Below are 132675 nucleotides of genomic sequence, written 5' to 3'. Positions count from 1 at the left end.
TTCCACAAGCAATATCTTTGATTACATGTAACAGGCAGTACAAACCTCAGTACACTAATTTTAAGATAAAACTGGTCTATTGCATATCCTTTACTACACACAGCTAACATTAAAGTGATATTAAGGTCTTGTTACATGTTATACTTACCTGCTGTCTGTAGTGGTTTTGCACAGAGCAGCTTGGATCCTCCTCTTCTCGGGTCCCTCGCCAACACCCCTGGCCCCTCCCTCTTTCTGGATGTCCCCACAGCAAGCAGCTTGCAATGGGGCACCGAAGCAGGAGCACTCCTGAGCTGCGGCTCTGTGTGTCCATTCACACACAGAGCCTCGGCTCGAGTCTGCCCCCTCCATCTTCTGATTGGCTTACTGGCTTTGATTTACACTTGGCTTTAAACTTAGAATGCAGTAGTCAGGAGTAAGAAATGTAATACAGTGAGGGGAATATATCAAAACGGGTGCAGTCAAGTTCTGGAACAGCTGCGCATGGCAACCAATCAGCTTCTATCTTCAACTTGTTCAGCTTTAAAAATGAAAGCTATGAGCTGATTGGTTGCCATTCACAGCTGCTCCAAATTCTGTCTGCTCTAGTGTTGATAAATTCCCCTAAGGGCACATTCAGACATGCACTGAGACAGGTCCTGTATGCTGAGCCACTTTTTGCTGCATCTGCGTCCAACAGAGAGCTTCACCTATAGAAGTGGGTGCACAAATCTGAATGCAGACACTGTGCGTTTGAATACAAGCATCCCTTCCTGTCTGCAGGTCAGATTTTTACATTCGACTATGTCCATGCAGCTGCTGCTTCCCAATTGACTTTGACATGACTGCCTGCACAGGTATGCACAGAACACCAAGTATCCCCATGCGGTACATGGCCATCACACTGAGCATGGACGCATATGCTCCATGTGAATAAGGCCTAATTGTCATGTGGGTCAGATAGCAGGAAAGAGGAGATGTCCAGTAATTAAAAGAGAAGTATGGGAATTTTATTTATGAATCATACTTACCTAGGTAGATGCTGCATCTGTCCCCCGACGGCTCTAAGGCTGAGAACTGAGTAAACAAACACCGCCGATCACTCAGTTCTCAGTGCTTCCTAAACAGTCAGTCTCTGGTTGTCTGCTCTGCCCTCCCCCCCCCCCCAGTGTTCACTGAAACACTGGGCTGTGGAGGGGGCTGGAGTGGCCGGCTAAGGCTGAGCTGGGTGCCAGTCCAGGCATGTGGGCGGATCCCAACCATATGGTTGCTATCTTTCCCCCACCTGGACCAACTCTGTGACATCAGCCGGGAGAGGGCTTAAGTACAAAAGAAAAAATGCGCAAACAAAAATAATGAAAAAGGAAAAAAAGAATTTCTTTATATATGTGAAAAAAATGCAGAAAAAATTATGCAAACAACTACTGTGATTAATATAAAGTTAAATAAAGGCAAAAGCCAAAAAATAAACCATATAATCAAGTGATAAATTGAGAAACAATCCTATGCAGTATAGTCCATAAAGTGCTGAAAATGTGGCACACCGATACAAGCTTCATAGTGCATCAAAAACAATTTTTCTGTTCATCAATGATTAAAGCAAACAGCGCCGATTACCAGATACGGTGGATCTCAGGTTATAGGGATCAAACGAGCACACACAGGAAGGATTACTCGGCAGAAGATCGTCTGTCTTCAGGCTCAGCAATAGCGGGATCCTTCCTCCTATCATGGCTTGGCACTGCTGCGATGTTTCTTACTGGATTTTCTAGGAGGTAGATTCCATTCAAGGATATGTATTATAAAATAGAAGAGAGAGGCTTCATGGTGCAGTACTTACATTTTTATTCAATAGTTTCCATGGGCACTGACATCCAACAAGAGCGGTATACAACGTTATCACGCATCAGTTATCAGCTGATGCGTGATAACGTCAAGACCTGTAGCTCCACCCGAGGCGTTTCCCCGTACAAGGTATCGACTGGAAAAGGAGGCTGTGTCTGGGCATCACACACCATGCTATTTAAATGTACGTATGCAGGACAGACACCGGAAACACCATTGTGTACTGAAACCACTGGTGTGGCAAAAAACACATAAGCGACAATTATTTTAAAAATTGTACCAATGATTAGCCTGTGTTTGTGCAATATTTTAGAAAGCCATAAACACTAAATCAAACAATTGGCAGACTGTTAAAAAAATTAATATATATACCCAATTACCATGAAAAAGGGTACATTATTACATCATGATCTGAGTACATAAAGAGACACAATACATATGCACAAATATCATTACACTCAAACAAAAAATATAAAATATTATTAAATTTATAAAAAATATATAGAAATATTTTTATAAAAAAATTTAAAAAATAATATATATATTGAAGGACTCAATTATAATAAAAATAAAAACACCATGAGTGAAGTTTTAGGATGAACAGAAACCAATCTGTTTCATCCATCTACCTCCATCTTCTGCTGCGATTCATACCATTGGGAATAGAACTCCAGCAGAAATGGCAGCAGAGGGAATGCTTTAAAAGACTTCGTACAGCAGCAACATATACTATATACTATAGAATGAAAAACAATATCTTTAATTACATGTACGGATATGTATATGCATATAGGGGAGAGGAAAAAGAGGGGGCGATACATAGAAAAAAGGGGGAGAGAGAGGGAATTTAATGGTAAAGGAGCACCCTTCTAACTATTGTCTATATGGCAGTTAATATCCCATTCCACATTGAATCCCAGGGGACTGTAACACTGTGGCTTAAGCCTGCTCTCAGCTGAAAATGGGTCACAGGAGTGCAAAACAATCTGCACTGCTGTGATCAACAGGAGAAGTACAACCAAACAGGCTTTGGGTGTACTTCTCCTTTAATTAATCTTTCACACCACCTGTCTCTCTGCTCCTGTTTGGCATTACATGCGACAATTGATAAATGTCCCCACTCACCTAGTCCAGTATCTCCCTTGTACCCCCCTATCCAGGGGCCTTTGCCACACAACCACCATTTCCTAGTCAATGGCCTCCTCTACAGCCCGCCCCAAGTTCAGAGCCTCCTCTGCACTCTGCTCTCTGAATCCAGGTCCCTTACTACATCAACCCCACTTTTTAAGTCCAGGGCCTTCTCTGCACCCCCTAGTCCAGGGCCTTCTGTGTACTCCCCTCCTAGTCCAGAGCCTCTTCTGCACTCCCCTCCTAGCCCAGGGCCTCCTCTGCACTCCCCCTCTCCTAATCCAGTTTGCCACACCAACCCTTTTCTAGGTCAGGCCCTTTTCTGATCCCCCCCGCCCCACTCCAGCACCTTCTCTGCTCCCTCTGAGTCCAGGGGCTCCTCTTCACTCCCCTCCCAGTCCAGGGCCTCCTTGAACTCTGTTCCCAGTCGAAGGTTTCCTCTACAGCCCACCCGAAGTTCAGAGCCTCCTCTGCACCCTGCTCTCTGAATCCAGGTCCTTTACCACATCAACCCCACTTTTCAAGTCTAGGACCTCCTCTGCATCCCCCCAGTCCAGGGCCTCTTCTGTATCCTCCCAGTCCAGGGCCTCTTTTGCACCCCCCAGCCCAGGACCTCCTCTGCACCCCCCTCCCCAAGTCCAGGGCCTTCTCTGCACCCCCTTTAGTCCAGGGCCTTATTTGAAGCCTCCCCTTCTCTGGGATGCCTCTTGCAGAAAAGACATAGGCTGTTTGGCTGGGCAGGACTAGGAGGGAGAACTCGCAGCACTCCTCCGGGGGGCCACTCGCACCGGGTGCCTCTGCTTCAGGGTGACACTGCAGAGCAGAGTGATTCAGCACTAGTGCACCTGTGCGGTCTTCCTCCTATTTGTATCTCCGGTATTTGGCAAACTATGCAGCGGGCGCTGCCTATCCATTACACTTGACACCCTTAGAGCAGCGGTTCCCAGTGCGAGTGGGGACAGTACCCCTGGCGGCGCCCCCCTAGATGTGTCACCTGGGCAGGCTCCCCCTTGCCCCCCCCAGTTTTCTCCCTGAATGGGATACAGTGGTGGACAAAGCCAGCAAGGGGCAACTGTGTTTAAATATCTGGGCCACAATTATTACTATTGTAATGGCAAATATTGACCTATACATAATAGCTTATTAAATTGTGAGTAAGTCAGTAGTGATCTTTGGTAAAGTGCTCAATTTATGTAAAAATGTTACTTAAAAATTACTATTATCAAATGTCAAGCCACTCCATCAGGCCCCACACTCTGCAATCACGTCCTGGCTCGGCTTGTTTTCACCAAAGCAATCAACTGTGCTAGCAACAGGAATACAGCACCCCAAGATACAAAAAAAAATATTCTTTCTTTATTAAAACAGCCAGCAGGAACAAGTTCCATTCTGACAAGTTTCTGCCCAGCCTGTGAAACACACAAACACACGTGAGAATAGAACTTGGTTCTGCTGGCTGTTTTAATAAAAGAATACTGTTATTCCGCATCTCTGTGTTTGTGGTATACCTTTTGTTGATACAACTGAAAATTCTATTTATGTTTATGAACATTTTTAGATATCATGAAATAAAACAGCTAATGGAAGTAAAGTATCTCATTCATCATAGTAGATTTACTGTCAATATAACCATAGCCAATTGCATTGCAACAGCACTTTAAACTGTATCATACCATTACACCATATTATTATTATCTAAAATGGCACATGTAAGTTGTGTCACTCACCAAGAATATAGACTATGCTTGTACATTATATCAACCAGCAAGAACATACAGTATTTTGCTACAAATGTGAGTAATATTAGCTAACAGCATTATTCAGCCACCACTAATGTGAGGATTGATCACATTCAGCCATTGTCATATTTCCACCCCCATCCCCATGGGAAACTCTTCTCACATTTGGGAAGGACTAGGGGGCAGGATGTAGAAAGCTAGAATTGGGCCTTAAAGTGGATGTAAACCTGAATTTTTTTTTTTTTTTATGAAGACTTCTACCTGGTACAGTAGAGGATGTCAAGTCATCTGTGCCCAGTCTTGCCACAAAGAGTTAATCCAGCTCTGAGCAATCCTCTTGTCTTTTTGTAGTAAGATAAAACACACACAGATAAGTTTGTGTCGCCACATCCCCCACTGCTGTGACTGACATCTGATTTCCTTATCTCATGAACGAGCAGAGTGCAGAGAGTGTGTTACGATTCCAGCTTCACATCCCTCCTCCTTTTTTCTCCAGCCCTCCCAGGATTGGCTGCTCCACACCTTAGCATGATTGGGCATGAAGAATTCATGCGGTGCCTTTCCTGAGTTTTGACTGGATGTTACTCATCATGGGGCATGATCAGTGTGACTGAAGTGCAGGAGAGTGTAGAGGTGGGCAGGGAGTCTTGTGATATCATGACTCCACCCCAAGCTCGGGCAAAGAGACCCACCCACTGATTCCAAGAGTTTTGTGGGGCTTCTACTGCTGAAGGGGTGACATTTGGAAGGTAGGGATACATGCAGGAGGCTTTCATGTATATACAGTGGATATAAAAAGTCTACACACCCCTGTTAAAATGTCAGATGTCTGTGATGTAAAAGAAATGAGACAAAGATAAATAATTTCAGAACTTTTTCCACCTTTAATCTGACCTATAAACTGTACAACGCAGTTGAACAACAAACTGAAATCTTTTAGGTGAAGGGAAGTAAAAAAAAAAAAAAAATAATAATATGGTTGCATAAGTGTGCACACCATTCAACTAATACTTTGTTGAAGCACCTTTTGATTCTATTACAGCACTCAGTCTTTTTGTGTATGAGTCTATCAGCATGGCACATCTTGACTTGGCAATATTTGCCCACTCTTTTTTGCAAGAATACTCCAAATCTGTCAGATTGCGAGGGCTTCTCCTGTGCATAGCCCTCTTCAGATCACCTCACAGATTTTCAATCGGATTCAGGTCTGGGCTCTGGCTGGGCCATTCCAAAACTTTAATCTCCTTCTGGTGAAGCCATTCTTTTGTTAATTTGGATGTATGCTTTGGGTCGTTGTCATGCTGAAAGATGAAGTTCCTCTTTATGTTCAGCTTTCTAGCAGAAGCCTGAAGGTTTTGTGCCAATATTGACTGGTATTTTGAACTGTTCATAATTCCCTCTACCTTGACTAAGGCCCCTGTTCCAGCTGAAGAAAAACAGCCCCAAGCTTGATGCTGCCACCACCATGCTTCACTGTGGGTATGGTGTTCTTTTGGTGATGTGCAGTGTTGTTTTTGTGCCAAACATATCTTTTGGAATTATGGCCAAAAAGTTAAACTTTGGACTCATCAGACCATAACACATTTTCCCACATGCTTTTGGGAGACTTCAGATGTGTTTTTGCAAAATTTTGCCAGGCTTGGATGTTTTTCTTCGTAAGAAAAGGCTTCCATCTTGCCACTCTAACCCATAGCCCAGACCTATGAAGATTACGAGAGATTGTTGTCATGTGTACCACACAGCCAGTACTTGCCAGATATTCCTGCAGCCCCTTTAATGTTGCTGTAGGCCTCTTGGCAGCCTCCCTGACCAGTTTTCTTCTTGTCTTTTCATCAATTTTGGAGGGATGTCCAGTTCTTGGTAATGTCACCGTTGTGCCATATTTTCTCCATTTGATGATGACTGTCTTCACTGCGTTTCATGGTATATCTAATGCCTTGTAAATTCTTTTGTACCCTTCACCAGACTAATACCTTTTAACAATGAGATCCATCTGATGCTTTGGAAGCTCTCTACGGACCATGGCTTTTGCTGTAGGATGCGACTAGGAAAATGCCAGGAAAGACCTACTAGAACAGCTGAAATTTATTTGGGGTTAATAAGAGGAAGGTGTGTACTGACTCCTATTTAACATGAGTTTGAATGTGATTGCTTAATTCTGAACACAGCTACATCCCCACTTATAACAGGGTGTGCACACTTATGCAACCCCATTATTTTAGTTTCTTATTTTTACTTCCCCTCGTTAAAAGATTGCAGTTTGTTTTTCAATTGAGTTGTACAGTTTATAGGTCACATTAAAGGTGGAAAAAGTCCTAAAATTATGTATCTTTGTCTCATTTTTTTACAGCACAGAAACCTGACATTTTAACAGGGGTGTGTAGACTTTTTATATCCACTGTATACATTAATACTGTGCCATTCGTTTATACTGGGTGAGTGGTGGGTTTACATCCAATTTAAAGCAATGCCTACTATTTTCCAGAGACAGATAAATTAAGAGAAACAGGAGGGATAAAATACCTACCTTTTTGTGTAGAATATTCTGCCCTCCCAGTGCTGGTCACATAAAGCCAATGCATGTGTTTATGTAATCCAAGCAGGTGAGGATCACAGATTGGATTGTCTAATCCTTCTTTTAACAGCAGAGATCATAATGCCCAGGCTTTTAGTAATAGTTTTTAGCTATCCACATTGGAGGGAGCTTAGGGTAACATTTTTCTTGTAAAGGTAAGTGTTTCAGCTCTCCTATTGCTTCCTTTTTGGACAGCAAAATGTTTTCCTTAACACACCTCTCATGCAGGTGTAGCACTGCCCTCTTGAGGGTCACAAGATAAATCAGTACCCCCCTGGTTGCCCTGACCCTGTGAGTCCTCTGCCACCTCTGACACCCTGGATTCATACATTTTTTTCCCTTCCCTCCAAATGAGAGCAAGAAGTAGGAAATACACCAGAATTGATTAAATCAGCAAAATTTACTTAATGAGATAGAAAGAAATGAAATCAAAGTGTCAACTCAAGTTGACACTTTAAGATGTTGTTTCCTATAGGGATGTTATTAATAACTAAATAACAATCACCTATCAGATTCAAACATTCAACAGTGAACACTATAATCTCTGTGCTCAGCCGAGTGCATATAATGCCTATGTGAACAGGCTACAGGAAAGCAGAGGAATGGCTCTTATGAGTGTCAGACCCCTCTCTTTTGCTCCTTCACACATAAATGCAGAACAGTAAATAACTAATTCAATTTTTAGCAAAAAGAACTGTATTGCAATTCAACCTGCTCTTTCAGAGAGTTCTTGGTGAATTATAGCTCTATGAGCTTTAGTAAAACAAATCACTGAAGTGGGGAGGGAGGTGAAAGTAGTTCTGTGTGGCAATCTGGTTGATTTTCAGCTAGTCCTTTGATGTTTAATTGCATGTAAGGAGACTTTGGATGGTAAAGCAATGTAACTGACTCAATAAGTTGTGAATAAACAGCAAACAATCTTCCTGTGTAAATTAAACTGTAACTGGATTCACAGTGATCACTGACTTAAAGATGTTACTTTTTTGTGGAACTACAAGCAACAGCAGAACAATGAAAAGCAAAGATGTCTGTATATAGTGTCTATGATGTTTGGTCTAGATCCTTGAAACTAAAAATGTTAAGGGGTGCAGGAGACAATAGTGTCTATATACAGTGTCTATGAGGCTGGGCTGTTGCCCACTCACCACATTGGAACAGGAGATGATGATGATGGTGCTGATGATCTTGGTGATGATGATGATCTCTCAGGAATGTGGCTCAAGAGATGACATCCAGCCTCCACCGCACTGCACCATGGCTCACCAGAATCTTAACCACTGCAGGATGGATAGGATAGGAGCGGCCTCAATGCTGCCACCAGACAGCTAAGGGGAGCTGTCTGCAGGTGTCCCTCCAGATATCCGCTGGATAAATCTGCCAATGCAGGCTGCGACTTGGCTGCAGCTCACACTATCACAGATTCCCTGCATAGAGATCCATGCTGGTTCCCAAGAGAGTGCGCCAGGCCTCAATCCATCCCTCATAGTCTCTCCCAGGGGTCTGCTCTTCCCCATCAGCTAGCTGGTAGTTGTAGTTCCACATCATTCAGCCAGAAGGCGAATCCCATCCGTACAGACTACATGTCCCAAGATGCTTTGCTGTGCCTTGTCTCTGATTAAGAAGGTAACAGGTCAGCATCACACTCAACACTAGAGGGAAACTGCTCCCCCTGCAACAATGCCACACAGTGTCTCCTGATTGCAGGAATAGGTACATATCCAGCTCTTGGCTACATCCCCCCAATCTTTATTCCCCAAAGAAGCAGGGATATTTCAACTATTGCTAGAAAGAAAGGGGTTAGTCAACTCTAACCATTATTCAAATTCAACAAATATTGACATACATTTGGATTCTGCTGAAACCACTCGTACACATTTTCAGTTAACTCATAATCAGTTTTCTGACAAGCCAGGGCAATAGCCGTGTCCCACCCAATGGTGTCAGAGGTCACAGCAAGGCGACCTTCTATCCAATCTAGCAGAGCCGAGCATAGGGACTGGCCTTTGAATAGTAGGAATCAACTTATCAGAGTTCTCTCTCAGCGTATCATAGGTGAGTCTTCTAGGAGGTTGTATATTTCTCCTTAGTCTGACAGGAGAATGAGATTCTAACTTTGGAGTAAGATCTCTTTCAGAACTTTTTACAGGTGTAGAGTTCCTCTCAGGACTTTCCACGAGAGTAGAGTTCCTCTCAGGACTTTTCATCGGAGTAAGGTCATGAGTCACCGACAATAAGTCTGGGCATGGAGTAGAAGGACCCAGATTTAAGACTGATAAGACAAAGCCTCATCAACAGCACTGAAGTTTAGGACATTGCGTCCACCTTTTTCTTCCTCTAATAATGACCTTTCCTTCTCCGTGTGACTTCCTGACTCCATTAGAGGTAAATCTCCACTGGTAAAGCTAATGAAATCTTCTTCAGCTGAGTTCAGAATTGGTCCAATACTTCTGGTTGCAAGAGCATCTATCCTCCTAGGCAGTTATGAAATATTCACTCCCCGTAACTTTTCCACCTCTTTTGTTGGTCTTTTCTCTCTAGCCCAATTACTGGTTCCTACTTCAGCATCTTTTCTTGTGCTGGGACCACAGGGTGAATGGGAAGTCTTTGAGGAAGACGTGTTGTGGGTAGACTCAGTTCCAATGGAGGTGGAGGAGAAGCAGGAGGCACTCAAACAGCATCCGATAAAGGAAGCAGATGATTACGATGCCACATTTGAGAGGCCCTAACTTCTCTTCAGGTTTGATTTGGTAAACTGGTAACCCTGGATGCTGCTTACAGATAACATATGGTTAAGGGCTCCAGCGGTCAGCCAATTTATGTTTTCCTGGTACACCCAAGTTCTTTAGCAGCACTCCATCCCCTGGCTGTAAATCTTGCACTTTCACCTTGAGATCAAAATTCTTCTTGTTTCTCAATTCTTGGGTGGCAGCATGTTCCATAACTCTCTCATAAGCTTGCTTCAAATTTTTCCATAAACGTTCTACATACCCTCTATGGGAAGTTAAAGAGGTATCATCTGCAGATGTTCCAAAAACCAGATGAATCGGAAGTCGAGCTTCTCTCCCAAACATAAATCTGTATGGTGAATATCTGGTGGCATCACTCACTGTACTATTGTATGCATGTACAACTGTAGCAATATAATTTCCCCGATGTTGTTTATTTTCATTGGGTAAAGTTCCCTTTTGGGTTGGGAGTCTCCCTGAGAAAGGTACGGTGTAGTTCAGGACTTTTTGATGCCCAGCAGCTTGCACAACTTATGTAGGATTCGGCTTCTCATATCAGGCCAATAGAACCTATCTCTGACTAAGCAGAAAGTCCTTTATATGCCCAAATGTCCATGCAGAGCTACCAACACTGATGTGTGATGCTTTTCAGGAAGGAAAAGTTGCCATGTTTCCTCTGACTCCTCTGCAGGGCCCCTCTTATACAGCAGACCGTCTCTCAGCTGCAGCTGATACCACTCTGTATAATATCTTAGTGCTGACTGCAGGATTCTTCAACAGCCACACTGGATCTTGCTTAGACAAGGACTAAGTGGCATTGGGGATCCTGCTCTTGATCAGTTTTTATATCTCTTTTTAACCACTTGAGGTCCGGGCCATAGCCGAATGACGGCTACAGCGCGGACCTCATTCTTCGGGAGGCCGTCATGGGACGTCCTCCCCTTTCCTCCTTCCCCATGCGCGCTCACGTGCGCGCATCGGGGAAATTCTGTGCTGGCCATGTCCCTTGGACACAGCCAGTCACAGACTGTGGTAAATGGCCAATCACAGCGGCCGTTTACAGCGCGATCGCCGGTGCCAGTGATAGATGATCTCAAATGTAAACATATGAGATCATCTCCAATTGCCGTCTCTCTCTCCTCACACAGAGACCATGTGTGAGGAGAGAGAGAGGATCTGGCAGCGATCTGTGCGTCAGTGAGTGAAACAACATATTTTACAGTGATAAAAGTGCCCAAACTGTGCCCAAACAGTGCCCAAACAGTGCCCCACCAGTACAGTGGGATCTGTGCCAATCAGTGCCCACCTGTGCCAATCGGTGACCACCTGTGCCAATCGGTGCCCACCTGCGCCCACCTGTGCCAATCTGTGCTCACCTGTGCCCACCTGTGCCCATCTGTGCCATTGGTGATCAGTGTCCGGACATCTGTGCACATCTGCAATCAGTTCCCACCTGTGCCACCTCATCAGTGCCCACCTGTGCCACCTCATCGGTGCCCACCTGTGCCAATCAGTGCCCATCTGTGCCACCTCATCAGTGCACATCTGTGCAATCAGTGCACATCTGTGCCGCCTCATCAGTGGCCATCTGTTCTGCCTCATCAGTGCCCATCTGTGCCACCTCAGTGCCCATCTGTGCCACCTCAGTGCCCACCTGTGCCATCTCATCAGTGCCACCTCATCAGTTCATATCTGTGCCATAAATCAGTCCCCATCTGTGCCGCCTCAGTGTACATCTGTGCAATCAATCAGTGCCCATCTGTGCAGCTTCATCAGTGCCCATCTGTGCCACCTCATCAGTGCATATCTGTGTAATCAGTGCACATCTATGCTGCCTCATCAGTGCACATCTGTGCAGCCTCATCAGTGCCGCCTCATCAGTGCACATCTGTGCCGCCTCATCAGTGCACATCTGTGCCGCCTCATCAGTGCACATTTGTTCCAACTCATCAGTGCACATCTGTTCCACCTCATCAGTGCCCCTCTGTGCCACCTCATCAGTGCCCCTCTGTGCCACCTCAGTGCCCATCTGTGCTCATCAGTACCATCTCATCAGTGCCCATCAGTTCAGGCTTAGCACACACCTGTGTAGTCGCATCCTCACCAGCAAGCATGACCAAAAAAGGCTTTTCCGCTGAGGAGGCATACCAGATACTTTCCCAGGCCGACAAGAGCAACGGGGAGCTCTCTTGTTCGGATTCCATTTCAAACTCCAATTCTGAGTCGGACGTCAATTATGAGCCAGTCCTCAGTAGTGGAGCACTGAGTGACTCAGAGGAGGAAGATATTCGGCCCGCCAAACGAAGGCGTTCTAGTGAGGAGGCAGTGGCATCCACCAGCACCGCAGTGCCTTCCACCAGCACCGCAGTGCCTTCCAGCAGCACCACAGTGCCATCCACCAGCACCGCAGTGCCATCCACCAGCACCGCAGTGCCATCCTCCAGCACTGCAGTGCCTCGGCAAGAAAGGCCAAGGACCCATGCCAGCCTTCCCTATGCCCTTCAAAACCCCTTTTGGCTTTCTCCTAATTCAGGAGAAGCCAACATTCCCCCTTTCACTGCCCAGCCAGGAGTCCAGGTGGACACGGAAAATTTTTCCCCAATCAATTTTTTTAATTTAATTTTTACAGAGGACATGCTATCAACAATTGTGGCCCAGTGTAACCTTTATGCTCAGCAATTTTTTTTTAAATAATCCAAAGTTCTATTATGCCCATCCCTACGAGTGGAGAGACCTAACGGTGGAGGAGTTGAAGTTTTTTTTTAGGCCTCACAATTTGTATGGGACTCACCAAAAAAAACACCTTGAATTCCTATTGGTCAACCCACCCCATCCAACACATGCCAATCTTCTCCAAGGTAATGCCCAGAACCAGATACTAAATGATAATGAGGTTCCTTCATTTCAATGATAACACCCTCCCCAAAATGACCCAAATTATGACAGGCTTTACAAAATTCGGCCAATACCAATTATTTTTCAGAAATATTCCCCCAATTGTTCACCCCGGACCAACACATATGTGTGGATGAGTCCCTTGTTAAATTTAGTGGCAGGCTTAAAATTAAGCAATTTATCCCCAGCAAAAGGGCCCACTATGGGGTGAAGGTAGGTATACAAAGATTGTGACCGAGTCACAGGGTACCTGTATGCCTTCAAAATGTACGAAGGGAAGGACACCCAGCTGCAACCTCCTAATTGCCCAGACTACTTGGAATCAAGCGGGAAAATTGTTTGGGACCTGATATACACCCTACTGGAGAAAGGCTACCACCTGTATGTAGACAACTTCTACACATCTCTGCCCCTGTTCCACAACCTTCACCGGAAGAAGACGCCTGCATGTGGCACCGTAAAAAGGAACCGGAAGGGCTTTCCTCAAAGTCTTGTCAATAAGAGTTTGAGGAAAGGAGAAACGGCAAGTCTGCGGAACAAGGAGATTTTGGCAGTGAAGTGGCGGGGCAGAAGAGATGTCTATATGTTGGCTTCTATCCACAATAATACCTTCGTAGAAATCCCTAGAAGAAATGGCCCCATCCAAAAACCAAAATGCGTTTATGAATATAATTTGTTCATGGGGGGAGTCGACTTCAATGACCAAATGTTGGAACCATGCCTTGCCACAAGACGGACATACCATTTGTATAAGAAAGTCGCAATTTATTTTTTCAATTGGCCATATACAACTCATATGTAATTTACCGCAACTCCACCCAAAACCCCAAATGCTTCCTTGGCTACCAGGAGGAAATTTACACTGCCCTTATATTCCCGAACGGCCCCCAGAAAACATCCGATCAGATGTTCTTAGTCGACTCTCCGAATGCCACTTTCCAGATAGACTCCCTCCCAGACCAACAGGCCAACAACGTAAAAAAAAATGTAAGGTGTGTACCAGAGCAGGAGTCAGAAGAGACACATCTTATTACTGTGCCCAATGTCCTTCCAAACCAGGCCTCTGCATATGTGAATGTTTTCGCCATTACCATACTTCAATAAATTATTAATGAAGTATGGTAAAGGTAATCCTCAGTTCCTGCCTTCACACACCTTCACATCCCTTATGCCACTGCCTGCTCTGTAACTGACCCTGGCTTGTTATTCGACCACGCTTCTGCCTTCCGATTCTGTACATACCGCTGCCTGATCTGGAACTGACCCTGGACTGTTATTCGACCATGCTTCTGCCTAACGATTCTGAACATAACGCTGCCTGATCTGGAACTGACCCTGGACTGTTATTTAACCATGCATCTGCCTAACGATCCTGTACATACCTCTGCCTGATCTGGAACTGACCTTGGATTGTTTGACCATGATATTTGTCTGCCTCTTGGACTGATCTTGTACCCTGCAACTGGACTAGTGGGATTCAACACAGGGTCTCACATATGTGAGGGGCTCCAGAATTGTTTTTCTGGACGAAGAAAACTATTTTTTTTGTTTTCTCATTCCTAGATTAGGGTCTGGAGACTCGGAGGCCTTTAAAGAGATTTGGGTGGGAGAAGCCTCTACACCTGTCCCCATTCTGTCCTGAACGAGGCCCTACTTCTGCCTGCTGCCTGTAGGACTCACTGCCATTATGTCCCTGCCTGTTGCACTGACCACACCACATGTTCCCGCCTACTACAAGGACCAATATTTATGGCACTTCTGACAATATCTCTGCCTGCGCTAACCCTGGACTGTATATGGACAGTATCCCTGCCTGCTGCCTCGACAATTGTGTTGACGGTGTTCCTTGCATGTTGGATCTCTGTATGTGGTCAGGCTGTGTAGAAGTCTGACACATGTGGTATCGCCATACTCAGGAGGAGTAGCAGAATGTATTTTGGGGTGTCATTTTTGCTATCTAAATGCTATGTGTTGGAAATATCTTATAAACTTACAACTTTGTGTAAAAAAAAATGCGTTTTCATTTTTTTCAACATTTTCCAAAAACTTCTGGAAAAAAATGAACCGTTCAAAAGACTCATTATGCCTCATAGATTATACGTTGGGGTGTTAGCTTTCCAAAATGGTGTCATTTTGTGGGTGTTTCCATTGTCCTGGTGCTCCAGGGCCTTCAAAAGTGTAATAGGTGGTTGAGAAATGAGATGTGTAATTTATGCTCCTAGAACACCTGATGGCGCTCCCTGCATGTTGTGGGCCTCTGTATGTGGCCAGGCAGTGAAAAAATCCCACATATGTGGTATCGTTATACTCAGGAGGAGTAGCAGAATGTATTTTGGGGTGTCATTTGTGATATGCACATGCCATGTGAGAGAAATAAGCTATTACAATGACAATTTTGTGAAAAAATAAAAATAAAAAAAATAAAATTCTTAATATTGCAAAAAATTTTGGGAAAAAATTACAACTTCAAATAACTCGCCATGCCTCTTACTAAATACCTTGAAATGTCTACTTTCCAAAAAGGGGTCATTTGGGGGGCATTTGTACTTTCCTGGCTTGTTAGGGTCTCAATAAATGAGATAGGTCATCAGTACATCAGATGTGATACATTTTTTATGATTTGCACCATAGCTTGTAGACTCTAAAACTTTCACACAAACCAAATAATTTCCACTAATTTGGGTTATTTTTACCAAAGATATGTAGCAGTATAAATTGTGGCCAAAATTTATGAAGAAAAATTAACAAATTGCAAAATGTTATCACAGAAATTAAGAAAAAAATTTTTTTTTCAAAAAGTTTCGGTCTTTTTTTATTTATAGCGCATAAAAAATAAAAAACCCAGAGGTGATTAAATACCACCAAAAGAAAGCTCTATTTGTAAGGAAAAAAGGACAAAAAAATCATTTGGGTAGAGTGTTGCATGACTGAGTAATTGTCATTCAAAGTGTGAGAGCACTGAAAGCTGAAAATTGGTCTGGACAGGAGGGGGGTTTAGGTGCCCAGTAAGCAAGTGGTTAATAGCCCTCACCTTGCACTTGTGTCTACCCACAATACAAGGAGGAATTCCTATAGATTCAGCTCCTACAGTTCCTTTCAGCTGTTGGACCAGGCCTCTGCATAAAGCTTTCACTCCTTCTGTAGGCACAAAAGTCCATTCTCTGAGTTCTTCCACTCGCCGATGAGGCCTACGGGACAGTGCATCCAAACCCCTGTTGCTAGTTCCAGGCCGATACTTTAAACTAAACTAGAATCCGGCCAGTTCAGCTAACCATCGATGTCCAGTGGCATCCAGCATAGCAGAAGTCAAAAGGTAGGTCAAAAGTTTATTGTCTGTTTTCAGTACAAACTTGGCCTCGTATAAATAATCCTTCAGTTTGTCAACTACCAGCCATTTCAAGGCCAAGAACTCCAATTTGTGAACCGGGTAGTTCTTCCCAGAGGGGATGAGGCTTGGGCTCACATATGCCAGCGGTAAGGATGAGCTCCAGCGTGTTTGCACACTCCACGTGCAGAGCCCTCCAGGAAGTCGGCACGGCGCTTCGCTAATCACAGGCAGTGAAACATTTTCCCAATGTACTGCTGCAGAGATTGGGAAATGTCTCACTGTCTGTGATTAGAGCAGCGCCATGCCGACTTCCTGGCGGGCTCTGCACGTGGAGTGTGCAAACACGCCGGAGTTTATCCTTAGCTACCTGTCTAAGTCCACCATCTTGTTCTTGGTAAAGGACTCCTCCCAACCCATCTCAACTAGCATCCACATGGAGCTCATAAGGCTTAGATGGGTCAGCATAGGCCAAGACCGGGGCTTCTGTAAGACTCCTCTTTAAACGCTGATAAGCTTCCTCACATGGATGAGTCCATTGTTCTCTGATGGATTCTATTTTTCCTCTTATTCCAGGCTTCTCCACCTTCATTTTGCCTTCTTCCTCTCCTGAAACCACTCATAGCTTATTAAGGGGTCCGAAGTTAGCTACAAACCTTCGGTAGTAAAAGCAAAGGCTGACAAGTGGGAATGGTGCTGCGCTAATCCTAAAATAAACTCTAGTAGATAGGTGCAGGCCTATTAAATATCCTAGGGTGGGGGGCTTATCTCTTGCCCTCACTAAGGCATATGGTGGTGGTCTCAAACACGATGAAGAGTGTAGCACTGTGCTAGCGTGCAAACAGTATATGCATAAAAAATGAAGGAGTAAGGCCCACCAAAATAAGACTATACATTAAATATCAGCGTAAGTGTATGTAGTGAAAAAAATGTAAAAAAAAAAAAATTAAATCGAAAATCAATTATAACAAAGAGTGCAATGTGGCAGTGAATGCCCAAATAGTTTACACAAAATCTGTGACAAAGGAAATAAAGTATCCAGTGCCAGTATAAAGTGCTCAAAAATAATATACAAGAAATATTATAATCAACCGTGATTCATGCAGCTAAATGAATCGCTAAAAAATAAATAACATTAAAGCGAATTGTACCAAATGGTACAATGTTACATGAATGTCCAAAGTGATCATAGTAACTGTGCAACGTGCAGTAAAGTGTCCAGCGCCAGCAGGGGGTGCTCAAATTTATAAAAACAATATAACAGTTCAATAAAGGTGACTTGGTGCAGCAGCAAACAACTCCAATGTTTCATTAGTGATGGTAAACAATTAAATCATGCAGACAGCAGCTGGATTTAGGTATCACTTGCTTAGAAGAGTGGTGAATGTGAAGTGTATAGCGAAATCCTCTCCATGCAACAATCCTCTAATGGTAGATAATGACCCCTTACCTCACTACACTGAGGTTACATCATAGAGCAGACAGCGCTTGTGGTGCCTCCTGTGCAGGGAGGTCCTGAGTCTTGGGCTATGATATATTAAACCTCAGATCCATGGGGAACATCATAACCAACGGAGAGATAAAGATGCCATATAGTGTAGTATTTTAAGGATATTTAAGGCTTTATTAAACAATAACAACAAATGGGGTACTCACACAGTATAATAGCAGAAGGTACAGTGTATCCAGACGAGCGGCGAGCTCGTACACTGCTGACAGTGGGAGGTACCTGTCCCTACGCGTGGCGTCACAGGTCACGTGGCTTCATCAGGGACCTTAGTTCCCTTACAGTCTCTGGTCTAGGCCATTTAGTGACTGCTTCTAGCTTCTTCGGATCAGTAGCTACTCCTTTGGCAGAAACAACATGGACCAAATAGGTGACTGAAGTTCTGTAAAACTGACACTTTTCCAGAGATAGTTTAAGCCTTTCCTCATGTAGCCTTTCAAAGACTTTCTCCAATCATGCCTCATGTTCTTCTTGGGCCTTTCCAAACACTATAATGTCATCCAGATATACCAGAATTTCAATCAAATTCATATTTTCCACAGTTTTCTCCATCAGTCGTTGAAATGTTACTGGTGCCCCCGAAAGTCATTGTGACATCCGATTAAATTCAAAGAACCCAGGGGGGGCAGATGAAAGCGGTCTTCTCTTTATCTTCAGTGTGCATTGGTATTTGGTAATAACCACTTTTCAAATCCAGCACACTAAACCACTTAGCCCTTGAAGGCACTGGAGAGCAGCTTCAACATGAGGAGTTGTATATTGATCAGGAACAGTCCGTCGATTTAGTGTTCGATAGTCTATGCACATGCGCAGGTTCCATTCTTCTTCCATACCACCACAATGGGTGAAGAGTAGGGACTTCTAGATTCTTGGAATACTCCTGACTTCTTCAACTCAACCAATTGCTCCCTTAGATCTTCGAAGTCACTTCTTGTAGCATGATTCGATGTTGGGCACTTTTAGCACAGCCTACATCAAAATCATTGTCAGAAAAGATTTTCTCCCAACGGGACAACTGTAACTTCATCCTTTTCTGCCATGAAGGAGGCAATGCCTCAGCACATTCCTCCATTTCCCTCTGCAGCCCCTAACACCACAGGATAATCGGTGACATTCCGGAGACTGATAGACACCTTCTCGCTTCAAAACAGGGCCTTGCTGAAAATCAACTCGGAAACCATCGCTATACCAGCAGCTTCTGCTTGTGCATGTCTCCAAAACAATAAAGGGTCCCGGATGCTCCCAAGTGAGTTTCACAGTGACCTTCAGGCAAGCAATTTCTCCAGGCTGTAGCACTTTCTCTCTCGTGTCTAACTTCCATAACCACCCCACTCCCTTGACAGGGGCATTTTTCTCCTTAATCCCTCTTTGGCATGCCTAGTATAGTCATGGGTGGATCTCATTGGGCAAAGAACCATCTTCTCCAACCACAGTTACTAACAGCCTTCTCACTAGATCCGTATTAGTCCCAATCAACAGGGAGTTCTGTTCAGCTCCAGTAGGTCTGGGGCACACCACAGCCAGTGTGTCAAATGTCTCCATCTTTCCTGTGGCTGCTGACCCAAAGGAGATTTTTAAGGGACTATATCCATCATATGGAAACTTGTCAGTCCCAATTCCCCTAATTTCCAGCCCTTCAAGGTTGCTTAGGGGAATGTGCTTCAAATATTTGTCATAGAAGTCCCGGTAAAGTAAAACGACTTGAGCACCCATATCTGACAGTGCCCTGGTATAAACACCTTCTACCTGTACAGACATAATTGGGGATGGCCCCACTAAAATTTCTGTTAATCGTCCCGCTTTGACTTTCCTGAGGTCCTTTCTACTTCCACTTTGAGAAGACCTAACTATTGCCCTGGGTGGTAATAGGACATTGACTCCCTGTGCCCGAGTCCTAGACCCCGGTGACGGGTTACTTGATTTGTGAGATGTTACACTCTTCTTCCAACATTACTTCTCATTCTGTTTTCTTTTCCTTTGACTCTTGGAGCTCGGTTCCTTCTTAGGGCTCTCAGTTGGCTCCCTCACTAAGACCCCCTGAAGTTTCCCACCTTCTGAATTGTTAGCAACTGCTGTAGTGCTCTCAAAAGTTCCACTAGGAAGTTCGATTCTCCCTTTCTTTGGGGACATTGCCTGCAAAAATGCCCATGCTCCCTACACTAAAAACACTTCCTAGGATCAGTCTTGTCCAGCTGAGCTGTAGCTTGAGCTTCCATCACTTGCAGTAATGTCTGTTGCATCTGATCTTGAGCTTGAGCTACTTGTTTAAGCAATTTAATTGTGTTGTTATTAGGAAAGGGTGGTACTGGGGGGGTCTTGGAGCACTCCCCCCGCTCTGATTCTTCATCACTGTCCACTTCTTGAACCCCCTTCTCTACCTGCACAGGCTAGGCTGACACTTTCCCTGTCTTCCGGGGGACTTTTGTCCCTTGTCGCGATCCTTGTTTTCTTTCATCCAACAAGGCTTCTTTCCCCTAACCAGCTTCATTAACTCTGAATAGGTTGAGGCCATCTGTGTCCCTTTTAACAGCAGATGGAGCGCAAGTGAGTGGTTGGGTCAAGCCCCTTAAAGAATTATTTCCAACCTGACTTTATCAGCCTCTTTCAGGTCAATAGTTTTCCTCAGAATGATCTGATGCAGAATTTGGTCCACTTTAACAACATAGGCAGATAGTTTCTCTCCTCTGTACTAATGAGTGTGCTCAAACTTTTACATCAAGTTGGGGATCTTTTCTACCCTCCCATAGACTGCACACAAAGCTTCAATATAGTCCATGGCTATACAGTCAGGCTTTCCCCTCTTCAAACTCTGAATGACATCTGCCACGCTGCTTCTGCGGCTCTCACTTATCCTCTGTATTTTCACTGCCTCAGGCACACTCCATTCTTTCACTGCTTGGATGGCCTGATCAATCCAATTTTTAAACTCCTCTTCACCTTTTGGGGTTGGTGATTTACGGAAATATTAGTGCTTTTTATCAGACTCTCAATCAGTCAGCTCATATCCATATAAAAGGAAGCAGGAGGCATTCCCATCCCAGAAGCATCTACTTCTTCCTCTGTCTCAGGACTCACTGAACCATGTCTGGAATGCTCTTCCTCTGGAATACCCACTGTCATCAAGGGTATCACTTGAGCCTCTAAACTGTCAGCTAAACTCACAGCCTCTTTCCAAAACCTCTTTTGAACACTCTCTCTCCACTCTATCAGAGCATAGGTGTAATCTTCCTCAAATTCAGGCCTCACGTCCACAACATAGGATAATTGCTTTGGAACAGCCCGTCTTATCAGCTGTCTCACCTCTCTTTCAGACCATCCAATTCTGGGCACCTTCACCACAGTGGCCAGTTCCAGTTGACTTCCCTGCTCTCTCGCCCAACTGGTGGCAGTGACTCAGTCAATCTTCCCTTTCTCTTTGAGTTGCTCAAAGGACTTGCTTGGGCTTCCCATGAGGGGTATCCCGGACAAGCCCCCAAATGTAGCACTGCCCTCTTGAGGGTCGCAGAATAAATTAGTACCCCCCTGGTTGCCCTGACCCTGTGAGTCCTCTGCCACCTCTGACACCCTGGGTTCATACATTTTTTTCCCTTCCCTCCAAATGAAAGCAAGAACGAAATACACCAAAATTGATTAAATTAGCAAAATTTACTTAATGAGATAGAAACAAAAGAAATCAAAGAGTCAGCCCAAATTCACACTTTAAGATGTTGTTTCCTACATGAATGTTATAACAATCACCTATCAGATTCAAACATTCAACAGTGAACACCATAATCTCTGTGCTCAACCGAGTGCATATAATGCCTATGTGAATAGGCTACAGGAGAGCAGAGGAATGGCTCTTACGAGTGTCAGACCTCTCTCTACTGCTCCTTCACACATAAATGCAGAACAGTAAATAACTAATACAACTTTTAGCAAAGGGAACTGTATTGCAATTCAATCTGCGTTTTCAGAGAGTTCTTGGTGAATTTAAGCTCTATGAGCTTTAGTAAAACAAATCGCTGAAGTGGGGAGGGAGGTGAAAGTAGTCCTGTCTTGCTGTGTGGCAATCTGGTTGATCTTCAGCTAGCCCTTTGATGTTTAATTGCATGCAAGGAGACTTTGGATAATAAAGCAAAGTAACTGACTCAATAAGTTGTGAATAAATAGCAAACAATCTTCCTGTATAAATTAAATATTTAAATTAAATTAAATATCTTGCAGCAGTGCTGCAAGCGCTGATGTATATATTCTGAGAGCAACACTCTGTTGCTGTCAGAATAAACATATCAGTGCTGCAGCTGAATGGAATTCTAGTAAAACAAACAAAGGTTAACAATAAAATAAAAAATTTAGGAAGGATCCACTTCTTCCTGATGCTTTGTATAGTACAAAATTGTGGTACAGAGCTAACTAAAATAAATATACAGACACTTTCTTGTACCAGCATCTGGCTTTACGGGAAACTGAGCTTCATCATCTGATCATTGAAGTCCACCCCTTATGTTAGGGTTGTAGTCGTGAACACAACACCAGACACCATTGTAATTTGGACTGTCGTAACTGCATGAATGGAAGACAGGATGAAAACATTCTGTTTGTCCTTCCACTTCATGGCAAGCAATTCATCATTTCTCAAGCAGGCTTTCTTACTCTTTCAAAGTTGGGTATTTACAAGCAGCTGACAGTGCCACAAGAGCCAATTCCAAGACTAAAAACATGTCTAAAAAGTGACACTCTTGTATAAAAATTGTCCACGTATAAGTGGTACTAAAACTGAAACATATATAAAAGCATTATGAATAATCAAAATACTAATAGTGGTGCTCCATCCAAAGTCTCTACAATTGGCCGGTAATCATGTGTTGACCACATAAGTTATTAGAGTCCACCCTGTGAGTATGTGCTGATTGTAAGAGCTTACCTTGGTTGGAGTCCATAGTGCAGAGATGTACAGTTGCAATAAAAAGTATGTGAACCCTTTTGGAATGATATGGATTTCTGCACAAATTGGTCATAAAATGTTATCTGATCTTCATCTAAGTCACACAAATAGACAATCACAGTCTGCTTAAACTAATAACACACAAAAAATTAAATGTTACCATGTTTTTATTGAACACACATTCACAGTGCAGGTGGAAAAAGTATGTGAACCCTTGGATTTAATAACTGGTTGAACCTAATTGGCAGCAAAAACTTCAACCAAACATTTCCTGTAGTTGCAGATTAGACGTGCACAACGGTCAGGAGTAATTCTTGTCCATTCCTCTTTACAGAACTGTTTCAGTTCAGCAATATTCTTGGGATGTCTTGTGTGAATTGCTTTCTTGAGGTCATGCCACAGCATCTCAATCGGGTTGAGGTCAGGACTCTGACTGGGCCACTCCAGAAGGCGTATTTTCTTCTGTTTAAGCCATTCTGTTGTTGATTTACTTCTATGCTTTGTGTCGTTGTCCTGTTGCAACACCCATCTTCAGTTGATCTTCAGCTGGTGGACATATGGCCTTAAGTTATCCTGCAAAATGTCTTGATAAACTTGGGAATTCATTTTTCCTTCGATGATAGCAATCCGTCCAGGCCCTGACACAGCAAAGCTGCCCCAAACCATGATGCCCACACCACCATACTTCACAGTTGGGATGAGGTTTTCATGTTGGTGTGCTATGCCTCTTTTTCTCCACACATAGTGTTGTGTGTTTCTTCCAAACAACTCAACTTTGGTTTCATCTGTCCACAGAATATTTTGCCAGCACTGCTGTGGAACATCCAGGTGCCCTTGTGCAAACTGTAAACATGCAGCAATGTTTTTTTTGGACAGCGGTGGCTTCCTCTGTTGTATCCACTCATGAAATCCATTCTTGTTTAGTGTTTTACCTATCGTAGATTCGCTAACAGGGATGTTAGCATATGCCAGAGACTTTTGTAAGTCTTTAGCTGACACTCTAGGATTCTTCTTCACCTCATTGAGCAGTCTGCGCTGTGCTCTTGCAGTCATCTTTACAGGACGCCCACTCCTAAGGAAAGTAGCAGCAGTGCTGAACTTTCTCCATTTATAGACAATTTGTCTTACTGTGGACTGATGAACAGCAAGGCTTTTGGAGATACTTTTATAATCCTTTCCAGCTTTATGCAAGTCAACAATTCTTAATCGTAGGTCTTCTGAGAGCTCTTTTGTGCGAGGCATCATTCACATCAGGCAATGCTTCTTGTGAAAAGCAAACCCAGAACTAGTGTGTGTTTTTTATAGGGCAGGGCAGCTGTAACCAACACCTCCAATCTCATCTCTTTGATTTGACTCCAGTTGGCTGACACCTCACTCCAATTAGCTCTTGGAGATCTCATTAGTCTAGGGGCTCACATACTTTTTCCACCTGCACTGTGAATGTTTATATGGTGTGTTCAATAAAAACATAGTAACATTTAATTATTTGTGTGTTATTAGTTTAAGCAGACTGTGATTGTCTATTGTTGTGACTTAGCTGAAGATCAGATTACATTTTATGACCAATTTGTGCAGAAATGCATATCATTCCAAAGGGGTTCACATACTTTTTATTGCAACTGTACATCTCTGCACTATGGCCTCCAACCAAGGTAAGCTCTTACAATCAGCACATACTCACCCTTGCAAATAAACACAGCCCACGGTAACAAGGTAAAAGGCTACCTGGGCTGTTACTCTGTGCACGGGGGCTTGACAGGGAATTTACCAAAGGATTGTCAAGGTGAAGCCGTAGTCAGGGATTCTAGAAGTCAGAGTTAATGATGAACAGAGCCAGGGTCAGAAGCCGGGGTCACTCTTGGAACACTGAAACTTTAAAATAGGAACACAGGAAAACAGGAACCTTTGGCAATACAAGAGACAATGAACTGGACTAGCCCTCAGGGTGAGGCAATGTTTTATACCCAGCTGATTAGATAAACTGCCTCAGCTGAACCAGGAGTGACTGGTGCTAATTGCAAAGCAAGATCCAGAGTATAGCCCCCAGTGCTGCATGCAGGACAAGGCATAGCTGGAAACCAGGCTGAATAATGAGCTGAGGTGTGGCTCAGAGGCAATACAGCAGGACCAGTAAACAGAAAGTCATGGGTTCAATACCTCCTTGAGCCATCTGAGGCATGACCACGCCTGGCCATTTGCATGGCACGGTAGGAACCGTGACAGTTCCCCCCCTTAGAAACGCCCCCTGGGTGTGAACAGGTAGTTCGTCATAGGCATCCATGCTATATGTACAGTCTTCATCTAATTCACGGGGAAACAATGTACCAACAGAAGTGTTAGAAGACCTTTCCTTACTATTTTTGGGCATTGTTGCTTTTGAAGTTCTTGCAAGGGAGACATTCGTCGCTTGCAAAGCTTTTTCAAACATCTCCAGTTCCTGCTTACAGATTATGGCGCCATTCGAGACATACATGCAGTCAGTTGGTAGAACTTCCTTGGCAGGAGAGGATGCTGTTACTGCACTTACCACTATGGAGCTTGGGATAACTACAGGAACTGTTTTTTTGTCAGAAGGTTGCATAGTTGCCTCTAGGCCACATGGTAGGAGCTTCTCAGGGGTATTGGTTACAGGTTCTTGAGGGATACCGGTATCGTTAACCACCATAGTCTGGGTACCCACTTGTGTCATTGAACATGGACAGGTCTTACAGCAACCTTGGCAGTTTACAGGCTGATAAGCAGGGGTAGCAGGATGGATCCTAATAGTACCTACTTAAAGAAACTTTGGCCGAGGTGGGCGAGTTGGGCAGAGAGAGATAAAGTGCCCTCTTGCTCCACAAAAGAAACAAAGACCACAGCCTCTCCTCCGCTCTCTTTCACCTTTAGACAGCTTGGACCGGATGACCCCGATCTCAATGGGTTCAACATCTTCCAGGGTAGGTGTGTGTATATCCTCAGGAACGTCTAGGCTTTGTGGGTTTAGAGCTTATGGCTTAACACATACTGAAAAGGCTTAGAGTCTTATCTGTACAGGGTATTCCTGTCCCTGGGTCCCACCTAGGCCACGTGAACTAGGAGCAGACTTGGGAATCCTGGTTTTCTTTGAAACTGTAAAGTGAGAGTCCAGAGCAAACAACAGCTCGCAATCCATCCTAAAACACAAGAAGGATGCACGGTTACCATCAAACTTCTCTGGCATCGCAACAAATGGTTCAGGACATGCTGGTTCCGGGGCTGGGCGTGCTGTAGTTTTAAACAACAGGACTTCTTGCTGCTGCTCCGAAACGGTCTGGCCCAGGCTGGAGACTTGCTGAGCAAGGGAGGTGAGCATCTTGTACATCCCTGCGGTCCTTGATGGTCAGTTCATTATGTAAGGGCTTACCTTGGTTGGAGTCCATAGTGCAGAGATGTATGCTCACCCTTGCAAATACACCCAGCCCATGGTAACAAGGTAAAAGGCTACCTGGGCTTTGAATCTGTGCACGGGTGCTTGACAGGGAATTAACCAAAGGATTGTTGAGGTGAAGCCGTAGTTAGGGATTCCAGAAGTCAGACTTAACGATGAACAGAGCCAGGGTCAGAAACCGGGGTCAGTCTTGGAACACTGAACCTTTAAAATAAGAACACAGGAAAACAGGAACCTTTGGCAATACAAGAGACAATGAACTGAAGCAGCCCTCAGGGTGAGGCAGTGTTTTATACCCAGCTTATTAGATAAACTGCCTCAGCTGAACTAGGAGTGACTGGTGCTAATTGCAAAGCAACATCCAGAGTATAGCCCCCAGTGCTGCATACAGGACAAGGCATAGCTGGAAACCAGGCTGAATAATGAGCTGAGGTGTGGCTCAGAGGCAATACAGCAGGACCAGTAAACAGATAGTCATGGCTTCAATACTTCCTTGATCCACCTGAGGCATGACCACGCCTGGCTGTTTGCATGGCATGGCATGGCAGTCTCTTGGTGTACAATATCCTTACATCCTCTTGCCAATTAAGTGTTATTACTTGCACCAATCACTGGATTGTCACCATGTGAGTCCCTCTCTCCTAAGGGTTTGCACTCACCAGAGAAATCACTTAAACACGCCTTTGTTTAAAGTGCTGTCAATCACTCGTACAGAGAACGTACCACTCCGGGAACAATCATGGAGTTACTGATCTTATATAAGAAAAAAACTCCACATAGCGTAATCCCGTTCAAGCTTGCTTTAATAACAACATTCCCCCTTTAAAATGCACCTACAAACATAGGTTATAACACGCTTTGTTCACATCAACATCAATAGTTTGATTGCCGAGGAATCAATGGCGTCTCACCCACCACGCTGACACTCTCATTCTATCTGGTGTCCATTGCTATTGGCGGTGTGCTGACATCACTTCGGGTAGCAGTATGGTCCCGCCCTGAAGCATTTCATTATTAAGACTTCGTCTGTGGGTGTGGCTACATGGCGCAGCATCCCAGAATTTATCAGCTGTTCTGGCAGCTGCTTAACCCCTTATCACCCACTGCTTGTAATCCACTGCATTACTGCAATCAGTCATCAACGATAGCAGGAAGTCAGTGAAATCCAATTCTAGGGGTCATTTTAATACACCAATTCAAAATCAGTGCACTACATTTACATGCATTAATTAAAACAAGCAACCTACTCTGTTTACTTAATTCTATGAGAAACGGTGCCACAGATCAAAATCGATACAGTGCATTTGCATGCTTTGATTAAAAGAAACAACTTATGCCGCGTACACACGTTCTGAATTTTCGACGGGAAATGATCGATGTGAGCTTGTTGTAGGAAAGTCTGACCGTGTGTATGCTCCATCGAACATTTGCTGTCGGAATTTCCGCACACAAATGTTTGAGAGCAGGTTCTCAAATTTTCCGACAACAAAGGAAAGTCTGATCGTGTGTACGGGGTATATCTTTGCTTATTTAAAAAAAAATGCAACAAACTAGCACAATTTATATACACTAAATATGAAACATCATAATTGCATTCCATATTATGGATAACAGTTATGTATCACTCTCAATTTTAATATGGAACCCTTCATATTTCCAGTACACATTTGATTAAATTATATGCAGTTCATTTGAGGGGTTTAGGGGGAGCTTTGGACAGAGTGCCACTGTTAGTATTTTGATTATTCATAATGCTATAATGCTTTTATATATGTTTTAATTCTTGTATTTATTATAGTGGCAGCTAATTTAAATTTTATACATTGAATAAGGTATCTATAGGATTGTTTACGATCTTTTGCATATTGCCGCTGAGTTGAGTGTTTCCAGCTATTTGAAACATATCATTTTTAAAAGTATAAACTATCTTGCCACTGCTCCCCATGTAGTCTGGTCATCCGGGGAGCTTTTCCCTCATAAATCCAAAAATTGTATGTATAGCCTGTTGCCCTCTCACAGAGCTTATACATTTTGACCCCATATCTGGCACACTTGCTGGGGAGAAATTTTTAAATGCAAGGCGGACAGAAAATTTATGGAGCCAATCATATTCAGGGTCACCTTAAGGATGACAGAGTGTATTGTCGTTCAAGTGCATAAATCTCATTATATTCTCATATCTACCACAGGCCATGGCAGCAGAGAACATGGGCATATGATAAATTGGGTCTGTGGACCAACAAGACCGCATCTCATTCTTTTTAGCAGTGCCCACGTTGAGGGTTAGGCCCAAAAAAGTTTTATCTTGGAAACCGTGATAGGTTTCCATGCGAATTGTCTGGCAAGATTTGAATTTGGGTTGGCAGTGATAAATTGCTTTGGTCCACAATCAATCGATACAGATCTTCTGTGAAAAACAGCTAAAAAAAAATCAAGGGTAGTAGTTAACTACTTCAGCCCCAGAAGATTTTACCCCCTTCCTAACCAGAACACTTTTTACAATTTAGCACTGCGTCACTTTAACTAACAATTGCGCGATCGTGCGGCGCTGTACCCAAACAAAATTTGTGTCCTTTTTTCCCACAAATAGAGCTTTCTTTTGGTAGTATTTGATTACCTCTGTGGTTTTTATTTTTTGCGCTATAAACAAAAAAAGAGCGGCAATTTTGAAAAAAAAAACAATATTTTTTTACTTTTTGCTATAATAAATATCCCCAACTTTTTTTTAAAAAACACATTTCTTCATCAGTTTAGGCCAGTATATATTCTTCTACATATTCTTGGTAAAAAAACCCCAAAAAAACGCAATAAGCGTATATTGATTGGTTTGCGCAAAAGTTATAGCATCTACAAACTATGGGAAAGATTTATAGCATTTTTATGGCATTTTTATTATTTTTGTTTTTTATTAGTAATGGCGGTGATCTGCAATTTTTTCCGGTACTGCGACATTGTGACAGACAGATCGGACACTTTTGACACTTTTTTGGGACCATTGACAATTATACAGTGATCAGTGCTATAAAAATGCACTGATTACTGTGTAAATGTCACTGGCAGGGAAGGGGTTAACACTAGGGAGATCAAGGGGTTAACTGTGTGTTCCCTCGGTGTGTTTTAACTGTGTGTGGATGGGAGTGACTAGGAGAGAAGACATATAGTTTTTCCTACTTAGGAGCAAACGATATGGCTCCTCTCTTGTGACGGCACAGGGATTTGTGTGCTGCTGCTCATGCACGCGATCGCGCTTGGCCGGCGGCGATCGTGCCCGCCGGACACGTGCATCGGGTACCCCGCCGTGCATCGGGCGCACGCGTGCGCCCTCTGGTGGCCAGTGAAGTTTGCTGTTTCCATCTGACCACCTGTGCAATGAATGGGGGAAGTACAGGTGCTACAGAATCTGTGGACTGCCAATAAAGACTTGCAAGCACATCAGGAAGGACACTATGGGCTCTATGGGCCTGTGTTTAAATTCTTGGTGGCGGCGGGACACTACTTATGCTAGCCGCCGCACCAGCTTGGACTGCACTTATGGGACTCGCCACGTCACCAAGTGATACTGCAGTGCTGGTGTGTTAAAGACCAGGATATACTAGGTCGCTGGTGCTTGTCAGTTCACCAAAAGGTAGTGCAGCACTAGTACTGGCACTCTGCTGCATAGGAGAATCATCATACGATTGTACCACCTCAGCAACCTGGGCATGGTGTCAGGTACTAATAATATAAATGGTGCACTATTCCCTGTGTTAAAGTATGTAACACAATGTATTGAAATGAACAAAAAGTGACTGATGTGTACACAATAATTTGTGAGGTACTTGCCTTAATAGATTGAGACTGATACTAAATAGATTAGTGCATATGTGACACTCTAAGGTGCTCAAAACAGTACATATAAATAAACAATATATGTATGAAAAAAATGTGCCTTATGTTATAAACAATTATATCACACAAAGTTCATATTCATGAGCAAAGATTTCTGCATTAATCTTTGCTGAAAAGCGCTGAAATTTTGAAAGATGTTCACTGGATTCCACTTGTAAGTAATCTCCAATGACTTAAAATAGGATATTTCATAAAGTAAAGTTGGCCTCTTACCAGAAATGGTGGATCCCTATTACAGAGATCAAACTTGCTGTGGAATATGACCACCTGTGTGGATATCACTCTCCTGAGTTTTTTCACAACCACACCTCCAAGGATTGAACTCAGTTGATTTGAAGAACAAGGAACTGACTCACTTCCATAGACGTTCAGCTCATCTACATCACAGCAATTAGCCAGTTTAAACTTCTTAGGTGCAATGGTATGTAAACTTTTGTATTCGTGTAAATAAAGATGGAACTCCAAGATTCAGGAAATCATATATAAGGAAAGAAAAAGCTTCATACTGTAAAACCACATAAATTTAATAAAATGCTTGTAAAGGTTGCACTTACAGCAATGCAGAAAATTCAGGCATTAAAAAATTGTCTGGTGATGATGTCATTCATCTAACCAGTTGAATGGCGCTAGAAGGACTCTCTGATCTGACAGGTTTCCACAAAACTGTCGTCTACTGGTAATGGAGCTCCTTAGAATGCATTAAGATAAAAAAACCTTTTGCCTTTACAGCCACTTTAATGAAAATCTGTTATCTAAAAACTGGAGAAAAAAAGGAAACAAAATCAGGGTTAGTACCAGTAGAACTAAATGTGCACCCTTTCTCACTGTAGTGCTGCATTAATGTGAGTTATGCAGTGCGTTATTGTGCATTGTGGTGGAATCAATGAGCTACCACTGCACCACAATGCAGCTCAAAGGGGTGCACCGTTTTTCCATGGCAAGCCACCACCTCTCATTGGCATGTGCACTGTGATCTGCTGCAGTGTGAGTACATTGTCCCCTATTGTATCAATGTGTTGGACTACCATCCAAAATGTGTTATCAGAAGCTCTTGGTTCACACCTATGCGTTTTTTGAGTTTTGTGCTTTGCAGAAACGCACTACAGTCCATTAAACAGGGTTTCCTATAGATCTAATTTACATCTATGCGTTTTCAGCCGGTGCGTTTTTAGAAAGGGTCAGAGACTTTTTCCCGCAGCAGATTGCAATTTGCATGTAATAGACTTTAATGGACTCGCACCATGCAAATATGACAGTTCTGTTCATGGAGTACGACTTTGATGCAACTAACATTTAACCCTAACCCTAGCCCTTAACCCTAATCTTAGCCCTAGCCCTTAACCCTAACATGGGACTTTGGACATATAAACATTCCTGCACCACTTTGATGTGACAATTACTGCTAACCCAAAAAATAACTCTGACCCTAACATATAACCCCAACCCTATCCCTTAACCCTAACATTTAACCTCGCTGCTAAAAAACCCCTTGGGGGAACTTTCCATATTGCAATTTTTTCAGGGTGTGCAGCCTCTTCATTTCCAAATGTGTGATTTCTCTATTTTAACATTTAACCTTAACCCCAGCCTTTAACCTTAAACCTAGCCCTTAACCCTAACCTTAGTCTTTACCATAACCCTAACATTTAACCCTAACCCCTATGCTTTAACCCTACCCCTAGCCCTTAACCCTAACATTTAACCATAACTCAGGCCTGAGCCCTAACCCTAGCCCTTAACTCTAATATTTAAGCCTAACCCTAGTATTTAACCCTTGCCCTTAATGCTAACCCTAGCCCTTGACCCTAACCCTAATATTTAACCCTAACCCTAGCCTTTAACCTTAACCCTAGCCCTTAACTCTAACCTTAGCCCTTAACCATAACCCTACCACTTAACCCTAACCCTATCCTTTAACCCTAACCCTAACATTTAACCCAAACCCTAGCCTTTAGCCCTAACCCAAGCCCTTAACCCCAACCCTAACCCTGATATTTCAGCCTAACCCTAGTCTTTAACCCTAACCCTTAACCCTAACCATAACATTTAATCCCAATACTATCACTTAATTCTAACCCTAACATGCGATTTTGGACAAATAAAGGTTCCTAAACAACTTTGATGCAGCATTGATGCTACTTGAGTGCTAGAAAGTGTAAAGTCGCATCAAAGTCGCTCTCCATGAACAGAACTATCATACTTTCCTATTAGCCACAAAAAAATAGCAAAATGCTTCAAAAACTTGTGTTTTAAACGCACCGCAAAATGCACTGGAAAAACACATCAACCACAACCTGCATAGATAAGAACCTAGCATTAATGAAACATATGTTTTACTGCACTTTAACACAATGCATAGGTGTGAATGGCCTCTTACGGTAGCCATACACATTTCAATAAACGATTGCTTTATTTCAGATTGATCTGGTCCTATAGGAATAATCAGCTGATAGCTGACAACATATTCAATTGACATGCCATACACGGAGATGTGGATTTCGACCAATAGTTCAGGTAAGATCGTAACTTAAGTTATCAATCACATCTCTGCTTCCACCATGCAATCTCATAATTGGTTTGATCGAAATACATTTATATTCATGAACAAAGTATCTCAGTGCTGGTGACTGATGCAAAATGATCGATAATCAGCTCAGTTTGATAAAATCCAATCAAAATTGAGTCTAAATGGGAAGATAAGTTATGACTATTTGATTGTTTTCATCAATTCACACATCGATCAGATAAAAAAGCGCCACCAATAAATTGTAGATTTTTATTTTATATGAAAATGAAACAAGAATTCTGATTAGTCATGTGTTTTCATATACTCTTGATATATTATAAAATTCTTGCATGCTTCTTGCTGATTTACTTTTTGCTTTAGGTTTCCTCTCCACAAAGCATGACAAATGCAATTATTTGCATGAAAATAAATCTGTTGTGAGAAAACAAGAATTTTACAAGACTGTCTATCAGTTTATGATCAGTTTAGAAGTTCAGTGAGTTTGTTCAAGGTGTTTCTGTGTGATATCTGTAAATATTACAATCTGTTCAAATCTACTTTTGTAAATTGTTAGGCTACATTCACAAATGAGCATAGCAGCGCATTTTATGTCACATGTTTTGGATGTGACAGGCCATTGTCTTAAATGCACCAAGGAAGCTGGATTGCCAAATTTTGACACTGAGGCAAACACATTTGGCGAAATGTGTTTTTGTGAATTTTTTTGCTCGACAAACTGTTATCTGCATTAAGAAATAATGCCATTGCAAGCGTTTTGTGCATTTTAGGATTTTTTTTTCCTTGTTTCTACTACGCTTAGGTGTGAATGCAGCCTAAATATTTTGAGAATATACACTTCAACTAAAAAGTGGAAATTAGATCTTCCTGTACTTGCCTATTAACCCTTTTCCATCCCTTGCTATTGCTATTCTAGTTCCTCCCAGCCAATAGCAGATTGATGGGCAGGCAGGGGCTTTCCCATCCTGAGTAGACATCATATGATGTCCTTTAGGATGTACATCTAATGTGGCGATCGGTGATGAGCCGTGTCCGCAGGACACAGCCCATCTCCGATCAGGGTAAATAGCCAATGAAATTGGCTTTTTACCACGTGATTGGCTGTGTCCAATCACAGCCGGTCACAAGTGTAAGCATACAGTGGTTATACGCTGTACCTGGCTTCTTCTCCTCACATACCGATCCTGTGTGAGGAGAAGACCAGAGGAAGAGTGAATTTAACCCTTGTCACACATAGTGCAAAACATGCCCTCCCAATAAAAAGAACCTGTCATACAGCCCATCAGCGGATCTGTCATACAGCCCCATCAGGGGATCTGTCATACAGCCCCATCAGGGGATCTGTCATACAGCCCCATCAGGGGATCTGTCATACAGCCCCATCAGGGGATCTGTCATACAGCCCCATCAGTGGATCTGTTATACAGCCCCATCAGGGGATCTGTCATATAGCCCATCAGTGGATCTGTCATACAGCCCCATCAGTGGATCTGTCATATAGCCCCATCAGTGGTTCTGTCATACAGCCTGTCAGTGGTTCTGTCATACAGCCCATCAGGGGATCTGTCATACAGCCCCATCAGTGGATCTGTCATACAGTCCCATCAGTGCATCTGTCATACAGCCCCATCAGTGGATCTGTCATACAGCCCCATCAGGGAGTCTGTCATACAGCCCCATCAGTGGACCTGTCATACAGCCCCATCAGTGGATCTGTCATACAGCCCCATCAGTGGATCTGTCATACAGCCCCATCAGGGGATCTGTCATACAGCCCCATCAGTGAATCTGTCATACAGCCCCAACAGAGATCTGTCATATAGCCCCGTCAGTGGATCTGTCATACAGCCCCATCAGTGGATCTGTCATACAGCCCCATCAGGGGATCTGTCATACAGCCATCAGTGGATTTGTCTGCGCAGTCAGCTCTGCATAACAAAAAGTAAGTCAAAACTATTTGATCTGTTGCCATGGCACCACTGAATATACTTTCCCTGAATGTTCAGGGAATAAATGTCCCTCAAAAAAGGACCAAAGCCTTCCGTACTTTCCATAACAAGAAGGCTCACATAGTATGCCTCCAAGAAACACACTTCATCAAAGATTCTACTCCAAAATATATTTCTCCTTTTTATCAACAAATTTACACGGCTTCTGCCTGTACCAAGTAAAGGGGAACTCTAATTGCATTTCACCGATCCACACCATTCACCTTATCATCAGAAATTAAAGACCCAGAAGGTAGATACCTGATACTCATGGGTTATATAATGGATACAGCAATCACTGTGATTTCCTACTACGCTCCTAACAAACAACCTACACCATTCCTCTCACATATATTACAAGTGATTAATACACACAAAATAGGAACAGTGATAATGTGTGGGGATTCGAACCAGGTCCTCCTCCCATTTCTAGATAAATCACCTTTTACACCATCCAAAATAACCTCTAGATTACCTTTTTCTCAACTTATTTCCAAATACAATCTGGTAGATTCGTGGAGAGAAAGTAACCCAATGAAAAAGAAATTCACTTATTTCTCGCACCCTCATCAAACCTTCACCAGAATAGATCATATTTTTCTAACAATAGGAATGATACCAGAAATTATTGCATCAGATATAATTCCGATTCCGTGGTCTGACCATAATGCAGTATACACTACTATAGCCTCAGCCATACCAAAAGCGCATGACCCAACGTGGTACTTACCGGACATAATGCTCAAACACCCACTACATCAGATGGCCATTGAACAAGCTTTAAAGGAATACATATCAATTAATAATACTGTGTGGGGAGGGCCCGTGGAACTCAGAATACATCTTATGTCTAAGTCACCCTGTGCCATCCTGGCACAGGGTGAGTGAGAAAATATATCTTGGACTACTTAAAATGGGACAGTAATATTTGTCCACAATATCTCCCAGGATGTATGTTAATTGAATGAGCTGATCACATTGTCCTCTATACAATGTAGGAGACGGGACGACTCCTATTGGAGCTCATGTTAATTAGGTTAATTAGGTTTTGTTTGTATTGTTAATTGTAATTAGCTCCAGCTATTGAGTTTATATCACTGTGTGAAGCTCGGTGACCACAAGTCTGGGTGAAAGGTCATGTCTCAGTCACCTAGGCTGTATAAAGGATTAGATAATTAGCTCATGTTAATTAGGTTACAGTTGTTTTGTTAGAGGAGGTTCCAATGGCATATAAAGTCTTGTAATTTTGATTCTAAATAAAGTTAGTACTGATGTACTCCAAGACTGGTGTTGTCTAGTTCTTGGGGGTTCCTATAGCCAGATCCATTGGACTCGTGTTCCAGAACTTAGGAAGCGGTATACTGACGGAAGCACTCAAGCGGAGTGTGGGACGTTCCGTGACATTGGTGGCAAGCAGCGGGAAAGCTTCCTGCAGTCTGGGAAATTTAAACCTCCACCTGGATCCAAGATCAGGATAGCAGACTTCAGTCACCCCAGCGGAGATATGGACCTGGCATCAGAATTCCCGGGGCTGCTGCGAATCATCCTTTCAACATACACCAGGACTGTGTCTGAGGATGAATACCTGGAGCTTAGGCAGCAAATTCGGGTGGAGCTCTGGATTGCAGCCCTCCGTCTCGCTGGTATAAAACAGGGCAAGTGCTTTCCAACCCAAGAGCAATGGGCCAGTGACCAACGGGCATTGCGGATGGCATTCCTGGGAGAGCAGCCCCAGGAGCAATGGGTGACTGAGTTGGACAGGTTGGTCCAGCAGGAGATAGAGCTGGACAATCGTTATCGGGCTCTGCAATGGCACGCAGAGGAGGGATATTTAGGGGAGACAACAGAATGCTCTCCGGAGGGATATGACTTTGGCAGCCCTGGATTGCTGTGGGAGAGCCTTACAGATCTTTTTGTTTGGCGATGAAGGGGAACCTGACCTTGAGGACCTGAGAGACTATAGAGAGTCTATGCTCGGTCTTGCAGGGGTCTCTGAGCTCAAACCTGATCTGGACCATTTGCTAAGGAAGGAACAGCATCTGGAAAGGGCATACAGGAAACTGCTAGAACAAGTTCAGCAGCATGCCAAAGAACCGGCAGTGGAAAATCCGGAGACTGCCGTCCCCAAACCTGAAGTGCTGACAACAGGGCAGAGCTCTGCTAACCTCTGCCCAGAAATGATAGCATCTTCTGGGTTCCATGGACAGGAGATGGTGAACCTCTATCCCCAGACATCAGTTGCAGAGACATGGGATTTGATAGACTTTTCTGCTGAGGAAGAACAACCTGATGAGCCTCCAGCAGAAGAGCTGCTATCAGGGCCAAAGTTCACTGTGTTCTGCCCAGCACCAACAGTGGCTTCGGCCTTCTTGAGAGAAGAGGTAGTCGGCCTTTCTCCCACAACACTGACAGGGACATGTGATTTTCTGCCAGCAGCATCTATGGAGTTAAAACAAACTTCTCCAGCTGAAGATCTGGTAACTGAACAGAGGGTCCAAGACCTCTGTCCCACACTTTTACCAATTCCAGAGACTGGGGATTTAATAGACATTTCTGTAGAGGAGGAACCACCTGGCAAACCCCCAGCAGAAGTGCTGGCAACCGGACAGAGGGTCCAAGACCTCTGCCCCACACCTGCAGCAATTGTGGAGGCTCAGGGTGAGAAGATGGCAATCACTTCCCAGCAGCAGATACAGGGGGAGAAGGGAGAGGAGGTGTGTGTTGTCCCTCCCCAACAGTTGGCCAGGGTGGAGGAAGCGGGCTTTCCTCCCCAGCAAAGATCCGTGTACCTGGGAGACAGTACCATCGACATGTCGTCCCAGCAGCCAGATGAGGGAATGGAAAAGGAAGCAGCCGGCTCACCTCCCCAATGGCAGCTACACAGTTTGGGAGTGGAGGAAGCCAGCCTCCTGCCCCAACGGTTAGCCGGAGCGGAGGATGCGGAGTCCCCAGCAGAAGTGCTGGCAACAGGGCAGAGTGCTACCAACCTCTGCCCAGCACCGGCAACAACTACAGAGTTCCAGGGAGGCGGGGCAGTCGGCCTCCCTCTCCAACAGTTAGCCGGAACAGATGGTGTGGGGTTTCCAGCAGAAGGGCTGGCAACAGGGCCGAGGACTGCTGGACTCTGCCCTCAACTAACAGAGGATGGATTTCCTGTGAAGGTGGATGGGACTTCAGTCACCACCTGTATACCCCAGGGATGCTGGGCAGTGGGCCCAGATCCCCAACAGCATGACAGAGTGAGCCCAGTCACCCTGTCTTCTCTCCAGCGGCAGAAAGGATTCCAGGGAGAAGGGCCAGTCCAGGCCTCTCCCGAGCGGCAGATATGTTTTCTGAGAGAGGCAGAGGTTGGCTGGGTGAGTAATGCTTTGTTTGGAACAATTTATTTGGGGTACTGTGTGGGTACAGGCAGTAGAGGACTGGAACTACTTACTAACTTCGGAGTCAACCCGTCTGGGGTCTCCTCCTGTGTTAGTCTTCTGCCGAAAGGGGAGAGATGTGACGGGAGGGCCCGTGGAACTCAGAATACATCTTATGTCTAAGTCACCCTGTGCCATCCTGGCACAGGGTGAGTGAGAAAATATGTCTTGGACTACTTAAAATGGGACAGTAATATTTGTCCACAATATCTCCCAGGATGTATGTTAATTGAATGAGCTGATCACATTGTCCTCTATACAATGTAGGAGACGGGACGACTCCTATTGGAGCTCATGTTAATTAGGTTAATTAGGTTTTGTTTGTATTGTTAATTGTAATTAGCTCCAGCTATTGAGTTTATATCACTGTGTGAAGCTCGGTGACCACAAGTCTGGGCGAAAGGTCATGTCTCAGTCACCTAAGCTGTATAAAGGATTAGATAATTAGCTCATGTTAATTAGGTTACAGTTGTATTGTTAGAGGAGGTTCCAACGGCATATAAAGTCTTGTAATTTTGATTCTAAATAAAGTTAGTACTGATGTACTCCAAGACTGGTGTTGTCTAGTTCTTGGGGGTTCCTATAGCCAGATCCATTGGACTCGTGTTCCAGAACTTAGGAAGCGGTATACTGACGGAAGCACTCAAGCGGAGTGTGGGACGTTCTGTGACAAATACAACAGACATCTCCCCAATAACACTGTGGGAAGCTCATAAGCCTGTCTTGCGTGGTACAAACGGGAACGCAAAAATCTAGCAAAAAAACTAGAACTCAATTTTAATGCAGCCTACATATCATTTCAAGATAATCCATCTCAGAGTACAAAGTCTCATCTGGAAAAATCTAGATTGGAATACGATCTATTTCTCACTGAGTCAGTTGATAAATCCCTCAAACGCTCCAAACACAATTTCTACATGAATACAAACAAACCAGGTACATATTTGGCTCGGGCATTAAATTCACCTAACAAATCTTTCAAACCAATACGTTTGAAATTATCAAAAAATGTTTACACTTGTAATCCAGTTAAAATAGTCCATAAATTTCACTCACATCTCGCAACTTTATACAAGACAAACAATGAATTTAATCCTACAGAGGCTGAATCCTTCTTCTCAAAAATAACCCTACCTGAGTTATCTCAGAATCAAAAAAGCAGTTTGGATGAGCCTATAACTATAGATGAAGTTGCTAACGCCATAAAAGACCTAAAACTTAACAAAAGACCAGGCCCAGACGGCTACTCGGCTTTATACTATAAAACATTCTCAGAAATACTCTCTCCCATTCTCACTGAAACTTTTAACAAACTTCTAGATGGACATTCTTTTCGGCAAGAAACACTAATGGCAATTGTTTGTATGATCCCAAAACCCCTTTCTGATGATACTTCCTGTGTGAATTATCGGCCTATCTCTCTGTTAAACCTCGATATTAAATTATTAGCAAAAATAATAGCAAAACGCCTCAATAGCATTATAGGAAAATTAATACATAGAGATCAAGTAGGCTTCATGCCAAATAGACAGGCAGGCGATAATATACGCAGGGCAGTGTTATTGGCACATATTGCTAAAAAACGGAAAATCCCTTTATGTTTTCTATCTCTCGATATTAAGAGGGCATTTGACACAGTATCCTGGCAATATATGCAATAATCATTACAAATGGCGTTTTGGACCCCACTTTTTAACATGGATCAAAGCATTATATAATAAACCCAAAGCCTATATAAAATATGCTGGCTACAAATCTGAAGCCTTTAATATCGAAAGAGGTACCCGACAAGGTTGCCCATTATCTCCCTTATTATTTGCCCTTATACTCGAACCCATGGCCCAATACATCAGAACAAACCAAACTATAACTGGCATTGAAGTAGGAGGTATTACACACAAATTATGTATATTTGCAGACGATATATTACTTTTTCTATCATCACCACAGGTCTCTGGTCCTAACTTAATACCAGCTCTTGATGGATTTGCAGCCCTATCCGGCCTTATGATTAATCCTAAGAAATGCCTAGTGCTTAATATTTCACTCACAAACATGGAATTGATCCCGGCTAGGGCTGCACTCCCATTCACATGGGCAGAAAAATCAATCCCATATCTTGGAATTCATTTAACAGCATCTCATTCTGACTTATTCTCAACCAATTATCCTCCTGTATTAAGACAGATCACAAATCTAATAAAACAATGGTCGCAACTTCTATCCTTTATCCTGGATAGGGAAGATTAATGCAATCAAAATGACTATTCTACCCAAATTGCTTTATCTATTCAGAGTCCTCCCTATTCCAATTCCTTCCTATTTTTTGAGAATAGTACAAAAAAGAGCAACTTCGTTTATATGGGGCTCTTCTAAACCACGTATACCTATACACACACTACATCTTCCCAAAAATAAAGGAGGCCTGGGATACCCTAATTTTACTAACTACTACAGAGCAGCACATTTGGCCAATCTGTCCAAATACCATGCAAAACAGGAAATCCCATTATGGGTATTTATAGAGGCTTCAGAAAATGACCCTCTATTAATATCAAATTTATTATGGCTTGATCCTAAAGACCGCTTTAAAATTCATAATCCCATAACTAAACACTTCTTATCTCTCTGGGATAAACTAAAAACCAAATATCAGTTACAATCTCCACACAATCCTCTCCTTTCTTTTATCAGAATTCCGGCCTTTTATCCGGCATGGATCTACCCAAATTCTTTTAAAGCTTGGACAACATCAGGCATTCAGACACTAAATGACTTCATAGCATCTAAATCATTCCTTTCATTCCCATCGCTTAGAGAAAAATATGATCTACCAAACTCTGAGATATTTAGATATCTCCAAATCAAAAATTTCTATACACCATTCCTAAAGGGGGATACACCATTATCCCAATTATCCATTTTTGAATCAATCTGTACAAAAGATCCATTTGCTAAAGGTACAATTTCATCACTTTATAATCAATTATATGGAGTAGCAAATCTTAATAGACCCTCTTACGTTCAGAGGTGGGAGGAGGACCTGGGACAAACTTTAGAAGACACGGACTGGTCTAACATATGGCTCACATCTAAGTCATCTTCACCCAACATCTTAGCACTGGAGACAAATTATAAAGTCCAAACTCGCTGGTACCTTGTACCCGCTAGAGTGGCAAAATATTCACCTAATACCTCAGCTCTTTGTTTTCGAGGATGCCCAGAAATAGGCACATATTTACACATATGGTGGACGTGCCCAGTAATCCAAACCTTCTGGAAGGAAGTCTTCGTGATTGCATCTAAAATATTTAAAAAAATAATACAACCAGATCCATATTTAACTTTACTTAATCTAAAACCGGAATGGTTAACACTCTCTCAATTCAAACTTATGATCCAACTAATAATGGCTGCAAAACAAACAGTGGCCAAGGCATGGAAATCTCCTACATTGGTACTAGCAGAAACAATTCACAGAATGAATAATACAATGTCCCATGCTAAGATGGTAGCCATCGATCAAAATCAAATTCCAAAATTTGAAAAACTTTGGCATCCTTGGATAAAACAACAGTTCCTGTCAAACTTCAATGACTCTGTCCTGTTGCCATGGTAACAGATTTAATGACTTACAGAGACACCCATTCTAAGGCTTCAAAGAGAACTAAAAAAGAATAATAAACTGACGAGCGGGACAACCTTGTGGACCATACCTCTACCTTTCAACCCTTTTTCTTCTTTCTCTTTCCTTTTCTCCACCTTACGATTAAAGCTCATTATCAGAATTTATTTGACCTATATACACTCTACTTGTAAACAATATGTATAGTAGGTATAAATCATTTAAATACCTACAAAAGTAACTAAGGAAATGATATATATCTTTAATTTAGGTTTACGTGAACCCAATGTTTAATATTTGAAATTTCATGATATTTACCTATATAAACCCTACTGTAAAACAATGAGCTTACTTTATAGATCCTTGTAAACTTACTTTATGTATCTTTATAACATTGTATACTCAATAAAATTCTTTTGACAAGGAAATATTATAAAATTCTTGCCTGCATCTAGCTGATTTACTTTTTGTTCTAGGTTTCCTTACTACAAAAGCATGACAAATGCAATTATTTGCATGAAAATAAATCTGTTGTTAGAAAACATAAAGAATTTTACAAGACTGTTTATCAGTTTAGAAGTTCAGTGAGTTTGTCATATCTGTAAACATTACAATCTGTTCAAATCTCCTTTTGTAAATTGTTTCCATAATGACTAGGCTACATTCACATATGAGCATAGCAACACATTTTATGTCACATGTTTTGGGTGCGACAGAACATTGACTTGAATGCACCAAAGAAGCTGGATTACCAAATTTTGGCACTGGGCCAAATACATTCTTTGCGTCTTTTGTCGAGCAGAAAATGCTTGACAAACTGCTTCTTTCGTCTAATGGGGTGCCATTAAGATATAATGGCATTGCAAAGGTGTTGCGCATTGTAGTATGTTTTTCCCTCATTTCCACTATGCTTAGGTGTGAATGCAGCCTAAATGTTTTGAGAATATACACTTCAGCTAAAAACTGGAAGTCACCTCATTAGATCTTTCTGTTCTTGCCCATTACCCATTTCCCCTCCCTTCCTTAAATATTTTGAAAGCAATTCAAACATTGGTGGCTACGGTTCTTCAGACATTCTCTGTACATGGCCCTCATTGGCAAGTGACACTACTGTATTTTAGAGCCTATCCAGTGCATTTTAGTATTCAAGTGGTATTCTGTAATTAACATTTTTGCTTGAATTTCTGCAAACTATCAAAGTTATGTCAAAGTGGGCACTGCAATGTATCCAGTGCATGAATCTTCATTATAATTAAAGCATGCAAAAAATAAAAAATAAAAAAAAGCGAAACTCAATGGTTTGGAAATATTTCTGTAACAGATGTGTAAAATGTGTAAATAGATATTACCTCTCCTGAGCTAACCATCTAGCAGGCCACATAGCTGCAATGAAGCCTGGGGTGGGGGGGCGCCATGAAGGAGACTGTTATGAAAAACTACAGTGTGAAGCTTCGAGAATAGAAGAATAGAAGACCTGAATTCAGACTTCAGGATCGTCGTTATTCACAGATCGCCCTTTAGTTGCCTTAGCAATAAAGATTTCTGAAATTCTGCTATGGGCTGAAGTTAAAGTGGTTGTTACCCTAAAAAACAAAATTAAGATCCTGTTCCTTTAAGGCATGCTGTATATGTAGTTTTCCCGTTCCTATCTTGTAAAAAACCTGACTGACCCTGCCAGTTCCTGTGTCCCCCTACCTCTGCTGACCACGGTAATCAGGGCTGCTTAACCCTGATTACCATGGTCAGTTTACGTGCCTCCGTCATCCTCCTCTCTGTCCTCTCTCCCCCCTCCCCCTCCCTCCCTATCATCATGAGAGCGTCTCTCCTGCCCACTCCTCCTGCCGCTATTCAGCTCCATAAGGCAGGTCATGTACAAGTGTCCCCTACGGGCATGCCCCCATTCACTACAGTGGATTTGTTGTTTTAAAAATGAAAAGGCTAAATACCTTTTGTCACAATGCCGCTGTGTGGTCACGTGATCCCAATCTATGAAGAGAAGGGGAGCGGCTGAGATTCCCCTGTGATGTCAGCCAACCAGCACAGGGGAATCTCGGCCCCTCCCACTTCTCTCCATAGGTCGGGGGCCGGCTAACACAGGGGGATCACGTGACTGCACAGCTGCGGTGTGACAAAAGGTATTTAGCCTTTTAAAAAGACAAATCCACTGTAGTGAATGGCAGCATGCCCAGAGGGGATACAGCCACTGTGCCAATTAAACGCAGCCGCTGTACCCATTAAACGCAGCCACTGTGCCATCAAATGTCGCCACTGTGCCCATCAATTGCTGCCACAGTTCCCATCAAACGCAGCCACTGTGCCCATTAAACACAGCCACTGTGCCATCAAATGCAGCCACTGTGCCCATCAAATGCCACCACTGTGCCCATCAATTGCCGTCACTGTGCCCATCATATGCTGCCACTATGCCATCAAATGTCCGATCAGCCCCTACCCCATTCACCTTTAGGTGATCCCTGAAAACTCATTTTTTCAGGGAAACCTATCCCACACCCACATAACTGTCCCTGTGCCACCCCCATCAAATCATTCTTTGCAGCTATTACTTTTTGTACCACCACCCCCTCCCTTTTAGAATGTAAGCTTTACGAGCAGGGCCCTCCTGTACCTTTTGTATTGAACTGTACTGTAATTGTGTTGTCCCCCTTATACATTGTAAAGCGCTGCGTAAACTGTTGGTGCTATATAAATCTCGTATAATAATAATAATAATAATAATAATAGTAATCAAATGCTGCCACTGTGCTCATTAAATACTGCCACTGTGCCCATCAAATGCTGCCACTGTGCCCATCAATTGTTGCCACTGTGCCATCAAATGCTCCCACTGTGTCCATCAAATGCTGCCACTGTGCCATCAAATGCTCCCACTTTGCTCATCAAATGTTCCCACTGGGCCATCAAATGCAGGCACTGTGCTTATCAAATGCTGCCACTGTGCCCATCGAATGCTGCCACTGTGCCCATCGAATGCTGCCACTGTGCCCATCAAATGCTGCCACTGTGCCCATTGAATGCTGCCACTGTGACCCCCCGTCCGCTCGTTGTCTGCCCGACACTTACCCTGTCTCGGTGGGGCAGCGGGTGATGGCAGCGAGCGGTGTCCTCCATGCTCCTCCATGGACATGCTACTTCATGCTCCTTCATGCTCCTTCATGCTCCTCCATGTCATCCATGTCTTCTCCTGTCATCTCCTCCTGTCCTCTCCCATAGGCGTTTGGATGCCTGATAGGCATCTGATCACAGCGCCTGTCATTTCAGCAAATCAGGTGACGGCTAACAGACCCGAGCACCTGATTGGTGGAGAGGCGGTTCAGTGTTAGGAAAGCGAATATTCGCTTTTCTAACACACCATGCTTGGCACTTGCAGTTCACCCAGGTGTGTTAGAAAAGCGAATGAATATTCGCTTTCCTAACACTGAACCGCCTCTCCGCCAATCAGGTGCTTGGGTCTGTTACCCGTCACCTGATTGGCTGAAACGACAGGCACTGCGATTGGACGCCTATCAGGCATCTAATCGCCTATAGGAGAGGACAGGAGGAGAGGACGGGAGAAGACATGGAGGACATGGAGGAGCATGAGGTCACCTTTTTTGACACCTTTAGAGCTTATGCTTTAATCAGGTGCTTCAAACCCCCCCCCCCCCCACCGCTGTAATTCAGGCACCCGGCACCCGAATAGGGGGTGGCAGTGGTGGCTATGGATAGATTCATGCAAAGCATGAATCTATTCATTGGTCACAGATGGGGTGGCTGGAGAGAGGGGGTGGCGCCCATGTGCCCTTATGGAAGCACAGCCACTTATACCCAGGAATAGTTAAATGCACTGTGCTTGGGACATTTTGGAAGAGGTGGTACAGGGCACAGTTAACTTGTGGTCCAGTACAGTTTGCTTCAGTGTGAGCACAAACTGTTCTTGAGCACAGAACTCTCCATATTTTACTGAGCACAGAAGCAGTGAACAACGTGGTTAGGTTGGCAGAGGTAATGATGTAAGCATTCCTGGGAGCACTTATTTATAGCCAAGTGTGAGGGCAAACCAGCAGGGTAGCGGGTACTGGGCACAGTCAAACTAGGGCACGGTTCAGTTCAGGCGTGCCCACTATGCATGCAATCTAAGTTACTGTAGTGTGACCATTCATCTTTACATTAGTGTGAATGCAGGGATAGTTCAGTCATTGTGAGTGTAGTGTGACCATTCATCTCTACATTAGTGTGAATGTAGGGATAGTTCAGTCATTGTGAGTGTAGTGCGACGATTGATCTTTACATTAGTGTAAATGTAGGGATAGTTCAGTCAGTGTGAGTGTAGTGACCGTTTAACACAGTATATTTTATTGTGTTACTGCAAGTTTAACACCATATAGTTTTGTGGGCTACTGCAAGTTGTATAATGCTATATAGTTCTGTGCGTTACTGCAAGTTTAACGGCGTATATTTCATTGCGTTACTGCAAGTTTAACGCTATATAGTTCTGTGCATTACTGCAAGTTTAACGCCATATATTTCATTGTGTTATTGCAAGTTTAACGCCATATAGTTCTTTACGTTACTGCAAGTTTAACACCATATAGTTCTGTGCATTACTGCAAGTTTAACGCCATATATTTCATTGCGTTACTGCAAGTTTAACGCCATATAGTTCTGTGCGTTACTGCTAGTTCAACGCCATATAGTTCTGTGCGTTACTGCTAGTTCAACGCTGTATATTTCATTGCACTACTGCAAGTTTAAGGACATATATTTAATTGCGTTACTACAAGTTTAACACCATATAGTTCTGTGTGTTACTGCAAGTTTAACGCCATATAATTCTGCACGTTGCTGCAAATTTAACGGCGTATATTTCATTGCGTTACTGCAAGTTAAACACCAATAGTTCTGTGCGTTACTGCAAGTTTATTGCTGTATATTTCATTGCGTTACTGCAAGTTTAACTTCGTATAGTTCTGTGCTTTACTGCTAGTTTAATGCTGTATATTTCATTGCGCTACTGCAAGTTTAAAGCCATATATTTCATTGTGTTACTGCAAGTTTAACGCCATATAGTTTTGGTATAGTTCTCGATTAGGGATGAGCCCGATGTCCGAGTCGAGTTTGACTCGAACATTGGGTGTTTGCCCGTTCGCCGAATTTAGAACATTATGGAGCATTCGTGGGAAATTTTTGAGTGAATATGTAGGGGTACAATGTACCCAATACCCATTGCCATAGGGGAGGCTGGGATCTGGGGGCCCCCTTTTTAAAGGGGGTTTCCAGATTCCAATAAGCCCCCCCCACCCGCAGACCCCCACAACCATCTGACAAGGGTTGTGGGGAGAAGGCCCTTGTCCCCATCAACATGGGAGCAAGGTGTTTTGGGGGATGTAGCCTGGTAGGGGAGGGGGGCGCTCTCTCTCCCCCCCTTTTCCTGTGGCCTGCCAGGTTGCATGCTTGGATAAGGGTCTGGTATGGATTTTGGAGGACCCCATGCCATTTTTTTTATTTTGGAGCGGGGTTCTCCTTAAAAGCCATATCAGACCTGAAGGGCCTGGTATGGATTTTGGGGGGGGGACCCCCACGGCATTTTAGTTTTAATTTTGGCACGGAGTTCCCCTTAATATTCATACCAGACCAAAGGGGCCTGGTAATGGACTAGGGGGGGACTCACTCTGTTTTTTTCAATGATTTTTATCTATATTGCTGGGGTCCGGCAATAGATTACAGCCACAAGCAGTTTTAAATGACATTTTTTTCTTTAGAAATGTCATTTTGCTGTGGTACTGTTATGAACATGGGAAATATGCGCTACTTTACAGGCAGACTAAGGAGACCCCATAGGCACGATATTTAAAGGAATATTTCATTTTCATTGTTTCACTTGAAGCAATATTAAAATCATTGCTCCTGAAAAAAGTCCAGAAACATTTTTTTGCATTAGTACATGTCCCCTGGCAGAACCCAGGCCCCCAAACACTTTTTTGGCAATAACTTGCATATAAGCCTTTAAAATGAGCACTTTTGATTTTTCATGTTCATATCCCATAGAGTTTAACACCGCTCCCACAAATTTTTTGCCTATTCGCATGTTCTGCTGCGAACCAAACCGGGGGGGTGTTCGACTCATCCCTATTCTCGATAGTTTGGCTTCTTCACATAAGGCTTGTTCACTATAACTTTGTTATTTCTATCCAGTCTGCTAGAGAGACACCAGAATACCAGAATATATCCAAAAAATCTTTAAACTTGTTCCGAGTGCACTAAATTGTGGCCTCGTCATTCAGCTCCCCAAGCTGTTGTTTACAAAATAAAGAGAGCTTGCAGGGAAAATATTTAAATGTCATTTTTTTTCTTTATAAATGTCCATTTTGTTGCAGCAGGTTCTATACACAGTACAGGTGCACCACTTTATGGAAGATTAAGGGGACCCCCAAGCATAATATTTAAAGGCATTTTTCATTTTTATTGTTTCACTTTAAACATCATTAAAATCACTGCGCCTTTAAAAACATGTTTAAAAATTTTGATTTTAAAAACTTTTTTAACCACTTGAGCCCTGGACCATTATGCTGCCTAAGGACCAGAGGTCTTTTTCCAATTTGGCACTGCGTCGCTTTAACTGCTAATTGCGCGGTCATGCAATGCTGTACCCAAATGAAATTTGCGTCCTTTTCTTCCCACAAATAGAGCTTTCTTTTGATGGTATTTGATCACCTCTGCAGTTTTTATTTTTTGCGCTATAAACGGAAAAAGACCGAAAATTTTGAAAAAAAATTATATTTTCTACTTTTTGTTATAAAAAAAATCCAATAAACTAAATTTTAGTCATACATTTAGGCCAAAATGTATTCGGCCACATGTCTTTGGTAAAAAAAATGTCAATAAGCATATATTTATTGGTTTGCGCAAAAGTTATAGCGTCTACAAACTAGGGTACATTTTCTGTAATTTACACAGCTTTTAGTTTATGACTGCCTATGTCATTTCTTGAGGTGCTAAAATGGCAGGGCAGTACAAAACCCCCCCAAATGACCCCATTTTGGAAAGTAGACACCCCAAGGAAATTGCTGAGAGGCATGTTGAACCCATTGAATATTTATTTTTTTTGTCCCAAGTGATTGAATAATGACAAAAAAAAAAAAATATTTACAAAAAGTTGTCACTAAATGATATATTGCTCACACAGGCCATGGGCCTATGTGGAATTGCACCCCAAAATACATTCAGCTGCTTCTCCTGAGTATGGGGATACCACATGTGTGGGACTTTTTGGGAGCTTAGCCGCGTACGGGGCCCCGAAAACCAAGCACCGCCTTCAGGATTTCTAAGGGTGTAAATTTTTGATTTCACTCTTCACTGCCTATCACAGTTTCGGAGGCCATGGAATGCCCAGGTGGCACAAACCCCCCCCCAAATGACCCCATTTTGTAAAGTAGACACCCCAAGCTATTTGCTGAGAGGCATATTGAGTCCATGGAATATTTTATATTTTGACACAAGTTGCGGGAAAGTGACACTTTTTTTTTTTTTTTTTTTTGCACAAAGTTGTCACTAAATGATATATTGCTCACACAGGCCATGGGCATATGTGGAATTGCACCCCAAAATACATTTAGCTGCTTCTCCTGAGTATGGGGATACCATATGTGTGGGACTTTTTGGGAGCCTAGCCGCGTACAGGGCCCTGAAAACCAAGCACCGCCTTCAGGATTTCTAAGGGTGAAAATTTTTGATTTCACTCTTCACTGCCTATCACAGTTTCGGAGGCCATGGAATGCCCAGGTGGCACAAAACCCCCCGAAATGACCCCATTTTGGAAAGTAGACACCCCAAGCTATTTGCTGAGAGGCATGGTGAGTATTTTGCAGCTCTCATTTGTTTTTGAAAATGAAGAAAGAGAAGAAAAAACTTTTTTTTTTTTCTTTTTTCAATTTTCAAAACTTTGTGACAAAAAGTGAGGTCTGCAAAATACTCACTATATCTCTCAGCAAATAGCTTTGGGTGTCTACTTTCCAAAATGGGGTCATTTGGGGGGGTTTTGTGCCACCTGGGCTTTCCATGGCCTCCGAAACTGTGATAGGCAGTGAAGAGTGAAATCAAAAATTCACGCCCTTAGAAAGCTGAAGGCGGTGCTTGGTTTTCGGGGTCCCGTACGCGGCTAGGCTCCCAAAAAGTCTCACACATGTGGTATCCCCGTACTCAGGAGAAGCAGCAGAATGTATTTTGGGGTGTAATTTCACATATTCCCATGGCATGTTTGAGCAATATATCATTTAGTGACAACTTTGTGCAAAAAAAAAAAAAAAAAAAAATTGTCTCTTTCCCGCAACTTGTGTCGCAATATAAAATATTCCATGGACTCGACATGCCTCTCAGCAAATAGCTTGGGGTGTCTACTTTCCAAAATGGGGTAATTTGGGGGGGTTTTGAACTGTCCTGGCATTTTATGCACAACATTTAGAAGCTTATGTCACACATCACCAACTCTTCTAACCACTTGAAGACAAAGCCCTTTCTGACACACATTGTTTACATGAAAAAGTTATTTTTTTTTGCAAAAAAATTACTTTGAACCCCCAAACATTATATATTTTTTTAAAGCAAATGCCCTACAGATTAAAATGGTGGGTGTTTCATTTTTTTTTTTCACACAGTATTTGCGCAGCGATTTTTCAAACGCATTTTTTGGGGAAAAAACACACTTTTTTAAATTTTAATGCACTAAAACACACTATATTGCCCAAATGTTTGATGAAATAAAAAAGATGATCTTAGGCCGAGTACATGGATACCAAACATGACATGCTTTAAAATTGCGCACAAACGTGCAGTGGCAACAAAATAAATAAATTTTTAATAGCCTTTAAAAGCCTTTACAGGTTATCACTTTAGATTTACAGTGGAGGTCTACTGCAAAAATTACTGCCCTCGATCTGACCTTCGCGGCGATACCTCACATGCATGGTGCAATTGCTGTTTATATTTGACGACAGACCGCCGCTTGCGTTCGCCTTAGCGCGAGAGCAGGGGGCGACTGGGGTGCTTTTTTTTTTTTTTTTTTTTTTTTTTTCTTTATTATTTTTTTGCTTTTTTATCTTATTTTTAAACTGTTCCTTTCATTTTTTTTTTTTTAAATCATTTTTATTGTTATCTCGGGGAATGTAAATATCCCCTATGATAGCAATAGGTAGTGACAGGTACTCTTTTTTGAAAAAATTGGGGTCTATTAGACCCTAGATCTCTCCTCTGCCCTCAAAGCATCTGATGACACCAAGATCGGTGTGATAAAATGCTTCCCCAATTTCCCAATGGCGCTATTTACATCCGGCGAAATCTAAGTCATAAAATGCTCGTAGCTTCCGGTTTCTTAGGCCATAGAGATGTTTGGAGCCACTCTGGTCTCTGGTCAGCTCTATGGTCAGCTGGCTGAATCACCGGCTGCATTCTCAGGTTCCCTGTTGAGACAGGAGAGCCAGAGAAAAACACGGAAGACGGTGGGGGGGGGCATTCCCTCCCACGGCTTGTAAAAGCAGTCTAGAGGCTAATTAGCCACTAGGATTGCTTTTACATGAAAGCCATCCGCTGGCTGAAAAGAATGATGCCAAGATGATACCTAAACCTGCAGGCATCATTCTGGTATAACCATTCAAAGTCGTGAATGGCATACCTGAAGACAAAAAAATGGTTAACAATAAAGCACAGTAAACGGTAAAGTATAAAAAATTGCATACCTGAAAAGCAAACATGATAAAACATAATAACAATAAAACATTGCAGAATAGAATACAGTAAAAAAGAGCAGAACAAGAGAGAGAGAATAGAGAGAGAGAGAACAATAAAACGACAACTATTTTTTTTTATTTTATATATATTTTTTTTTTTTTACACTTTTTTTGTAACTAACTTTTATAACGGTAACCGGTTCCAGGTTCGGGTCTCTCGAAATGCGATGGCATCTTGGGAGACCCTGTGAAAGTGTGCCTAGTCTGTGCAATGCTGTACCCTACGCTAATACTCAACTAATGAATGGTAGCGTTCAAAACATTCACCAATGCAAAGACCAGGATTGTCAGGACAGGAGGGACAATAATAGTGGGTGTCACGCCTATATTCGCGCTTGCTGCAGACACAACATCTTTTTTGGGGGTTCGTTGGGTAGGGGTACTCGGGAGGACATAAAGAAAATGCCTCTCATGCAGCCGACTGCATTTGGTTGGGGATGTGAATGGGGGAAGTACGGGCTCTGCAGAAGTGGTGGGTTCCCAATTAGGATTGGCGAATGCAGCAGGAAGGGCACTATGGGCACGACGGGCCTGTGTTTGTCTTCTTCTTGGTGGCAGCGGGACACTACTTGTGCTTGCCACCTCACCAGCTTGAACTGCACTTATGGGACTCGCCACGTCACCAAGTGTTACTGCAGTGCTGGTTTGACTACGACTGGGGTGTACTAGGCCGTTGGCGCTTGCCAGTTCAATAAAAAGCTACCAAAAAAATTGTTAGCGATCGCAGGGATCAGGCCTGACTCTGCGAATGCTGCAGTTATGCGTTAAGTGTTTTGTAAGTGACAGTGATCGATCGATACTGCACTTGGGTGGGCTGGGCCGGGCGGAGGGGCAAAATGCAGGTGCTAGCAGGTATCTGGGCTGATCCCGCTAACACTGCGTTTTTGTGAACCCTAAACTGCTGGGGACGCCAGTATAGATCTGATCGGATCAGATATTGATCCGTTCAGATACTATACCACTAAGGGAGGTGTACGGTGCGTGCGTGGGTGTTAGCGGTACTGGCGCTAATCTGACGTTGCTTGGGGCTGGTGCTTGCCAGTTCACCAAAATACTACCAAAAAAACTGTTAGCGATCGCAGGGATCAGGCCTGACTCTGCGAACGCTGCAGTTATGCATTTAGTGTTTTGTAAGTGTCAGTGATCGATCAATACTGCACTTGGGTGGGCTGGGCTGGGCCGGGCGGAGGGGCAAAACGCAGGTGCTAGCAGGTATCTGGGCTGATCCCGCTAACACTGCGTTTTTGGGAACCCTAAACTGCTGGGGACGCTAGTATAGATCTGATCAGATCAGATATTGATCCAATCAGATACTATACCACTAAGGGAGCTGTACGGTGCGTGCGTGGGTGTTAGCGCTACTGGCGCTAACCTGACGCTGCCTGGGGCTGGTGCTTGCCAGTTCACCAAAATGCTACCAAAAAAACTGTTAGCGATCGCAGGGATCAGGCCTGACTCTGCGAACGCTGCAGTTATGCGTTTAGTGTTTTGTAAGTGACAGTGATCGATCGATACTGCACTTGGGCTGGGCCGGGCGGAGGGGCAAAACGCAGGTGCTAGCAGGTATCTGGGCTGATCCCACTAACACTGTGTTTTTGGGAACCCTAAACTGCTGGGGACGCTAGTATAGTTTTGTGTGCCTGGCATGTTCTACTGTGGGTGTGTAGTGTTGTGCACTCACATACCTGACTTCTCTCCTCGGGCCGGGAACGGAAATTACCGAGCCGAGGAGAGATGACATCATTTCCTTTGCTGCTGTTTAGCATACAGCAGCAAAGGAATGATGTGATTGGCCGGCGGCAATCGCGAGGGGGGGGCCACGAACGGATGGCCTCCCCCTCATCTCCGATCGCCGTGGGACAAAAGACGACCGCGCACCCCACCCGCGGAAGGCAAATCACGTATATGTACGTGATTTTGCCTGTCCGTACCACCTTGCCGACGTAAATCGGCGTGAGGCGGTCGTCAAGTGGTTAAAACCATGGGAATTAAAAAGCGAACAAGTCTTTATTCTACATATACAAAAAATTAGGTTAAAAGAAGTTGAAAATACAACTGGTTAAAATTACAGTTACAGTTAAATTGTCAAGGATGTGCTGGTCCTGGCTGATGTATCCAGAATGAATTGCCTACGCGTTTTGTGGGATAACTTTCTTTATCAGAGCCTTGGATTACAGCACAAATTATACATATTCTGTAATGATATACAAACACATTATTGGCAAAAAATACATATAAGAATTGAAAAATAACTTTGTTTACAAAGCGAAACTAAATGGTTAAAAAAATTAGGGGGAAGAAAAGGGGGAGGAGAGAAGGGAAAGGGAGAGGGAGGGGGGAGAAGGGAAAGGGGGAGGGTAAAAGAGGAATGGGGAAGGCAAGGAGGGGGACAAATTCTGGCAGTGCACCGTAAATGACGCAACTGTAATGGTGCGTCATGGTGCTATGCGTTCCATTGAGGGGAAATGTACACCCGAAATGATGCGAGACTAAGGCCGCGTCAACTCGGAATTGTGATGGTGAGCGCATTCTGCCCTGGTAACGCCTCTGTGGGATCAGTGTGATCCCTGTGATGATAAAGGGACATGAAGAGGAGTAGATGCAAAGGCAGCAACTTCTCTTACACCAATACGCAATGGGGAGACACAGGCCGGGCCAGTCCCATCAATGGCAGCAAAAGAAAAGAAAAAGAGTGATGTTGTAATCAGAAAACACCAAATAGCTAGATATAGTTTCATCAAAAAATAGGCTAGCTATATTTAAGAGCCAATCTCATCAAAGAGATATGACCCTATTTTGATACACTTACAACCCTGCTGCTCACATTTTACCCATCCCATAATTGCTGTGGTACATTTACAGTGCAAGCTCAAATAAAGAAAATGGGACAATCTATACAGCATAATTAAAAAAATTATAATTAAAAATTAAAAATCCTTGATCAACTGAAGAGGGAGGGAGGTGTCTAGAATGACCCCAAAGAAATGCACCAGATATTAACCAATACGGAAGATACAACTATCTCTAATTTTACGCCTCCTGAGTACAGGAATAAATCGCAGGAGGCATGGGAGGTGAGGGAGGCATGGGTGGGACTTCAAAGCTTGGAGGCAAACGTGCAGGAGGCTTCTGCAAATGCTCCTTAAAAGAGAGTCTTTCTCTGAGTCTGGCGTCAATGAGGATGGCAAACGTGATCAACTTCTCCAGCTCAGTGGGTATATCTCGGCTGCTATCTCATCCTTGATGGAATCCGAGAGACCATGAGAAAAAGCAACCACGAGGGCCTCATTGTTCCAAGCAACCTCTGCTGCCAGAGTATGGAATTCAATGGCGTAGTCAGCAACAGTTCTCGTACTCTGTTTGATGGACATGAGGCACTTGGCAGCAGAAGCGGAGCATGCGGGAACATCAATTACCCTTTTAAAGGAGGCCACAAACTCAGGGTAACTAAGGACAACAGGTTTTTGCGTCTCCTATGGAGGGTTTGCCCAGGCCAAGGCTCTCTCAGAAAGCAAAGATATCACGAAACCTACTTTGCTTCTGTCCATGGGAAACGCCTGGGGCAGCATCTCAAAGTATATCTCAACCTGGTTGAGAAACCCTCTACATTGAACTGAATCATCTCCAAATCGCTGGGGAACCAGACATACCTCTTTTAGAGATAATACTCGAGGCGGGTAACTGCACAGAGACTGGCGCAGCAGCAGGGATGGCCTGCAACTCTGGTTGTACCAGAGCAGCCACAATGGGAGATTACAGGTGAGCCGTGTGACTCAGGAGCATTTGTAATGCCATGGCAAACTGATCCATGCGGTGATCTTGCTCATCCAATCTGGAAAAAATATTACCAACAAGTGGATTGACGGTATCTTCTGAATTCATGGCCTTCGCCTACTGTCAGAAACCATGAAATCAGACCGAGACAGAAGTACAGTTAAATCACAATTGTTAGAACAAACGTAGTCAAAACATAGCCAAAGTTCAGTAACCGGAATGGATAGTCAGCCAAGCCAGAAGTCAGTGATCAAAGTAGTGGAACAGCAAGCAGGATCTGGAGCCAGAAGGGATGTCAGCAAAGCCAGTATTTAAACAGGAACGCAGGAGATAGTTTCTTGTGATGTGACCAAGGCGAAGGCAGAGCTCCTCTGGACTGGACAGCTTAAGTAGGCAGGACTGACGAGCAGGATCATCAACAGCTGAGTAACTGTGGAGAGAGATGGGAGCTAACAGTTGAGCGGCCAGCTCAGAGAAGAAAGGGCCGAGCCCAGCCCTGACACCATCACAGTTCCGATGACGCAGCCTTAGTCAAGCGTCATTTCCGAGTGTGTATTTCCGCTCAATGTAGCACATAGCACTATGAAGCACCATTGCGGTCGTGTCATTTTTGGTGCACTGCCAGAATTTGTCACCCTCCCTGCCTTCCATCTAGGTGTCTCTCCCTCTCTGTTTGCACCAGTGGGATGAGACCCACCACACCGCCTATCTGGTGGGTGGACATACTGAAGGTGGATCTCCTATGGTGTGTGCACCGCTGCCCTGGTCCACATTCCACACTGGCAGATCACTGGGAAGATAAGCCCGCTCCCACCCCTTTGGATCCAATATGGCCATTTTGGACCTTTGATCCAGGCCATGGGGGCGGCCTCAGGGATTCCTTCACCGTCCCTCTGTATTCACAATGGATTCCCCTATATATACCCCCACCCATGGGCGTTGGAACATGGTCGGCCATTCACATGGGGACACAGGTGAAGTGAGCATCTACGTTTAGAAAGCTGTGAGTTTAGGTGGGGAACTTTTTGAAACTTGCTGCAATGTTAAGGTTTTTTTGCATTGAGATTCTCAATGCATTTTTTTCTACTTTTTATTCATTGTTTTCGATATCTGCTTTATTGTTTATAGTGGCTTGAATAGCCTGGTATTGGTCTTTTTTATAGATCCATCTATGGCTTTATCAACTCTGCAACAACTAGGGAAAGCTCATCTGTGGTTTCATCCACTTTCTCATTTCTCTTTTCCTATGGTTTTGGGATGCTAATATGAAACCCACAATTCTCTAGGTTCTGTCCCTCCCCCTCATTTTCCCTTCTTTCCCTTCCTCCCCCCCTCTCTTCCCTCGCTTCTCCCCCCCTTCTCCTTCCTCCCTTCCCCCTTCTCCCCCTTTTCCCCCCACACGCCCCCCTCTCCCCCCTCCCCCTCTTCCCCCTTTCCTTTTCCTCTTTTCCCCTCCCCTTAGCCTTCTCCCCCTCCCCTCCCTTCTATCCTCCCCTTCTTTTTCCCCCTTCCCCCCTCTTCTGCCTTTGTCCCCAAATGTTTTTACTTCCTTTCTATACACTTGGAGATTATTAATTTATCTCAGCCTTCTCTCTGACATCATTACCAAATTTATGTTTATTGCCATCATCACATAGGAATATATTTTCATATTGGGAGGATAAGGAGTAAATCCCCACGAGCTCCCCAGGCTCAACCTCCACCAGGCTTCCACCTATACAGGTGAATTTTCAAATATCTTTTCATGGTCTCTCGTATGTTTTAAATTTGCATATTTTTATAGTATTTTGCCTTAGAAATTTGCCCTTTCTTTCTCTCCATCTTTACCCCCATATCTTGCTTTGGTGCATGTAACTAGTTTTTTAAGTTGTTATAAGAAATTAAAATAATGTGATATTGTTAGTTAATAATTGTTGTGTTTTTTTGAAAATAATATGTTTGTATATCATTACAGTATATGTACAATTTGTGCTTTAATCCAAGGCCATGATGAAGCGAGTTATCTCGCGAGACACGTAGGCCATTCTTTCTGGATACTTCAGAAAAGACCAGCACACCCTGGACAATGTAACTGCAACTGTGATTTTAACCAGTTGTATTTTCAACTTCTTTTAACCTAATTTTTTGTATATGTAGAATAAAGACTTTCACTTTTAAATTCCCATGGTTTGTGTATTCATTAGACCCTACAGGGTACGTGCAAAGTCCCACTTTTTCTTGCTCTAGTATGATATTTGTTCTATTTGGGATGGTACCTTTGTAGGGTCATAATTATCTTACACCCACCCCCCTGCACCTCTTTAATATAAATCTTTTTTTAAAACTTTTTTGTGCATTGGTACAATGTCCCCCAGAGCAGTAGCCGGGCCCCCATATCCTTTTTATGGCCAATTACGTGCATATAAGCCTTCAAAATGGGGACTTTTGATTTTTCACATTCGGGTCCCATAGACTTCAATAGGGTTCGTCATTCGGGTCCGAACTTTTGCGATGTTCGAGAGTTCTGGTGTGAACCGAATCGGGGGGTGTTTGGCCCATCTCTAGGAAAGGCTCCAATTCCAAATGATGTGCAAAAGTATGACTAGTCAAGATATACCCATAAGGGCAACCAGAGAAAGCTACCAGTATGTACGCTATAATAGATGAACAAAGCAACAGACCTCTGTTTAAACCAAAATTCTTTGAGATCTTCAGTATAAAAGGACATGCAACACTACTATCAATACCTGTTGAGACTTAGAGACTTAGAGACATAGAGACTTTCAGCAGATGGGCCTTTTCTCCTTGAACTAAGGAAACATGCACATAACCTTGCCAACATTCATTAAAAGTGATCAGTTACCTCACAACAAGGAAGAGATTCCTACTATAGAAGGAGCTTATTACCATCCCCTTTTAAGGCACTTGGCTGATAAAATTTCTGATATGTACATGAATGCTGAAATCTTAGTCCTGCTGGAAAGCGATATTCTCAGAGTACATAAGTGTAATGGTCCTGACAACATCCCAAATGCAGAAAGACTTGATCTAGGATAGGTAAAAGTGGGACATGTATGTTTGGAGAAGATGTGCAAGCCATCTGAGTTCAACGCCTTTAAAACATATATATTGAGAAATGTATTTACCGCTCATTTGGAACCATGCTCTCAACCTCTCATCATTAAGAATTGAAGAAGAAGCCTATAGACAGCATCTAAGTAGCCAATGTAACTACCATCTTCTGTGATGATGTCATGTACCTGGTTGGAGGCCAAAGTGATGAGAGAACTTGTGGCTATGGTCCAAGCACCCCTGGAGGTGATGACAGGGAGTGCAAAGTTCAAAGAAGCACAGGTGCTGATAGACTGGTTTGCTGGAGGCTGCTCCTGGAAGTATCCCACTATTAAGTTCTCATGCAGGGTCAGTTTCAGTAGTAGGTGGCAATGGATGAGGGTGGTGCAGGGCTACAGTGGTAGGGGGAAAATGGAGAAACATGGTCAAAGTCAAGATCTGGGCTGAGGTTATACATGGAACATAGTCAGGAGCCAGAGTGAAGGTCATACATGGTGATCAAGAGGATGTAGATAACAGAATAGTCAGGAGGCAGGCCAGGGTCATACATGGGTGATCAGGAGAAGCACAGTACTTAAACAAGCTGGGGTCAGAAGCAGAGGTCTTTCAGAGGTGGAAGTCTAAAGGAAAACCAAATTGGTAACTAGAAATCAGGGTAAACACAGGATACACGAAAGCAAGGAACATGGGCAAGCTCAAGATCATCCAGCTATCTTCTGTCACTGCTTCCTTCTTTAAATAGAGTGATGCCAGTTCTGGAATTATATGCGAACATACACGTGCCAATATGTGTGCAATGTGCCTACATGCATTACAGCCCAAATGAGCAGGCCCATGCTGGATACGCTTGGAAGTGCCAGGCCTGTATATTGGTACACACGTGCCTCTATTATGGGTAGTATCCTGACAGGTGACAACTTAGGAAGCACAATGTTTTGTACTATGCATGACAACAATGAAATAGCCCTATCTAGTTGAGGCCACTAAAGAACAACCCTGTGTACAGAACTCCCTTGTGCCCGAAATGTCAACAACACCAGGGCACTCTGATCCATTTTCTATGGAAATGCCCCAAACTAGTGCGTTATTGGCAAAAGGTGGTTGCGATCATTTATAGTATCTATCAACTACAGCTACAGGTAAATCCAGTTACCTGTTTGCTTGGTGGCCTTGAGGAGGAGCTATACCCACCTTCTACATATATTGCTTTAACTAGGATGTTTTATCAAGCTAGAAAAGTGATCGCATGATACTGGCTCCCCCCCCCCCCCGGGCCCCCACATGCAACCAATGGATACAGCAGGTGAATGATATACTTGTTAGGGAAAAGAATGCATACCAACACAGGAATGTGTCAGGAAAATTTACCAAAATCTGGCAAGAGTGACTAGAGAACCCGGGAGTAGCCCTCAGCTAGTTCTTACCAGACTACTCCAAGTCTAGGAGAGGAGGCAGGTATGCCCCAAATACCGTCCTACCGGCCTGAGTGAGTTTGGGGATTTCAGGTCACGATGGGTACTGCCTTGGGATGTGTATTTACATTATCTGTTAGGGATGCTTTATCAGAGGATATCAGTGGATATCAGAGGATTCTTTGTTGTATGTGTTTTCTTTGGTACGACGTCTGGTAATATGTTTGTTACCTTACTTACTGTGCAAAATGTTTATCCCAATCCAATGTACAGCTTTGTAAAAGGTACCTTTTCTCTGACATGCATATAACAGTCCTATGTTCTCTACTTCCAGAGTGTTATCTCTGATTGTTTGTACCTTTTTTACTTTTTGCACAATAAAAATATATTCTGATTTAAAAAAAAAAACAACCCTAAAATACTTTTTGTTGTCTTATGAAAAAGAAATTCAACAATGATCACACTGAGCCAGGTCCACCTTTACAAGAACATGATGAGTGCTGGTATCTCCCTTTCTGTGAAGTGTATCACCGTAAACTGAAACAAATCAGGGTAGTGTTTAACACCAGCGTCAAGTATCAAAGCATATCCCTGAAAGACATTCTACTAATTGGCCCATATTTTACCTCTTGCCCACCAGCTGCCGTCATTATACTGCGGCAGGTCGGCTCTCCTGCGCAAACTGCTGTAGGTGTACGTCGGTCTGTGCATGGAAACTAGCAAGAGCACGTGCCGGCCGGTGACCCGCGATTGTGGTGTACAGAGGCAGAATGGGGAACTGCCCATGAAAACAAGGCAATTCCCCGTTCTACCTAGTGACATGTCAGAGATCTTCTGTTCCCAGTCATCGGGAACAGCGATCTCTGTCATTCTCTAGGTACCCCTTTCCCCCCTACAGTTAGAACACACCCAGGGAACACAGTTAATCCCTTAATCGCCCCCTAGTGTTAACCCCTTCCCTGTCATTGGCATTTATACAGTAATCAGTGGCTATTTTTAGCTCTGATCGCTGTATAAATGTCACTGGTCCCAAAAAAGTGTCAAAAGTGTCCGATCTGTCCGCCACAATATCTCAGTCCCACTAAAAATCTCAGATTGCCGCCATTACTAGTAAAAAAAATAATAATAATAAAAATGCCATAAAGCTATTCCCTATTTTGTAGATGATATAACTTTTGCGCAAACCAATCAATATATGCTTATTGTGATTTTTTTTACCAAAAATATGTATAAGAGTACATATTGGCCTAAACTGATATAGACATTTTTTTAAAAAACATTTTTGGGATATTTATTATAGCAAAAAGTAAAAATATATATTTTTTTTTTTTTCAAAATTGTTGGTCCTTTTTTTGTTTATAGTGCAAAAAATAAAAACCAAAGAGGTGATCAAATACCACCAAAAGAAAGCTCTATTTGTGGGAAAAAAGGACATAAATTTCGCTTGGGTACAACACCGCCTGACTGCGCAATTGTCAGTTAAAGCGACGCAGTGCGACGCATGTAAAAAAAGGGCCTGGTCATTAAGGGGGCAAATCCTTCCAGGGCTGAAGTGGTTAACCAGCAACCTTGTTAAAGTACTTATGAGGTTCAGGAAAGAACCAGTTGGCATTACAGCTGACATTGAACAGATGTTGCATTGCTTTTTGTACGAGAAGACCATAGGAACTTCCTTAGGTTTCTGTGGCACAACAACAAGACATTAACATTGAAGCTATTGCAACATAGGGCGTACAAAGAACTGCGCTTGACAGTGAAAGTGAATACAGAGCAGATGCTCAACATTTTGTTGAGAGAGACTTCTATGTTGATGATGGGCTCAAATCTTTACCCACAGATGAGGAAGCTATTGACCTGCTCCAATGGGCACAAGGTAAGTTTTCTGAAGCTAACCTCAGACTCCAAAATATTGCCTCAAACAGTACAGCTTTCATAAAAGCACTTCAGTATGGTGATCATGTCACAGGATTTAAAGACTTAAATTTGGGAGTGGATAAACCACCCGTCAAAAAGGTACGGGCTTACAGCAGAACGTATTAAGCTCATTTGACTTTTAAGTTAGCACTACAGACAAACCATTTACCAAACGTGGTGTTCTCTGAGTGGTTAACAGCCTATATGATCCACTGGGGCTTGTAGCTCTTATTACCATACAAGGTAAATCCTTATTAAAACAGAGACTACAAAAGATTGAGATTCTCTGCTACCAACTGACAAACAATCAAAATGGGAGCCCTGGAAACAAGTTCTATATATATGACTTAGATGGGATTCACACACACTATGTTGCTATACTTTTGAATACCTCAAGGCTAAAGACTCTTGCAATCAAAGTCATGTTGGGATTCTGTCTGGGAAAGCCAAGTTGGCATATAAGCCTGAACAATTTCTATGCTCGAACATATTTACTTTAAAAATAGAAGACTTCATTCTGTGTTGGTTAGACATTCAGATAGATGTCATAAAGTTCTACACACACTGCAAAGTTGTTACGGGCTACATATCAGACAAAAGGCTTCTACATCTACGTTCTAAGACGAATCCTGGCCATCAAAGGACTAGCGAATCTGTTAAGATCTGATAAAGGGACCAATTTCACTGGGAACTACAGCTCAGCTATATGCTGGTCCAGGACTATTTGAATGACAGTGGCAGTACATGGATTTTCAATCCTCCTCATTTTTTCCTCATGTGTAGTTTGAGGGAGAGAATGATAGGTACCACACATAGAATACTGGACTCCTTGTTGATAGACCTGAATTCCACAAGGCTTATGCATGAAAATTTAAAGGAGTTGTAAACTCTCACTGTTTTTCACCTTAATGCATTCTATGCATTAAGGTGAAAAACCTCTTGTGCTGCCGCAGCCGCCCAGAACCCCACTTTTTCTTATCTGAGCCCGATCGTTCCAGTGACGGGAGTGAGCACAGAAGCTCCAGCTGCTGTCTCGAGTCCTCATTGGATAGGTTCACAGCAGAGGGAGCCATTGGCTCCCGATGCTGTCAATCAAATCCAGTGACACAGGAGCTGGGGAGGGGTGGGGTTGAGGAGCTGGGGGGGGGTGGGCTGTGTCAATGGACGCAGCAGCAGGACTCGGGAAAGCACCTGCACGAGTGCCCCCATGGAAAGTGCCTCTCTGCGGGGGAACTCGAGAAGAGGAGGAGCCAGGAGCGCCTGGGGACCCTAGAAAAGGAGGATCAGGGCCGCTCTGTGCAAAACCTAGTATGACATGTTTGTTATTTAAAAAAATAGTCTATTCACCCTGTAAGGAAAACACTTCCCTGAAGAAATGCTACTGGCCAACATCTCCCTTATACCTAAACCAGGAAAAGACCACACTTTACCCCAAAATTTCTGCCCCATTTTGGTCATTAATAATGACCTAAATATTTTTGGATGACTTCTAGCAGATCGCCTAGCCTCAGTCATTACCTCACTGATATCACCTGACCAAACGTGTTTTATACCTTCAAGACAAATCACAGATAACATTCGCTTAGCAACAAACATTCTACAAGATGCTGATACTCACTCCAAGAAGGTACTACTCCTGGACATAAACAAGGCCTTTGATAGTGTCCTCTGGCCCTATTTAGACTTAGTTCTTTCCAAATTTGGATTTAATGGCCAATTTATAAACGGATTTAAAGCCCTGTACCACCGCCCCTGTACACGCATCAAACTCCCAGGGTGTAACTCTGACTACTTTGCCTTAAAGCGCGGAACCAGACAGGGATGTCCCCTCTCCCCCCTTTTATTTGCCCTCGCTATGGAACCCCTGGCCCGGTCCATCTCTAATAACCCCAACATAAAAGGATACAAAAAAGGTGATCAGGAATTCAAAATTAGCTTATATGCGGATGATATCCTCTTATTTATCTCTGACCCACTCATCTCCCTCCCTAACCTTATGACCGCCCTAACTTCTTTCAATCATCTTACAGGACTTGGAGTGAACCCATCTAAGTGCACAGTGTTGCCCATTCACCTCCCCCATTCTTTACTGGCCACCCTTAAAGACAAATTTACATTTTCCTGGAACCATAGCTCACTACAATATTTAGGAATAAAATTGGCTACTTCCCTCAAACAAATGTACCCATTAAACTATCCTCAAGCCTTCTCTAATGTTAAACACCTTCTTAACTAATGGTCCTCATACCGTATCTCATTCCTAGGCCGCATCCAAGCAGTCAAAATGTCTATTCTCCCAAAGCTCTTGTTCCTTTTTAGATCTCTACCCCTGTATGTATCCCGCTCCACATTACAATTAATTCAATCATATCTCCTCAGATTTATATGGCAAAATAAGAAGCCCCGATTGAGCCACTCATTGATGTATAGGGCTCGGGTGAGAGGTGGCTTGGGATGCCCGGACCTATGGAAGTACTTCCTGGCGTCCCGCTTTGTCCAGCTGGTGCAATGGCACGCTTCTCCCACATCCATACCTTGGCTGCAATTCGAGCGGATCTTAGTGGCCCCATATTACTTCCTAGGTCTTCTTTGGTCAGGCTCAATATCTCCCACAGACGTTGCCCCATTGAATGCCATTGTGGGCCAGTCTCTCTACCTCTGGTCTCTCTACTGGAAAAAATTCAAATTGAAATCCGACATTCCACTCCTATCATCCTTTATGGGAGAACCCTCATTCCCCCCAGCTTTTAGAACCGGGGATCATTTTGCAATTGGAATGAACATGGGCTGGTAACCTTAGAATCTCTGCTACAGGGTACATCCTTTTGTTCATTCGCACATTTGCAGCAAACTTATGCCCTTGGCAGATTAGACTTTTACCAATACCTACAGATAAGGCACTTTTATTCAACTGCAATGAGTGGAGGAGTGGATCTGTCTAAAATGCCATTTGAGTATTTATGTGGTGAGACCTCCAGAGATAGAGGGATTATTTCAACTTTATACAAATATCTCAATGATTATAATACCTCTTCAAAATCTACTGCAGTGGTTGGTTGGGAGACTGAGACCACTCAAGAATTCCCAGAGGAAGACTGGAAAGATATGATTGAAAATATGCACAAATGCACACGCTCTATTTCCATTAAGGAAACGATCCTCAAACGACATACCCGTTGGTATTACACTCCTGATCGCTTACATAGGATGTACCTACTGGTTTCTGACACATGTTTTAGAGGATGTCGGGACAGGGGCACACTCTTACACACATTTTGGAGTTGTAAGGTATTAGAACCTATATGGCATACCACCACCACTCTAGTCACTCAGTTGACTGGAGTATCGGTTACTCTGACTGACCAGATGTGCATATTATACGCAGAAATCCCAGGAGTTCTCACTCCACAACAGAGATTAGTCCACACACTCTTTAGCACCATGAAGTGGGCGGTTGCACTGAACTGGAAGTGCCCCTCTGTGTCATGGTCACAGATACTTCTCTGCATGGAGTCCATTAGGTTGATGGAAAGGATTCACCATACTCTCCTGGACTCCATGCTCATTTTTGATCGTAAATGGAGCTTATGGAAGGCCCACCTACTCAGTACAGGCTTTGGGGATCTCTCGGTCCCTGTGGTAGCTGCCCAGTCAGATTGAGTGACTGGACATGAACAAAATTAGGAGCGAGTATGATTCCCACATTGGAGGGCGCATTATATTGCTATAGTTCGTAATGTGCTTGCATGATAATATAATCCTTGTGATGGTATGGTCTAAATATCAATGATTGCTTTATTACTTTGTTCATAGACCACCTGAGAGATGTACTTGTTGGAGGATTTATCCTGCTTTGTGATTGTAACTTGTCTTCTCAGTGCCTGTACACTCTGCTTTTATGTCAATCTTTAATAAAAACGTTTGTAAACGAACAAAATAGTCTATTCAACGGTGTTTCTGAATATTGATGAATTGTGATCAAAGACACTGGCATGTTTAGATGCACTTTCATTTTCTTAATGCACTTTTCTATATATTGGACTTTTTTTGCACAGAACTAAAACTTTTTTTGTGCAGAATTAATTTGTTTTTGGATTTTGGGCATATGAGTATTTCATGGACTAATAAGTGATCATTTGTTGATGAAATTTTCATATACAGTATATAATTGATCATGCATTGAATTTGGAGATTTGCACACATTTAATTGCTGTGAAATATTAGATTGTAAGCTCTACTGAGCAGGGCCCTCTGATTCCTCCTGTATTAAATCATATTTTAACTGTAGTTTGCTCTAACATTATAAAGCTCTGCGCAAACTGTTGGCACTATATAAACCCTATATAATAATAATAATAATAACAATAATAATAATGAATTGATTTTTTTTTACACCAATCAATTCCACACATTGGGTTTAATAATAAGTTTATTTATTTGGTGACATTTTATAAAATGTATTTATTTAGTGATGTTTTTAGTAGCACAGTCATATTTACACTTATGAACCTTTCTAATCATAGTAGTCTGTTTACAAGGGAATGGTTTACTGTTAAATCAAGCTGTATTATGTGCAGCAGCTAGATGTGCTTTGTTACCACACAGAAACAGTATCATGCCACAGACAGGCCTAATTTACTGCCACAAATCGCAATTCTTATGGAACATCATCCTTCTTCTCACACTGCAAAAGCACATAATGCTTTTTGCCTTCATAAAACATGTGAATATTGCTTAAGAGGTCACTTTAACATGATGAATCAGAGTTATTAAGGAATAAACAGCGCAATTTAAACAAACAGCAGACCTATTTAAATCTAAATTTAATGTTTTGTCTACAATCCACTATTTATAAATAAAGTACATAGCAATTATACTAAAATATGCTTTTGATTTCTTTTATATTAAAACTTTTATTGTTGTTTTGGGTAGAGAGTTAGGAAAGCCATAGATGATGCGATTTTCTTTCTTGCAACCTTCCGTAGCGCTATTGTGTTCTGCCAGTGGGGGAGTGCAGGGAGCCTTCCCTGTCAGCAGCACACAATGATTGTATGCAAAAAATCCAACAGTAGACGTGCAGAACAGAGAAATTTGTTTTGCTTTGTTTCGGATAGATTTGTTATGTTACTAATTTAGTTGATTTGTTTCGGAATTTCTTTAGTTTTGTTTAATTGCATCTAATTTATAAATTTTTCAAATATCCAAATATTCAAAACGATTCGAATTCGGATCGGTCGAAAAATAATCGATTGATTCCAATTTTATGTGAAGAATAGCTGGTTGTTAAGGAGCGGGCTGGGAAGCGGCCACCAGATTCTTAACAATCGATGACTCATCAGCTGTCAGTGACAGTGTGCTTCCCCTGTGAGAGCTGAAATGTAAACAAATGAATGACGGCAATAGAAAATTCAGAAAGAAAAACAGCATGGACCCCCCCCTCAATCAATACCAGCTCCTTATCCGAGCATGCAGCCCAGCAGGCCAGGACAAGGAGACAAGCGAGTGCCCCCCCCCCCCCGAACCATACCAGGCCACACGCCCTCAAAAATGGGGGGTGCTTTGTGGTAGGGGGGCTTTGCATTGTGATTTGCTATGATTGGTCACAGTGATCACATGGTATCAGCAGCAGGTCTGGCACACTGATCAGTCATCGGCTGTGTTCGATGGACAGTGCCGTGCGCAAGGCACATTCTAGGAGGACATTATATGAAGTCCACTCGGATCGACAAAAGTCCTGCCTGGCCATCATTTTGCTATAGGCAAGGCAGGAAGTGGTTAATAACCCTCAAAGTTAGTGTCAGTGAATGCAATAATAACCCCCAGCATTGGTATCAATGCACGCAGCATTAACCCTCAATATTGGTGCCAGTGGACACATTAACCAGCCCCCAAACATTTGGCCGCTCAATGACCAGGCCATTTTTTGCGATACAGCACTGCGTCATTTTAGCTGGCAATTGCGCGGTCGTGCGACGTTGTACCCAAACAAAATCGACGTCTTTTTTTCCCCACAAATAGAGTTTTCTTTTGGTGGTATTTGATCTCTGCGTTTTTAATTTTTTTCGCTATAGACAAAAAAAGAGCGTCAATTTTTAAAAAAACACAATATTTTGAACTTTTTGCTATAATAAATATCCCCAATTTTTTTTTAAAAAAGCAATTTTTTTCCTCAGTTTAGGCCAATATGTATTCTTCTACATATTTTTGGTAAAATATAAAAATGGCAATATTGATTGGTTTGCGCAAAAGTTGTAGCGTCTACAAAATAGGGGAAAGATTTCTGGCATTTTTATTATAATTTTTTTTTTTTTTTACTAATAATGTCGGTGATCAGCAATTTTTATTGGGACTGCAACATTATGGCGGACAGATCAGATAATTTTGACACATTTTTGGGACCACTGGCACTTACACAGTGATCAGTTCTATAAAAATGCACTGATTACTGTGTAAAGGACACTGGCAGGGAATGGGTTAACAGTAGGGGGAGATAAAGGGGTTAACTGTGTTACCTACGGAGTGATTCTGGAGGGATGGGACTACCTGGGTGAGGAGAGTGATCGTTGTTCATACTTAGTATGTACAACAGATCACTCTCCTCACCCCTGACAGCACAGAGATATGTCTGTTTACATTGACAGATCTCTGTTCTGTGTGGAGTGATCACGGGTGCCCGGGGGAGCCAACCTGCTGCAGTATAACTGCGGCAGCTGTTCATGAAGGGCTTAAAAACCTCCAATATTGGTGCCAGTGGTCACATTAATAACCTCCAAAATTGGTGTCAGTGAATGCAATAATAGCCCCAACACTAGTGTCAGTACTAATTACTCCACCTCCCCTACTTTGGTGGTCAGTGGCATTAAAATTTAACCCCTTCCATCCCACTGGGTAACCAACTAAATTCGGCCTACATTTCTGTAATAACCAAACCTGATAAAGATACAGGGACAGTAGGGAACTACAGACCCATTTCACTAATTAACAATGATTTAAAAATCTTAACAAAAGTCCTAGCAAACCGCCTAGCTGCATTTATTAGTCAATATATTCATAAGGACCAGGTGGGACGGCAGGGCTGGAAAGATATGATTGAAAATATGCACAAATGCACACGCTCTATTTCCATTAAGGAAACGATCCTCAAACGACATACCCGTTGGTATTACACTCCTGATCGCTTACATAGGATGTACCTACTGGTTTCTGACACATGTTTTAGAGGATGTCGGGACAGGGGCACACTCTTACACACATTTTGGAGTTGTAAGGTATTAGAACCTATATGGCATACCACCACCACTCTAGTCACTCAGTTGACTGGAGTATCGGTTACTCTGACTGACCAGATGTGCATATTATACGCAGAAATCCCAGGAGTTCTCACTCCACAACAGAGATTAGTCCACACACTCTTTAGCACCATGAAGTGGGCGGTTGCACTGAACTGGAAGTGCCCCTCTGTGTCATGGTCACAGATACTTCTCTGCATGGAGTCCATTAGGTTGATGGAAAGGATTCACCATACTCTCCTGGACTCCATGCTCATTTTTGATCGTAAATGGAGCTTATGGAAGGCCCACCTACTCAGTACAGGCTTTGGGGATCTCTCGGTCCCTGTGGTAGCTGCCCAGTCAGATTGAGTGACTGGACATGAACAAAATTAGGAGCGAGTATGATTCCCACATTGGAGGGCGCATTATATTGCTATAGTTCGTAATGTGCTTGCATGATAATATAATCCTTGTGATGGTATGGTCTAAATATCAGTGATTGCTTTATTACTTTGTTCATAGACCACCTGAGAGATGTACTTGTTGGAGGATTTATCCTGCTTTGTGATTGTAACTTGTCTTCTCAGTGCCTGTACACTCTGCTTTTATGTCAATCTTTAATAAAAACGTTTGTAAACGAACAAAATAGTCTATTCAACGGTGTTTCTGAATATTGATGAATTGTGATCAAAGACACTGGCATGTTTAGATGCACTTTCATTTTCTTAATGCACTTTTCTATATATTGGACTTTTTTTGCACAGAACTAAAACTTTTTTTGCGCAGAATTAATTTGTTTTTGGATTTTGGGCATATGAGTATTTCATGGACTAATAAGTGATCATTTGTTGATGAAATTTTCATATACAGTATATAATTGATCATGCATTGAATTTGGAGATTTGCACACATTTAATTGCCATGAAATATTAGATTGTAAGCTCTACTGAGCAGGGCCCTCTGATTCCTCCTGTATTAAATCATATTTTAACTGTAGTTTGCTCTAACATTATAAAGATTGGTTTGCGCAAAAGTTGTAGCGTCTACAAAATAGGGGAAAGATTTCTGGCATTTTTATTATAATTTTTTTTTTTTTTTACTAATAATGTCGGTGATCAGCAATTTTTATTGGGACTGCAACATTATGGCGGACAGATCAGATAATTTTGACACATTTTTGGGACCACTGGCACTTACACAGTGATCAGTTCTATAAAAATGCACTGATTACTGTGTAAAGGACACTGGCAGGGAATGGGTTAACAGTAGGGGGAGATAAAGGGGTTAACTGTGTTACCTACGGAGTGATTCTGGAGGGATGGGACTACCTGGGTGAGGAGAGTGATCGTTGTTCATACTTAGTATGTACAACAGATCACTCTCCTCACCCCTGACAGCACAGAGATATGTCTGTTTACATTGACAGATCTCTGTTCTGTGTGGAGTGATCACGGGTGCCCGGGGGAGCCAACCTGCTGCAGTATAACTGCGGCAGCTGGTCATGAAGGGCTTAAAAACCTCCAATATTGGTGCCAGTGGTCACATTAATAACCTCCAAAATTGGTGTCAGTGAATGCAATAATAGCCCCAACACTAGTGTCAGTACTAATTACTCCACCTCCCCTACTTTGGTGGTCAGTGGCATTAAAATTTAACCCCTTCCATCCCACTGGGTAACCAACTAAATTCGGCCTACATTTCTGTAATAACCAAACCTGATAAAGATACAGGGACAGTAGGGAACTACAGACCCATTTCACTAATTAACAATGATTTAAAAATCTTAACAAAAGTCCTAGCAAACCGCCTAGCTGCATTTATTAGTCAATATATTCATAAGGACCAGGTGGGACGGCAGGGCCCTGATCAGGTGCAGTAGACATAATCTCCATACTACAATCGGGATGGGAGGGAGGACCCAAACAAGGGGTATGCTCAGAAGGCCTTCGATACAGTCTTCTGGACGTATCTATTTGCGGTACTCCGGCGTTGGGGATTTGGCAAAAAAATTATAGGGATCCTGGAGGCTCGGTACTCTACACCAGAAGCTAAAGTCAGGCTCCAAGGCTACCATTCCAATCCGATTAAAATAGCTGGGGGCAACACGCCAGGGCTGCCCACTCTCGCCCCTAATATTTGCCATGATGATTGAACCGTTGGCAATAGATATATGTACACATCCAGATATTAGGGGAGTGTAATGTGGTCAGACAACCCATAAGTGTGCCCTGTTTACTGATGACTTACTTCTCTTCCTAACCTCCCCGACCACCTCGCTCCCTAATCTTTGTCTCCTGCTGAATAAATTTGCCAAAATATCAGGTCTACAGGTTAATTTGGCTAAATCTCAAACTCTAAATGTTTCCCTTCAACTCACCCTTATCACTCAACTGAAAAATTCCTTCGAATTCGGATGGAGCAATACCTCCATCATATATCTGGGGGTTAACCTTACTCCCAAAGTCAAACACCTATATCAGGCCAACTACCCCCCCATCTACCGAAAACTTGAATCTGATCTCAGAAGCTGGACCCATTATAAAATGGCATGGATAGGTGGAATCCATTCAGTGAAGATGACCCTCCTACCCAGGTTACTATATTTATTCCGCTCACTCCCTATCCCGATTAGAAGAGACCACCTTAAGTCTTTTCAGGGAAAGATTACCAGATTAATTTGGGACAAGAAAGTCCCCCGCTTCTCACAACGCAACCTCACAACACAAGGAGGACTAGGCCTCCCAAACTTAACATGGTACTACCAAGCAGCAAGGTTAGCACAGTTATTTATTGTGTACCTCAGAGTAGAAAAACCAGACTGGGTGGCCATAGAAAGACAAGCAGTGGCAAAATTTACCCTAGACTTCCTACTATGGTGTCCACCAAAGAGTAGACCCACGATACTATCCCCTATCCTTTCACACTCATTCTCTCTGTGGGACTCACTGAGAAAACTTCCCTCCTTGGTCTCTGATATCCAGCCACTAGCCCACATTTTCAATAATCCCCAATTTGAACCGGGCATGAACATCAAAGCCTTTAAATGGTGGCTAGACAAGGGGGTGTACCGCATTGGACACTTTTACTCCTGCACAGGTCCTTTACCCCTTAAGCACTTTGAAAACGAACTAGAACTCCCATATGGGGAAACAAACAAAATCCCCCCATGATCACAGATTACAAATGCTGGTGCAGGCAGGCCATTGAGCAGAGGGGTGGGATATCTATGATCTATGTATCACTTGCCAAAAACGTTAACAAACTACCTTATATGCTTGCTTGGGAAGAAGACCTCCATGGGACTTGGAGGACTGGCACGAGTCTTTCTCCAGATCACTCAAAGGCATTTACAACACCTCACTTATAGAAGCCAATATTAAACTCTTCATAAGATGGTACCCAGTCCCCACCAGATTAGCGTCCATGTTCCCTACCTCCTCCCCACTATGCTTCCGGGGATGTCAGACCTTAGGTTCTATGCTACACGTCTGGTGGGAATGCCCAAAACTCAGAGGGTTCTGGAATAATATTTTCCACATCATTCGCAAGGTCACGAGCTGCGCCATCCCTCAAAACCCATCCATAGCTCTGCTGAATGGATTCATCCCAAGTATCCCCAAACTCACCCGCAAATTGATTCGGTTTATTCTAACCTGAGCAAAACTCTCTATAGCCAAGGCCTGGAAACAACCCAAAGTGTCTCTATTGTCCACAAAAAGGAACATTTCTTGGATAATGGCCCAGGAAAAAATAGTAAGTGTAATTCTGGACACATCCAAACAATTCAAAGCAATATGGGAACCCCGGTCCCAATACATGGGCATCTCTCTACTACCCGGAAATGACGGTCCCTGAGAGACTAGCATCTCCAAGGCTGGCAACTCTCTCTTCTCTTACCTATCCTCTTCCTACTCTCCTCTTTCTTCCTTTAGTGTACTCTACACTCCACAATACCTGTTAACCACTTCAGCCCTGGAAGAATTTACCACCTTCCTGAACAGAGCACTTTTTGCGATTCGGCACTGCGTCGCTTTAACTGACAATTGCGCGGTCGTGCGACGTTGTACCCAAACAAAATTGACGTCCTTTTTTTCCCACAAATAGAGATTTCTTTTGGTGGTATTTGATCGCCTCTGCGGTTTTTATTTTTTGCACTATAAACAAAAAAAGAGCGCCAACTTTGAAAAAAACGCATTATTTTGTACTTTTTGCTATAATAAATATCTCCATTTTTTTAAAAAAAGCACATTTTTTATCAGTTTAGGCCGATATGTATTCGTCTACATTTTTTTGGTAAAAAAAATCACAATAAGCGTATATTGATTGGTTTGCGCAAAAGTTATAGCGTCTACAAAATAGGGAATAGATTTATAGCATTTTTATTATTTTTTTTTTACTAGTAATGGCGGCGATCTGTGATTTTTATCATGACTGCAACATTATGGCGGACACATCGGACAATTTTGACACATTTTTGGGACCATTGCCATTAATACAGCGATCAATGCTATAAAAATGCATTGATTACTGTAAAAATGTCACTGGCAGTGAGGGGGTTAACACTAGGGGGCAATATAGGGGTTAACTGTGTTTCCTGGGAGGTGATTCTAACTGAAGGGGGAGGGGACTGACTAGAGGAAGTGACAGAGCATGGTTCCTAGCAAATAGAAACACACGATCTGTCACTCCTGTCAGAACAGAACAGGGAAGTGTGTGTTTACACACACTCGTCCCTGTTCTGTGTCTCCTGGTCACGATCGCTTGTGGCCGGCCGGCCGCCACAAGCATCGGCACCTCTGCTGTGCAGCGGGCGCGCGGGCGCCTGCTATCACGAGCCGACGTATAGCTACGACGGCTCGCGCAGGGGAGCCAACCTGCTGCAGTATAACTGCGGCAGTTGGTCGGGAAGCGGTTAATAGATCACACAACAAGGTTCATAAGACCTAAGGAGGCCCTAATTACAACAAGGGTTAGAATTATCCCCAGGACCGAGTTGTAGTACTAGACCAGTCCCTTAGGGGAATATGACACCTAAGCATCTATACTACGGAGGTCTCTACAGGAGTTAGAATGGTGAGAGGCGGTGGTGCACCCATCTTGCCCCAGACACAGCTTGATCCCAATGGGGGTGTCTGGAGCAAGGGGGCACACCCTGTCTTCTGAATACATAGCACACACTAACCAACAAACAGCTGCTAACTGAATAACGAGTTAGTGCTTAACGTTGTCTTATACATCTGGATGATTTAGCCCTATGTCAATAAGATGCTTAATGTTTTGTATTGTGATATTTATTTTGATATCTCTGTTCTGTTGATTTAATGAAAACCAATAAAAGCTTTAAATATAAAATGTAACCCCTCCCATAAATACCAATGTTGGAGGGGGGGTGAGTTAAAATGTCAAAATGTCACTGCCACTGGTGGTAATGGCAGTGATGTTTTAACCTACCACCCCCCCCCCCCTTTTGCATTTGTGGTTATACAGTGAAAGCTAATCCAACCCCCCTTCTGCATTGGTGGTCATGGGGGAGTAAAATTTCAATGCCACTCAATCCCCACTCCATCCCTTGCCCAATTGTTGATCACTTACCTGGTCACGGGCTCCCGCGCTGCTCTCTCTCCCTCCAGGCCGGGACTTTGCTTGTACTGTGAGGGGAGATAACTGCTCCCACAGTACAGTGTTCCTTTCAGTGACAGATGGTGGAACACAGAGAGTGCTCTGTACCTGGCATCCTGCTGCACACTCTTAACTCAGACCTCAGAAATTTATTTTGGGACAGCTGGCAAGCATGGTTTCCACCGCACTGTCCTATCAGTACGTGGAGGGACAGGCTGCTGTGTGGATGTACTGCTCCGGCAGCTGAAAGACTACACTAGTCTAGCTACTGTGCTGTTAATAGGTGCATGGGAGGGGGGTATAGTGTTGACCACCCTAACCCCCCTTTTCTGCACCCCTGGCTGTTGGGTGCCCTTGGATGCACTGCTGCTGTGTATTGCTCCTAGTTAACAGTCCTATTGGGCCAAGCTACAGAGACCAGATTTTTACTTTTTTCGAAATAAGTAAAAATTAATAAAAAATGAAAAAATATGCTGTTTTGAAGAATCACCGCAGATTTAAACCCAACAAACAAGATCAAAGAAGATCAAGGAATTTGAGATTTCAAATGATAGACCTTATAAAAATAAGGTCATTAAGGTATCAATACATAGATGACACCAGATATGATATAACTCCTTATGCAAGTTTCTTAGAAAAGCAAAGAAAACCTTTAAATGACTTTGTGAAATATTTCTTCAGCTCACTGTTCAACAGTCTAGATCACGTGATGAAAATATACATAAATTTTTAATGTGGTAATTGTAAGCGTTTAAGATATCTCTAAATCACCAATTGATGTGTTATATGGGCATTTTACCTGGAATTTCATCTTGTTTATTTGAAAACTAACGCACTGTTTCCTAAATACAATTTTTCCAACCACTGCCTGAACTTGATGAACAGTTGTCTTGTTTTTGTTTTACAGAGGAGCATCCTGATTGGTCATACCCATTGTAAAACTGCCAATCAGACCTATAAATCTGTCACAAATAGAGTGTGCTAATGATGGTATGTTAGACACCTTATTCTCTGAAGACTAGGCTGGAAGAGGAGAGCTATCCATTATGAGACAGGTTTGTTATTATAATTATTATTATTATTGTTTGCATATGACCAACAGCTTGCACAGCACTATTATAAGAAGACATACACATGATATAACTCATAATTACAGATAAACAAATATATGAAAAATTTGGAATCTTGCACCATTAAACTTATTTACAGATGATACGTGGACTTTGTCCTCGAAATGAGCTCCCAATCCAACAACCCAACCACATTGCAGTGTATTTTGGATCGTAGGAAGAAATCCTCACAAACAGTGGGGAGAACATACAAAATCCATGCAGATAATCAAGCTGATGTAGTAAAGGGGTTGAGAATCTTCGCTTGAAAAATGTACTTCAATTGTTCAATCATGTGAAAAGAAAGTTCTTGTTTACTGTTTTTATTTTATCTGTATATGATTGGATAACTGAAATAATTCTACACTCAATTCTCATATCCTTTAGTAAGTTAGCCTTAAAGTGGCTGTAAAGTCACATCTATTTTTTTTTATAATTCCTTTATTTACTGTACCCAAAAATTGCATAGTACAACTGAGGCAAGAGTAAAGAATAAATGGGTACAAAAATAACCAAAAAATATTTTTACTGGTTAGACATCAGGGTCTGCGTAACAATAACGAGCATACAAAAACATAAACTTCAGAAAGAAAGAAAGGATAAAGGAATGAGGTCAGCAGCCCCTGAAAGAGGGAAAGAAAAGAGGAATCTCAGAAAGGAATTTGACGCCAGGTGCCTAGCACTGAAAAGAGACTCCAAAAAACATGGAAACTCCAGAAAAGCAAAGTCACTCACCTGGGGCCATGGCCTAGTGAGTCTCAGGGGTTCATCCGGGTTCGCGAGACCTCACGCGTATAGGCATGGGTGTAAACAAAGTGTTGTCATGGCCTCCAGGTGTCCCGAAAGGGTCTCCTTGGGGTTGTATAAGGTGGCCGTTAGGACCTCCATGTCCCTGAGTTCATTCATTTTGGAATACCAAAGAGACTTTGAAGGCGGAGTCACAGATCTCCAGCACAAAGGGATACAAGACTACAAGCTGCATTCAACAGCTGGATCGTGAGAGAGGCCTATTATTTTTTTGTGAGGTGCAGCAGGCACGAAGTTATATCTATTAATTACTTAGATGCCAATAGAAACACATTGAATGGGAGGTCAAGTGGCTATATTACTATATTTTACTTTTATTTTTTGTATTCATATGCTGCATCATATTTCATTCGTATTCAATTTGTGTTGCTAATTTAATTTAATAATAAGTTGTCATAACAAATCTCTAATTAACACCCCTACAGTGTATAGAAACCCAACATCTGTTTTTCAGTGCACCTCACATTATACAGATATTTTTAGCAAACATTTTTTTTGTGAATCAGTTTTTTCATGTGGAAGGAGTTGACCAGTTGACTAGCTTGGACCAATGCAACTATGTATATACCATACCTGGCCAATACCCCTGAAAGATGCATAGCATTTTCTGAATTAATACAAAATCTTCTCTGATTGGGCGAGGTGGAGTGGCGAAACGGAGCAGTGACGTCACAATCTCTACCTCATCCAATCCGAGAATGCTTTGTATTCCTTCTATGCCAAGCACCCGACCTCCTGTGTTCATAATGCAATCGGCCGGCCACTGAGAGCAAGACCCGGAAACAGGTGGAGATCACTGAAGTAGAGGTGTCTACATCAGTAGTTTACAGCTTCCAGGGGCATCGGCCAGACATGTCATATACTTAGGTACATTGCTCTAAACTTGACCAATGTAGCTATGAAAACATATACAATGCCAGAAATTAATTTTTAAAGATTATTCAGTGTTTGGAAAATATAGCATTCTTTAGAGTTCAATTGGAATATTACTAGAGCAATTATGTTTTTCATCCACAACACTTAAACATAGTTTTATTTTATTGAAAAATGTTGTGTAAGAAACATCATACAAGATGTACCTTAACGTCTCCTTATGATTAGGTCATATTTGAGAACATAGCAATAAATATTTAGCTGTTGTGGCAACAGTGGACAGCAATAAAGCAAGTGTATACTTTACTAACTAAACCTGCCTATTAAGATTGTCTATTAAGATTTCCATTAGGTGTGTACTGATGTGCAGGCCAAAAAAATAGTACAGCGGACATAAATGTACTGCTATTAACCACTTCAATAAAGGGCACTTATACACCTTCCTGCCCAGACCAATTTTCAGCTTTCAATGCTGTTGCACTTTGAATGACAATTGCACGGTCATGCTACACTGTACCCAAGGAGATCGTACAATCAGTTTGTATAGTGTATGACCACCTTTATACACCTAAAATTACTAGTTGTGCTTTCAGTGCCATTAAATGGTAACAGCACACCAAACACAGAAGCAAACACACACATTTTGCCATGTGAAAAAATGAGTGGCAAATGCTGCAAAACGCACAGTAAAAAACACGCAACCCACAAAACGTCAACATGTCCTATAAGCCACATATAGCACAACCAATTTAAATCAATGGACTGCGCTATGTCACAGGAAAAATGAGACACAAAACTTTCACTCCCACTATGCTAGATGTGAATGGGGCCTAAAAGTGAAATTAGTGCGATAACACAAGAACAATGAGGCTTCATTCACATCTGTGCATTTCCTTGCATTTCCGAATTGCGCTGCACCATTCATCTTTGGGGTAATTGCTGTGTGTAGGGCAGCCCATTCAGGTGGATAGACTGCCCTATGTGTGATGAGTGAAAATGCTCCAAAACGCCTCCCCCCATCGCTAAAAATAAAAATAAAAATTAATGTGGGAATGCGAGTTCCCGCTATGCAGAGATGTGAAAATCATAAGCAAAAGATTGCCGCTCCAATCTCTCAAATCGTATCAAGACACCCGCCCTAATGGAACTCACAGGTGCGGCTCTGCACAAGCTTGAGGAAAGAAAAAAATCCTGGACGGCCGCACACCATAGAAGGCATCTTTATTGATATGAAGAAATAAAATCCAAATGCAGTCACTTCATATACAGGGAGGAACAGGTAAGATAGCTAACATGTTTCACGCCCCATCATGGCGCGTATTCATAGCTGAATGATTAAAGTTTGATCATGGGTATATATAGGGACTTCAGGTTTTGATAGCCAATCCAGAGATGGTCTCAAATAGAGACCTGCCCACATAATCAAACTCTAGAACGACACCCAAGAGATAGGAGACACCTGGGATGTGAAATTTAATTTTAAATCAAAAATTGAAGACAAGATAATATGACAATGTAATAATGCCTATAAAGGTCCAACAAACTAAGAAAGTTTACTAAGTGAACCAATGCGCATATATATATGTATATACATGTGCTAGACACATGATTATTTTTAATGTTCGCATTATTCAACTTCTCCCATTGTGTACATCCATAACCTTGGAATGAAGACCATGATAAATACTAAAACAATATTAAACAATAGCAAAGTACAAAGTAACAACACTAATTTTCAAATTATAAATGATAAATTATCTCAAAGGAAAACTTGTGTATAAATGATGATCAACAAAATTCGTAAAAATGTAAAACATGCTGAAACCATACAAAATCGCAAAATCGCAAAATAACATATACAAGAAATTGATGTGAAAATACCAATAATCCTATTCCCAGCACTATCAATAATGTCTTGGTAACTGCATATATATATATATATATATATGTATATATATATATATATATATATATATATATATATATGTGTGTATATATATATATGTATATATATATATACACACACATCATCCTGAAATATATAAACCTAATTACATTTGAAAATTGTGTAAATAAAACCTTAATTTTAGTTTAAAAATGATTATGTATAAATCATTATTCCCACATAAATCCATGCACTCAAAAAGAACGCAAGCCCCATTCGACGACATCTGGAATCCATTCATATTGGATTCATAAACAAAAAATATATCTCAAATTTGCAACAAACGGCCAAGAAAAAAAGAGAAGAAAAAGACAGAAAATCGTCATCCGATGGGGAAGCATTTAAATGGTGCATGGAAAAGGTGGGAAAATAAAGAGGGACCCTAAAGGAGTTATGTGAACATCTTTTTAATAGACTAGCTATATGTGCTAAATAACGTAAACTTCAGACGGTGGTCCAAAATTTACAGAGATCTATAAATGTTACCTGGATGGCTATGCATGGAACAGTAAACAAAGAGCAATGATCTCGTTGTACCTGTAATTGCTATGGGAAAGGAGGGCACGCTACTGATTTTCTCAGTTGAATCTCAAAGAACCCTAGAAAATCAACAGATTTTGTGTGGATAGATGTGTAGGAGATATAGTCTGTCTATACTTGGTGCAATAACATGATTAAGATGATAATTTTGTTACAAAAGCGATAATTTAAACTTCCAGGCTCAAAGTAGATCACAAACAGCAATGAATCACCAAATATATATAAAATCGCAAAAAAAAAAATCACAAAAAAACGCACAAATCGCAAAAAGTCGCAAAATCACAAAACATCACAAAAAAATCACAAAAAATAAAAAAACATCAAAAAAATCAAAAAAACATGGAAAAATACACAAAATTGATCGCTAATCGGAAAAACAAAGAACAAAAAACAAAAAATCGAAGTGAGAGATGGCTACTGAAAAATAGAAACCAGGGAGCATTACGTCATATACTGAATAAATTTAGGCTAAGGTATCAAGATAGACACACATGTATGTGAAATATTGTGGGAGTCAATGTGACCTAAATCAATCAATATGTTATTTGGATTAAATTGGGGATACACATGGGCATAACACGGTACGTATCTATTGATAAAAGTGGGACACGTCCCATTCAAAATTGAGGCCGGTGGGACATCTAGTATTTAGATTAAAAATCCACCGAACCTCTTGTTTGCACAATATGCCAAATTTGTCCCCACCTCTAGGAGGTTTAACAATTTTTTCAATGTCTTGAATGGTCAAGCTGGAAGTATCCTTGAAATGAATATCAATCCAATGACGAGCAATGTTAGTGGCATGTTCCTTCTCTATGTCATAGAGGTGATCGTAAAGACAATCCCTTAGTCTGTGAGTGGTCCTGCCAACATATTGAATAGAGCAAATGGTACATGTGATGACATAAACTGTGTAACGCGTGTTACAATTGATGAAGAACTGTATGATTTGCCTGTTGAAGTAGATGTGACAGTGTCGCCCCTTTTATGAAGGGACAATATGTGCAAGACCGACCACCGCATCTGTATGTTCCCTTAAACTCCAGCCAATGAGCAGTTTGTTTTTTGCTAATGTAAAGGCTAGGGGACAAAAGTCCATCTAAAGAAAGTGCTATCCTGGATACTGTACGTATGCCTTTATTTAAAATTTGAGAATAGATATGATCGTTAGACAACACTGGCAGATATTTGGTAACTATTTTCTAAATTTTATGAAATTCAGCACTGTACGGAGTGGAAAATGTTGGAACAAAATGGGATTTTTCTGATCTATTCCGTCTACTGTGGTTACTGGGTTTGTCCATTAGCAAATTGGCCCGAGGTGGTTCATTTAGTAAACTTTTTTAGTTTGGTGGACCTTTATAGGCATTATTACATTGTCATATTATCTTGTCTTCAATTTTTGATTTAAAATTCAACTTCACATCCCAGGTGTCTCCTATCTCTTGGGTGTCGTTCTAGAGTTTGATTATGTGGGCAGGTCTCTATCTGAGACCATCTCTGGATCGGCTATCAAAACCTGAAGTCCCTATATATACCCATGATCAAACTTTATTCATTCAGCTATGAATAAGCCCCATGATGGGGCATGAAACATGTTAGCTATCTTTCCTGTTCCTCCCTGTACATGAAGTGACTGCATTTGGATTTTATTTCTTTATATCAATAAAGATGCCTTCTATGGTGTGCGGCCGTCCAGGATTTTTTTCTTTCCTTATGCAGAGATGTGAACAGGGTTTGACAGCTGAGTGTTTCTGTCCACTCCCTCCTATGTACTTGTATAAAGATGGCCATACACTATGCAATTTGATTGTATATTTAGTGAGAAGGATGATCACTGATTGATTGCATTTCATTTAATAAACATACACCTGGGAGTAGGAGGGTGGATGATGCAGGGTGTGCGCTAATGAGATCAGCTGGTCAACTCCTTCCTGTGTCATGACCTACAGTCTGTAAGATAGTAAGACAGAAGCAATAGATATGTTTTGAATCATGGATGGAGGACAGTAAGGTATGTGTCTGTAGATTTTATGGAAAGCTTTGATATTTTTGCAAAAAAATGACATGAATGCTATATTGGTGCACAGGGGAGCTGGAATTTAGAAGAAAACAAAAGGTGAACTGAGCCTTTAACCACCTCAATACAGGGCACTTACACCCCCTTCCTGCCCAAGCCATTTTTCAGTTTTCAGCGCTGTCGCACTTTGAATGACAATTGCGCAGTCATGTTACACTGCACCCTAATTAAATTTTTATCATTTTTTCCCCACAAATAGAGCTTTCTTTTGGTGGTATTTGATCACCTCTGCGGTTTTTATTTATTGCGCTATAAACAAAAGAAGAGGGACAATTTTGAAAAAACACAATATTTTTTACTTTTTGCTATAATAAATATCCAATTTTTTTTTTTTTTAACAAATTTTTTCCTCAGTTTAGGCCGATATGTATTCTTCTACATATTTTTGGTAAAAAAAAATTGCGATAAGCGTATATTGATAGGTTTGCGCAAAAGTTATAGCGTCTACAAAATAGGGGATAGATTTATAGCATTTTTATTATTTATTTATTTTTTACTAGTAATGGCGGCGATCTGCAATTTTTATTGTGACTGCGATATTGCGGCGGACACATCGGACACTTTTGACACATTTTTGGGACCATTCACATTTATACAGCGATCAATGCTATAAAATTGCATTGATTACTGTGTAAATGTGACTGGCAGGGAAGGGGTTAACACTAGGGGGCGCTCGAGGGGTTAATGTATGACCTAAGGAGGTGATTCTAACTGTGGGGCGAGGGGACTGACTGGGGGAGGTGACCGATCGCTGTCCCTATGTACAAGGGACACGCCATCGGTCTCCTCTCCTCTCTGACAGGACGTGGATCTGTGTTTACATGCACAGATCCACGCTCCTGCTCTGTTACCCTCGCGGGTGCCCGGCGGACATCGCGGCCGCCGGGCATGCGCACCGGGTTCCGAGCGACGCAGCGGGCACGTGCGCGCGCCACCGGCGGCGCGCGCGAGCCCCCTAGTGGCTCGGGAGGGCGAGGACGTCATATGACGTCCTCCCAGAACAACAGAAGCCTCGTCCCGCCGTCATATGACGGTGGGTGGTGGCTTAGTGGTTAAAGAGACCATTAAAAAAAAAAAACAGATGCAAGTTTATGATGCAGACACCTAGAGGTACCTATACATAGACATACACTAGTAGATTTTTGAACAAATGAAATTCTACTAGTGTATGGCCAGCTTTAGACGCTGCTGTTACAGCTGAATCCAAGGCTTCTCTGACAGGCAGAGTGTCTGAACCTCTTTAGATTGACAAAGCTTGCCCTCCCCTTCTTGTGTTCTGTATATTCCTATTGTCCGCTGATGTAGTTCATTACACTAATGGACAAATAGGAATATGTGAGGTCTTAAAGCGGAGTTCCACACAAAAATGGAACTTCAGCTTTTCGGAACCCTCCCCCCCTCCAGTGTCACATTTGGCACCTTTCAGGGGGGGAGGGGGGTGCAGATACCTGTCTAAGACAGGTATTTGCACGCACTTCCGGCATAGACTCCCATGGGAGTCTATGCCTCTTCCTGTCCCTCCACACTGTCTCCTGGGAAACACACAGCTCCCAGGAGATAGCGGGGACCAGTTATGATGCGCAGCGCGACTCGCGCATGCGCAGTAGGGAACCGGGAAGTGAAGCCGCAACGCTTCACTTCCTGATTCCCTCACGTAGGATGGCGGCGGCAGCTGCCGAGAACCGAGCGGGTTCTCGGCGTCGCCTGCCGACATCACTGGACCCTGGGACAGGTAAGTGGCCATTTATTAAAAGTCAGCAGCTGCAGTATTTGTAGCTGCTGGCTTTTAATATTTTTTTTTTTTTTGGCGGTTTAGGTGGACCCCCGCATAGCCACAAGTGCTGACATTACCTCAAGTTATCAGAGTTTTATCTGTTTTTGCTAAGAATTAATCTACAATGCGTGAGCAATGACTTATAACCAACTGTAGTCACTCAATGATCTTTAAACATTTTTAGAGATGCAGCTGATGCTTGATGCTCTTACATACTAGAACATATATGATGGCTCCCATTCATTTCTGTAGTTATTACAGTGTATGTTAGGCCTGCAGGAGACATCTGGTGCCAAGAAGTATATGAATGTTTACAGTGTTTATGCGCAATATAACTACTTCTTGATAGAGCTGGATTCATGAAATATTTTTTACACTTTAGAGAGAAACTGTTACTTTGCCCATTAACAGCAAGGAGCAAATGTCTCCAGATAGGCCACATAATCCCCCAGCAAGGTATACTTACTGATTCACACTCCCCTGCCACCTCCCCACTGCAGGAGTCCACCCTGAGTAAGGCAGGCCATACACAGCTCGGGCGGTTCAGCAGGAACAGGCTGAGATTAAAAGCGAGTATGGGCAGGCTGAATGTATCAAGTTGATCAATCGATCAACTTGGGTACAACCAGCATGCCGGGTTTTACCTGAGATTATTGCTAGCAGCTGCTATAGCAAATTTCTATTCTGCAACCTGTGGCCTCCTAAGAGTGACCATATACACTTTAATTTTATTATCCTATTGATTAACAAATCAGCAAATAATCAAATAGACATCCCTTCCATTCTAATCAATTTAGACCTGATTTAGATTTGATTTGATCAAACTGAGTCAATCAGCCAGGACAGAAAACGATCAATCATTTTGCAACGATTGTATCCTCCTACTATGAATCAAAATACACTTCACTGTGTGTGACATATCAATCAGTTGGGTTGTCGACTATAGATCAATTATTTTTATTGGGAGAGATTGATTAGCAAATAAATCAATCATTTATTAAGGCATGTATGGCCCTCATAAGTATCAGATGGTGTCAGGGCTACCCAGGTGGAGGATGTCACTGACCTCCTTTCCCTGCCGATTGCCTGCTCAGGCCCAAACACTATCACATGGGAGAGGTCACTCTGGCAGCCCTTTATTCCTGTCTGTGACCCCAGTGGGAAGAAGATTCCCTCACTTCCAGTCCTTATGACACTGGGGCAACAATTAATCCCATCTGCCGTGTGTATATATACCCCATGATCCTGGTATCATTCTTTAGAGCATGCAATGGGCTTTCATGTAAAAGAGATCCAAGCAGCTCTACAGCCACCTGATCACTTTTACAGGTGGTAGAAGGGTATCTCTCCCTTTCCCAGGCTCTCTCATCCCACTGGGTAACCTGGAACTCATGTGAGCTAGGAAGACTGTAAGGAACTTCCGTTATTTTTCCTCCTCTGTGATATCAGAAACTGGAAGCAATGAGGAGGTTGTCAATTCCATTTTTGGCTTGTTTGTTTACAAGATGTTAATGGCTTGTATAGCAGATGATCAAACTGATCTCAGTTTGACTCGCTGCTTTGGAGGGCAGTGGCAAGATCTGGGGTCTAATATTACCCAGATCTTTCTATATAGAGGACTTGTCGTGGCCCATTTTATCACAAGGGATGTTTTTCATCCTTTGTGATAGCAATAAAATAAAAAAAAATAATAAAAATGAAATAAATACTAAAATGAAAAAATTGAAAGCGCTCTGTCCCCCGTGGTTACATGCAATTTTAAAGCATGACATATTAGGTATCTATTTACTCAGTATAACATCATCTTTTATCATCTTTTACCTAAAAATTGTGTCTCTGTGCACTAAAAGTGTAATAAAGTGTATTCTTCCTGAAAATTTGAGTTAAAACACTGCACAAAAAAATTGCAACACCCACCATTTTATTCTCCAGGGACTTTGCTTTGAGAAAATATATGTAGCACTGGTAGATTTCTAATCTACTGCTGATAAGTAAATTTAGTGGGTTACCTGTTCATACATAGTCACACTTTCCTCTGTGCCTGAGACACCCTCTGTGCCTGTGGGTGTCTCTTTGCACTGTGCCTGTGGGTGTCGTTGTTACTATGGGCCAGTGTTGGAAAGGCAACACGTCGAAGTGTATGAGTGGTCCTCCGAGTTGCATCCTGGGAGAGGGTATTTATGGGACAGACGCCATTGAGGTCGTTTTCTGTCCACCTGCTGGCCCTCCTGGCCGACAGGTATGCGTTAAGAGTACTACCTCGTGGTCCTCCGATTGGGAGGCCCGCGTCGCTGCGGCGTGTGGGTGGGCCCAGAAGCCTGTCTGGGGCCTACCACAGAGGAATGGTCCTGGGCTGTCTATCCTGTGTGAAGAAGCTGGACAACTGAGAAGATCCCAGGGGAGGACCCGTCATGGAAGGATCATGCAGAGTCTAGCCTACTTGTTGCCGCATGAGATCCACCACAGTGGATAAACTGGGAAAAAAACTGACATTGCCAGATCCTCGGTTTTATTGGTGATTATGAACAGAGAACTTTGGGGTGTATAGTTAGACAGTGTCAGTGTTTAGCGATCTTCGTGGTCAAAATATAATGTTCATCTCAACGTTTCTAAATCCAAAGACTATTTGCTAGCTGGATTTTTCCTCATTGAAAGGATGTGATTTACCTAAAAAAAAATAGGGATGGACTTCTAAAGTTTCTTTAGTTTGTTTCTTTAAAGATGGGAAGAGAGTGTCATTCTCCTGCTGGAATGAGACTTTGCTCCCAAACTGTTAGGGATATTGTACATATTTGGTGTGTGTCTAACTTTGTTTTTTTCAGGAGCAACTGGATCCTCCATCAAGCTGTTAGGATTTTCAGCTAGATAGATAGTGGGGTTGTGACAGTCATAATGTGATTTTGTTTGCGGATGTGAACATACTGTTATATACATGTTAAAACTGTATATCTCTATACTATCTTTCCTTCTTCTTTGCCCTTATCCAAGTTTCAAGTTCAAATACCTACTCTCAGGCTTGAGAGTTATTTTTGACAGACATTGAGGACAACGTCTATTGTAGTGGGGGGAGTATGTAGCGCTGGTAGATTTCTAATCTACTGCTGATAGGTAAATTTAGTGGGTTACCTGTTCATACATAGTCAGATTTGCCTCTGTTCCAGCTCGGCTGAGTTTCATGTAATTTTGCACTGTGCCTGTGGGTGTCGTTGTTACTATGGGCCAGTGTTGGAAAGGCAACACGTCGAAGTGTATGAGTGCTTCTCTATCCTGGGGATAACTCGGTGGAGGTGGTCCTCCGAGTAGCATCCTGGGAAAGGGTATTTATGGGACAGACGCCATGTTTTGAGGTCGTTTTCCGTACACCTGCTGGCCCTCACGGCCGACAGGTATGCGCTAAGAGTACTACCTCGTGGTCCTCCAATCGGGAGGCCCACGTCACTGTGGCGTGTGGGTGGGCCCAGAAGCCTGTCTGGGGCCTACCACAGCTGCAGAGGATGGTCCTGGGCTGTCTATCCTGTGTGAAGAAGCTGGACAACTGAGAGGATCCCAAGGGAGTACCCGTCATGGAAGGATCATGCAGAGTGCTGGTCTGGAGACTCAGTTGGAGGACGTATCCTAAATTAATCCTACCTACCTGCCGGGTCAGCTTAAAGGTTCTAGTGCTGTGTTTGCTATTCACCATAAACCATTACATCCTGTGGCAGAGGATCGTACGGGTTTTGTTCCAATCAAGTCTGTGGCAGAGACTTTTGTTCGTGCTGCGTACTGGTTGCTAGGTTGGTGAGAGAAACCTATCCAGGCAGGCAAAGATTTAAGTCTACAGAGAGAGTTTAATCAGCTACAAGCTTTCAATACCTAAAGTTACATTAAGCACGTTAAGAAAAGGTATTTGAGCTTCCCTGCAACTTTCCTTCTACCTCTTTCCTGCTGCTTCCTGCAACTCAAATTTATTAAAGCATTGGAAAAGATACTCAAGTGTCCGGTGCCTGCATTGTATGATGGTAAACGCAACGGGACCCTAGACCCGGTTCCGGTAAAATAAAGGTAGCAAAGGTGACGGTAACAGCCCGCTTTAAACCAGCAGCTCCACCGAGAGTTAGTGCTACATATATATTGTTTGGGGGGGGGGGGGGGTTCTAAGTAATTGAATAGCAAAATAAGCTGATTTTTACATGTATGTGATAAACTTTAGAATTGGCCAGGACAAGTGGTTATAATTCCTACTGATTCCACTGTGTAATTATAGGAGCTTTTCAATAGGATATGGAGGCTGTTATGTATGACTTTAGAACCCTGTACAGTAGTACATTGTGGGATGTTTTTGGGGTGTTTCCTATCATTTGCATACTAATGGCACCAACGGTTTTGGGAGAACCTGGAGGTGCATAGATTTTTATGTGTAAATTTATGTGTAAATTTAAGTTTTGTGGATTGTGTCTAGTGACAGGAGTACTACACTGATACTTATTTATACGTATATATATCTATCTTGCATATTTATTTTATTTTCAGGTGGAAGACCCAGAAGACTCTAAGAATGATTTTGAAGAGTCAAATGAACATCATGATTCCAAATCATTTGACTATATGCATGTGAAACTTGAAGAACATGCCCAACCAGAACTCAGTACCAAGGAACGCCTCACAGAGTTATCTAAAGAGGTTTGCAGAGATGGCCCAAAGGTGGTTTACAACTTCTTTTTAACCCTCTTCCCAGTACTCACATGGCTTCCACGTTACAAGATCAGAAAGTACCTGCCTGGCGATATTACATCTGGTATTGTAGTCGGCATTGTCACCATTCCACAGTCAATTGCTTACTCTTTGTTAGCCAATCAAGACCCCATCTATGGACTGTACACCAACTTTTTCTGCTGCATCATCTATTTCTTAACAGCAACATCACGTCACAATTGTGTTGGCACATACGGAGTGTTGTGCCTTATGGTTGGTGAGGCAGTAAACAAACAGTTAAAAGCAGCTGGCTATGTTACAGATCAAACTACCACAGCAGCAGTAAACTCATCACTGGTCAATGGAACTTTGTGCGGTAAAAGCTGCTATGCCATTACTGTGGCAACCTCTTTGACCTTTATTGTTGGTGTATACCAGGTAGGTAAAAATAGTACTCTGTAGCAGTTTTTAAAATTAATAAAAACAGCCCCCGGTTGTACTACATAGGTTACAAAGATTGCAGTAATTTTAGGGTTAAAACAGACACCTTTTTTCCTGTGGACTGTATATGATTTTGTTATAGCCCATTCAAACCCAAAACTATCCAGATTATTACCAGTAATTCTATGCTGTAATGACAGGGGCTTATTAGAACCTATAAAATAGATTTGCTTGTCCTTTTGATGTTTTTTTTTTATTTTTTGATGAACTAAACTATTTTTGATCTCACAGGAGTTGGTCCAGCTCCTGTTTTTCCACCCAAAGCCCACCTAGAGGCCTTGTCATGTCCATTAATTGCCAACCAGAGTTCTACTCTTCTATACAATTTATACCTTAAAATAGAGCTTTAGGCAAAACTTTTTTTTTTCATTTTGGATAGTGTAAATAAGGGTTATAATCCCTGTCAGATTTTTTTTTGTCCTCTTTGTCCAGTTGGGGAGATTTCCCATGGACAAGTGAGAGAAAATCCCATCAAAGTGAGGGAATGCCTTGTTGTCACCAGAGTCACCAGAACTAGTGCCCCCCTTGAAAGTTTTCCCCTTTATTCCTGTTCTGTCAACAACCCAAAATGTTTGATTTTCTTTCACTTTTGGTTTAAAACAGGGCAAACAGAGAGGGCGAATCTCCCTAATGACGATACAGACAACAATAAGAACCTGACAGGTGTTCTATTCCCTTTCCACTCTATTCAAATCTAAAATATAAGGTTTTGCCTTTAGTTATAGATTAGCTGTAAGATCTTTCTATATCTAAATGTAGCTCCTATCTTATCTCCTCCTATCTGAATAAGAATACATGCCAGAATTTGCAGTTTTTACTAGTTTAGACTTAACACCATCATTTGCAAGGGTTCCTTGCAGCTATGAAACATTGGTGTTATGTCATACAAGTAAAGACTCCATTACTTGCAATTTATCTGTTAGTATGCTGTCATTTATTCTTATCTGGATTTGCTGGTGCAGCTCTGCATAGAAACCAGCTTCCAGTTTTTTTTTTTTTTTTGTCAAAGCTTAATTGAACAAGCTGATGTTAGAAGCTGATTGGCTACCATGCAAAGCTGTACCAGATTTTGCACTCTCCAGTTTTAGTAAATCAACCCCTTGTCTACTCTACACATGCTATCTCAATGTCTCACTTGGTGCTAAACCTTTTCCTTACCACGTAAAAGGGTTTATATCTGCTTGCCAACCTCATAACTTAGATGTACGGTGGCAAGGTGGCTCTCCTGCTCTGGATCACGTACCTAGTATATGATCCAGCACTTCTGGGTATGGAGTGCACGCCGCCGGTGCCACAGCTGTGCTGTTATTAGACACAGCACAAGCTGATCAGCAGGTGCTGGCCAATGGATGTCTTCCGGCACCCGCTGATAAGTGGGGAGAGACACAGAATAGACCTCTGCCTATCTAAACAAGGCATAGCTCTGTTCTATCAGCAGAACCCTTATTTACACGTTCCTTCTTTCCTTGCAGTGCAGGGGATAAAATCCATCAGATCCCTTAGTAAAAACAGCACACATAGTGTACACAGGTTAGGCACACATTTAAGCCTTTGATCGTCCTACATGTTTAACCCTCTTCCCAGCTAGTGTCATTAGTACAGTGACAGTACATATTTTTAGCAATAACCACTGTCACCGCCATTAATAGTATTAACCCCCCTGGCAGTATTCCCGAGTGTAGCTCGAGGTGGATTTTCAGTACCAAAAGCAGTAACCCCGAGCCACACTTGAGATTGCATCACAGGATCCTGGTACATGTTACTTACCTTGTCCTCAGGATCCTGCAATGTCTCCCCGCTGTGTGAGCGAGCTGTCCTCCGCTCGATCTATCATGGAGCCGAGCTCCGTTCCCTGCGAGCGTTGCGACGCACGGGGGCGGAGAACGACGCCAAATTCTAAAAGTTAAACACACAATACATATACAGTACACTGTAATCTTACAGATTACATTACTGTATCAATTTATTTCCCATCCCTTTTGTCCCTAGTGGTTTGTCCAATGCTCTGCATGCAGTTTTATATCATAAATACTGTTCTTTCTGCCTGGAAACTGGAGATTGTCCATAGCAAACAAAACCGTCCCTTTACATCAAAAGTGGTTTTAGACCAGCTAGAAAACAGCGATAATAAATTAGAATCACTTGCAGAATTGAGCGATAGTGATTTGTGGGGAAATCCATCATCACACACTGAAAGTAATGACAGCGACAATTCTGCAACTGAGCAAATTTCAGTGTTTTTGATTTGATTACATTATTGAATATTTTTGTATTACTATTATATTATTATTTGTTATAATTATTTATAGTTATTTATTATATTATAATTTATGATTTCGTTTTTCAAAATTTATCATACCCAGGATGTCAACTAGACTCTTGTTTGGACAGATTTAAGCGAGTTATTCCTAAGAATTACAGGCCTATAATATAGAACGCCAAATTTCCATGCAAAATAATTGTACCGCTTTCAGCATCAAAAATCTGAAAAATTCATACCGCCAGGGAGGCTAACAAAAAATCCAGTATGTATCCCATAGTTTGAAGACGCTATAACATTTGCGCAAACCAATGAATATACGCTTATTGGGATTTTTTTACCAAAAATATGTAGTAGAATACACATATTGGCCTAAATTTATGAAGGAATTCGATTTTTTTATTTTTTTGTTTTTTTAAGTAGAAAGTAAAAAAATATTGTTTTTTTTTCACCCAGAGGTGATCAAATACCATCAAAAGAAAGCTCTTTGTGGGAAAAAAAAGGGTATACATTTAATTTGGGTACAGCATTGCATGACCGTGCAATTGTCATTTAAAATAACGCAGTGCCGTATCGCAAAAAAAATGCCTGGTCATGAAGGGGGGTAAATTTTCTGGAGGTCAAGTGGAAATTATTGTCTATGTTGCCCTAGGAGAAATTTTGCTCATTTCTTGTTTTGATGACCACATAGGAACTGAGGGGAACAGACAGCAGTCAGCATATCATATCACATAAGTTCTAAATCTACCGCACCTTACACAAAAACTATAGCTGGAGTTCTACTAATCTTGACAGCCCAGCCTCTTAGGGTTGTCATATCCAAAAATAAAGAGAGCATTAATACTTCATATCAGTGGATACTAAACTAGCTTTTCTGAGAAACAAATCTCAAATGAACCATGCATCTTTAAATTGCCATTTATGTTGTTATTTAACACTACATAGGTAACTGTGACAGTTAACAATGTTATGCAGTTATTACATTTTAAATAAGTAAAAAGACAAAGAAAGCAGATGTTTGTATGTTATGCCCAGTGGCGGCTGGTGAAGTTTTAGGATGGGGGGGCGCCAGACCCCACCCTTCCTTTTTGACCCCTCCCACTTGGTGAAAATGGGCGTGGTTTGAGTAAAATAGTGGGCGTGGCTCTAAGGTGGTGTGGTTAGCGTCTGAGATGAACGAGGGATGGAGGGAGAGGGAGAGAGGGATGGAGGGACAGCAGGCCCAGATCCTACACAACAATAGAAATACGTGTATTCTAAAAAGTTTAACAATCAGCAGATAAAGATACTCCAAACACCTGGTGTTAGCACTTCAATCATCTCGGCACCATGGTTGTTATGGTGTTAGGATGATTGAAGCGCATTATTTCTATTGTAATATAATTGTAATTGTAATATAAAATTAAATCATTCAACTCACCATAATGCAGAATCAGTGGGAGCCCTGAGCGTGTCACTAGCCACATCGCCTACAACCAGATGCCATCAGGCGTCCCCAGCAGAGTCTGTCCTTACATCAGGTGCCCCCAGCGGAGTCCCTCCTTACATGCAACCTGTGTCACATCAAATGCAGCCTCTGTCCCACCAAATGCAGCCTCTGTCCCCCCCCCCAATGCAGCCTCTGTCCCAGCCTCTGTCCCACCAAATGCAGCCTCTGTCCCAGCCTCTGTCCCACCAAATGCAGCCTCTGTCCCACCAAATGCAGCCTCTGTCCCAGCCTCTGTCCCACCAAATGCAACCTCTGTCCCACCAAATGTAACCTTTGTCCCCCCAAATGCAGCCTCTGTCCCACCAAATGCAGCCTCTGTCCCCCCAAATGCAGCCTCTGTCCTCCAAATGCAGTCTCTGTCCCCCCAAATGCAGCCTCTGTCCCCCAAATGCAGTCTCTGTCCCAGCCTCTGTCCTACCAAATGCAACCTCTGTCCCACCAAATGCAGCCTCTGTCCCCCCAAATGCAGCCTCTGTCCCCCCAAATTCAGCCTCTGTCCCACCAAATGCAGCCTCTGTCCCCCACCAAGTGCAGCCTCTGTCTCCCCCCAAATGCAGCCTCGGTCCCCCCAAATGCAGCCTCTGTTCCCCCAAATGCAGCCTCTGTCCTCCCCAAATTCAACCTCTGTCCCCCTCAAATGCAGCCTCTGCCCCCCCCAATGCAGCCTCTGTCCCAGCCTCTGTCCCACCAAATGCAGAATCTGTCCCAGCCTCTGTCCCACCAAATACAGCCTCTGTCCCACCAAATGCAGCCTCTGTCCCAGCCTCTGTCCCACCAAATGCAACCTCTGTCCCACCAAATGTAGCCTTTGTCCCCCCAAATGCAGCCTCTGTCCCACCAAATGCAGCCTCTGTCCCCCCAAATGCAGCCTCTGTCCTCCAAATGCAGTCTCTGTCCCCCCAAATGCAGCCTCTGTCCCCCAAATGCAGTCTCTGTCCCAGCCTCTGTCCTACCAAATGCAACCTCTGTCCCACCAAATGCAGCCTCTGTCCCCGCAAATGCAGCCTCTGTCCCCCCAAATTCAGCCTCTGTCCCACCAAATGCAGCCTCTGTCCCCCACCAAGTGCAGCCTCTGTCGCCCCCCAAATGCAGCCTCTGTCCCCCCAAATGCAGCCTCTGTTCCCCCAAATGCAGCCTCTGTCCTCCCCAAATGCAGCCTCTGTCCTCCAAATGCAGTCTCTGTCCCCCCAAATGCAGCCTCTGTTCCCCAAATGCAGTCTCTGTCCCAGCCTCTGTCCTACCAAATGCAACCTCTGTCCCACCAAATGCAGCCTCTGTCCCCCCAAATGCAGCCTCTGTCCCCCCAAATTCAGCCTCTGTCCCACCAAATGCAGCCTCTGTCCCCCACCAAGTGCAGCCTCTGTCGCCCCCCAAATGCAGCCTCTGTCCCCCCAAATGCAGCCTCTGTTCCCCCAAATGCAGCCTCTGTCCTCCCCAAATGCAACCTCTGTCCCCCTCAAATGCAGCCTCTGTCCACCCCAATGCAGCCTTGTCCCCCCCAAATGCAGCCTCTGCCCCCCCAAATGCAGCCTCTGTCACCCCAAATGCAGCCTCTGTCCCCCCAAATGCAGCCCCTGTTCTCCCCAAATGCAGCCTCTGTCCCCCCAAATGCAGCCTCTGTCCCCTCAAATGCAGCCTCTGTCCCCCCCCAAATGCAGCCTGCCTGTGTCCCATTAAATGCAGCCTCTGTCACTTCAAACCCCCGTCCCATTCTCCGCACAGTGGTACTTACCTTGCTGTTGTCCTCTCCTGCGGTGTCTCCTTCCACTGGCAGCGGCGATGGAGCGGCATACTTCCTGTTTCCTCTCTCGGCGCAATGGGAGAGAGAAGCAGGAAGTGACATCTAACTCAGGTCAGATGTCAATCAAATCTGAAGATCCAAGTAGCTTCCGCCCGGTGAATGTATTATATACTACTATGGCCGGGCGGAAGCTACTCGGTGCTTCAGAAAATGCCGCAAGGCGGGCTAAACGCCTGCAAATGCAGTGTCATGTCTGCAATGTCGTGATTGCATAGATGTGGCGCTTCGCATAAGTGCACTGTGTCCGGCATCGCCCTGTGTCCGGCGTCCGAACACAGTGCACTTAAGGACCCTTTTTTTGTATTTTTTTGTTTTTAAAGGGCCAGTATTAATTATTTTTCTTTTACATTTTTTTTTGTGTGGCTTCCTGGAGGGGGGCGAGGGGGGGGGGGCGGTGCCCATGCCCCCCCTATGGACAGGCCGCCACTGGTTAAGCCTCCATCCAAAGCACTAAATGTGATTTCTCTCTGCTGCCTTGTTTCTCTGTTATCAGCATGAGTCATTTAAGACAGCTTTCCCAGCACCAAGACATAAAAAAGTGACTGGGGAGGAGAACTCCAGCACACAGCCTGTGATTCATATCCACAGCTCAGCATGTTCTCCATGCACTGTGTGAAGGGGTATATGTTCCTTTCCTCCAGTCGGGACTCAGAGCAGTCCTCATTGAGATTGGCATTGAGACTTCATATCCCTGCATAGAGATTAGAAAAAAATCCTTGGATCTTTGTGTTTTTAAAACAATCTACAGAAGCGAGGGCTGCAGATAAACAGATACAACCTATGCAGGAGGATTTGTTTCATCTCTATGTATCGTCTTGTCACTTCATTGGGTATATGTAAGAGTTTTCAACCACTTTAACTGTCACATCTTATCAGTGCAGAACAGTTTGTCCTTATACTTTGCTCTTGGTGGAAGCAGGGTTTAGCTTCCTCATGGTAAAGCTGATGACAGTTGGGGGAATATTTATGCAGCACATGTATGATAGGAAGCATATAGCTACAGAATGATCAAAACAAAAGCAGGGAGATCCTTGCACTGCAGCTTTCTTTGTAGAACAGTTAGCAGTACAGTAGTGACATCATTAAATTGTACTCCAAATCTTCTAGCAGTCACATCTGGCTGTGCTTTAGATTATCTTACACTGCAGATATAGAGCCACCATTTATGGTACAGGAAGTATGCTGCTTTTTTCAGGATGAATTTGTGTATAAATGTGGATTTTTTAGGATGAATGAATATGCACAATTAACATTTTCAGATGTTCCCTATAAGAAAGCTAATCTGATTACAGATTCACTTTAAAGTGACCCTGTTGACATGGGACTGTAAACTGCACACTTCTATGTATTATTAATAAAACACGATACAACAAATTTGGTATTAAAAAGGCTGCGGCATCTTTATTGATATATTAATTAAATTTAATAATCTTTATTCAAATAACAATCAATAAATAAATAAATTATATTCAAAATGAAAAAACAAACTCCAAACTCGCTCAGTCATAGAACTCGAGCTCTAAATGAATCAATTCATAAAAAAACAAAGTCCCCCCTTGATCCAAGGGTGACAAAACCACATAATGGTGCCGGCGACAAGGGGTGGGAGGGAAGGGGAGCTCAGCCAAACCACTTCAGGACAACTGTGAGCGGGACTGTCAGCAAAGGGGGTTTATATAGACCCCTTGACTGTGGAAAAACGTGTTTCCTGCCTAGCTGCCTCGTGACAAGGCCCATCTTTTTTTTTTTTTTCTTAAATAAGTTTTAAAACTTTATAGACAAACACGGCGGCTACAATCCTATGTTGTGGGCTCTTTAACCGAGCCCACTTTCATGGGAATGTAAACCGCACACTTCTATGTATTATTAATAAAACACGATACAACACATTTGGTATTAAAAAGGCAGCGGCACCTTTATTGGTATATTAATTAAATTTAATAATCTTTTTTCAAATAACAATCAATAAATAAATTATATTCAAAATTAAAAAACAAATTCTAAACTCACTTAGTCATAGAACTCGAGCTATAAATGAATCAATTCATAAAAAAACAAAGTTCCCACCAGCCGGGTTTGTTGCAAACAAACATGGCTACCCCAGCACTGTGGCCCATTCAACAATATTCTGAAGGCCTAAATTGAAAATGTCTAAACCTACATCAGATAGATGTACACCATCCTGTCTGTATAAACCAGGGAATCCTCCTTCCAAATCAACGTGACAGAAAGAGAACGCCACAAGTAATGGCAGGAATTTTTTGACGGAATGATTGATCCTCTTTTTAATTTTTTCAAGTGATCTGCCATTAGCAGCATATAACCAAGGTAATCTAGAAACCATTTCAGAGAAAACAATACATGTATCTGGAAAAGAAAGTTGTAAACGATGCAAATCTTGTTTTATTAAAAACATAAAATCCAAAGTTTTTAGTTTACCAACATCATTACCTCCCAGGTGGATAATTAAAAGAGATGGTGAGGGCCAAGAATGAAACAAAGTAGAAAGATGAAAGAAAAGATCAGTCCATTGTAGACCTCTAATGCCTTTCCAAAGGATGTGAAATTTTTTGAAAGGTAAAGATAAGTTGGAACTGTAGCAACGCTGTGAGGCTCTTTTATGAGCCCAGTATATATATGAATGCCCAACTATACAAATATAAGACTTGGCACCTATAAATCAAAGAGATAAATTAGGACGAATATAAATATTAAATCTACTAGACTCCCATCTACCTAACTTCATAATGACCGCATTACTTAAACCCAATCTAGCAGCTTCTGTAGCGGCTCCTATGCGAAAAGAATGAGGGGGAAATTGAAAATGTGAAAGACCTAATAGAAAAAGGCAGCGTTTGAAAACTGCAGAAAATTGAAATTGTGTGATAGGAGAAGAGTCCAAATGAACCAGGAAATGACTTCCAATAACTGGTCTAACAGAAAGGTATCTAATAAAAATTAAAAGCGGACAAAGGATGGAGTCGCCACAAGTGAATAGACTGAGCCAACGGCCTTTACCTGTTTGGTCTTTTTTCGATCTTTTAATAAAAATGCGAACCTGGTCATCTAAAATGGAGAGTTCAGATAATTGTAAACCATCCAAACTGCGTTTGTTTTTTAGCAACATTTCAGAGATACGGAGAACAGCAAATAAAATTAAAATGAAAGCTGCATGAAATAACAAAGCTTCGTATTCTGAAATGCAAACACAAGAAGTAACCAAACACAGCTTGGACAATATATCTAACGTAATCGGTCTACGCATATCTGGAAACAACCTTACCTTTTTTAATCCTTTTAAAGCTTGCTTAACTGAGAAGAAACTATTGCAGGCTCGTAAATTATGAGACTTCAGGAAAAAAGACACCCCAACTAATGTTTTATTATTATGATTGAAAGAAAAATTTAACTGCATAAGTGAACAAAGAAAAGGTAAAATGGAATTTTTAGTAGGAGAAAAACCAGAAAAACCTAACTCTATATTAAAAGACAGCCATTTCTCCTATGCAGTCCATGTTTTTGGAGCGATTGAATTTTTTTATAGCTGAAAAAACTGGAGTTAGATCAGATCCCAAAGATGACTCGGGCAATGGAAACCAACCATGTCTGCATTTGGCAATAGGTGTCTGAAACGCGCCATCTGGAAGCGAGATAATGCATCGGCAATGATATTTTGCTTAACTGGCATATATGTCGCTTTAATCCAAATATTTAACTTTAAACATAAAAGAACTAAATACCGTAAAAGTTTGATAATGGATAAAGATTTTGAAGAAAGACAATTTAAAGCAAAAAGCACACCTTTATTATCTGTATTAATAATAATTTGTTTATTAGCTAAATGATTTCCCCACATTTCTAAAGCAACTATGACTGGAAATAATTCCAGTAAAACTATATTTTTGTAGCCTTGCTGGAAACCCAAAATGGAGGCCATTTTCCGGAACACCAATGTGTGCGAAAAATAGCAGCAAATCCACAAGAGCCAGCTGCATCCGTGAATAACTCAATATCCTTAGAAAAAACAAAATCATCTTGAAACAGTGACCTTCCGTTATAGTCTTGTAAAAATTGTGACCATACTAATAAATCATCCTTTAACTCACAAGTGATACGAATGTGAGAAAAAGGAGATTTGAGACCAGACATAGCAAAGATAAAAGTCTGCAAAATATTCTGCCCATAGACATAATACGAGTCGCAAAAGCAAAAGACCGAAAAAAGATTGAAGCTCTTTCAATAAAAAAATTTTCGACGAAAGTTGAAATGCAAGATTGAAGCCTATCAATCTTCAAAGCAGGAAGCTCAAATTGAAATAACAAGGTGTCAATTCGTATATCTAAAAATTCAATAATTGGAGAGGGAAAGGCAGTCTTTTCAGGTGCCAAAGGGATACCGAAGAATTTAGATATGAGAAAAAATAACCGTAGAATTAAAGAGCAGACCAAAGAATTTGAAGGGCAGACGAAAAGGAAATCGTAAAGATAATGAATTATTCCATTATGGCCAGATTCATAAATCATTACCCACTGAAGAAATGAAGCAAAAGCTTCAAAATAAAAACAGGACAACGAACAACCCATAGGAAGGCATTTATCATAGAAAAAATATCCATCAAAACAAAAACCTAAAGAATTATAGGATTCTGGAGCTATGGGCAATAATATAAAAACTGACTTGATAGAAGCTTTTGCTAATAATGCACCTCGACCAAAAGTTTTTATAAGATAGACAGCATCATCAAAAGTAGCATATTTAACCGAGGCAGATAATGGATCAATTTCATCATTCAAAGAATAACCTACTGGGAATGAAAAGTGATATATGAGACGATAAGAGTTAGCCTCTTTTTTAGGGACTAATCCCAACGGAGAGACGCGGAAATTGATAAATGGGGGAGAAATAAATGGACCAGCAATTCTGTTAGCTGAAAGTTCTTTAATCAATTTATCCCTAACTATATCCGTGTGAAGAAATACCGATTTTAAATTGTTTCACAAATGGCAACCCGAACCTGAAAAAATTGGAAGTTTAAAACCCACCGAAAAACCATCAATTAACAATTGTGCTTTCTCCCTGTCGGGGTACAGCATTAGCCAATGATGCATTGCGGACAGCCTCACTGGTGTGCAGGCTTTTGGAATGATCCTTGTGAACTTGAATACTAGAGGATCTTTTAAAACATTTGGATACCGGATGGTTGCCGAAACAAAAAGAACATTCATGTCGATAATGACATGAATTCAACCATTTACATTGAGTTTCATTGTAAGCGTAACATGTACCTTTTTTATACACTGAAACTGAACCATTAGACTTTAAGTTTGACTGCGGTTGCTGCTTTGAAAAAACAGGTTTTTGGGAAATGATAAGGTTCAACCACAACCCAACATCTTTATTACCCCATTTAAGATTAGGATAAATGGTAATTTTTTGATGAAAAGATTCATCATAGTTAAACCAACCCATACCACCAAAACTTTTGTAAGCTTCAAGTATATGTGCCTGCAACCAATTAAAGAAAGAAAGACCTAGAAACCAGACGACATCTATTATCATCCATGCTGTCCTCAGATCTTTTTTCAGATTTAGTAAAAAATTCTTTGGAAATAGGCAATAAGGATAATAAATCCAAAAATTCCCCTTTCCAGATTTTTTCTTTTACAAAGGGGCAAGTGAAAACCTAATGGAGACATTTCACAGGGTAGAACCTCTTTAAAGCACGTTTCAGGAACAGATGTAGACAAACTGACAGGTACGTTAGGAAATGTAACAACAGGATTAGTATGAGAAACAGCATTAGAAGACCAAACATTAACAGGAGAAGGTGATACAGAAGGTGATTGACGTACTGATAAAAAATCATTAAATTTGTTTAAAGAAAGAAGTACTGTATTTATCGGCGTATAACACGCACTTTTTTCCCCTTAAAATCAGGGGAAAATCGCAGGTGCGTGTTATACGCCGATCCCCTGCGATCCTAAGCTGTCACATCTTCAAAATCGCTGACCGCGATTTGAAAATGGCGCCGCCGGTGCCGAAATACACAGAGCCGGTCCTCGGCTCTTCCCGGCGGCTCTCGTTCACTTTCGGCTCCACTCGTAGTCCCGAGCGGAGCTATCCGAACCTACTCGGCTAGGTTCGGATAGCTCCGCTTGGGACTACGAGTGGAGCCGAAAGTGAACGAGAGCCGTCGGGAAGAGCCGAGGACCGGCTCTGTGTATTTCGGCGCCGGCGGCGCCATTTTCAAATCGCGGTCGGCGATTTTGAAGCCCAGGATGGCAGGGATAGAGGATCGAAGGCTGCACTGGGGCAAGGCTGCACTGGGGAAGGCTGCACTGACAAGGCTCCACTGGGGAAGGCTCCACTGTGGAAGGCTGCACTGATAAGGCTGCACTGGGGAAGGCTGCACTGACAAGGCTGCACTGGGGAAGGCTGCACTGACAAGGCTGCACTGGGGAAGGCTGCACTGGGGAAGGCTGCACTGACAGGGCTGCACTGGGGCAAGGCTGCACTGAGAAGGCTGCAATGATGGGCATTTAAATGTAAGTTTTTTTCCCTTCAACTTCCCTCCTAAAAGTTTTTTTTTCCTTAAAATTCCCTCCTAAATTGGGGTGCGTGTTATATGCCGGTGCGTGTTATATGCCGGTGCGTGTTATATGCCGATAAATACGGTAGTTGGTTAATCAATTCAGTATTAGAAGGCACATACGTCTGATCAGGCTCCGGATGATTACAAATTACTGGGATGTGGACTCCCTGTGATGGGAGGCTGCGGACATCTGGCCTTTTTAGAGTTGCATTGGACGAGGGGGCCCTCACAGTATCTTGCCTGGATGGCCTAGATGCCTGTGATGCCGATGATCTAACCAGAGACATATGCCTGGAGAAAGTTGCCACAGGTGGCGGTGTTACCTCTACTCTGGGTGGAGACATTCTGGCAGAAGGTGAGGTAGGCAGAGCAGCCCAAAAAGTGGGAAGCGGTAATTCGGATGTGGGCGGAGTGACGTTGGATGTCAGAGGGAAACGACGCGCCCGCCCTCTACCTTCACTGCTGCGACTCGTGGACGGAGAGAAGATCGGCCTTCTCCTCTTGACACGCCAACCAGCGAGCTGCGCCACTGGTTAGACATCCTCCTCCTCTTCTGCTGGGCAGGATTTACCCCTCTGTTCCAATGCTGACTCAGACACCGGACATTCAGTTGGAATGCTCCGCTGAATCCCGTGAGCTGGGGAGCGCTGGGCTGAGGTAATTGTTGATGGCCGGGTCCCTTCAGCTGACTCCGTCCTCTGTTCTGGGGGGCTGCTGTTCTGTCACTGCTGTGTCAAATTCCGGGTTCTCTTCAGCCAGTGTCAGACACCGTTGTAGCCATTCATCGCCACCTTCTGCAGCCGCCTTTTCCAATACCCTCCGAACCAGGGACTTATGTCCTGTCACGGCTTGGCGAGCTGAAGTATCAATAACTTTGTATTATAGCAGAGCTCAGCCAAGCCGCTTCAGGACAACTGTGAGTGGGGCTGTCAGCACAGGGGGTTTATATAGACCCCTTGACTGTAGGAAAAACATGTTTCCCGCCTAACTGCCTCGTGACAAGCCCGCTCTTCTTTTTTTTTTTTAAATAAGTTTTAAACTTTATAGACAAACGCGGCGGCTACAATCCCATGTTGTGGGCTCTTTAACTGAGCCCACTTTCATGGGATCACTTTGTGTATAAAATCATACCTGTAATAGAAAGGCAGTAGCGGAAGCCCGGCTCAGGTATGACACCATAAGAGCAGGAGGAGCCGAGAGCACCGGCTGGGGACCCCGGAAGAGGAGGTTCGGGCTGCTCTGTGCAATACCATTGCACAGATCAGGTAAGTATGCCATGAGCACTAAAAGGATCTATGATCATTTCACTGTAGCTAAAACTTTCTTACAGTTTAACCTTGCTTCAACTACCATTGACGATTTCAAGGAAAGACTTAAAAAATTCAAGCAAGAAAAACAGCAAGAAAATTGAAATAAATAAATAAATAGAAGAGTCCCTTCTCTTTATTCTTTTAGCATTATATTTGCTTTAAACTGGAAAAAAAAGGAAAACAGATGTACTTTCATTATATTTATGTTTTCTTTTCAGATCCTTATGGGAATCTTTCAGCTTGGATTCATCTCGATGTATTTGTCAGAGCCTCTGCTGAGTGGTTTTGTCACTGGGTCGTCACTGACAATTCTGACCTCACAGATGAAGTATCTCCTTGGCTTAAAGATCCCTCGTCGTGATGGCGCTGGGGCTTTGGTTCTTACTTGGGTTGACATCTTCTCCAATTTAAAAAGCACTAATATATGTGATTTAGTTACTAGCATTGTTGCAATAACCCTTATTGTCCCTTTCAAGGAAATAAATGATCGATTTAAAAAGAAGATGAAAGTCCCCTTTCCAATAGAATTAATAGTAATTATTGTGGCCACACTGGTTTCCTATTATTTCAGTTTTAATGTGAAATATAAATCCTCAATCTGTGGCACCATTCCCACTGGATTCCAGGTTCCAAAGGCTCCAGACTGGAGCTTGATTCCCAGCATAGCTGCTGATGCAGTGCCAATTGCAATCATTGGATTTGCAATGACAGTATCTCTTGCTGAAATATTTGCCAAAAAACATGGTTACACAATCAGCACCAATCAGGAGATGATTGCTATAGGCATGTGTAATCTTATCCCGTCTTTCTTTTCCTGTTTTGCAAACTGTGCCGCTCTCGCCAAAAGTCTTCTAAGAGAATCTACAGGTGCCAACACCCAGCTAAATGGTATAATCAGCTCAGCTGTATTATTGCTTGTACTGCTTGCCATTGCCCCTCTGTTCTATTCACTACAAAATTGCATTTTAGGTGTCATAACTATAACCAGTCTTAGAGGAGCACTGAGAAAATTTGCTGACACTCCAAAAATGTGGTGCATTAGTAAAATTGATACAGTGGTCTGGTGGGTCAGCATGTTAGCGTCTTCCCTAATTTCAACTGAGATTGGATTATTGGTAGCTGTTTCCTTCTCCATGCTTTGTGTGATCTTCCGTACTCAGAGGCCAAGGGCAACTCTATTAGGTAAAGTGAGCGGAACAGAGATTTATGAAGACCAGTTCACATACAAAGAGCTGAACAACATACCTAATGTTAAAATATTCCGATTTGATGCCTCTCTCTACTATGCCAACAAAGACTACTTTAGAAGTTCTCTCTATAGCAAAACTGGCATTAACCCCTCCATAGTGTCTACATTACAAAGGAAAGCAAAGAAAGAAGAAGAAGTGGCTTCAAGAGAGACTAGCAATAGGTTTATTGCTAGGTTCAATTTGATTAAAACCGAGAAGAGGACAGCCACCAAAACTTCTGTACCACAGCTTGACATCCACTCCCTTATTATTGATTGCGGTGCCATGCAGTTTATAGACACGGTGGGGCTAGGTGTTCTTAAAGAAGTCCGCAGTGACTATGAGGAGATAGGTGTACGAGTGTACCTTGTTAACTGCAATCCATCAGTTCGCCGATCCCTTCATGATGGAGGGTATTTCGTCAACATCAGCGGTGATATAGAGCTGCTTGCCTTTCACAGTGTTCATGATGCAGTGACATTTTCTGAGAGGCAATTTAAAGAAAAACAGAAAGAAATTCAGTTGAGGGATGCGGCCTTCTCATTTGATCCAGATCAAGCTATAAGCAATGACTTCACGAAGTGAAAATGTTCAGTTGTATTAAGCAATTAGTATTCAGTAAGTGTTTAATATAAATCCGATTTATATACTTTCAAATGATTTTTCTTAAATTTTTTTTTAAATCAGCATCAGTCGAATTTTAATGATCAACTGTACGCAACAACTAAAATTGAACTGCTAACATGGCGCCAAAGTAACCATTTTGCAATATTCTGGATTGGACTGTAGCCTTGTGCCATGTGATTCTGTGCTATATAACTTCCCTCTAAAGATCTAATGTGTATGAGCTGAGCTTCAGTGGGCTCAGACAGAGGACTTGAACTAGAGAACACAATAACCTGCATTTTGTCACTTGGTGGAAACAGGGTTTAACATGAACACAATTCAAGAAAAGGATACCAGCATTTAAAGCAGCCTTTATCAAACAGGATGCCCAGGCACTTTTGGGTGTCTTGAGGTTTATTCAGGGGTGCCTTGGCAAAATGCCTAAAAATTGCCCACAAGCCGGCCTGTGGATGAAGCCTGCCTTTTAGTTACACAAAGTCACAGGTTTTCATTGTGCACCATTACAACCTTCTAGCTACCATTGTCTTCGGTTAATAAGGATGTCAGTCACCTGAATAGCATCCTTGTTTGACCTTTTTGACATTTTCAGGTAAAATTGATATAATGTGTTCATTTTCAAGTTGATATAAAATTTGAGGAAAATGATGAAAAAGAACTGAAGCCACATGAAATGATGCGCTTTAAAAACCAAAAATAAAATTGAACAAAATCCATGGAACAATATTTTAACAGGCTGTGAAATGTTTTTGTTTAACTAATATTTTAATGTGTAAAATTGAACAAGAAAACATAATTTTTGTCAATGCTTTCTAATGAAAAATGAATAAATCTCACTTAGAACTTATTAGGAAAGATATAACAACAAACAGCAAAAAAGCTGAAAAAAATACAATGATGAAAAAATGAAAAATAATACTACAAGTCACTAGAAAAGACTAGTTCCCTACTTGATGTAAAATAACTGTAAATAATAATGGTATTTTAGGTTGTTTTTGGGTGATTTCTTTGAAAGTATACAAGTCAATTTTTAAATATATATGGTAAATCTCTGTATGTTAAATCTCAAAATTATTACTGTACATTAAACACATGCAATGTGTATGTAGTTCTTGTAATGTTATAATAAACACAAGCTAAAGATGTAATACCATAAATGTCAGGTTTTTATTTATTTATTTTTTTAATAAGCACATATTTTGAGTACACCAGTGGCTTAAGGTAACTTTTAGTATGGCTCACTACTTAACAGCTTGCATGATGATGGTACTGCCTGGCCTCTAATGCAGGGATATGCAATTAGCTAACCTCCAGCTGTTGCCAAACTACAAGTCCCATCATGTCTCTGCCTCTGGGTGTCATGCTTGTGGCTGTCAAGAGTCTTACTATGCCTCATGGGACTTGTAGTTCTGCAACAGCTGGAGGTCCGCTAATTGCATATCCCTGTTCTAGTGGATTCCCAATATGAGCATGAAGAAGAATGTACTCCAGAGTTAGAAACCAAGATGCTCAGCTCACAGCAAAGCCCAAACTGCCAAAAGAAGACTGAAGATGGAAAGATATTTGCTTGCCTTTGCCGCGGACAACACTAAAAAAAATCAGGGAACTGAACTAAGCCGATTTCAGAACTAAAAATAATTGTCTCAAGTCACTACTTCATTTATTTCACTCAGTCCAGCAAATAGTCACTGTTTCAACATTATTTAACCTGGGGAATTATCAAGATGCTATAGTAACTGTTTTACTAAAAAACTGTCAGCACATACCCGTTTTATTCAATTTTTCCCTCCAGCAACTCTTGAGAAGCCATTAGGCCCCTTTCATACATGCGACCCAATCAGACTGGCCTGTCAGTTTTTCAGTGCAATCGAAAGATTTTTCCTCTTAAATGGGATTTTAAGGGGTGGAAGTCTCAAATAATGTATCAAGAAAATATAAAAAATATTGTTTTTATTATATCAAAAAATTAGTTAAAAATATGACACATATGGTATAAAAAACAACAGTGGTAACACAATGGATGCCGCAGTTTACAAATGGTAATGATACAGATATACAAAACAGATCAACAGAACTGCACTTAACCCACAAAACGCTGTTTCAGCAAACAGGAGCTAATTGGCAGTGCAGGTCAGACGCGTTTCGAGGTTTTTGTATTGATTACGACCTCTTCTTCAGGGGCTGGAGGTGAGATGTATATCTATCTAGAGACCATGTCATAGAAAAGAACAGAGAAACATACAGTGAAACACATTGTATATCAAAAGTGTTACTTTATAAACAACTATTTACATCATAGAAAAAACGTGGTGTAACAGCAAAAAAGCATTCTAACCATAGAGAATAGTATCACATGGCATCCAATTGATCACGCCGTCACCGAGACCAGGACCGTCAGCAGAGCGTGACCGGACACAAAGGGCGTCACGTCCATCAGCTGAATAAAAAATGATCTAATAGACCAGTGGTTCTCAACCTGGGGGTCGAGACCCCCTTGGGGGTCGAATGACGATTTGCCAGGGGTCACCCAATCCTGGGCTGTTCCTGAAGCCCGCAGCGCTCTCCCAGCCTTTTCGCAGCCGCCCAGCAGGGCTGTCCCTGGAGCCTTTGGCCGCCCACTCAGCCCCGTCGCAGCCGCCCATTCAGTTCATGGCATGGCTGGGGGGGCAGAGACTAGAGGTCAGCTGACTGGTAAGGAATGCAAAGTGGGAGGGGCTGGAGGATAGAGAGAGAGATGAAAGGGAAAGAAAGGAGAACAAAGAGAAAGAGTGGTATATCCTAAAATGTACCATAAGGGATTTTAATACTGTACGAGTGGAAGGGACTCAGGGAGCGCTAAATGTCCGTGGGTTAGGGGCGCAAATTACTTGTCTTGCCTTGGGTGCTGACAACCCCCGCTACAAAAATTTTACTGTTAGGGGTCCCCGCAGCTTGGGAAATTTTATCAAGGGGTCACAGCACTAGTAAGGTTGAGAACCACTGTAATAGACCAAAAAAGAGTGTGTATTATGACCCATTGTCCCAGAAGGGTACACATTTACTATGTTTAAATGGGTACCCTTCTGGGACAATGGGTCATAATACACACTTTTTTTTGGTCCCTAGTCTATTAGATCATTTTTTATTCAGCTGACGGACGTGACGCCCTTTGTGTCCAGTCACGCTCTGCTGACGGTCCTGGTCTCGTTGGTGACGGCGCTGATACTCGGGTCTGGGCCCCGGTGGCTAACAGGTTCTTCCCCTCCCCTTCCTCAATTGGATGCCATGTGATACTATTCTCTATGGTTAGAATGCTTTTTTGCTATTACACCACGTTTTTTCTATGATGTAAATAATTGTTTATAAAGTAACACTTTTGATATACAGTGTGTTTCACTGTATGTTTCTCTGTTCTTTTCTATGACATGGTCTCTAGATAGATATACTTCTCACCTCCAGCCCCTGAAGAAGAGGTCGTAATCAATACAAAAACCTCGAAACCCGTCGGGCCTGCACTGCCAATTAGCTCCTGTTTGCTGAAACAGCGTTTTGTGGGTTAAGTGCAGTTCTGTTGATCTGTTTTGTATATCTGTATCATTACCATTTGTAAACTGCGGCATCCATTGTGTTACCACTGTTGTTTTTTATACAATATGTGTCATATTTTTAACTAATTTTTTGATATAATAAAAACAATATTTTTTATATTCTTGATACATTATTTGAGACTTCCACCCCTTAAAATCCCATTTAAGAGGAAAAATCTTTCGATTGTATATGAATATAGGGATGTGGGTGGATTGTCTCCTTCCATAAAGTCCCCATCACCACCCTTTGGTCAGTTTTTCAGTGGGACCTGATCAGACCCACCAGATTCTTCTATGGAGCAGCAGATGTCAGCAGACACATGTCCGCTGACACCTGTCGCCATCTGATCTGATCCTGTCTGCCAAAAACAGACATATGGTGGTCCTATTCCCCATCCGTCTGGCGGATGAAATCGGATGGCATCTGGTGGTAATGGACAGATGGTCTATTTCCATATGATTGCCCCATAGAGGAGGCTGTGTCTGCTTTGCATAGCACCTGTCATCCGCCTGCTCAGCGGGGATCAGCGGAGAGATCAGCTGAGGGGCCTTAATGATTTGGCTATTGAAATAGCAGTTTTCCTAGGGTTGCTATTTGCATAGCCATGAACACTCCCTCGTGGTCCCATTGTGCTTTGATGTGGTGGCTGCATTCATTTTCCTATTTTTCAGGAACACTGTCATCAAATACAGAAAATACCTATTGATTTTGCTAGAAGTGCAGTGTACAGTTCACTTTCTGTGAGATGAAAATAAATATAAAGCTTAGTTTTTGGGGTATGCTTTAGTAGTCAAGGTTCAAAGTTATTTTTGATGAATGTGTAGCCCTCTTTTGGGGAAGTGGGGGGGTATAAGTAATGTCCCTCCCCCAAACAGGATATTGCACTAAACATGTAGGTAAAGTACAGAACCTTTGCTAAGTGGAAGAGTACGCTTGTTAATAAATTTGGCAGTGTTTCCACCCAGGACAGGGCCTCTGTGAATAGAGGGGATTCCTGCCTAGGAAATTGATTAGTAATCTAAACAAACTAATTGGGAGCAGAAGAACAACTGCAATCAGCATATAACAGTAATCCTAAGCAGAGGCGGCTCTAGGCTTTGTGAGGCCTTAGGCAAATATGAGACATGAGGCCCCACTCACATCCAGAATGGGAAAAATAATTCAAGCAATTAAAATTAACTGTATAAATTGCATATATTAAGAGTTTTAAATTCTATTAACTATGAATTCAACGTTTATAGAATTGTCTAAACCAGTTCTTTAATTAAATATATATATTACATATATATTATATATTACACGCATATTTCTCCATTTACATGAAGGTCAGGTTAATATAACCCAGCCAGCACAGAGTTTCCCCATATATCAGAGTCTGCAGGATTCCCCCTTACAGTGCAAGGGAACTCTGATCTAAGGGGGAACCTGCAGACTTTGGTGTAAAGGGGAACTCTAATGTAAGGGAGGGGGGGCTCTGGTGACCAAAGATTACCTTTATATCAGAGTCCACTGCATTCCCCTTTACATCACAAAGTTCCAACTTGCATTTAAAATGGGAACTCTAATGTGGAGGGGGCTCTGGAGCACCTTCCGCAGAGTGAGAGAGTCGCAGACATGATACAGTAGATGGTCAGAGACTGCAGACATGATACAAGAGATGATCAGAGACTGCAGACATGATACAAGAGATGATCAGAGACTGCAGACATGATACAAGAGATGATCAGAGACTGCAGACATGATACAAGAGATGGTCAGAGACTGCAGACACGATATAAGAGATGGGCAGAGTCTATGCTGACATACTACAGGAGATGATCAGAGACTGTAGACATAGTAAAAGAGATGATCAGAGACTGCAGATTTGATACAGGAGATGGTCAGTGGCAACTGGTGCTCACAATTCTTGGGGGGGGGGATGGGGTGCAAACAAACTGAAAAATTATTTTAAAAAACCCATAAATTGCAGCCACTGTGCCCATCAAATGCAGCCACTGCGCCCATCAAGTGCAGCCACTGTGCCCATCAAGTGCAGCCACTGTGCCATCAAGTGCACCCACTGTGCCATCAAGTGCAGCCACTGTGCCATCAATGGCAGCCACTGTGCCATCAAATGCAGCCACTGTGCCATCAAATGCAGCCACTGTGCACATCAAATGCAGCCACTGTGCACATCAAATGCAGCCACTGTGCCCATCAAATGCAGCCACTGTGTCCTCAATAGCAGCCACTGTGCCCATCAAATGCAGCCGCTGTGCCATCAGTTGCAGCCACTGTTCCCATCAAATGCAGCCACTGTGCTATCAAGTGCAGCCCTTTTCCCATAAAATGCAGCCACTGTGCCCATCAAATACAGCCACATCTCTTGTGGGGTGCCTAGAGCCACCCCCTTTGTGGCAGACAGCATCTGTTTCATTGGGGGGGAGGATATGTGCTAGGGCGGCTTTGGGAGGGGAGAAGACATGTGCTGGGGGGTGGATTTCATATCCAAGCCCTCTTGTAGCACAAGTCCTAAAGTGCCCCCTAGCACACAGTGGCGTCACTAGGGTGGGTGTCACCTGGTACGGCAGAACGTGGTGTCACCCCTGGCACTTAGCAGGTTAGTGCGTTGGTGTGGCTCTCCCCCCTTAACCTGCCACAATGGATGGAGCAGGGATGGGATTGAGGGGGAAGGGGAATAGAGCTGGAATGGGATCGGGGGAATGGATGGAGCCAGATGGAATCGGGGGATAGATAGAGCTGGGATGGGATCAGAGTGGTAGATGGAGCTTGGATGGGATTGAAGGGAATGGAGGGAGCCGGGATGGGATCGGGGGGATGGAGGGAGCCGGGGTGGGATCGGGGGGATGGAGGGAGCCGGGATGGAATCGGGGGGATGGATGGAGCCGGGATGGAATCGGGGGGATGGATGGAGCCAGGATAGGATGGGGGAATGGATGAAGCTGGGATAGGATCGGGGTGGGATGGATGGAGCCAGGATGGTATGGGGGAATGGATGGAGCTGGGATTGGATCAGGTGGATGGTTGGAGCCGGGATGGGATTGGGGTGGGGTGAATGGAGCCGGGATGGGATCGAGGGGAATGGATGGAGCCGGGATGGGATTGGGGTGAGGTGGATGGATTCGGGGTTGGATGGGTGGTGGATGGAGCCGTGATGGTATGGGGGGTGGATGGAGCTGGGATTGGATCGGGGGATGGATGGAGCCAGGATGGGATTGGGGTGGGGTGGATGGAGCCGGGTTGGGATTGGGGAAATGGATGAAGCTGGGATGGGATTGGGGTGGGTGGATAGAGCCAGGGTGGGATGAGGGGTGGATGGAGCTGGGTTGGTATGGGGGATGGATGTAGCTGGTATTGGATCAGGGGGATGAATAGAGCTGGGATGAGATTGGGGTGAAGTGGATGCAGTCGGGATGGGATGGGGTGTGGATGGAGATGGGATGGGATGGGGTTGGAGCTGGGATTGGATCGGGGGGATGGATGGATATCCTCTCCCCCAAATCACTCCAAGTGAACTATTTGCTTGTCCCCCCTCCCTCACCCACCCACTTCTTCATGCCCCCCTCCCCTCCTCTGTAAGACTGACTTTTAGATTACACAGACCTCAGACCAGCTCGCTCGCCTCACGGTACAGGTGGTGTGCCTCCTTCCCTCCTCCTCCTCTGACCTCTGTGCACAGGAAAACATTACAGCACAGGAGGAGGAGGGGCGGGTTCAGTTCGCTCTGCTCCGCAGTACACTCACTGTACTGTGTGTGTGTCAGGCAGCTGGGGAGAGATGCCGGGCCAGCTGCAAGGCACAGTGGAGTGGAGCTCATGGCGTGCAGGAACGAAGACACCCCGCACAAGCCGCGAGCATTGCGGTACTCTAATTCGACGGGACTCCGGGTCGAGAACGGATTATACTGCAGCACGGTCCCGGCGAATCATCGAGGCTGCGGTATGGGCAAATTAGGTGGCTGCGAGGCCCCTCTGGGGGGCGAGGCCTAAGGCGACCGCCTAATTTGCCTAATTAGAGAGCCGCCTCTGGAGTCAGCAAAACACTTGAGAATGGGGCAGAGGTTCACCTTCCAGCAGGACAACAACCCTAAACATACAGCCAGAGCTACAATGAAATGGTTTAGATCAAAGCATATTCATGTGTTAGAATGGCCCAGTCAAAGTCCAGACCTAAATCCATTTGAGAATCTGTGGCAAGACTTAAAAATTGCTGTTCGCAGACGCTCTCAATCCAATCTGACAGAGCTTGAGCTATTTTGGAAGGAAGAATGGGCAAAACCTTTTTCCTCTAGATGTGCAAAGCTGTTAGAGACATACCCAAAAAGATTTGCAGCTGCAATTGCAGAGAAAGGTGGTTCTACAAAGTATTGACTGAATACAAATGCACGCCACACTTTTCACATATTTATTTGTAAAGAAATTTGAAAACAACCATTTATCATTACCTTCCACATCACAATTATGTGCTACTTTGTGTTGGTCTAGCACATAAAATCACAAGAAAAAACATTTACGTTTTTGGTTGTATGAATACTTTTTCAAGGCACTGTAAGTGGTCTAAATAGAATACCAATAGAATTATACCAACAGTTATATTAAAGAGGTGAGCATCTTGTGGCATTGTTCTGATGATGCATTTGGATATACAGAACTTATATTTCCCTGCGTTTATATTATTACCTTTGCAGACCTATACAATGTTTGACTACATCTTATTTATTGGTTCATTAGCCATTAAATAATTATATACAGCATGTATTCCATCACGCAGATATTGTCCTCCTTTACACATTGCTTCCACATCTGCCAGGGGGGATTTGACCTTGGTGCTATCCTCTGCATTGGTCCAATTGGGCTCGCTAGATAAGCCAACTTCTCTCCTTCGGTAGTACTATGTATATTTAATTTTAATGTTGAACAATAAAATGACTATCCTTATAGTACATTGTTGTGCCTGCATTATGTTATGTCATATCTGTTGTTTTTGCAGACAATTTATTCACTCAAATACTCCTGAAGTAGCGGTAGAACTGCAAAACATGTTAAGAAGAATTGGATTGTACCACCTGATCCATGGTGATCACTAGTGCCATTCCATCTGTATTATTAATCCAGTTTTGAGAGAAATATCAATGTGATTGTTTTTCTGGTTATGTTATCTGTTTACATTTTATATACTTTTTGTAACGCAAATAAATATATTGTTATTAACTCCTTGGCGCTGCCTGGCCCTTTAACTACTTCAGCCCCTGGAAGGTTTTATCCCCTTAATGACCAGGCCATGTTTTGCGTTACGGCACTGTATTACTTTGACTGACAATTGCGCGGTCGTGCGACGCTGTACCCAAACAAAATTGATGTATTTTTTTCCCCACAAATAGAGCTTTTTTTTGTTGGTATTTGATCACCTCTGCGGTTTTTATTTATTTTAAACAAAAAAAGAGCGACAATTTTGAAAAGAAAAAAAAAACAAACGTTTTTTATTTTCTGCTATAAAACATATCCAATAAAAATATCAAATATTCTTTATCAATTTAGGCCAATATGTATTCTGCTACATATTTTTGGTAAAAAAATCCCAATTAGCGTATATTGATTGGTTTGCGCAAAATTTATCGCGTCTACAAACTATGGGATATTTTTATAGCATTTTTATTTTTACTAGAAGCGGACAAATCTAACACTAAGTGACACTTTTTGGGGACCAGTGATACCAATACAGTGATCAGTGCTAAAAAAAATGCACTGTTACTGTATAAATGACACTGGCAGGGAAGGAGTTAACATCAGGGGTGATCAAAGGGTTAAGTGTGTTCCTGGGGAATGCTTTCTAACTGTGGGGGGGTGGACTGACTGGAGGAAGAGAGACATCCATGTTCCTAAATAGCAAGAATCACAGCTCTCTCTCATCCTCTGTGACAGAACAACGGTCTGCCTATGTAAACAAGGCAGACTGTCCTTCTATCACAGAGGAAGAGAGAGACCTGTGATTCTTGCTGTTTAGAAACACAGACGTCTCTTTTCCTCCAGTCAGTCATTCTGCCTCTCCTATAAACGATCGCGGGTGTCCAATCACAGTGGCGCTTGCAACCTAAGACCAAGGAAGAGGAAACAATGTACATGTACATTGTTTTACGCAGCTAGGCTGCCCTGCCACAGTATATGTACAGTGGGCGGTCCAGAAACAGTTAAGGGGCTTCAGATGCTGGGAGGCGGGGGCGGGTTTATGATCATGTGACCGCCATGATTGGCTGTCACGGCAGTCACATGATTGGCAAGCTCCCAATCACTGCTTTCCGTAAGCTGTCGGTAACTGTGCACACTCTCGGGACAGCTGTGTTTTTCATTATTGCACGCAGATATGCAGCCACTTAATGCCCAGGCCCACCCACCAAGAAGCCGCATATTTGCATGCTGTCAGCGCCAAGTTTAACTTGTAGTGTTTATGGTTGTACTATGAAAGTCCATAAGGCCTCAATTATTTTTGTCCATATAGTAATTTTGGGATGTAGGTACTTGTCATGACTATGAATTTTCTAGCATAGGACTCTACTTTAGCTCTTTGTTGTCAATACCTGTTTGTACATTGGATATACATTATGTACAGTTATTCATTTTTTCGCATATAAAGTTTGTATTATTTCTATACTGGTGTGCATCCATGCGCTTAGGACTCTAACAGGTTTTCTTCTAAGATTGCCCTGTCTTTGGCTCCATCCATCTTCCCATCAACTCTACAAGCTTCCCTATCCCTGCTGAAGAAAAGCATCACTACAACATAATTCTGCCACCACCATGTTTCATGGTGGGGATAGTTTGTTCAGGGTGATGTGCAGTGTTAACTTTCCACCACATAGCAATTTGCTCTGACCAGAGCACCTTCTTCCACATGTTTGCTAGCTATAGATTTCCAGACCAGAAAGGATAGGGTTAACTAGAATAACAGGAGCTGCATATAAACTGCACTGCAATAAGCAGGTTCGCCTACTGGAAGGTGACCACTGCACATACACTAGCACACACCTAGCTATCTGGCACTGTGCTTATGAGGCAATAAAGATGAGGCACACATTCTCTGTCTGTCACAAGGATTTTAGCTATTCACTCAGCAATTGCAGTTAAACTATTAGATCATAGAAATACTTGCAGTTCCTTCTGGTTTTGGGGTTAGGAGCATGGACAGGTCATACACGATGTGTGATACTTTCTCTGTCACTCTACACATCCTCCTTCAGGATCTCACAGCCCAGCCAGCAAGGGCAGGAAACAATGTACATATTATTCATATAACTGTGATATTAGCAGCTAACAGTAGAGGATAGTAGATCCATTCCCTACAAATGCATTTTTTTGTGTTACCTACTGACTGAGTTAGGTACAATGCAATGGAAGCAGTTTTATACTTTCTCAATCTCCTGAAGATTTCAACACTATCAGTAGTGACCCTAAAACTGACTATACACTATATGATTTTCTTCAGGTTTACCAACAACTATGTAATGTAACGTCCTTCATGATTGGATACACATCTGCGTTGATTTACTAAAGGCAAACAGGCTGCATACTTAAAAGGGAAGTTGCACTTTTAAGGGAAGATGCCCTTTTGTTTAACCACCTCAATACAGGGCATTTTCGCCCCCTTCCTCCCTAAGCCATTTTTCAGCTTTCAGCGCTATCACAATTTGAATGACAATTGCGCGGTCATACAACACTGTACCCAGATGAAATTATTATTATTATTTCCCCACAAATAGAGCTTTCTTTTGGTGGTATTTGATCACCTCTGTGGTTTTTATTTTTTGCGCTATAAACAAAAGAAGAGTGACAAATTTGAAAAAAAAACACAATATTTTTTACTTTTTGCTATAATAAATATACATTTTTTTTTCTTTTAAACAAATTTTTTATTTAGTTTAGGCCAATACGTATTCTTCTACATATTTTTGGTAAAAAAAAAATCCCAATAAGCGTATATTGATTTGTTTGTGCAAAAGTTATAGCGTCTACAAAATAGGGAATAGATTTATAGCATTTTTATTTATTTATTTATTTTACTAGTAATGGCGGCGATCTGCGATTTTTATCGTGACTGCGATATTGCGGCGGACATATCGGACACTTTTGACACATTTTTGGGACCATTATCATTTATACAGCAATCTGTGCTATAAAACGATTGTCGCTTGCCATGCACGATCGCATGCAAGAGAGCCAGCACGGGGATTTGTGTGTGTACACACACAAATCCCTATGCTGTCAGAGAAGAGAAGACAGATCGTGTGTTCCTACAAAGTAAGGACAGCGATCTGTCATCTCTCCTAGTTAGGCCCATTCCCACACAGTTAGAACACACTGAGGGAACACACCATTAACCCCTTGATCACCCCCTAGTGTTAACCCTTTCCCTGCCAGTGACATTTATACAGTAATCATATTTATAGCACTGATCGCTCTATAAATGTCAATGGTTCCAAAAATGTGTTAAATGTCTCAGATCTGTCTGTCGCAATGTCACTAAAAATTGCAGATCACCGCCATTACTAGTAAAAAAATAAAAAAATAAAAACGCCATAAAAATGCCATAAATCGTTCCCAATTGTTGTAGACGCTATAACTTTTGTGCAAACCAATCAATATACGCTTATTGCGATATTTTTTACCAAAAATATGTAGAATAAAAAATATTGGCCTAAACTGATGTAGAAATTAGTTTTTTTTTTTTAAATTGGGGGGTATTTATTATAGCAAAAAGTAAAAAATAGTGTTTTTTTTCAAAATTGTTGCTCTTTTTTGTTTATGGTGCAAAAAATAAAAACTGCAGAGGTGATCAAATAACACCAAAAGAAAGCTCTATTTGTGGGAAAAAAGGACGCAAATTTTGTTTGGGTACAGCATTGCATGACTGCGTAATGGTCAGTTAAAGCGACGCAATGCCAAATTGTAGAAAGTGCTCTGGTCAGGAAGGAAGTGGATAAGACGTGGAGCTGACGTGAATAAGGTCTGGGGCTAATTGCCCTGAAAGGTGAATCCTGAAAGTGAATAGATTGTTTAGGTTTTTTCTCATATTACATAGTTTTGGTAAATTTAAAGGAGACCATGCATAGATTGTGTAGTCAGATTGTAGTGTGTATGGCCACCCACAAATACTACAAACCAGCTCTACTAACCCAAATGACAAAGTTACTGGGGTTGATTTAATACCCCAGTAACTTTAAAGTGCAAAATCAGGTGCTGCTCTGCATAGAAACCAATCAGCTTCCATGTTTTGTTATCAAAGCTTAATTGAACAAGCTAAGATTAGAAACTGATTGGCTTCCATGCACAGCTGCACCAGATTTTGGGTGCTCTAGTTTTAGTAAATCCTCCCCATTATCCCCAGATGGATTCTTTACATTATAGATTTGAGAAATAACTGGAAAACCTGTCTACAAGAGATGGTCACTATTGTTATGGCTTAGTGTATGTGTAGAGATGCACATTGCTGTGAGGAAATCTGAACAATGGGCTGTCACAGAGATTTATGTAAACAGGACCTGGCCAACAATTCAATGGTGGTTTTGTGTAAAACTGGCCCTTAAATTATGCATATACTGTAGACAGTGGTCTGCACAATTACTCACACATTTATTTATTTATTACGGGTACTTATATTTTATAGCATCATCAGTTTATGCAGTGCTTTGGGACCAGTGACTCTATTACAGTGCACTAATAAAATGCACTGATTAGTGTATAAATGACACTGGCAGGGAAAGGGTTAACACTAGGGGGTTATCAAAGGGTTAAATGTGTTCCCTGTCAGTGTTTTCTAACTGGGGGGGATGCACTAAAGGGAGAGAGACATCTGTGTTCCCAATGAGCAAGGATCACAGATGTCTCTTTTCCTCCCTGAAGGAAGGACAGTTTGCCTTGTTTACATAGGCTGACCGTCCTTCTCTCTCCACTGAGCGATCATGGGTAGCCGGCAGTCATTGCGGCTGCCCGACCCGCTGATTGGCTCCCGCTGTATCCAGTCACAGTGGGAGCGCAGCTCCAGTGGCGCGCATGAGTGCTCCAGAGCCATTCATGATAGTCACATACAGGTACGTGATTATGCGCTTAAGGGCCGCCCTGCCTCAGAATATGTACGTGGGGAGGTCCTTAAGTGATTCATGCATTTTCAGATAAATAAATTGTTTTGCTATGGCTTCAACTGGTGCCAAATCTTCAACACATCCTCGCACATGCTTTGTTGGTGGTATAGTAGTTAACATTATCATTATACTTGCTTGCTACAAGCGTTGGATTATACCACTTGCCACCCAGTCCACATAAAAAGTGAAGGGTATGAATCTGTTTTCAACAAAAAAGATGCCAGCTCCTGCTGGAGATGTGGAAGGACAAATAAACCCCTTTTCAAAGTTCTCTTTGATATATTTACATAAGGCTTCCAATTAGAGAGAGAATATGTCTGCCCAAAAGTAATCTCCACTCCCAGCAGCAAATCTATCAATTAGAAGTTCAATGAGGAGGAAGGAATCTGTGTGTCTCTTGTAACAGACGTCCAAATATTAATGATAAACGGCAGAAACAAGCTTGGTTGTTTGTGAATTTGGATAAATACTGAGGAGAGGAGCGGTTGAGATGGATGATATAATACCAAAACCAAGTGGACTGAGAACTCCTGTTACTTTAGGATGGGTTCACGCTTTTGCAAATTGGATGCGGAGATTTGCAGAGCAGGAGATTGTGACCGGCTCTCTATGGAACCGGTTCACACATCTCCGCAGCGTCTCCGGTGCAAATTGCACAGGAGCCCTGTGCGTCTTTTGGTCCATTTCAGATCCAAATTCAGCACAAAATTCGGGCTGAAATCTGACCTGAAATGGTGAATGGAGACGCACCGGACTCCTGCTGTGAGCTGCTGCGTGTTTCAGTGTGAACCCAGCCTTACACAAAGAGGGAGCCAATGTTTTAAAGAAAATATGAAGTCCACAATGCACCTGCAGGCTTCTCAGTCTATGATTGCTGAAGACAGTTTTTCTGGAAGCTGCAGAGGAATCTGGAGGGTAATGTGAACTTGATTTTTCCCAGAGGGGTACACCATATTAACCACTTGCCTACTGGGCACTTAAACCCCCTTCCTACCCAGGCAAATTTTCAGCTTTCAATGCTGTCGCATTTTGAATGGCAATTGCTTGGTCATGCTACACTGTACCCAAATTAAATATTTATAATTTTTTTAACACAACTAGAGCTTTCTTTTGGTGGTATTTAATCACTACTGGGTTTTTTTTTGTTGTTAAACAAACAAAAAAGACCAACAATTTTGAAAAAAAAATACAGTTTTCATAGTTTGTTATAAAATTTTGCAAACAGGTAATTTTTCTCCTTCATTGATGTGCACTGATGAGGCTGCACTGATGGGCACTGATAGGCACTGATAGGCTGCACTGATGAACACTGATAGACTGCACTGATGAGGTGGCACTGATGGGCACTGATGAGGTGGCACTGGTGGGTGCTGATAGGTGGCATTGATAGGTGGCACTAAAAGGTGGCACTGATGGGCAACACTGATTGGCGCTGATAGGTGGCACTGAATTGGCACTAATAGGTGGCACTGTTAGGTAGCACTGATAGGTGGCACTGATGGGCACTGATAGGCACTGGTAGGTGACACTTATAGGCAGCACTGATGATGAGGCACTGATGGGCACTGATTGGCAGCACTGATCGGCACTGATAGGTGGCACTGGTGGGCATCGATAGGTGGCACTGGTGGGCACTGGTAGGTGGCACTGTTGGGCACTGATAGGCAGCACTGACTTGCGCTAGTAGGTGGCACTGGTGGGCACTTGCAGGTGGCACTGGTGGGCACAGATGAGGCATCGGTGGCTCTCCGTGTTCGGGACCGATGTCCCTCTGACAGAAGCTGGTGATCGTTTTTTTTTCTCTTCACGCTATCAGTGTGAGGAAAAAAATAGCCAATTACCGGTTCTGTTTAAATCACGTGATCAGCTGTCATTGGCTGACAGCTGATCATGTGGTAAGGGGTGGAATCGGCCCCTTACTCTGATCTATGATCAGCCGAGTCTCCTGGACTCGCTGATCACAGAGCATGTCACTGCCAAGGGGGCACGCAGGCAGCTCATGCAGGGGAGGAGATACATGGGCGCCCTCCCAGGAATTTTGGCCCGCGCTGTAGTTTCTTTCGGGTATAGCATGGGTGCAAAGGGGTTAAACCAGTTGGGAGAAGGCTCTGAGTGTGCAAACACATCTGTGCACACATCTTGACACGTGTACAAATGCAGGCATTTCTGGTGGAGCGGCAAATTTTTTCATCAGTGTGAATTCAGCCTAAGTGTACTGTATATATTTTGCATGAAAAACAAAATAAATAATTCGCTAACTGGATAGGCAGTATTTAAGCAACCAAGTTGGGCTGCATTTTAATAGGAGGGACCACAGTGTGCTTTTATTAAAAAGAAAATCAAGTTAGAGTGTATTTTTTCCTCAGAAAAAAACAAACAATATTGTACTGACCCCTGACACATTAATAAAAGCATAGCAGTTTTTCCAGACCCCAGTTTAGGTGGGGTGACAAGCCAGATGTTAAGGGAGAAAATTCACTTTTAGATTACGCTGTTTTAGAGAGACAATAGCCAAAATATTCTGGATTAAAGTAGCAAAGAGTTAGGCTGAAAAATAGGAGGCAGAGAGCATGATTTAGCCTGAATCAAGCACTATAAATTCTACAACTGAAAAACAGCTGTATAAACATTAGGTGTGGCACAGTGACATTGCTGGGACTGCATAAAATACTGCAATTATTGAAATACTGCACAGGAATGACCCTACATAAAAAGTTTCCCAAATTTGGCAGCTGAGGAGCAATGGTTAAAACATTAGGTGTATCACCCTGACCTTTCCAATGCAGTATAATACACCACAAGCATTGAGGCACTACAAAGGAATAACCCAGCATTTCTCAAATTCTCAACTGAGCAACTGCAGAAACATTAGCTGTGACATCCTGACATTGCATGACATTACAGTCATGACAGGAGATGGTAATGGTAACAAGCCAGCAGCAGTGGCAGCAGATGGAAATGGCAGCAGCCCAGGGGCAGTGACAAGAGATGGTAATGCTGGCAGTGGATAGAAATGTCAAGAGGCCAGAAGCAGTGGCTGGCCAGATTTTCCTTGTCAAAAGAAGTTTATTGAGTATACAATGTTATAAAGATACATAAAGTAAGTTTACAAGGATCTATAAAGTAAGCTCATTGTTTTACAGTAGGGTTTATATAGGTAAATATCATGAAATTTCAAATATTAAACATTGGGTTCACGTAAACCTAAATTAAAGATATATATCATTTCCTTAGTTACTTTTGTAGGTATTTAAATGATTTATACCTACTATACATATTGTTTACAAGTAGAGTGTATATAGGTCAAATAAATTCTGATAATGAGCTTTAATCGTAAGGTGGAGAAAAGGAAAGAGAAAGAAGAAAAAAGGTTGAAAGGTAGAGGTATGATCCACAAGGTTGTCCCGCTCGTCAGTTTATTATTCTTTTTAGTTCTCTTTGAAGCCTTAGAATGGGTGTCTCTGTAAGTCATTTAATCTGTTACCATGGCAACAGGACAGAGTCATTGAAGTTTGACAGGAACTGTTGTTTTATCCAAGGATGCCAAAGTTTTTCAAATTTTGGAATTTGATTTTGATAGATGGCTACCATCTTAGCATGGGACATTGTATTATTCATTCTGTGAATTGTTTCTGCTAGTACCAATGTAGGAGATTTCCATGCCTTGGCCACTGTTTGTTTTGCAGCCGTTATTAGTTGGATCATAAGTTTGAATTGAGAGAGTGTTAACCATTCCGGTTTTAGATTAAGTAAAGTTAAATATGGATCTGGTTGTATTATTTTTTTAAATATTTTAGATGCAATCACGAAGACTTCCTTCCAGAAGGTTTGGATTACTGGGCACGTCCACCATATGTGTAAATATGTGCCTATTTCTGGGCATCCTCGAAAACAAAGAGCTGAGGTATTAGGTGAATATTTTGCCACTCTAGCGGGTACAAGGTACCAGCGAGTTAGGACTTTATAATTTGTCTCCAGTGCTAAGATGTTGGGTGAAGATGACTTAGATGTGAGCCATATGTTAGACCAGTCCGTGTCTTCTAAAGTTCGTCCCAGGTCCTCCTCCCACCTCTGAACGTAAGAGGGTCTATTAAGATTTGCTACTCCATATAATTGATTATAAAGTGATGAAATTGTACCTTTAGCAAATGGATCTTTTGTACAGATTGATTCAAAAATGGATAATTGGGATAATGGTGTATCCCCCTTTAGGAATGGTGTATAGAAATTTTTGATTTGGAGATATCTAAATATCTCAGAGTTTGGTAGATCATATTTTTCTCTAAGCGATGGGAATGAAAGGAATGATTTAGATGCTATGAAGTCATTTAGTGTCTGAATGCCTGATGTAGTCCAAGCTTTAAAAGAATTTGGGTAGATCCATGCCGGATAAAAGGCCGGATTTCTGATAAAAGAAAGGAGAGGATTGTGTGGAGATTGTAACTGATATTTGGTTTTTAGTTTATCCCAGAGAGATAAGAAGTGTTTAGTTATGGGATTATGAATTTTAAAGCGGTCTTTAGGATCAAGCCATAATAAATTTGATATTAATAGAGGGTCATTTTCTGAAGCCTCTATAAATACCCATAATGGGATTTCCTGTTTTGCATGGTATTTGGACAGACTGGCCAAATGTGCTGCTCTGTAGTAGTTAGTAAAATTAGGGTATCCCAGGCCTCCTTTATTTTTGGGAAGATGTAGTGTGTGTATAGGTATACGTGGTTTAGAAGAGCCCCATATAAACGAAGTTGCTCTTTTTTGTACTATTCTCAAAAAATAGGAAGGAATTGGAATAGGGAGGACTCTGAATAGATAAAGCAATTTGGGTAGAATAGTCATTTTGATTGCATTAATCTTCCCTATCCAGGATAAAGGAAGTTGCGACCATTGTTTTATTAGATTTGTGATCTGTCTTAATACAGGAGGATAATTGGTTGAGAATAAGTCAGAATGAGATGCTGTTAAATGAATTCCAAGATATGGGATTGATTTTTCTGCCCATGTGAATGGGAGTGCAGCCCTAGCCGGGATTAATTCCATGTTTGTGAGTGAAATATTAAGCACTAGGCATTTCTTAGGATTAATCATAAGGCCGGATAGGGCTGCAAATCCATCAAGAGCTGGTATTAAGTTAGGACCAGAGACCTGTGGTGATGATAGAAAAAGTAATATATCGTCTGCAAATATACATAATTTGTGTGTAATACCTCCTACTTCAATGCCAGTTATAGTTTGGTTTGTTCTGATGTATTGGGCCATGGGTTCGAGTATAAGGGCAAATAATAAGGGAGATAATGGGCAACCCTGTCGGGTACCTCTTTCGATATTAAAGGCTTCAGATTTGTATCCAGCATATTTTATATAGGCTTTGGGTTTATTATATAATGCTTTGATCCATGTTAAAAAGTGGGGTCCAAAACCCCATTTTTGTAATGAATATTGCATATATTGCCAGGATACTGTGTCAAATGCCCTCTTAATATCGAGAGATAGAAAACATAAAGGGATTTTCCGTTTTTTAGCAATATGTGCCAATAACACTGCCCTGCGTATATTATCACCTGCCTGTCTATTTGGCATGAAGCCTACTTGATCTCTATGTATTAATTTTCCTATAATGCTATTGAGGCGTTTTGCTATTATTTTTGCTAATAATTTAATATCGAGGTTTAACAGAGAGATAGGCCGATAATTCACACAGGAAGTATCATCAGAAAGGGGTTTTGGGATCATACAAACAATTGCCATTAGTGTTTCTTGCCGAAAAGAATGTCCATCTAGAAGTTTGTTAAAAGTTTCAGTGAGAATGGGAGAGAGTATTTCTGAGAATGTTTTATAGTATAAAGCCGAGTAGCCGTCTGGGCCTGGTCTTTTGTTAAGTTTTAGGTCTTTTATGGCGTTAGCAACTTCATCTATAGTTATAGGCTCATCCAAACTGCTTTTTTGATTCTGAGATAACTCAGGTAAGGTTATTTTTGAGAAGAAGGATTCAGCCTCTCTAGGATTAAATTCATTGTTTGTCTTGTATAAAGTTGCGAGATGTGAGTGAAATTTATGGACTATTTTAACTGGATTACAAGTGTAAACATTTTTTGATAATTTCAAACGTATTGGTTTGAAAGATTTGTTAGTTGAATTTAATGCCCGAGCCAAATATGTACCTGGTTTGTTTGTATTAATGTAGAAATTGTGTTTGGAGCGTTTGAGGGATTTATCAACTGACTCAGTGAGAAATAGATTGTATTCCAATCTAGATTTTTCCAGATGAGATTTTGTACTCTGAGATGGATTATCTTGAAATGATATGTAGGCTGCATTAAAATTGAGTTCTAGTTTTTTTGCTAGATTTTTGCGTTCCCGTTTAAATAGTGCCATTTGTCTTTGTATTGTACCACGCAAGACAGGCTTATGAGCTTCCCACAGTGTTATTGGGGAGATGTCTGTTGTATTATTAATTGATATGTATTCCTTTAAAGCTTGTTCAATAGCCATCTGATGTAGTGGGTGTTTGAGCATTATGTCCGGTAAGTACCACGTTGGGTCATGCGCTTTTGGTATGGCTGAGGCTATAGCAGTGTATACTGCATTATGGTCAGACCACGGAATCGGAATTATATCTGATGCAATAATTTCTGGTATCATTCCTATTGTTAGAAAAATATGATCTATTCTGGTGAAGGTTTGATGAGGGTGCGAGAAATAAGTGAATTTCTTTTTCATTGGGTTACTTTCTCTCCACGAATCTACCAGATTGTATTTGGAAAGAAGTTGAGAAAAAGGTAATCTAGAAGTTATTTTGGATGGTGTAAAAGGTGATTTATCTAGAAATGGGAGGAGGACCTGGTTCGAATCCCCACACATTATCACTGTTCCTATTTTGTGTGTATTAATCACTTGTAATATATGTGAGAGGAATGGTGTAGGTTGTTTGTTAGGAGCGTATTAGGAAATCACCGTGATTGCTGTATCCATTATATAACCCATGAGTATCAGGTATCTACCTTCTGGGTCTTTAATTTCTGATGATAAGGTGAATGGCGTGGATCGGTGAAATGCAATTAGAGTTCCCCTTTGCTTGGTACAGGCAGAAGCCGTGTAAATTTGTTGATAAAAAGGAGAAATATATTTTGGATTAGAATCTTTGGTGAAGTGTGTTTCTTGGAGGCATACTATGTGAGCCTTTTTGTTATGGAAAGTACGGAAGGCTTTGGTCCTTTTTTGAGGGACATTTATTCCCTGAACATTCAGGGAAAGTATATTCAGTGGTGCCATGGCAATAGATCAAATAGTTTTGACTTACTTTTTGTTATGCAGAGCTGACTGCGCAGATCAACCTGTGTGGACTGAAGAGATGAATAGATAGAAAAGAAACCAGTGAATTCTGGAGTAAAGAGTAAACAAAAAACATATGAGATTAGATGATACATTGTATAAATAATTTTTTGCAAGTAATCACAATTTACCCGTGAAAGAGAATAAATATCTCTCTCAGGGGAATAAGTGCCTTCGTCACACTCCCACATAATATGGTTGGGAGAATGAGGAGGGCTAATGGGGGTACACGGATCTTCCGCTTACAGGAGAGAAGTGCTATGTCAAAAGACATCAAAATGATGTTTCATTAATTGGAGTGCAGAATATAGTTTTTGTTGAAATTATTTATTCCAGGGTGGTTGTATATGGTTAGCCTTGCCCTAGGCTAAATAATTCATTTAGAAAGGTACTGTTAATAACTTTGGTATTGATGAAGATAGTTTGAATTATTTTGGGATTTTAACCCTTTTAGAGTAAACAATTACATATTTTATTCATATGTAACTGTTTAGATATGTTAACTCATAAAATTGAGGTTGTATTGCTTCAGATTAGAATAAACAAAAACATAATTCTAGGAACTAGTTAGGTAATAATATATTTGTTTTAAGAAAAGAAAGAAAGAGCTTCCATTACTTCTGGATTATTGAACATATTTGTCCTAAAAAGTAATAAATCTATTGTTATTACCTGATAATATATAACTGAACAAGAATTTCCTTATTTCACTTATATATTCTAAGGCTATATGAATCAGAAGTAATAAGAAATATAACTGGAATGTAACATGATCCCACACAGTGTGTGACTATCGCAATGCAGTTACATTCAGTTATAAATAGAGTTTTTTTATAGAGAACCATCTCTTAGTATAATAAATGAAGAGATATCAGGAATTAGGATGTCAGTCCATTGAATCTTCTTGGTCCATGGATGATGTGGCATAACGGCCTCTTTTGTGAGAATGATGATTCCCATTTTGTTCTGAAATTTTCTGGGTGCTGCCTGAAGGTGAAGATGATGCCATTCTTCTGCGTGTGGGAGTGTTGCTGCTTGTGGGTTCTGTCAGATTTAATTTTAAAAGGGTTTGTTGTAGTTCATCTGCTGATCTGCTTCTGTAAATTGTACCTTGGTAGTTAAATCTGACTGAAAAGGGGAAGCCCCATTGATACATAATGTTGTGGCGTTGCAGTTCCATTAGTTGGGGTTTCATGGATCGTCTTTTAGTAATAGTAAGTTGGGATAGGTCAGCAAAAATTTGATAATTGTGTCCTTGAAAATTAAGTTCCTTTTTTTCTCTTGCAGCAATTAGTATTTGTTCTTTCGTTCTGTAATAATGAAATTTTGTGATTATATCACGTGGGGGTCCATCTTTCTTTTTGGCTGTGAGGGCTCTGTGTACTCTGTCCAGTTCTAAACGTTCAATAGGGATATCTGGCTTTAGTTCTTGTAATAGAGCAGTAATAGTAGATTGCAGGTCTGTCACAGTTTCAGGTATTCCCCTTATGCGAAAGTTTGAACGTCTGGCTCTATTTTCGTAATCTTCGAGCTTAGTTTGAAGTATTACATTCTCTTTTTTTAATTGTTCCAATTCTGTTATATTTTCTTGGGTTGTAATTTCAATTTCATCCATTTTTATTTCTAAGGCTGCGGTGCGGTTTCCCAGTTCTCTTATTTCTTTGGTTAGGCTTTTTGTTATTTGGTCTGAGGTTTGTTTTAAAGCCTTATGAAGCATCTTTTCAAATTGTAATAATATTACTGGGGATGCTGAGGAGGCTTGTGGAGAAGTTTGTGAGAGGATTTGTTCTGTATCTGACTCAAATGGAGAGTCTTGCTGTGACATTTTCTGTCTGTGAGAGCGCCCTGATGCTGTATCTTGTGAGGTGACTGGAGCTGCTTCAGCTGCAGTGAGTGCCTGTGAGCTCTTTGTGAGGTGATTTTTATTTCTGCCATGGTTTCCTCCCAGTACCATATTTCCTGGCCAAACTTTCACAGTTTGTTCCCTGGGGCAAAAAAGTTCAAATGGATACCTTTTGAGCCTGCAGGCTCCACTTTGTCCTTCTCTTCTCTCCTCAGCGGTGTGGAGCTCTAACAATGCATGTCTGCTCTGCTAGGCTCCGCCTCCTGCCCCCGGCTGGCCAGATTTTCAAAGAAAAAACAAAAAAGCAAATCATGCATGAGCCCATTTGCTGCACATTTCTTGTGGCAGAGGAACACAAGTCCTTAACCTCCCTGGCGGTATGATTCTTTCGGATTTTAGGTGCTGAAAGCGGTACAATTATTTTGCATGGAAATTTGGCGTTTTATATTGTAGGTCTGTAAATCTTAACAATAACACACTTAAATCTGTCTAGTCTAGTAGATATCCCGGGTATGATAAAGTTTGAAACACAAAAACATAAATTATAATATAATAAATAAAAATAAATAATTAAAAAAAATTAAAAAAAATAGTAATAAAATAAATTTCCCCACAATTCACTATCGCTCAATTCTGCAAGTGTTCTAATTTACTATCGCTGTTTTCTAGCTGGTCTAAAGCCACTTTTGACGTAAAGGGACACTTTTTGGTTGCTATGGACAATCTCCAGTTTCCAGGCAGAAAGAATAGTGTATATCATGTAAAACTGCATGCAGGGCATGGGCCAGAGCACTGGGGACAAAAGGGATGTGAAATCATTTCATACAGTACTGTAATCTGTAAGATTACAGTACTGTATGTGTTATGATTTTGACTTTTTTTGAATTTGCCGCCAGGCTCCGCCCCCGTGCGTCGCGCCGCTCGCAGGGAACGGAGCCTGGCACGGAGAGGCTTTGGAGGAGGACGAAGCCCTCAGACATTGCGGGGGGGACATCGCAGGATCCCGGGGACAAGGTAAGTAAAGCCGCCCCAGGATCCTGCAATGCGATCCCGAGTGTGGCTCGGGGTTACCGCTAATGGTACTGAATTTTAACCCCGAGCCACACTCGGGAATACCGCCAGGGAGGCTACTGTCGCTAATGGTGTCAGGAACAGTGTCCTCAAACTATTTCAACCCACCCTTGTACAACCCCTGGTGTTTGGTAGGGGTGAAATGTGTTAAAAGCCTTCATTAATCTAATATCTAATATTTATCAATTAACATTACTAATATGTATGAATGGGTTGGGTCTTTATAGTATGATTGAGTTGTATATACTTATTTCTTCTAGATTGGGAAAATTAAAATATACAGACTTTTATACTTATGTGAAAATATACATTTTATTATAGCTTTCTAAGCTTTTCTGTGGAGAGTTTTTACATGTTACTAATTAGGAGGCTTGGGCTGTTTCTCTTGCCCATCCCTAGGTTCCTATGGAATATTGTGAATAGAGATGGTATTGTATTTCAGTGGACATCTCCTCTGTGTAGGGGGAGGTAGTTGAATTGAAGCTCGCATTTGTTGAAAGTTTGTTTAATACATTTGTCACTAGAGATGATTGTGGAACTAAAAGACAAAGAAGTACTTTAAACCAGCCCATTTTAGAAAAACATTCCCACTTTATAGTGGCTCACTTTTCTGGCTGCCTCTTTGGACCATGACAACGTGGTACATAAACCCTGTATGAGGAACCATTGACGTGCGGAAAAAAAATTGATTCCAAAAACCCGTCCTTTTCCCACATTCCCACAAATACTCATTTATGGCCCACTGATCCAAGTGCAGCTGCTACACCATGGCCAACGTCGAGTTTCAGTAGGTGGGCATATTGCATATCAGGCAGTTGGCAAGCAGCTGGTGTTGCCGTTGAATTTCATCCAGCAGAGCAGTGGCTGGGTATGACCACCTGAAGTGGCTATACCCTCTTCTTCCTAGATATCATGGAAGCTTGGGTACCTATCTAGTAACCACTCCACCACTAAGTTGAAAACATATGTCAGGCAAGGCACATGTATTTATTTTCCTTTCTAAAGGTTTTACAGCAGGTTGTTGCCTTTATCACACATGACGTTTCCTAGCACAAGACGGTGTGGAGTCAGCCATCTCTAGGCCTGTCCCTGAAGAGCCTCTCAACAGTGTGGCTCTTTGGCATACCAGTAGCAAAGTATCATGGTAACATTTTGCATTGGCCATTGTGTTGGCTCTTAGGCACTTTGTGGGACTGGTGGCTTTGAGGAGTCACAGAATGAGACCTATGAAGAGGAGGGGGTAGAGGTGACTGAACTGTCACCATCACCAAGTTGCACCACAAAGGGTGGCACTACCAGCTCCAGGGCAGTGCCCCATCTTGCATATTTTTCAGATTGCAGCAAATTAACCCAGTGGGCCATGGGGAAGATGTAATGTCATCAACCACCCTTTTTTCTGACACTAATGAATATATTAACCATGATTTGTGACTGCTATCCTGCAACCACACAAATCAATTTATAACTAGAAAGAATGGTGCATGTTGGTGGGGCAAAACACTGAACAATATAAAAATTTTCAGGCACGTGATCATTCGTGATTCACTGCAGTACAAGACGGTTTGACAAAATGTGATCCTTAAAGTGGTTGTAAAGTCAGTGAAGACAATTGTTGGCATTCCCTCTGTTATAACAAGCTTCCCTGATGTAAAGACTACAGTGGGAGGGGCTGAGATTCCCCTCTGACCTCAGCTGGGTGGTCAAGTGACCGCACAGCGGCGCTGTGAAATAAGGTACTTAGCTTCATTATTTAATTTAATTTAATTTAATTGACTGTTAAAATGCAGCTGCTTCTGTGTAAAATTGTGTGTTATTGAGAAACACAGTGTAACAATGTACTCTTACACTGTATTTACAGCTTTATTCATATGCAGATCAAGGGTGTGACCTTTGGTCTGCATATGACATCCGTTAAAGGAACCTTAGAAGTAAAAAAGAAATATTGTAAATAAAATGTATTCCTATATTCCTATTTAACCCCTTGTAGTTGCAGGTCAAAGGTCGATGCTGGTCGATAAAAGGTAGTCAGGCACTAAGTCACGGAGCAAACGTTCACAAATAATGCTGTAGACTAGATAGCACTGGCTTTACGCAGCTAACCAGTTTAAATATCTTGTTTAGTGCCAGTATTAGCAGCAGGCAAGCCAGTACATATGTGGAGCTAGTGACGATCCCTAATGTGAGGCTACAAGGCAGCCTGTGACTGCGCATGGGTACTTACACCAATGCACCATTCTGCATACTAGAAAAACCTTTCTGACATTTTGTTTGAAATCATGGCACCTGTATATTTACATTACATTACATTAATATTTGTGTATTGTATTTTTTTTTTAAATAACATTTTTTATTGTATGTTGTTAGAATATTATTCCAAATTCATAATTCGGCACTTATAGGTGTTATATTATATTCATGGCAAGCTTGCAAAACATATTTGGTTTTATGATTAATCATGATAAATAGAGTATGTGTGAATGACCTTGATCAATTGATTTGACATGATTCTTCACCTAAAGCTGAGCATTGCTGGATTTTTCTGGTGTAGCCAATTTGAGTATGACATATAAGGTATCTTGGTGTAGAATGTCATGAGAAGACGAAAATAGACACGTGTCCATGTAGCTAAAGGAATATACATTGTGGATTATATACTGTTAAGTTAAGTTAGTTTGTAGTTCCAGTCATATTAATAAGTACTAGTATATAGTTAATGTAAAGTTGGTAAAATGTGTTCATATTATGTAGATGTTTGGTTATATGACATTACATGATCAGCCCATTACTTCAAGTATGGAGTGTTATATGTGGGCTTGTCAATCCTATGCTATATATGACTCTGAGTTAGAATCTTCTCTTGGATAGCATATTGCTGAAGTTAGCAGAAATGAATATGTGCCATACAAGGTTCTAAGTTGGTGTGAGATTATGACGTTCACACGTTCACATGTAACATATAAAGCCAATGCTTCCATATTGAAGGACACACAGACAGACACACACACAGACACACACACACACAGCAACTAGGATAGATGACACTGACATGTTCACAAGACACTTTGATAAGTTGGGACAGCTGTCAATTCTGCCAGAAGACTAAGAACGTCATTTCCTGTTCCTTTAGGACGACACACAAGACAGCATGGAGACAGACAGCAGCCATGAAGCACACATGCTTTCATAAGCTTATTACAGCTGTATAACTTTTTATTCTATTGCATATATTTTTACCCACACTGAACTGAACTATTATATTTTTTACATTGTTTTTATGATGCCAATTGTGTGACAATAAACTCACACTTTGTTTTAAGTCAGTTTGACTATCAATGCTATTCATCCAGAAACGCCTCTGAGATACAAGAATATTTAGATATTAATAATATTCTTCATTTTGGCGAGCCAGAAACTTCCGTCATTTCTCAATTTTTACGGAAATCTCGATCCTTGCTGAGGGGGGGAGAGATTAGCGCAGTTTTGCGAATATTCAAGTCTCGAGAAAAAAGACGGTTCAGAACCTATCAACCAAGAGGCGTTTGTGTTGCATCAGATGTGGACAAGAAGTCCAAGAAACTGAGCCGGCTGAAGACGAGAAATTCTTCTAAATACGGTGAGTAAAGTTATGGAATTTATTGATGAAATAGCGAGAGAAAGCAAACTAGAATTTAAAGATGTGTCTTTATATCCAAATGACAGTCACTTATGGAGATATATGTACAATGAATGCTTAAATGCCAATACACAGATTGATAAATCCAGGTTTACTGTACATAAATTACGTAAGAAAATAAATAATGTATTAAGCTTAGTGAGAATATTTAACAAAATGATTATTAATGTTGATTTACCTGCTAAAAATGTGTGTACACTAAAGCAGACAGAAACTAACAATGTAAAGAACACAGGAATACATGAAAATGTGTCCCAAGATTCTCTTAATTGTCCAAACTGTGAGATTTTTTGTAATTATATAGAGAATCTTGAGGAACAAATTGACTCCAAAACAAATCTTTTGGAAAAACTTCAGAATGACAGTAGATTGACACAGATTGCTGTAATAACTACAGATGACAAAAAGACTGAATCTAAATGTAAGCAACAATCCTCTTATATTCCGGAAAGTTCGGATATGGAGAATGTTGACGCTACTGATGAAAAAGAAATGAAACATAAAAACTTATTATGTAGAACTGCAAAACTAAAGTTGCAAATACATGACCAACTTATGAAAGTTTTAAAAGACTTTCCTATTTATGACACTGGGGCAACTGTATTTTCCATTTGGGATTTATTCGAAATGTTTGCGGATCGTTTTAATCTGTCAAATGATCAACGCAATTACATATTTCAGTTGTGGGTTCCTGTTAATTTCGCTAAACGAATTAACACACCTGTTATTGATGACGAAGGTCAGGAAAAACAAAATGACGCGACAGATAGACTGCGACAATTATTGCTATGTATGACCGGTGAGCAAATACCGACCATAGAAATGTTAGATCTTTTACAGACTACTGCAGAAGAAAATCCAATTGACTTTAAAGTAAAATTTTGCAAGGTTTATGAAATGATATTTGGAGTAGATGATGACAATGACCCAGGTTTAAAAATAGCTTTCATAAAAAAATTTAAATGCCTTGACCCAACTAGCCATAGCACAGGAACGTCAAAATTTAAATGATGTGGTAAGCTTCATTGATAAAATTAGGAGACAATTGAATCAAAGCAATCTCACACACGAGATAGCTACAATTCAATGTGACAAAAATAGTCAGGCTGCAGACATGTCAGAAACGACAGGTC

The 132675-nt window shown here is 42.1% G+C and overlaps 1 protein-coding gene across 1 annotated transcript; it reads left to right on the top strand.

The window, feature by feature from the left end:
• Positions 1–32357: 32357 nt before the first annotated feature.
• On the top strand, positions 32358–105057 carry LOC141132295 (sulfate transporter-like). Its single transcript, XM_073620557.1, has 4 exons — positions 32358–32454; positions 75224–75371; positions 87957–88556; positions 102290–105057. Exons 2-4 carry the CDS (start codon positions 75363–75365, stop codon positions 103883–103885), a joined length of 2205 nt encoding a protein of 734 aa, XP_073476658.1. The 5' UTR covers positions 32358–32454; positions 75224–75362; the 3' UTR covers positions 103886–105057.
• The last annotated feature ends 27618 nt before the right edge of the window (positions 105058–132675 follow it).

Source organism: Aquarana catesbeiana, linkage group LG03 (assembly GCF_042186555.1).
Source record: "Aquarana catesbeiana isolate 2022-GZ linkage group LG03, ASM4218655v1, whole genome shotgun sequence".
In the NCBI taxonomy this organism is placed as follows: domain Eukaryota; kingdom Metazoa; phylum Chordata; class Amphibia; order Anura; family Ranidae; genus Aquarana; species Aquarana catesbeiana.
This window is presented reverse-complemented; position numbering and strand designations above follow the sequence as displayed.

Excerpts from the sequence above, each read along its gene's own strand:
- LOC141132295 (XM_073620557.1), top strand. Across the intron at positions 88,557-102,289 it reads TTATTGTTGGTGTATACCAG|ATCCTTATGGGAATCTTTCA; the intron begins GTAGGTAAAAAT and ends TTTTCTTTTCAG.